At 39.7% G+C, this 144,179-nt stretch overlaps 7 protein-coding genes across 8 annotated transcripts; 4 read left to right on the top strand and 3 right to left on the bottom strand.

Annotated features, from left to right (window-relative positions):
- Positions 1-11,626: 11,626 nt before the first annotated feature.
- On the bottom strand, positions 11,627-18,826 carry gfap (glial fibrillary acidic protein). Its single transcript, XM_053337744.1, has 9 exons — positions 18,306-18,826; positions 15,995-16,055; positions 15,801-15,896; positions 15,544-15,705; positions 15,151-15,276; positions 13,330-13,550; positions 13,199-13,242; positions 12,411-12,493; positions 11,627-11,668 (listed from the first exon to the last, which is right to left on the bottom strand). Exons 1-9 carry the CDS (start codon positions 18,824-18,826, stop codon positions 11,627-11,629), a joined length of 1,356 nt encoding a protein of 451 aa, XP_053193719.1.
- A 9,991-nt stretch (positions 18,827-28,817) lies between these two features.
- LOC128379583 (cytochrome P450 2K1-like) lies at positions 28,818-32,309 on the top strand. The gene is made up of 9 exons (XM_053339258.1): positions 28,818-29,299; positions 29,494-29,656; positions 29,855-30,004; positions 30,336-30,496; positions 30,712-30,891; positions 30,988-31,129; positions 31,305-31,489; positions 31,799-31,940; positions 32,029-32,309. Exons 1-9 carry the CDS (start codon positions 29,090-29,092, stop codon positions 32,214-32,216), a joined length of 1,521 nt encoding a protein of 506 aa, XP_053195233.1. The 5' UTR covers positions 28,818-29,089; the 3' UTR covers positions 32,217-32,309.
- A 2,238-nt stretch (positions 32,310-34,547) lies between these two features.
- LOC128379584 (cytochrome P450 2K1-like) lies at positions 34,548-37,516 on the top strand. Of its 2 annotated transcripts, none has more exons than XM_053339259.1 (9): positions 34,548-34,745; positions 35,186-35,348; positions 35,444-35,593; positions 35,692-35,852; positions 36,270-36,449; positions 36,544-36,685; positions 36,797-36,981; positions 37,100-37,241; positions 37,329-37,516. In XM_053339259.1, exons 1-9 carry the CDS (start codon positions 34,548-34,550, stop codon positions 37,514-37,516), a joined length of 1,509 nt encoding a protein of 502 aa, XP_053195234.1. The 2 variants fall into 2 exon arrangements, with proteins under 2 accessions (XP_053195234.1, XP_053195235.1); XM_053339260.1 differs by having other exon boundaries at positions 35,444-35,599; positions 35,698-35,852.
- A 759-nt stretch (positions 37,517-38,275) lies between these two features.
- LOC128379301 (uncharacterized) lies at positions 38,276-41,923 on the bottom strand. The gene is made up of 4 exons (XM_053338922.1): positions 41,787-41,923; positions 39,971-40,634; positions 39,699-39,812; positions 38,276-39,223 (listed from the first exon to the last, which is right to left on the bottom strand). The coding sequence occupies exons 2-4, from the start codon at positions 40,610-40,612 to the stop codon at positions 38,276-38,278; spliced, it is 1,704 nt and encodes a 567-aa protein (XP_053194897.1). The 5' UTR covers positions 40,613-40,634; positions 41,787-41,923.
- Positions 41,924-42,016: 93 nt separating this feature from the next.
- Positions 42,017-45,332, top strand: LOC128378681 (RNA-binding protein with serine-rich domain 1-like). Its single transcript, XM_053338249.1, has 7 exons — positions 42,017-42,064; positions 43,001-43,147; positions 43,240-43,425; positions 43,541-43,646; positions 44,375-44,528; positions 44,630-44,771; positions 44,893-45,332. Coding segments are annotated over exons 1-7 (843 nt in total). The 5' UTR covers positions 42,017-42,062; the 3' UTR covers positions 44,999-45,332.
- Positions 45,333-46,304: 972 nt separating this feature from the next.
- LOC128378440 (arf-GAP with dual PH domain-containing protein 1-like) lies at positions 46,305-60,514 on the top strand. Its single transcript, XM_053337960.1, has 11 exons — positions 46,305-46,550; positions 49,503-49,633; positions 51,366-51,457; positions 52,284-52,366; positions 57,167-57,279; positions 57,648-57,794; positions 58,217-58,300; positions 58,833-58,895; positions 59,010-59,081; positions 59,194-59,422; positions 59,516-60,514. The coding sequence occupies exons 1-11, from the start codon at positions 46,460-46,462 to the stop codon at positions 59,542-59,544; spliced, it is 1,134 nt and encodes a 377-aa protein (XP_053193935.1). The 5' UTR covers positions 46,305-46,459; the 3' UTR covers positions 59,545-60,514.
- A 1,791-nt stretch (positions 60,515-62,305) lies between these two features.
- Positions 62,306-112,458, bottom strand: LOC128378785 (ras-related protein Rab-26-like). The gene is made up of 9 exons (XM_053338377.1): positions 112,120-112,458; positions 110,108-110,218; positions 91,832-91,873; positions 90,202-90,268; positions 83,738-83,790; positions 64,627-64,692; positions 63,738-63,794; positions 62,718-62,794; positions 62,306-62,411 (listed from the first exon to the last, which is right to left on the bottom strand). The coding sequence occupies exons 1-9, from the start codon at positions 112,303-112,305 to the stop codon at positions 62,312-62,314; spliced, it is 759 nt and encodes a 252-aa protein (XP_053194352.1). The 5' UTR covers positions 112,306-112,458; the 3' UTR covers positions 62,306-62,311.
- Positions 112,459-144,179: the final 31,721 nt, after the last annotated feature.

The following is a 144,179-nucleotide window of genomic DNA, read 5'->3' as shown; positions in this document are numbered from 1 at the left end:
TAAAAGTACTGCAGTATTATGAGTGATGTAGTATGCAGTATTACAGTAAAAGTAGTGATATATTATTATATATGACATCATTAGATTATTAATAGTGAAGCATCAGTGTTAGAGCAACATGTTACTGTTGTAGCTGCTGGAGGTGGAGCTAGTTTATACTACTTTATACAGTTAGCTAGTTTATACTACTTTATATACAGTTAGCTAGTTTATACTACTTTATATACAGTTAGCTAGTTTATACTACTTTATATACAGTTAGCCAGTTTATACTACTTTATATACTGTTAGCTAGTTTATACTACTTTATATACAGTTAGCTAGTTTACACTACTTTATATACAGTTAGCTAGTTTATACTACTTTATATACTGTTAGCTAGTTTACACTACTTTATATACTGTTAGCTAGTTTATACTACTTTATATACAGTTAGCTAGTTTACACTACTTTATATACAGTTAGCTAGTTTACATTACTTTATATACAGTTAGCTAGTTTACACTACTTTATATACAGTTAGCTAGTTTACATTACTTTATATACAGTTAGCTAGTTTATACTACTTTATATACAGTTAGCTAGTTTAGTCCAGTGGTTCCCAACCTAGGGGTAGGGGCCCTCCAAAGGGTCAGCAGATAAATGTGAGGGCTGGTGAGATGATTAATGGGAGAGGAAAGAAGAAAAACAAAGAGAAATAGTGAAATATTGGATCATTTGAACATTTATTGAAATGAAACCATGTGAGAAGTTTAGAGGGAAAAATCACTCTTTGGTGGAGCTGTTAACAACTCATAGACATCTGAAATGTGACCTCGACTACACACTGCTTTTTGGTTTCAACTTTAGCAATGTGTTGTATTTTAAAAGCTTGTAATATTATCCATTGTGTCAAATCTTCATCTGAAAAGTAACTAGATGATGAGGAAGTGCAATATTTCCCTCTCAATGAAGTGAAGTGAAAGTATGACGTTGCATCAAATGGATGAAATGGAAATACTCAGGAACAAGTACTTCAACAGTGTACAGTTACTTTCCATCTCTCCACTTTGTCCACAGTGAAGCAGCCAGTATGAGCACGTGTTCAGTGATCCAGTCTGTAAAAGGTGCCCAGAGATCAGAAGGAACGTGGCTTTCACAGTCCAGCAGACGGGATGAGGTGGTTGCTCTGTGTTTTGTCTCAATGGCCTCGATGAAATGAGGGCTAAAATTAACCAAGGAGCACTCATGCCTTCCCGTGACCCTTTGGTGTGAGAGCCAAGTAAGACAGGAATGTGCGCTGAAGAGGGTAGAGCACAAACAGCCCTAAAGACAAAGAGCGCCAGAGGTAACGCTGGACGATACGTGTGAGTTACAGCTGAAGCATCTCACGGCTTATTCCAAAGTAAAACGTCATTTAAAATATGCATACAACATAGTTCACAGTTTATCACAATAAGCTCAAGTGCGAAGCATTAAGCATTAAATGATTAGAATAAAACCCAAAAGGCTATCTAAGATGATTAAATTTAGGTTTAAACATCTGTAAATCATGTTAAAATGTAATTAAAACCATGAGTAAATTAATAATAAAGCCTAAAGTTGAAAACTTATTAAAAGCTAAGTGAAATAGGTGTTTTTAACTTTTCTAACTTTTCCAAGGAGATTGTGTGTTTAGTCAGCAGGATATCTAAAAAAACCTCTTTAAAATGTACTTATTACAGAAATAAAAGTGAAATTTGGTGAATCCACATGCAGATACTGATCCAGGAATGTCCCTAAACATAATAAGATGGGACATTTTGTAATAATCTCTCATAAAAGACTTCTTGAATGAGAGGAAAAAGGAAACAGCACGTCTGGAACAACACACAACTATCTATCAGACCGGCTGCAAAAAAATTATTATTAGTTTCATTATTTTTCTTAATTTCAATTTATCGATTAATCTGCCAATTATTTGCTTTATTGGTCATCAGTAAATGTTGATAAATGCAAATGCTCACAGCTGAGAAGCTTTTACTTGGTAATGTTTGGCATTGTGATTGAAAAAATAATCAATGGTCAATTTTCAGTAAAGCTGCAAATTGTTTTGGATGCAATCAGTCGTGTGCAGAAGGGGGGGGGGGGCGATTACCCCCCCTCGTGGCCCATTTGTTAAAAAAAAACACGTGCTAAAGTGCCCTCTTGGGAGCCAAAAAGCGCGCTAAGGTTCCTTCCTGGTTGGCAAAACACATTAAACTGCTCTCTTGGGTGGCAAAAACAGTGCGAGAACGTGCTGTATGTGCCCTTTTTTTTCTTTTCACCCCTGCCCTTCAAAAAGTCTGTGCACGCCACTGGATGCAATTAATCAATTAACTGACTAATCAACCAGTTTTTTAAAGGACAGGTTCACAGTTTTTTCAACAGTCAGGTCCCCAAATAAACATATATATGTGAAAATGGGTTAAGGGTTGCTGTAATAATTCCTCCTGTAAATACTAGCTGTTAAAAGATGATTGACATAAGTGATGGAGGCCAAAACCCACAGTGTGTCCACATTTAAAAGTTGATGTGAAGCTTCAGCAGACATATGAGTTAGTCATATCAAGTGGATATCTGACACATTTACAGTCTTTTTAGCATCAAATTCCCTCTTTGTGTTATAGTATAGTAACAAAAAGAGGCACTAAAAAAACTGTAACGTTGAAACATATCTACTTGAGCCAGGTCGTCAAATGGGCTAGCAGGATGATCGGTGAGACACAGCCTATCTCAGAAGCCCTGTATATAAGACAGCTGCAGCGGCTCACTGGTTCCATCTTAGGGGACAGGTCTCACCCCCTCTATAGTGACTTCCTGCTCCTCCCATCTGGCCGCAGGTACACCGTACCTAGGACCAAAACTAAAAGGCACAGGTCTAGCTTTGTCCCTGCAGACATCATACATCTTAATAAGAACTAGTGATCCCTTGATGATGGTTGGGGAGTGGTGGAGTTGATGATGATGGTGATGTTGACGATGATTGTGTTGATGATGGCGATGACGATATGATGATGAGTGCACTTATGCACTTTATGCCATGCACTTTTTGGGTAGCCACCTTACATATTAAATGCACTTTGTGAGGCAGCATGGAATGATGAAGGGGATGATGACGAATTGTGTGGCTATTTTACTGTTTTTCATTTTATTGTATTGTTTTGTATGAATGTCTCTCACTGCGAGCCAAATTTACCTGCGGGTACAAATAAAGAAATCTAATCTAATCTAATCTAATCTTGATTTGACTCATTTGGACGGCTGAAGCTTCATATCAACTTCAGATACATTCACATACAAATTAAGTTTTTTGGCACAGACGGAGGACTGTGGATTTTTCCCAGGAGGAATGATTACAGCAAGAAAAACCTGTCAGTGTTAATTTGGTCTCCTGACTGTTGTTTTACGACACTTAAAAAACTGTGAATCCGTCTTTTAATATAACAAATTGGGCAAAAGTTTATTCACCCATGAAAAGCTTCATCAGAATGAAGGAATATCTTGTTTTGGAGTCATTAATATTACAGCTAATTAAGAGTGTTTTCAGTCACGCTTGCCTTTCATGGACGTTCATGCTGATGCTTTCAAGTCAAACGGTGTATTTTCTAATGAGACTGGATGCTGGCGCTTATTCATGTTTTCTGCAGCTTTACATGACAGCTGTTGTCACCTGGCACCCGCTTCTAAGAGATAATGAGCTTAAAAATGCCCATCTCCGCTCCGTCACCCTTTCGCCCCTTACCGGCCTCTGTGAGAACAAGGACTGGATGGGAAAGTGTTTCAGGGCCAGACGTCAGTGCCTGAACCCTGAACAGGCCTGAGAGGTTTATCTAGCCGTGAATTCCTTCAGCTCAGGGTCGACTTCAGTGCAGAACCTGAGACCCTCCATTCCTCCGATAAGAGCCGGACAAAACAGATACATACTGTACTTTACACACACTTGCTCGATGAGTTGCACTTCAATATACACATCACAGACGTTATACTAAAGAAATATAGAAGAGGACAATGAAAGAAGATGCTTAGAGGAAATTTAGCTGCAAATTTGACCTTTAACCTTTAACACTAGCTGCACTAAAATACATAATTTTAAGAATATTTCCATTTTTTACACATTCTGAGCTATTATAGGAACATGTCAGGCCTCAAGAATGTAGTTTAGGTTGTTTTTAATTGCTTTCAAATGTAAAAACGGGTCAAATTTGATTGAAAATGAGGTTTAACTATCCAACAATGTATAAAATAGTTACCTCCAACTCAACCAAGTCAAATACAACTTCCACATGAATGCATCACTCCAATAATAATCTAATCCAATAATATCGTTGTATAACAGGGGCCATATTCTGTATTATGGGCGTCTTTTACTTTTGACATGTTGAGTAAATCTAGTTAATAATACTTGTTTGAATTTAAAGGTGCAGTGTGTAGGATTTAGTGGCATCTAGAGGCTACAAAAGGCCTCTCTCTCTAGAGCCAGCGGTGTGTCCGTTCTGGGCGGTGCAACATGGTGAGCTCTGAGGAAGAAGACCCTTTGTGGATATAAAGGGCTCATTATAAAGTAACAAAAAAAAATCAAAAATTCTTATTTTTATGGGATTATACACTTATTAAAACATACTTAACCCTCCTGTTGTCCTCAGGTCAAGGAAGGACAGGAGGAAGGAAGGAAAGGAGTAAGGAGGAAAAGAGGAAGGAAGTAAGGAGAGAAGGAAGGAGGGAAGAAAGGAAGGAAGGAAAGGAGTAAGGAGGGAGGAAAGAAGGAAGGAAGGAAGGAAGGAAGGAAGGGAGTAAGGACGAAAAGAGGAAGGAATTTAGGAGAGAAAAAAGGAAGGAAGGAACAAAGGAAGGAAGGAAGGGAGGAAAGGAGTAAGGAGGAAAAGAGGGAGGAAGTAAGGAGAGAAGGAAGGAAGGAAGGAAAGGAGGAAGGGAGAAAGGAAGGAAGGAAGGAAGGAAAGGAGTAAGGAGTAAGGAGGAAAAGAGGAAGAAATTTAGGAGAGAAGGAATGGAGGAAGGAAAGGAAGGTAGGAAGGTAGGAAGGAAAGGAGTAAGGACGAAAAGAGGAAGGAAGGAAGGAAAGAAAGAAAGGAGGAAGGAGGGAAGAAAGGAGGAAGGAAAGAAGGAAGGAAGGAAAGAGGAAGGAAGGATGGAAGGAGGAGGGAGCAAAGAAAGAGGGGAGGAGGGGAAGAAGGAAGGAAAGAAGGAAAGGAGTAAGGACGAAAAGAGGAAGGAATTTAGGAGAGAAAGAAGGAAGGAAGGAAGGAAGGTAGGAAGGTAGGAAGGAAAGGAGTAAGGACGAAAAGAGGAAGGAAGGAAGGAAGGAGGAGGGAGCAAAGAAAGAGGGGAGGAGGGGAAGAAGGAAGGAAAAAATAAAGAGAAAGGGAAGAAGGAAGGAAGGAAGGAAGGAAGGAAGGAAGGGAGGAAAGAAGGAACAGTCAAAAGAGACGGTGTCAATTTGACCCGGGAGGACGACACAAGGGTTAAGAATATTATACTCCATTTCTGACTCGGTCTGTTCATCTAGATGACACTAAATTCTGCATAGTCCACCTTTAAGAGCCTTTTTAATGCAATATGTTTTCTTGTGGAGGGATTATTCTTATATTGCAGTGCTGTTACTTCTACTTGAAGTCCCACTACATTCAACTTTTCACCTTGCTGGATGTTTGAGCTTCACTGTGCAGAATGATGGATGAGCAGAGCCTGACACAAAGGGCTCCTGCCTCCATTAGAGATCTACTGCAGCCCTCCAGCAGCTCTGTAATGTCCTCACATCAAGATTTGCTGGTTGTTTCAAGACAAAGGCTTAAAACTAAAGGAGACTGCTTTTGAAATTGTGGGTCCTGAACTTTGGGACTCTCTCACATTTTGACTGAAGATCTGTTAAAAAGCAGCTAAAGACCCATTTGTTTCTATTTAAAGGTTGAATATGTAGAATATTTATTAAAAGCTATATTTTTTTTTAAATTAATACAGCCACGGGGCGTTTTGAGGGGTACAGAATGAAAGTATTGCTTTTCCATTAAAAAAAAAATTTAGTCTGAATTAATATCTTTAAAATTTTTTGACGGGTTCGACAATGACGTTCTGACACGTTCTGTGTACATTGTACCAGCCAATTAGCGACCGGAAGTGCGGGTTGCCAGGGTTGTCTGTTTTTCCGGTGCAGCTACTGTAGGCTGGCACTGGGTGAAATGGAGTTGTAAACAAACACGGCCGTGTTGGACTCACTAAAACCAGCGTTTTTTGCTCTCAAGTACAACTTTTCATCACAAAACTTCGAAGGTAAGACAGAATATCTGTTAGTCGCTTTAAATAAGTGGTTGTTTACCTTTGTATGCTGCTGGTTCACTGAGTTTTTAGCGCAATAATGGTACTGTTGAACTCGCCAGGGTCTTAGCTTTCATATGAGATGCTATTTGTTTGTGTACCATGAAGTATCAAAACGGTAGCAATGGAAATGTGGAGAGTGGGTTGACTTTCTGACGCTATTCGGATTTTGATATTTGATCATTAACCTCTTAACGCACGCTGTTCCGTTCACGGGACAGGACGGATGTTAGGAGGTAGCCACACGTTCTTCTGAATGTTTTAAACACAAACCCTTAAACATATATACTCATGCCGTACATTGTTGGAAAGCTTAGATTGTTCTGATTCATTCAAGACCACTCACGACTTATATGGTTGCTCACAGCCGTAATAGTATTAGCGATTAGCTTGGCTAGCCCCTGAGCTAAGTGAGAAAAGCTATAATGCCTACATACCTTCAAAGTCTTCCCTTTATCCACAACGATCATCTTATGACTCAGCACTTTCTGTACAGCTCGCCAAATATCCATTCTTGTGAAATAGGAAATCCGTTTTCATAAAACCGGAATATTTTCCTCAATATGTCCATGTATTTAGTCCAACACGTAATGTAATAACACAAATAACAAACCATATACGGTCCGTTTACGTCATTTCCTGACCTGCGCGTCCATCTCAGACTACACGTGACTAGATGTTTACGACCGTGAGCCTCTTCTGCTTCTGACGACACCACACACAAGCCAATCGGTGTTTAGGATTAGGCAGTAAGTAGCAGTTTCTTATATACAGTCTATGGCAGAGACATTGCTGCTACTCCCACTGGCGTTACAATGTAATGTACCGCGGTGGTTTCAAGTCAGTTACAGCGAGGGTATGTTCGCTTCCTGTTTTCAAAATAAAAGCACCAACTCTATCGTTATGGTTTTCTTAATAATAAAAGGCAACGGGTGTTTTATTTTGTGAAAATGACCGGAAGTGCGTTACTCGCTACGGCTAACTTGAGTGGCTCCGAATTCGCAGGAACAAAACTTTAAGCAGATGTTATTTGGACAAATTAGCGTCACATTGTGGATCTAAAGTGCTACTTTCTCGCCTAAAAAGGTTAGACATGTGGATAAAGTGGTATATTTACAGAGTTAGAGCTAAAATAAAATCCGGCACCGGACCTGGCAACCCGACTGCTGGAATTACTTTTTGGTTGTTGCGACTACGATCTCGAGACATTAGATGGCGTTGTTCTGCTCATTCTACATATTCTACCTTTAATTTAGTTTTTTATTGTTTCTGTTTTAACTTTTATTCTTTATTTCTTCTGTGAAGCACTTTGTGACTTCTCTGCTCTGACTTACTCTTGAATGTGAAGCACCAATAAAAAGTTTTACTCTGTTTTGACTGTTCCTTCTTTCCTCCCTTCCTCCCTTCTTTCCTTCCTTCCTTCCTTTCCTTTCCTTCCTCCTTTCCTCTTTTCCTGTCTCCCTCATTCCTTCTTTCTTCTGTCCTTCCTTCTTTCCTTTCCTCCCTTTCTTCCTCCCTCATTTCCTTCCTTCTTTCTTCCTTCCTTCCTTCCTTCCTTCTTTCCTTCCATTTGTCCTTCCTCCCTCCCTCCTTCACTCTTTCTTTCCTTCCTTGCTCCCTTCCTTCCTTCCTTCCTTCCTTCCTTCCTTCCTTCCTTCCTTCCTTCCTTCCTTCCTTCCTTCCTTTCATTTCCTTTCCTTCCTCCCTTCCCTCTTTCCTCTGTCCTTCCTTCTTTGCTCCCTTCCTCTTTTCCTGTCTCTAGGTGTGACTCTCTCACATTTTGACCTAAGATCTGTGGACACAGTGGATACCTAAGCTAAAGACCCATTTGTTTCTATTTAATTTAGATTTTATTATTTCTGTATGAACATTTATTCTTTATTTCTTCTGTGAAGCACTTTGTGACTTCTCTGCTCTGACTTACTCTTGAATGTGAAGCACCAATAAAAAGTTTTACTGTGAGCGAAGAGTCTTCAAACATTTTAGTTTATATTATATTAAGAGCCACTTTGGAAGCCCATTTCATCTTAGACAATAAAATGTCCCGAACAGTAACAATAACGGACCCTGACTATGAGCGACAACACCTGCTGGAGTGTTTTTAGTGGATTCAAACTTCCCTTATAGAGAAAAAATTGAATAATTGTTGTATTGATCAGAGTCAAGATGATTCAGAGACTGAAACAGTGTGTTTATGAAGTAAGGATTGGGTTGACTTTTAGCTTGCTGTAATTATAACTCCCATGCTGGACATTAAGAGAGCTCTTGTTCTCCCAATGTAAGAGATGAAGGACAAAATCTGTTCAAAAGTTAATGAGGCTTAAATGAGTAAAATCAAATAAACTGGGTTTGTCTTCCAAAGTCTGTTTTTTTTTTGGACAGTGCTTCCTTCTTGCTGAGCTGCAGTGGAGAGATACTGACATAAAAAGGAAATTTTGGAATAAAATGACTGTAAAAAGGTGCTAAATTTGACTAATTAAGCCAACTGAAGCCTCATAATAAGGCAAAGCAAGGTTGAGCAAGGATGATAAATTAAGTCCTCCATCACTTACATTTAAATCATGGCCAAAAATGAAAAAGAAGTATTATAATAGGAAGCAAATACTCATTTTCAACTTCATAAGGGCACCTGACTGTTAATTTTAGGACAGATGCGATCAACTGAGCCTTGTTTTAATTACTTAAACTTGTAAAATGTACAAGGACAGAATTAAAGTCAATTCCCTGATTCAAAATGATGCGAAACAGACTTTTATTTTTTGTGACAATCCTGTGCAGGTGTTTATTCGCCTCTCAGAAGACCCTATTTTTGGAAACAATTACCCCACCACCTGGATATACAGTAGCAGCACTCATAATGAGCCCTGATAAAACAGGAAATGAACCCATCTGCTCAGCGGTGCAGCCTGGCTGACGGGCAGAAACAATCACTCATGATGATCTGTCTGCTGCTGTCAGCCTAAAGTCAATTGTCAGCATATTTAATACTCAGTGTGGAGACTGAGAGGTGATTGACTTGTATGTGTGGTGTCAGTATTATAATGAAAAATGAAAGGAAAAGCCCATTTTAGAAAAGACTAAATGAGAAGCAACAGTTCTAACAAACAGAAATGTTTATTGCCGTTAAGTTAACATGACATTAGCACGTAGCATTGGTCAAAGCTAATGTTATATATTCACATCTGGTTTCTTCCAAAATAGAAAATAAAAAATAAAAGCAGGATTCAGGCTGTGCTACGAGACTCAAGATTTAACATTTCTATGTAAGATCGACATTTAGAAATAAAAAAATAACACAAAAACAATAAGAAGGGGAGAAGAAGGGGGTTGAAGATGCAGAGGGGAGAAGGTGGGAGGCACATGCATGGAAACACAAATCACAGTGTGTCCCCCGGCATGAGTGCACAGTAGCACCGCAGTCATTAGAAGTAGAGCCTGTCAGCATGGTTTTCAGTCAGCGGGGCTTCGTAGATTACAGTGTTTGACCTTTGACCTCCATCCATTCACCCATCCTTCCTTCCTTCCTTCCTTCCTTCCTTCCTTCTAGCTTCCTCAAAGGCAATTTCTCTCCTTCAAAATTAAAAAATAAAGGGTTTCTGGTGCAGGTATGAGATGTAGGGGTTACCTCCTCGGCTCTGCTATCAGTCAAATGCTACATAAATTGTGCCTGTGTGTGTGTGTGTGTGTGTGTGTGTGTGTGTGTGTGTGTTTAGTTGTTGGAGTGGAGCTTGTTGGCTTAACTAGAGTCTGTAGGTCAAAGGTTGCGTCAGCTTCCAAAACACCTCCTTTTTTTCCCCTCCGCACCTCCAACCTGGCTCTGTTCCTATCACCTCTGTGAGATAAGTGGGCATGCTCTGACACATCCTGGTGTCAAACAAAAAAAAATAAAAGTCTTATCAAACATGTTGTGGTCAAGAGACGGAGGATACCAACAGCTAGAGAAAGTGATGGAGAAGAGTTTAAAGGTCCTATGGCTTAACTCTACACTCAATGTTATTTTATGTATTTTTTTTGTGCTGTTTTTTTTGGTTGTTTAGATTTCACCTCAGAACTATGTAGGTAAAAGAAACACTACAGACTCTCCTGTTAGTTTTGTTGCACCTATAGATGGAACAATTGATAGTTTTATATACAGCATATAGTTTATTATAGATGCTATGCAGGTGGTTTCCTTGCTGAAGTCGCCTATGGTCACTCTATCATTTAGCAGCAAATGCAAAAGAATAAAAAATGCCAAAAATTGGATATGCAGCTGCAGCAATTTCATCTTCTTTTATTGCCTTTTTAAGTATTGCATGGTCTAGTGTCCTCAAGATTTTAATTTGGCTAATAGATCTAGCTCGATAGTGCTTTCAGGCTTTGTTTAGTGCTCTCTAACTCTATCCAACATGTCATTTCTTTCTATACTTCCTCCTATAGCGTTGAAGCTCTACAGATTTTGGCCACTAAGTAATGAGTGAGAGTGAAAAAGTAGCATTAACGCCTAAAAGATTAATTCATAATCTCAACAAAACTCTCAGCAAAGCTCCACCCAAGTCAAATCTAAAAAGAGGTCCAATCATCCTGAAGTGAAACAGAACTACCTATAAAAAATATAAAATAAGAAACACCAGTGGACCTTTAATTACAGGAAACAACCCTCAAAATAGAGGTTGGCTTCTACCACAAACCATTGAAATGTAAAATAGCACCAGACAAGAGTTAAAAACCAGCTGATAGTAGTCGCTGGTCGTTCTGCCAAAAATCTGCTCTAACATACACATATCTCTCTATTCTCTGCCCAAGCTCAGCTCTGACGTTATACAGTCGACTTCCTCCTGTACTTCACTCGCCACATTTCACATCCACGGATCCACACGTCAACCTACACCTCCTCGCTACGTAGTCCTATACCTCCTCTATGGCACCTACTTACTGTAGAAACAACGCTAAGAAAAATAATAATCTGGTCTGGGTCAGTCTGTGCTAGATTAAAACAGGTTACCAGTCATTTCCCAGTAAGATTGAACTGGAACAAGCTACAAACCTTTGGGCTACATTTCCAACTTGAGCTAAAATAATAATAAAAAAAAAAAGAAAAAGTGGAGCTGTACAATAAAAAGCTAAACATGGACGTTTTGGCAGAATTTCTAATGAGAGCACATAGGAAGTGGTTATATTATGGTTTTAGGGCAGTAAAGACATTAGCCTGCAGGTGATGCTGATGAAGGGAGAGAAAGTGGATGCAGATTTTTTTGGGGAAGGGGTGGAGAGGGGTCAATGAGGACCAGATCTGTAGAGCTGGTCGTTAAAACCCTCAAGGAAGATCTTTGTGTTCAGTGGTTGATTCCTTAATGATCTGAAAAGAAGAAAAAGAGACCAGGGTTAAAAATAGGAAGAAAAAAAAGGGGGCAAATCCCTGGTGAGGTTTTTTTTTTTTTTATATGTGTGGCAAATGGCATCAGGTGTGCCGAGGAAATGTTATTGTGTGTGAAAACCTGCACAGGGGCTTAATATCGCCCTCCAGAGGAAATGAGAGGGAGGTACAGGGTGCAGATTGACCTGTTTCAGTATGAGAGATTTATGTTGTGCTGTTTTGTTTTGTTGGGTTTTTTTTTTTGCGATCAAATTTTTATTTTCATTTCCATTAAGTCCAACAGAAATATTTCAGGGGATACAATGTTATTAGAATAGATACTCAAAGAAAGACAATTGGCCCAAGACATAAGAATGTGTCATGGGAAATAATAAAATAATAATAATAATAATAAAAATAATAAAAATAATAATTATAAAATAAAATAAAAATAATAATTATATATAATAATAATAATAATAATAATAATAGTAATAATAATAATCAAATAAAATAAAAATAATAATTATACAATAAAACAATTAAAATAATTAAAATAATAATAATAATAATAATAATAATAATAATAATAAAATAAAATAAAAATAATAATTATAAAATAAAATAATAACAATAATAATAATAATAAAAAATAAATAAATAAAATAATAATAATAATAATAAAATATAAGAGTAAAAATCTGTTTTGTTTTGTTGTTGTTGTTGTTTTTTAAAAAGCACATACCTCCCCGTCTCTGGTCTCCACAGTTCGTACCAGGATGCTCCTCTTCACGTGGGGCTCTGGCATTTTAGTTTCCAGATTAGTTTCTAAAAGAGGATGAACGGAGGAAAGAAAGAACTGCAATTATTAACAATCAATGAAGAGGATGTTAAAGAAAGGTAATCTGCCTCCTATCATCTCTACCTCTTCATTCATATCTGACAAGGAGGAGGAATAATTTTCATGTTCCTGTGTGAAACAGGATTTAACCCAAACATGCTCAACATTAACTGAATTTAAAAGAAGAAAAGAAAGCCTTAATTTAACCCAAACTCATAACTCTAACTAAAGTGTGTTCAGTATCACAGTAGCTCTAATCAAAGCTGCTGTTATCTCATCGTCATTACATATTTGTCTACCTGTGTATATATGTGTATATGTGTTTTTAGTATATTAAGATTTTAAACTACTGTGTTTCTTGAAGGTGGAATGGACATTATTTATAAACCACATGGGGGGAAGGGAGAAAGGAAAAGAGGAAGGGAGAAAGGAAGGAAAGAGGAAAGGAGGAAGGGAGGAAGGTAGGGGGAGAAAAGAAAGAGAGAAGGAGGGAGGAAGGACAGAAGCAAGGAAGAAAGGAAGGAAGGAAGGAAGGGAGGGAGGAAAGAAGGAACAGTCAAAACAGACAGGGTCAATTTGACCCGGGAGGACGACAGGAAGTTTAATAGACCATCAAATTAATTGGTGGTTAATTTAATATCTAGCAACCAATTGATTAATTGACTAATTATACAGCTCAATTTGATACTGACCTCTAAACTGCAGGTTGGAAAAGCTTTGAACTGGAATAGTGATCCTGTAGTAACAGAGAAGTGACAAACATTAATATCTACCAACATTATTTCTTTACATGAACCTCAAACAGCTTCGTCGAGCCTCTCACCTGCTCTCCTCCCCCTCCAGCAGCTTCCTGTAGGTGGCAATCTCGATATCCAGGGCCAGTTTGACGTTGAGGAGGTCCTGGTACTCCTGCAGGTGTCTGGCCATCTCCTCCTTCAGCCCGTGGGTCTCATCCTCCAGGCGGCTCACCGTATCCTGGTAACCGGTCGTCTCCATGGAGAAGCGGTCCTCCATCTCCCGGAGCTGACGTTCCAGAGACTCGTTCTGAAGGAGCGCAGACGAGACCGAGTAATGAGCACCTGAGTCTGATGTGGAGGACTGCAGGACACTCAGGTTTCTGTTAATGATGCTGGTTTGTTGGAGGTTTCCAGTAACAACCGAAAGAAAATCTGGGATGCAGCTTTTAGCAATTATGTCCCAAAACTACGGAACAAACTATCTTTAGATATTAAGGAAGCAGCTCTAAATATTTTCAAGAGAAAGCTGAAAACGTACCTCTTCATTTTAGCCTTTAGCTAACTTTCCTATCAATCATCTCCACACAGAAGCACTATGTCTTCTACTACTTCTGCTACTTCTTTTAAATTGTTTTATTTAACTGGATTTTATATATTGTATTTATTCTATTTTCAGCAGCGGAGTACTACCATGTATACTAGAGGGGTAAATAAGGGCCTCACAACAAACTATGTGGCTTTGAAATGAAGCAATGATTGGTGATAAGGTTAAATAAAGTCTGCTATAAGGATGTTTGAGGGTCTTCACAACATCCATATTAAGTAAATAGTGTAGGACTTATAGTGTATCCAGTATTTTGAACAGTGCAGCAGGACAGTGACCCTAATATACAGACAAGACGCTTGTTTTGACTTTTGGACTAAGTGCTGTACAGTATGTTGTTGTCTGTACAGGTTATCTAATGTTAAAGCCAAATGTTAGGTGTTTGTATTTGCAGCTACTAAATGTTGTCACCAGAAAAATACTGCAGGTTTCTATTTAACCTTCGTATTGTCCTCCCGGGTCAAATTGACCCTGTCTGTTTTGACTGTTCCTTCTTTCCTTCCTTCCTTCCTTCCTTCCTTCCTTCCTTCCTTCCTTCCTTCCTTCCTTCCTTCCTTCCTTCCTTCTTCCTCCCTTTCTTCCTTCTTCCTCCTTTCCTCCCTCCCTCCCTCCCTCCTTTCGTTTCCTTCCTTCCTTCCTTCTTCCTCCCTTTCTTCCTTCTTCCTCCTTTCCTTCCTCCCTCCCTCCCTCCTTTCGTTTCCTCCTTCCTTCCTTCCTCCCTCCCTCCTTTCATTTCCTCCTTCCTTCCTTCTTTCTTCCCTTCCTTCCTTACACCCTCCCTCCCTCCTTCTTCCCTTCCTCCCTCCCTCCCTCCCTCCCTGCTTTCCTTCCTTCTACCTCCCTTCCTTCCTTCTTCCTTGACTTGAGGACAACACCAGGGTTAAAGTAACCATCAAGTAATATAAGCTAGTCATTTAACGTAGCCTCATTTCTGCTCAGCAATACAGTGACATGTTAGCTGCCATCATCTTCACAGAGACAAATGTATGATTGTCTCTCATACTGTATATAAAAGATTAATCACAGTTGTTTGTTTTCTAGGGCAAACAGATTAATGTTCTTGATTGGCTGAGTCAGTCACATGACCTCAACTCATCTGTTTCACTTCCTGATTAAAATTATGGTATGTTTCCATTTTCTGCAAAGGATGGCAGTCGGTCGGTATACTTTTCACCTGATGTGGATGTAAATGGTCTCAAATTAAAGCTTGATGTTATAATAATAATCATGATTAGTGCATGAAAGGGTTGATTGCATTGTGTTATAGATTGCAACTGTGTTCTCTGTGATTTGGTGGACTTACTGTCCCACGGAGAGCCTCCAGGTCTAAGGTCACCACTTGGATCTGACGGCGATATTCATGGGCTTCCTGCTTGGCCTGGCGAAGAGCTTCTGCGTTACGATTGGCTGCATCTGTCAGGTCGGCAAACTGTGCACAAACACAAACACCCCAACAGCCTGTAAGTATACGTGTGGTCATGATTTTCATCATTTGCTTTTATTTCTACACTTTGCATACTAAATACTTCATAAATGGGCAATATATTTTCTCCAATTACACTTTTTTACACATTTCCTCACAAGTTAAAACTAAGGTCATGTAAATCTGAGAAATACAGATTTACATGACCTTAGTTTTAGTTTTTAATTCTCAGCACGACAAACCTCAAAACAGAATATATTTGAGTCCTCTGACCTTGGAGCGATACCACTCCTCCGTCTCCTGCATGTTTGAAGAGGCCATAGTTTCATACTGGACCCTGATGTCTCTCAGAGCAGCAGTCAGGTCTGGTTTGGACACATCCTGGTCCACATGCACCTGCTGAGCCATGATATGCTCCTGGAACTCACGCAGCTCCTGAGAGAGGAGGGAAGGGGATAAAAAAAGAAGTGATGACAAGAGTAAAGCTATAGTTAAAGATGAGTCAAGTATGTTATTAATTTCATTCTTACCTCCTCGTGAATCTTCTTCAGGAAGAGTATCTCATCCTGCAGGGCATCAATCTTCCTCTCCAACTGGACACGATTTAGAGAAGCCTCGTCCACATCCTATACCAAGAAAGAGGAGCACAGACGAATGAGCACAGACAGTCAGACATACTGAATGTAGAAAGTGTTTAAATCATGAGTCCAGGAAACAGACTTACCTGTCTGTAGGTATTCAAACTGTTTTCTGTATCCTGTCGGAGGCCCATCTCTTCTTGCAACCTGAACGAGACACAGAAAGGAGTCAAAGTTTAAAATTGAGGCACCTCTAGTTGATCATGATGCATAATAAACTACTACTGTTAGTAAATGACTGCAACGTGCAAAACGTCTTGTTTTGATTAACCCTTATGTACAATTCAGGGTCAAATGTGACCCATTTTTACATTTAAGACTCCTAAAAACACTGTATACACATTTCTTTTAGCTGGATTCCTAAAGTGACCCACAGTATACAAAAATGGAGGAAAAAATGCATAATTGTTTTAATTTTTGTGCAGCTGATTTACATTTTTGTATATGCAAGTCTACAAAATTCAAAAAACACCACTCAAACTCATGTTTTATTCTACATATTCCATAAAATGTTCTCCTGAACCATAAAATAGTGATCTGTTTTCCATGAATGAATGGAATATGCTCTCTGACAACTTCATTAAGGATTACTTTTAACATTTATTAATGACTGATGAATGTGAATTGGTGTAGAGACTAAATATGTGAATGAGAATATGAACAGTAAGTAAGGGTTAATCACCATATTTAATATTTTTAAAGGACAAAAACACCCAATATTTCATTGAAACAGCCTACTGTAAAAAATAATGTCCAGTTTAGCTACTTACTGTATAATGCATGATAGCACTGACAGGTTCAATAAGAGTAAAAGAGAGAAAAGGCACACAGTTACGAGCTATTTCTGCATTTTTAAAAAGAGTCCAACTGTGGGGATTGAAACACATTCCAAGCATTTTGATCAGATTTTTACTGCTTGAGTTTCAGTGCTGCTCCCCGTGCTGCAGAGGACGACTGGGGCTCAGCTGAAAGGGCAGCTTACGCATCATTACACATTCACTCCAACCTAACAGTCAGAGGCCTTTCCCACGGGATCCAGCACACACACAACCACACACACACACACACACACACACACACACATACAAAAGATCCATCCTCAGTCTCACACCCCTTGCACGCCGACACACACCACCCTGTAATCCATCTGCCACACACACACACACACGAACACACAGACAGACATAGAAACATTAATGCTCAGACTTTGGGGGGTAACATCTGTACGGCTTCATGCAGTGTTTGCTGAATGGAAAGGTTTAAAAAAGGCATCACTAAAGTAACCTTTGACCCACTCGGCCACGGCCATCAGTATTCACTTTCTATTCTTTGAGGAAGGGAACCAGCAGCTGCGTGGTAATCAGAGGTTGGAGAGGAGTCAGAGGTAGACTTTCAATCCTCCAGTCTAAATTAAATTATAGATTCATACCACATGTGCATATTAAATTAAAACATTAAAAAGGCGTTGCAACAGAGGAGTGAATCAGTGAATCAGTGAATCAGTGGGTTTTTTGAGTAAGGGGAAGAAGAGAACATCTGCCTGGCTGTTTGCTCCCTTTGTGGAGGGCGACCATTGTGTGTGCCTCATTCCTCCGCACTCGCTCAATGGCGACGAGGGTTTCAGTCAGGATCAAGTTTGTAAAGAGGGATCCAGGAGTAAAGCTCGGGCAGCGCACAGTGGTCTGCATTCCAACGAATCAAAAGACAAAACCAAATCTGCATATAAATGCTTCTGTAATTAAAGAAAAAGAAGAAGAAAAAAAAGAAATCCTACTATGCAATGAGTTTGTCTTATTTACATTTCTGGTCCTAAGCAGCAAAACCAAACCAATCAAGTGTGCAGCAGCATCAAGGTTGAATCAAAGCCAAATTGGCCAAAAGCTGCTGAATTTGTGCAGCAACCGTTAATACTTTAATACGTTTACTTGCTTTGAACCATTAAGATGCAAAACTGTTGCAAACAAAAAAACTTTTGCACACTTTGAGCAGAAGATAAAAAATTGAAATTCAGTATATAAAACCCATTATATAGAAGAAGAAGAAGGGACAACTCAGGAAGTAGTTTGCTCTAATTCCTATATTCTATATCTATTATTAGTCATTGTCTGAGTTCATTTAAAGTTGTTAAGTTTTTTGTAACCCTAATTAAGTGTTTATACATTACATTTCTACTTTTATCACATACAAAATTATAGCTACTCAGCTGATTTTCAGTTCCAGAGAAACTTTAAATAAGTTTGATGAGTTCCAACTACACTACAAATACTCTTTCATCATTAAAAAGTACAATCAAGAGATCACTGAGCAATCTAGAGAGGAAAAAGAAAGAGTTAAGAAGAGACACAGAGGAGTGGTCTGACTACAAAGTGCATGATCCTCCACCCAGTTTCCTCCTACCTCTGCTTGAGCGTGCTCACATCCGCAGCCAGGCTGTCCTTCTCTATCTCCAGACGGGCCTTGCCAGAGGTGAGACTGTCCACTTGCCTTCTCAGGTCCCTCAGCTCCTCCTGGTAGATGTCTCCAAGGCGACTGGGCTCCTTCCCCTTCAGCTGGTTCAGCTCCACCACCAGCACCTTGTTTTGCTGCTCCAACAGCCGCACCTTCTCGATGTAGCTGGCAAAGCGGTCGTTCAGGCCCATCATCTCCACCTTCTCGTTGGTGCGCGTCTCCTTGAACTGGGACTTCATCAAGGAATCAGCTGAGAAGTCCAGTCGGTCCCCTGTGCTCCCTCCGAGCATGGCCATGCTGGTGGAGCCCAGGGAGATCCGGGAGACGGGGCTGGAGTGGGTTAGGGTGCGAGGGGTGCCATGCCAGGAGTAGCGGCCTGAGGAAAGGCTCCCAATTCTGACCCCTGTGCTGCTGGAGCTAGTGAACCCAAAACGTCTCCTGTAAGAGGACTGGACTCTCTGACTCTCCATGATGGGAAATGAAGCTCGCTCAGGGCACAAACTGGGCTTTTATAGAAGCAGGCAAATCCCCCTACCCACCACCACCACCACCACCACCACCACCACCCCCAAGTCCAGAGCAGAGAGGCAGAGAGGCCACAGGGTGGGGCAGAAAGAAGGGAGGGTGGCAGGCAGTGAAAGGGACAAAAAGGGAAAGCGAAGGGGTGGTTTATATGACACTCAAAAAGCTGTGTGCAAGGGATTGTCTGTGCTCGTCCACTCAACAACAAATGTCTCTTGGCTTTCTCCGTCCTCCCCCCCCCCCCCCCCGTCCGTCTCCTCCCTGGCCTCTGACTCACTCCTCTCTCTCCTCTCTCTCTCTCACTCTTACTTTCACCCCGTTTTGTATTTCTCTCTTTCTTTCTGTTCCAGCTGAATGAAAAGGAATTTGTGTGACAGAGTCTGGCCACCAATTCAACCTGACCACACATGCGCTCTGACAAAAACACAAAACAGAAAGAAAGTTTGATCAAAATAAAAATAATCAGAGAAAGCAACAGTAGATTGGTGGATGAAGCAGATGAATTAGACTTAAATACACCAGAGTACAATATTATATGTTTGAGCTGTCTCTTCTCTTTGGATGGAGTTACATAATATGAACAAGTGCAACACCTGCTTACTCTAATGGGAGTAATGCATCATGAAATTAGGTTAATGTTAAATTATGGTCATATTTACTTACTTTTATTCTTCTTCTTTTGGTAAAACATAGACACTATCTTCAAGGAATAATCTACTTTTTTCCCCTGCCAAGTGTTCCTGTGATATTATTTGGTTTATTATTTGGGAACTAACACTTTGCATTCACTATACTGGCCTCCTGCAGTAAACCTACCGCGCTGATGGAAAGTAAGAGAGCTACTGGACTTTTGAACGGCTTGTTTAACTTTAAAAAACTTCCAGACGGTTCAGTTGACAAGTCAAAAGTAAAATGCAACCTGTGTCAAACGGAGTTTAACTACCACCGGAGTACGTGGAGTTTGAGTTAGCAGCACCTCCATGCTAAACACCCGGGTGCAGCCAAGCGAGCCTCAGCTCCACTAAAGGACCATTTTGGAGTGTGGGAGTCGCAGCAGAGCCGTGATTGATTCCCAGTTAAGACACTCTGGTAAGAAATGCTTTACATTATGGGCTTAAAACTGCCTTGAAATGTAACATAACAGGATTTTAAACATGCAATTCAAAACGCGATTAATCGTGATTAACTATGGAAAAATCAATTGATCTCGATTAAAAAAATTAATCGTTTGACAGCCCTAGTATTTAGGTCTCTTTTAAACACATCTGCAGTCTGTGGACATATTAAGGTGCAAGGTAAGGAAGAAAAATAATAAAACATGAGCAATAATAAATAATAATAATAAATAGTAAGTGATAAATAAACTAATTTAACCTTACTGCCATCAAAAAGGCATATGTTCACATTTTTTTATAATCCTGTTATCTTGGCAACATGATAAAAACAGCATTTCACACCTCTCTTAGTCTACGTTTGTTATGTGTTGGCCCGTCATGTCGTGCAGAGGCATGAAAGTAGCTCAGGCTCCGGAGAGACTGAAGGCCTCTGGGGGTTTTCACCGCTCTCTGGTTATTAGACGTCTTGTTGGCTCCAAAGACAGATGGACGGCAGAGGAGGGGAGGAGTGGTTTGAGGGGAGTGCAGACCTAATCTGAACTCCGAGAGGACTAAAACACACACACACACACACACACACACACACACACACACACACACACACACACACACACACACACACACACACACACACACATACACACACAAGCCACATTACAAAACCATTTTCATCCATTACCTTGACAACCGCAGCGCTGGCGATGTCAGAGCACTTCAGCTGATATTTTTCTAACTTTTTTTTCTTTTAAGGAGAGTGGAGGTTATTTGTGGAGATGAGGTAGTGACTGATTGCCAGCATTTGCATTTTCACATCATCATCATCATTCCTGTGACTCAACAACTTTCAAGACGTTTGAGATCGGTGTGTTTTTCAACACATTTTAAACTCCAGATGTATTTGTGTAGCTCCAGGAAGCTGTTGGTGTCCTTTTTTTCTATTTATTTATTTATTTATGTATGTAATTCAGACTTTATGTTCAATCTGATGCATTTAATAACTTGGTAATATTTTACTTTAACCCTCCTGTCGTCCTCCCGGGTCAAATTGACTCCGTCTGTTTTGACTGTTCCTTCTTTCCTTCCTCTTTCTTTAATTTTTCCTTTGTTTTTCCCCTCCTTCTGTACTTCTTTCCTCGCTTCCTTCCATCCTTCTTTGCTTCTTTCCTTCCTTCCTTCTTTCCTTCCTCCTTTTCTTCCTCTCTCCTTTCCTTCCTCCTTCCTTCCTTACTCCTTTCCTTCCTTCCTTCCTTCTTCCTCCTTCGCTTATATGAGGCTTCAGCAGTCTGAGTTAGTCAGATCAAGTGGATATCTGACACATTTACAGTCTTTTTAGCATCAAATTCCCTCTTAATGTTTCCTCTGTTGAGCTGTGGTGGAAGTATAGTAACAAAAAGAGGGATTTAGGCACTAAAAAGACTGTAATGTTGAAATATATCTACTTGATTTGACTCATTTGGACGGCTGAAGCTTCATATTAGCTTCAGATAAACTTTTAACCTTCATGTCATTGACCCCGTCTGTTTTGACTGTTCCTTCTTTCCTTCCTTCCTTCCTTCCTGTCCTTCCTTCCTTCCTTCCCTCTTCCTTTCCTCCCTTCCTTCCTTCCTCCCTCCTTTCCTTCTTCCTTCCTTATTTCCTCCATCCTTCCTTCCTCCCTTCCTTCTTTCCTTTCCTCCCTCCCTCCCTCCTTTCCTTCCTTCTTCCTTCTTCCCTTCCTTGACTCGAGGACAACAAGAGGGTTAAATACATTTTTCTTTGCACAGGAGGACGACTGTGGGTTTTGTCCTCCATTACTTACATTGTAAATGCATTATGGAAGGATCTTCTAATGGTCAGAATGAACAGGAAGAATGATTACAGCAAGAAAAAAAACTACTTTAATGTTTATTTGGACACCTGACTGCTGTTTTAAGACAGGCTTGAAAATCTGCCAATACTTCAACCAAGTGGCAGGAGTTTACAGAAATGACTGGAAGCCAGTAGCAGAAGGAAAAAGACATCAAAACATCTAAACCTAAAAGTTGTAAAGTTTAATTCCTACATCATTTGTAGTTAAGAAGATGAATCTCACAGAAACACCAGTACAGTGATTTCACTATGGTTTTCCAACAGGTAGTATAAACACAACAGCAGCGGGGCATAAAGGACTTCTTTGTTACTGGCTCATAAAATCACAGGGAGGGGAAACCAGTGGTACTGGGAGACAGTGAATAAAAGATCTGTATGACTTTACTATGTTGTTTCTAATACGGAAGAAAAACAACAACACAGTGTCTTGAATTCAAATTAGTCTCTGTAAAAAGAGATTAAAGGAGATGGCACACTGTAAGTCTGGCAGAGATTTGTTGATTTAAAAGTCTCTGTCTCCAAGGATTAATGGCGCCGTTGCATCATTAAGGTGACGTTGATTATTTCGGCTCCATGGATTTTTTAGACAATCACGACCGTTGCCACAGATCTGGTCACTGAGGTAATATGTCCCCAAAGATTAAACATGCGCACACAGAGAAGAAGGAAGAGGATAAGGGAGGGGGGGCACACTTCTTGTTCCCCTCCCTCCTCACTGCTGGAGTCACTGAAGGGGCCAAGTCAAACAGCTGATTCATGTGTCCAACATGAGGAGACCATCTCATTTGCCTGGCTTACAAGGAGAAAGGGGTGCAGGGCAGAATCTTAATGCTGCTGGACCCAGACTGATCTAAGGCCAAGGTAACATGGATGCCAGCGAAGTCTGACTGCATAACACTCCACTCTTGCTTTGTACTCTTTGGCATTTTACACCCAGAAGCCCCAGTGTGAACCTCTCCGCCGCCATACCTCAACCTCTGCTGATGGCTGAATGGCCACGTACCAAATTGAATCCTGACTGAGCGAGCTGGATATACGAGCGTCTCGGCCCTGCCTTCGCCACTACATCAAGCTCCTCTTTCCCCAGACAGAGAGTAAATTAAACCAGGAGGTAGGCCTTAATCTAGAAAGTTAACTATTGGTTTATAAATTGGCTTTGTGAAACATCTAAACTTGGATTAGGCCTCTTCTTCACAGCATTATTAATTCCACGTGTGTCATAAGTTGCAGACCAGGTGGACCCTAAAAAGCAGGACTGAAGAAAAAAACTTTTTAACCCGGCGACTGGGCAACAAACAAAACAAAAGTTGGCTGAGCAGAGTGAAAACCCGAGTACAGGACAAGCACAAAAGGAACAGAACAGACTGAACAGAACAGAGTGAGCAAAACAGAAGAGAGGAGCCAATAAAAAACGGACAGAAAACCAGGATTTTAATATAGACCGGATTAATGAGTGATGAGATGCAGGTGGAGAAGCTCAGGTGAGAGGAGCGAGGTGACAAAGGCGGGAAAGGAGGGAGGAAGGGAGGGAAGGAAGGAAGGAAGGAATGGAGGAATAAGGAAAGAAAGGAAAGGAGGGAGGAAGGAAAGAGGGAAGGAAGGAAGGAAAAGAGGGAGGAAAGGAAAGAAGGAAGGGAGGTAGGAAAGAAAGGAAGGAAGGAAGGAAGGAAGGACGAACAGAGGAAAGAAGGAAGGAAGGAAGGTAGGGGGAGGAAAGACAGAAGGAGGGAGGAAGGAAGGGAGGAAGGGAAGGAAGGAAGACACAGTGGTGTGCACAAGGGAGGGGCAGGTGGGGCGGTGGCGTTACATTGGCGAGAACGTGCTGTATGTGCCCTTTTTTTTCTTTTCACCCCTGTCCTTCAAAAAGTCTGTGCACGCCACTGGGAGTACCTCAAAGTTAGTTGCTCTCCACCTCTTACTGATGCTAGTGCTACTGACCCTCTGAACCTCCTCAGGTGTATTTCTGAACCCTGAGATATATAACAGGTAAAAACATTACAGCTAAACTCTCGGGTGGTGGTAGTGGTGGTGCAGTTGTAGCAGCAAGGCCTCATGGGACTGGGTTGTGATGAAGATCAGAGGGGCTTAACTGGGACAGACAGGCGGCTGATATGACTCAGCACCACTGGGTCCAAACAGAGCGCAGCCACAAAGAAGTGTCGGTGGAGAGCCGGTTCAGGGCCGAAGCTCCTGTCTGCCTGTCAGCAGGAATGCCGGGGGCCCGAATCTACCACTCTGACACAACCGCATACCTCACTGACCCGCCACCACGCACACTGGAAACCTCACTGCTTTTTAACCTTCGTGTCCTCCCGGGTGAAATTGACCCTGTCTGTTTTTACTGTTCCTTCTTTCCTCCCTTCCTTCTCTCTTTCTTTCCTTCCTCTCTCTTTCCTCCCTCCCTCCCCTTTCTTCCTTCCTTTTGTCCTTCCTTCCTTCTCTCTTTCTTTCCTCCAACCACCCTTCTTTCCTTCCTTCCTCTTTTCCTTTCTCCCTTCCTCCCTCCCTCCTTCTTCTCTCCTTCCTTCCTACCTTCCTTCCTCCCTTCTTTCCTCCTTTCCTTCCTTCTTCCTCCCTCCTTTCCTTCCTTCTTCCTCCCTTCCTTCCTTGACTTGAGGACAACAGGAGGGTTAAAACCTTCCGTCTGTCCTCCCTCCCTCCCTCCCTCCCTCCTTATCTCTTTCCTTCCTCCCTTCCTCCATCCCCCTTTCTTCCTTCCTTCTGTCCTTCCTTCCTTCCCTCCCTCTCTCCTTCTTTCCTTCCTTTCTCCCTCCTTCCTTCTTTCCACCCTCTCTCCTTCCTTCTTTCCTCCCTCCCTCCTTCCTTCCTTCCTCCCTCCCTCCCTCCCTCCCTCCCTCCCTTCCTTCCTTCCTCCTCCCTTCCTTCCTTGACTCGAGGACAACAGGAGGGTTAAATGATGTCGTCCCCTAATCCTAACACTGAAAAAGCATTTGGGATCTTCTTATAAACAATATGTTCACTTGAGCTCCTGACTGTTGATTTAAGACAGACTTGAGAAATTGTGAACTGGTCCTTTAAGGCACTGGTGGCTTGAGAGATGATAAAGAAATCTGCTCTTCTCTGACATTTAAAGGTCAAAGGGCAAGTTTACTGTGTGAAATACCAGCTTCTTCTCTTCTTGCTGCATATATATGAGACTTTATAAGACTACTAGACTAATGAAATTAACCTCCTCTGTCATGTTGGATATATTTTCTAATTTAAAATCTAACTCTGTTTTCCATTAAGTGATTTATCAGGTGGATATGATTCATTTGGTTTAACTTTTCTTCCTTGAGAAATGATCCTTTCTCTATTTTACTCCATATCCTCAAATCTTATTGTCATCTGTTTCTGTGTTATCAGCCTGAAACTTGACCTTTTATGTTTGAACACAGTGAAAAAAGGGAGTGAATCAGTTCATAGAAAGGCGATAAAAAAACACAAAAACCTGTCAAAAGCAATTTATCTCTGTGTCACATCAATTCAAGAAGGAAGAAAAAAAGCTCCCCGTTGTTTGATACAATCTTTTTCCATTTCACAGCCAGACACCAGTCGTAGAAATCTCTCCTTCCTGTGTGTCTGCCTCCTGTTTTTCCTCATGAGACGAGCAAAAGAGCACGAGAGAGAGAGAGAGAGAGAGAGAGAGAGAGAGAGAGAGAAAGAGAGAGAGAGAAACAAAATGAGGGAGGCAAAAACGAGTGCATCAATCAAGTAGCTTCTTACTGCCAACAATGAGCTCAGTCTTCTGTGTGCTTTCATTTAGTGAACTCGCTGAGTCTGAACAAAACCACAACTGTCCTCCTGGCTGTGAATCTAAACACACACACACACACACACACACACACACACACACACACACACACACACACATTTCAAAAAAACATTTGTATATATGTGTATATATATATATATATATATATATATATATATATATATATATATATACATATATACATATATACACATATATATATATATATATATATATATATATATATATATATATATATATAAACACTGTCATTAAACTATTCTTTTCTTACTGTAAAATAAATTTGATACATTAGACTTTGCACTGCAAGTCCCTGTCATGATACATAATCATTACATTTACATTATATAGATTTCTAAACAACTAAGTTTGTCTTCATTTGCTTACCCCAGGGTTCGTTATCTCGCTGCTTACTATTTCTAAGAACCGCATCTTTTTCTTTTTTTCAACACTGAACACATTATATATATTTTTAGCTGCCTTTAAGATGAAGCAGCCCCATATAAAGTTTTTTTTCATAGCAGCTTACAGGCGGCAGCAGCAGCAGCAGCAATAATAAGCTCTTTTCCCAGAAAAAATCATTCAATCCTAGACTGAACCCTGAGATAAACAAAGTCGTCGTCGTCTGGGTTGAACAGCGAACTCTGACATCCATCGCTGGCTCTAATCCTGCTCGTCTTTGGCTCACACACACACACACACACACACACACACACACACACACACACACACACACACACACACACACACACACACACAGACACACACACACACACACACACACACACACACACACACACACACACACACACACATACAGACACACGCACACACACACACACACACACACACACACACACATGAACACACACACAGACACACACACACACTTTAATTATGTCTTAATAACACTGAGATCACACAACAAAATATTCCCAGCTATTGTTTCTCTTTTTTTTTTTTTTTTTTTGTAAGTTAATCCTTTAAAAGGTTTCATTCATGAGACCTTGAAGATATGTCAGAGTAAAATGATGCAAAGTTTCCGACGGTAAAAAAAAAAAAAGTTGTAAGTAACCTGTCAGGTAATACTGTCATCTAAATGTATAGCTAAGGATGTGTGGAAAGAGTTTTTTTTAATGCACTGGAACAAGGACCAGCCAGCCAGAGTTCGTTTTCCACCCATTTTTCATTTATAAACCCCAATTCTGTAATGTCTGCAAAACCAGCTGCTTTCAATGATTTACTTTTAACGACACTAAGTCCTGAAAGTATCATTAGATGTGACACCATCTACATATAAAAAATATATTTATACATATACATATATATTTGCATATAAAATCTAATTGGAATGGACATAAGGGGGGGAGATATAAATAAAAATGTTTTTTTTCACATTTGAAGTAAAAGAATTTGGTAAGAAGAGAAAATAACATTCATATTTGTTTTTGACCTAAAAGTGCATCTGATTGATTTTAAATTGATCTGTAAGCTAAGGCTTCTCAATCAGGGATGTTTTAGGTCAGACACACATGAACAAGTATGATCACGAGTAAAGTTCAAGGCAATCGGTTTGACTTTAAGGCCTTTGGTTTGTTTTTTTTCCAACCACGAAAAGCATAAAAAAAACCCACTTCCGCACTTCCGGTCATTTTCACAAAATAAAACACCCGTTGCCTTTTATTATTAAGAAAACCATAACGATAGAGTTGGTGCTTTTATTTTGAAAACAGGAAGCGAACATACCCTCGCTGTAAGGCTGTAACTGACATAATCACTTCAGGAGGCCACATTTAAAAGTGTAATATGAACAGCCAAACAAAACATCGGATTTGAGCAATAAATTGGAATTGAGCATTAAGGCCTGCGGTGTGAACGTAGCCATAGAGACAGGTGTAAACAGCAGTGCGTCTCAGCTCTCCAGTTCTGATCGGATCATCTGAGACGCATGCCAGGTCTGAACTGTTGTCTGGCCTCTGCACCCCAACCGTTTTGAGCCGTCCCTCCAGCTGTTGGGCCCTGCCTCTTCTTTTACATACAGCTTGAACAAAAAAACAAAATTCAAATGCCAAATGGAAAATGAAAAAGATAAAATACCAAATTATAAAGTGCAAATGCAAAATAAAATGAATAATAAATATATTTTGTTTTCTCCATTTAAGCTTTTAATTTAAGTATTTCCATTTCAGCTGTTCAATTTCCTTTTTCTTTTAAAGTTTGATTATGGCCTGATTATTCTTAATCGTGTAGTAAAATATTTTTTTTAACTTTATCTCTTTTTAATTGACTTTTAATTTGAATTATGATCAAAAATGTCCTAAATAGACAGACAACTGAATTATACAGAGTAGGATTAGGGCCACATGTGAAAAAATTATTAGAGTTGTTGTACTCAGAATTTTGACTTCAGAACTCTAACAAATTTTTCATAAATGATGTGGCTCTAATCATCTTCCACAGTACACTCCCCTGTCAGTGTTATGTATTCACAGTAGTTTTCATCATTACGGATGTAATACCACCTTTGACCACAACGTGGGTTACAAAGCCAGAGTGGCGCTGTTTGTGTTTCTGCTCGTTGTCCTCGTGGGAAGTGAAGAAGCAGTGATTGTGTTTGACTAACTTCGCTGAAAACTTAAGAAACTTTAGTCAAAAACTGGAGATTTTTTTATGTTAGTGATAAATGAAACTCGCAAGGCGAAATTTCAGCCGCCTGAGGTGCATTGGGAGCTACTTGCGTTCGTACATGGATGAGACCGGACTATCTAACCTCACCGAGTGTTAAATGGGTCAGAGGCTAAGTTAATTATTGACAAGGACAGAGTTGTTGGCAGGTTTGTAGGAGAGAGAGGCACCAAGTTTTAAAAAATATATATATACAAGGTTTGTTTAAAATTATTTTGCAGACTACTGTGAACGACATGCTAACCAGGAAGTGAAATATCCATAATTAGTCTATATTAATTTAGATTTTGGTCATGATGAAGATATCAGTCAGAATGTCAGATTAATCTGTTGCTTACTTAATTATTGAAAGAATATGGTTTTGCAGACCACTTCTATTTTATATTTTAATAGTGCTTGAATAGTGTTGTAGACTGCCGTGTCTCTTTTTTGTTTGTCATGTAAGATAGTTATATTTTGTAAGATAGACGCTACTGAGACAGCGAAGGATGATCCATATAACAAACATATAAAACTGCGATCATTAGTTTCTCTAAATGAGAGGAGAAAACAAATCTCTTAACTGAGGTCAGAGGAAAAAAATCTAGGGCATAATTAGACTTTTCTTTTTTGCCTGTTAAATACTGGATGATTTCACTTCTTAAGGCCCCTTAAAACTATAATAGGAGAGTGTTTAATAATTTTGATAAATAATTCTGTAGGTGCAGGGACATTTTATGATGATGTCAAACAACACTGTGCTTTAATTGTCAGGCACAGTCAGAGGACTACTATCAACAGAGGAGAAAATGTCTCCCTTGGAAGATTTAGTTTTCTTCCTCTTCTCCAGTCCTACCACTCTGTTGGGGGCTGTTGCTGTCCTGCTCGTCCTCTGTCTTGTCTCCAGCAGTTTCTCCTCACAGGAAATAGTGAGGGAGCCTCCAGGGCCGAGGCCTCTGCCCCTGCTCGGCAACCTGTTGCATTTGGATCTCAAGAGACCCGACAAAACCCTGTGTGAAGTAAGTATAGAACAACCTGGAGCAAATAGTAGTGTGTGGTTACAGAAAAAAGCTAAGTGCCTGAACCTGGTCACTCCTTGGTTAGACATTTTAGTCGCTTACATTAATAAACTGAGTTCCAACAAGTTGAATGTCCTTAAGTTTACACATTGTTGCAAAAGTAAAATATCTCAATGAATTTCATCCTCTTCCAGCTTTCAAAGAAATATGGATCTGTATTTACGGTTTACTTTGGAACCAACAAAGTGGTTGTGTTGTCTGGATACAAGACAGTCAAAGAGGCTCTGGTCAGTCACACAGAAGAGTTTGGAGATCGTTACATTGCTCCCCTTGTGTATGATGCCAACCAAGGTCATGGTATGACCCTCCTTTACAAAGCCTTTAATATATGTTTGCAGATTAGAACACAAACAAATACTAGACATGAACACATAAAGTACAAGCAAAGTCACAAATCACATTGTATTTGTCATCTTTTAAAAACTCTTTTCTGGTGACTTTTAGACTTATAATACTAGGACAGATTACTTGTAATTTGTACGTCATGTTTAACAGGAATTATTTTTGCAAATGGAGAATCTTGGAAAGAGATGAGACGTTTTTCCCTCTCCACCCTGAGAGACTTTGGGATGGGCAAAAGAGTTGCTGAGGATAAAATCTTAGAGGAGTGCTGCCATCTGATTCGAATGTTTGAAGAGCATAAAGGTAAGCAGTTAATATCTATAAGTGATAATAACATGACATGGTGTGTTCTGATGTACAATAATAGCCTTGGGTTGGAGGTAGAGTGGTATTTCTTTTACTGGGTCTTTGAGTTTTTGTAACAGGACACCTCTGAGTGCATTATTGTGCACATGAAATGGTCACTTGCACAGATATAGACATGGTGTGTTAATGTCATCATCCAATTTTGTTATTTCTCAATAGTAGAAGACTGCAGTTTAAAATACTATCATAATGTTTTACCGTATTTTTTCCCATCTAATTAAATGCAACCTTTTTTATAACATCAGTGATTCTTGCTGTCTGTTTATAGGGAAACCGTTTGATACCACATGTCCAGTGAATTATGCAACATCCAATATTATCTCCTCTATCGTGTACGGAAGCAGATTTGAATACAGTGACCCTCGATTCAAAAAGTTGGTGGGACGAGCGAACGAGACTGTACGCATTACTGGTTCTGCACAAATCCAGGTAAGCTTGATGTTTGACTTTTTATTGAATAGCATACAAATGCTGTCATGGAATCATTCCATCTAATCTTTCACATGCTTTTACACTCATGTGGCACATAGAACAAATCAAACCAGAATGTATATTTCCATTTTATACTGTATGTTTCTGTTTGGATTGTTGTTTGGTTTACATCTTCTTACATCATCTGTACTGTTCTTACTATTTTGTGACAGCTTTACAACATGTTTCCCTGGCTGTTTAGTTGGATAAAAAACCGGCAGCTGATATTAAAAAATGTTGAGATGGCTATCAGAGATGTCAAAGATTTGATCAAGCATCTGAAAGAGACACTGAACCCTCACATGTGCAGGGGGCTGGTGGACTGTTTTCTGATTCGGAAACAGAAAGAAGAGGTAAGGTAAAAAAAAAAAAAGGCAACTTTTTTTTTGTGGCAATGTTTCACAGGTCTGTTTTATAATAATACACGGTGTCGGTGTTTCTTCTCTTAGGAATCAGGCGGTACAGAAACTCACTACCATGAGAACAACTTGCTATTTACAGTGACCAACCTGTTTGCTGCTGGTACTGACACCACAGCAACTACACTGAGATGGGGTTTGCTTCTTATGGCCAAATATCCACAAATACAAGGTAAAGACAGAGATGAAGCTTTTGGATCTTTCCCTATAGGTGTGAATTTATGTTTTCACCTTTGAATGGCCTAAAATGAGTCTATAGTGAATGTATATGTTTCTACTATACACATGGAATACATGCATGTTTTTGGAGTGAACAGAGAATTAACATTGTTATATTGTGTCTCCAGACCAGGTCCAGGATGAGTTGAGCAGGGTTGTTGGAAGCCGTCAGATCCGGGTTGATGACCGTAAAAACCTGCCCTACACCGACGCTGTCATTCATGAGACACAGAGACTCGCCAGCATCGTCCCTATGTCACTTCCTCACGAAACCAGTCGAGACATCACCTTCCAGGGTTTCTTTATCAAAAAGGTCAGTTGCTCTTAGCACTTTCTAACAATAATTTGTGGATATATTCGTCCACCTCTGAAAAAAGCTAGGTATACACTTTGTGATTATTTGGCTGTCCCCGATAAAATATGTCCAACATGAAAGAGATGTGTCGATATCTCTGATTGTGGCTCCAACTTGATGTTGTACCCAAGTTAATTAAAGGTATGCTTCACTGTGTGGCTTGCAATAAACTTATTATTATTATTAAGATTGCTGAAATCTTGCAGCCTTTAGGTACCACAAGACTGTATATAGTCTAATAAACCTGTCCTCTTCTTTTGCATACAGGGGACTATTGTGTTTCCTCTGCTTACTTCTGTCCTGTACGATGAGAGTGAATGGGAGAGCCCACACACTTTCAACCCTTCCCACTTCCTGGATAAGGAGGGTAAATTCATCAGGAGAGATGCCTTTATGGCCTTTTCTGCAGGTAAAAGAATTTTGGAAAGTTTTTAGTCTCAAAGGATTGAAGAGCCCTTTACTGTATAGAAATGATCGGCAACTTTTTGTTCTCACAGGTCGCAGAGTGTGTCTTGGAGAGAGTCTGGCCAAGATGGAGCTCTTTCTATTCTTCACCACACTCCTCCAGCACTTTCGTTTCACCCCTCCACCTGGTGTGACAGAGGATGACCTGGATCTGACTCCTGCTGTGGGCCTCGTCTACAGTCCTTCACCTCATGAGCTGTGTGCCATCAGTCGACTATGAGAACGTTTTATCACTGCCTGTGGTGATGGCTTGACTTTTATTTTACTCACCCTCACACAGGCTGTAACTTCTTTACTTGTTACTTGTTCACCACTCCGATTTACATGCTGAGTAGGGATGTGTAGATATAAAACTTTTGTGTTCTAACTATCAGAGGTAATTCATTTTCACTACATTTTATGTAAATAGTGCAGTGCCTGTGCAAAATCTGTTTTTGCATGTGTTTTTACTACAAAGTCAGACACCCCAACTCTCCTGCATTTTGATAGCGGCTCCCTGATGCCTGCAAATAAGATCCAATTTCCCGGAATCTGGAGCGTGCAAGCAAGAGCGCACGCGAGAGAGTGACAGTATGTGTGTGTATGGGCTACTGTTAATGCAGCATGTGTGAGAGCAAAGCGTCCTGATAGCAAAGCGTCCTGGTAGCTCTGTGTTGCCGCTTATCAGAGCAAACCCTGACTTTTTGCAGGTTGGGATGTTTGCAAAGTAGCCTGGGCTATTCAAAGTGTTTTCAGTTTCATCCATTTTTTGAGGGTCTGATTTGTATTTCACATTTTACCTGCCAAAGCTCTGCTGCCTTATAGCCAGGAGCGCCGTGGCACGTCTCAGGAGGCTCTCTGTGCCACAGCGCTATCAATCCGCAGCATTTCTATATTTGACGGAGCCGTTTCTAGATCGTGTAACACTGGATTATCACACTACTGCTAATTATCGTTAGCGAAAAACAGGATTTAAAGCATTCAGACAAAATGTACTTACTGGAAAAACTGCACATCCTGCTCCAGTGTCTAGTACGAATGTTTTTACCTGTTAATTTTAATTTAAACACAATAGGATAAACAGCTTGTTGAAATGCAGATATATACACCCCTTTTTTTTTGTCCACGACTGTTACAGTATGCATAATATTCTTGCCTTTCTTTCACTTCCAATCATTTTCACATTATTTGACGGGTGTGTTATATTGTGACAAATGGCAGAAATCATGCAATTTATTTACTATTTGCATTCCCATTGGAGCTTTTTTTTACTCGTCCCTGTCATTTCTTTCTCTAAATTGTCTACAGGGTGTTTTGATGGATACATAAAATGAAATTGTATTTAAACTTATTGATGATTTTATCAGTTGGTTTATCAGGGTTTTCTTGTCATTAGTTGAACAACATCCTAATGATTGTTCATGCTTATTTGAGTGAATAAATCAGTCTTTGCCACATTAAACCTGCTCCTCATTATGTTTTGTTTTGTGTGAAAGTATTATTTAGCAGAGCTGTAAAAGAAAAAACGAGGATACTGCAGTGAGTTACAACATACAGTAACTTGTATTTAGCACATTGACCCTTGGACAACCTACAGTGTGGTGAAAACAATCCTCAGCTTGTTGTTAAGGGATTACATCTCAGTTTATTTGAGTCTTGTCAATGAAAAGTTTGTTTGAGCTTTGAATGGAGTTCGTCTTCAGGGCCGATGAACAAAAGTTGCTTAGCCGGTTTCTTTTTCTTCTCTGTTCCCCTAAATGCATGCGAAGAACAGATTAAATATCTTTTGTTACTGTTTTACTTTTGAAAAGTTGTTGAAAAGGGCTACTAGCACTTGGCACAGATTCAGTTAGCCTGGGGAAGATCTGAAGTGGCTTCTTCCTCCTCTGAAAGGTGGATTTGAAAAGGAAAACCTATGGTATTGGGTTAAAAAAATAAAGAGCAAACTATCTTTGCACCTTTCAGTCTGAAAAATCTTAATATCAAATCAATCTATAGCACAGGCTAATCTTGACATCTACAGAATAAGTACACACTATGAAATATACATTTAATGTTTTCAATCCCTACATCCCTCAAATAATGAACATCAATTGAAAAACACACTTAATTTAACACGCTAAATAACTCCACCATGTTAAAATGACTTTAGATTTTTCTACCATTATAAGACAGCAGTAGGTTTCTCCATCCAAAAATAAATGCACTGTATCTCTCATGGGTCAACAACTCTTTGCATGTCTTCATCTGGGAATTTCACAATATCTTTCCAGATCTGGTTACAGTACTAAATCCAGATCTGGTTACAGTACTGAACTGTTTAATCCTGATTGACAATTTAATTACACCTGAGATTACAGTAGATGACAGCTGCTCCAAAATGCCTACTGAAGAGATACGCTTGGGTTGATTGGTGAAACCTGACAAAAAGAAGGTGGTAACCTTTCTACAGCCATCCTCTGACAGGTGCAGGTGGCTCTTTGGAGACATTTTGAGAGTTCAGATTTCAGAGTAAAGTTAGTTTGATTTACTAAAAGGAGTCAGACAGACACTTTGTGGTGACTGTAAGATCATGTTGGAAAATCTTTTCCAGTCCTACACTTCAGTCTCCCTGTTGGGTGCTATTGTAGGCATTCTGGTCATCCACTTGTTTTACTCCAGCTTCATCTCCCAAGAAAAGAGGACTGAGCCTCCAGGACCCAAACCTCTTCCTCTGCTTGGTAACTTGCTGCAGGTGGATCTCAAGAGACTCGACAGCTGTCTTTTTGATGTAAGAAATGTGCTTTTTTGGTCTTAAACAATAAGATTACATCCCGGGTTTTGATAGGAGACTGAAAGTTGTACATGCTTTTATCAATTATCAGAGCTTGATTACTCCAACACACTTTATTTGTGAATCAACCAGGGCTTCCTCCACCATTTCCAATTGGTATAAAGTGCTGCTGCTCAACTTATTAATGGAATAAAGAGGCATTCTCATGCTTGTATTTATTGTCTCTACGTTCTTTTTATCTGCCTCTGCTTTGGTTTTATTTTTTTCTTTTTGTTAAGCACTTAGTAACATTGAGATGAAAATTGCTATATGAATAAAGTTTATTTCTATTATCATTTATTTTAGTAGTTATGTGTAACTGTGTTTTTAAATTCTTGTGAGTTACATTTGTTGTGTCAGACTTTGAGTCTCAATTTGTCCTATTTTCATCTATTTAGCTGTCCAAAAAGTATGGACCAGTGTTCACAGTCTACTTCGGTCTTAAGAAGGTGGTAGTCCTGGCAGGATACAACACAGTCAAACAGGCTCTAGTCAACCATGCTGAACAGTTTGGGGAAAGAGAGATCACCCCTGTGTTCTATGATTTCCACAAAGGACATGGTAAAGACATATTTTGATTTTGATCATTTGTTTTGTCCAGCTTATTTTTGTCCTCTCTTTTTTGCCATTGTCAAAACTGTCATTTTTGCTTCCAGGCATATTATTTTGCAATGGCGACACATGGAAAGAAATGAGACGTTTTGCTCTTAGTACGCTGAGAGATTTTGGAATGGGCAAAAGGTTAGCAGAAGAGAAAATCATTGAGGAATGTCACCACCTGATTGAGGAATTTGAACAACATGATGGTAACAGCATATCCCCTAAAGTATTGTATGGTTTACACAGCAGTCACAAGGATAATTTACACTTTCTAACTCTTGTTCATAAATCTTTTTTTTCTCAGGTAAAGCTTTCAACAACACCCAAACAATTCATTATGCAGCTTCAAATATCATATCAGCTCTCATGTTTGGAAGGAGGTTTGAATACAAAGATCCAGTCTTCCAAGCCATGGTGGAAAGAGACCATGAAACCATCCATCTGACTGGATCAGCTTCCATCCAGGTACAATGAAGTGATTTCAGATTAAGATGACTTCTTACCCATATTACAAGGAAATGTTAGATTTGCATCAAAATTTAAAAAGAAAAAAAAAACTCCTCCATTTAAACCCAAGTAAATATTTAGTTGTTTGGCTACTTAATTCAGGTTCTGGTTATTTCATATTTTTGTGGAACTGACATGTGGTCAGGCATCAGCTAGAATTACTTACGTAGTAGGACGTGTAACAATTCAACACTGCAGTTAGCAGCCCTATTGATTTATACTGATCTGCATGGAAAATGTCGAGGGTATTGTCCGAAACTTGTACAAGTGCCATTGAACATATTTCTAATTCTCTGAGTAAGAAATGACACCAAATAAAAACATAATACAAAGCTGATGATTCTCAATGTATGAAAATGTATTGTTTCATTATAGATATACAATGTGTTTCCTTGGCTGGGCCCTTGGTTGAAAAACTGGAGGGAGTTGATGAAGAATGTAGAGGACAACAAAAAAGAAATAAACAGCATCATAGCAGATCTGAGGGAAACTGTGAACCCTGAGATGTGCAGATGTTTTGTTGATGTATTCCTGAACTGTCAGCAAAATCTAGAGGTGAGGTGGTGTCCAACTCTAGAAATGATTCTTTTTCTTGTAATAATATTAATCCAACTATAAAGTAAAATCCCTCTTTTGTGTACTATACTAGGTGTCTGAAATCAAGGATTCATACTACAATGATGAGAACCTGGTCTCCAGTGTGATGAGCCTCTTTGCAGCTGGAACGGATACCACAGGAAATACACTTCAGTGGTTTCTAGTTTTTATGGCAAAGTATCCTCATATTCAAGGTGCGAAAACACATCTATCCACTTATTCCACTTATTAAAAAAAAGGGGGGGGGGGGGGGTGATAAACATCACATATTCATTGGTTTGATTTCTTATTTCATGCGGGTCCAGATCAAGTCCAGGAGGAGCTGAGCAGGGTGGTTGGAAGCCGTCAAGTCCAGGTGGAGGACAGAAAGAACCTCCCCTACACTGACGCAGTCATCCACGAATCACAAAGACTCGCCAACGTTGCCCCCATGGCAATTCCTCACAAAACCAGTCAAGACGTCACCTTCCAAGGCTACTTTATCAAAGAGGTTACTAACTCATAGCTTTGTAATTATACACAGAAATGCGTTTGATATTTTCATATCTGTAACAGTGCTTTGATTATGAGATTTTATATGATCAACCTGTTCTCTTCTTTGCATACAGGGGACGACTGTGCTTCCTCTGCTCACTTCTGTCCTGTATGATGAGAGTGAATGGGAGAGCCCACATACTTTCAATCCGTCCCACTTCCTGGATAATCAGGGTAAATTTATCAGGAGAGATGCCTTCATGCCCTTTTCTGCAGGTAAAAGCATTTTGAAAACTTTTTGCTCTTTAGAGATTGCAGATATTTTATGGATGCAAAGACATGATCTAATTTAATTCTTCACAGGCCGCAGAGTGTGTCTCGGAGAGAGTCTGGCCAGGATGGAGATCTTTCTGTTTTTCACCTCCCTCCTTCAGCGCTTTCGTTTCACTCCTGCACCTGGAGTTTCAGAAGATGAGCTGGATCTAACACCAGTTGTGGGCTTCACCCTCACCCCTTCACCTCATGAGCTTTGTGCCGTCAGTCGACAGTGAAGATATTATATATATATAAATATTATGGAGTGTTTTTATGACATAGCAGGAGAGGGAACTGCCATGTCATGAACTGATGGTGTGATGATTTGTTTAGCTTGGTTAGTGTAGATTTGGTAATCCTATTTGAAGCTATTTGGGTAAGTGCCTCTGTTGTTTCCTGCAGCTCTTGCATTGCACTCAGGTAATGATATAAACTGTACCTTTAGCAAGCTTCATTAAGAACCTCGCTCTCTTCAGTTCTGCACTGTCAAAAAGATGATCTTCATGTTTTAAAGTTATATACACAGCTTTATAACAATGACGTCAAATGTACTATGTGTTTATATGAAGAATGTTTCTCACACAGAGCCTGAAACATTAAAATAGAGGAACATACTTTGGATCATAACCATCTCTTTATTTTTTTTGCAGTTAGCATAGAGGTATGAAAACTAACAGTTCAAAATGCCATTCCTAGTGATACAAATTAAACAGATACAAAATAAACAAGAATTGCACATAATTGTCATTTTCAGTCTGGCAGTGCCTATAGTTATGACCACGTTATTACAACAGCATTGTTCCTTCATTCTGTTGTTGTTTGTGTTCTGTCAAAATGTACTTTGGAAATAAATTAAGTTAAAAAAATGCTACAGTATATGTTGTAAAAAGGTTTGTGCCTTAAATTCCTAGACTAAAGTGACTATAAAACGCATCCAAGCCCTTATGGTCCCATAACAACTGAGACACCCAGGCCTGTGTGGAATCCGAAGACCTCTAAGGTCCCTCCACTTTGATAATATTGACCTGCTGATCCTGCGGAGAGTGGTTGGAGTTCATCACCGGCTGCGTCACACTGCAGTCCTGCAGAGTCCTCCCTGAACAGCTGCTTGGGAAATCAGATGTTTTATTCTCTGATCCTCTGTATGTCTGAGAATGTGACTGGCTGAATGTAGAGACATATGACTGTGTGTAGGATGGCATGATTGTTTGACTGTTTTGCTGTGTGTATGTGTATGGTTGTGTTTGAGAGGGACTGTGAGTAAGTGGGAGGCTCTCATTACTGCTACATGGTGGGAACCCATTCATGCTTGTAGGACTCAGCCCTGGCAGTTTAAAGGCCTCTACAGGTTCTAAACTCTCCAAAGAGTTATAGCTTGGCTGTGTTTGACTGCACTGAGTGTACGTGCCTTGGCTAAAATTAAAGGTGTCTTGGCTGAAGGAGGTAGATGCAGAGGCATTCTGCAAAGCAGAGGGTGATGGCGTTTTGTTGTGCTGTTGTTGAACTCTGCTACAATGTCCTATTTTGGAAGTCAGGTTCTGTAAAGTGCTGAGGATCTGCTTTTGAATGTATGTCTGCTGCGCCTGCTCCCTCTCCTGGCGGCACTGCTGCTCCACCAGCATCTTCACGGCCAGGCCCAAGCTGCGCACCTCAGAGCTCAGAGTCTGAATTTGATCCTGGAGACCACCTCTCACTCCTGGGTCTTGGATTGCCTGCTGGGTGCTTGGGTTCCCCTCATTGTGAGAGGCACCTTGGCCTCCAGGGGCCTGCAGGCGGATGACTGGACCCCCAGGAGCTGAGGATGTTGAGGGTGCTGGTGGCCGGTTAGGAATCCTAATGCCAATGCGAGGGGGAGGGTGAAGAGAACGGACAGACACTTCTGGTCTTTCTGCCAAAAAACGCTTCGTGACACCGCCTCCTCCAGGCTGACACTCCACAACAGTCTGTTAAACGTGAAAAAGACAAATCAAAATAACAGTGGAACACTATGAAAAGTTATAATGCAAAAGTATTAACAAAAATGAGAATAAGCCTGCAAGGTTGCCAGACTCAGGTCAATATACCAATTATTTTTTGCTCAGTGGCCATGAGTAAGTTGGCAGCTCTTTGCTGAAATATCTAGTACTAATTCACATTTTCATACAGTCAGAATTAGTTTGTGCTTTTTTTCTGGTTAAGGACAGGTTTACCAACCTCAAACAGATGCTAGGTGGTTTAAAAGTAGGTTTTGACACAGCACCGCACTGTAGAACCAGGCATTAAGAATAATAACATAGCATGACTCAGGGATAGAAGAATCCTTAATTTAACAGTTATAGTCTATCATTAACAAAGGCATGGAGCTTCGCTGTAGTTAATTAACAATAAATAGATGATTGCTGGAAATGTTATGGCATTTGAGGCTTGGCCCTTTCTCACCTTTTCAGTGGTCAGATCATACATTTCAGACGGTTGTTGCATTGCATTCCTCAAATCAGCACCCTGGACACCTGAGTGATCTCTCCTCACCAATGCTGCCACCTGGTGGAATGTCTGATTAAAAAGAAGTTGTAAATGTAAGACTAAATGACAATTTGTTGCGTTGGGTATTCAATAAATGACACAGGTTTGGTGCTTTTACAGGCAATGAGTACAAATCTAACAACTGGGATTGTGACACTCAGAGACAGAGAAAATGTTTAGGTAGGTACCTTCATCCTGTGTGACAGAGCTTTATCCAGAATCCTTTTACGAGCTGCCAACATTGAATTAGTTGCTGGAGAAGGCGTAACTCTCTTCCTCATGAATGCTGGAGATGTTGTCCCTGTGGAAGACACACCATGTACCTCTGGTCTTGTAGCAGTGGATTGGGGACTTCTTTGTTGGCTGCTGTGCGCAAGAGAGGTGACACTAACAATCTGGATGTCATTTTCTTCCTTATCTCCCTGTTGTTGCTGCTCTATCCTGCTGCGTCCACTGGTTTCCCCGGACCCAGACGGTTTTGCATCAGTATCTGGTTTTGTGGATGACTTTTTGGCCACATCTGGAGCAGCTGGAAAGCCAACATTGTGACATGCCTCCTGTAGTAGGTTTTGAAGATGAATGTTACTCCAGCTCTCTCGTATTCCCCCAGCAGTAATATGCACCTGTGCTGACGATGTGTTGCTCCCAGCCTCTCCAGGTCTGACTCTACCTGGTGGCCTCCCCTGAAACTCCCTCAGGAACAGGTAGATGGCCTGGGCTGACACCTTGATGTTCTCCAGCTCCAGCACAGCTTTGATCTTACGGAAACTCAGACCAGCTTTCCGCAGCTCCACTACTTTGCGTTTGGCAGCATCATCTAGCCGGCCCATGGTCTCTCAATCCAGAGCAACTCTGTGAAATTGTCAGTTTTTTTTAAGAGTCATTAAAAAAATGCTGTAGTTATGGTTGCCTTCTTGTAGTTGAGAATACCAGTAATACAAGAGTATATTGATAGCACCAGTAAAAAAACAAGCTTTCCTTATTATACATGACATACGGTATGTCTTAATGAGAAAAAGATACAGTCAATGTCTAATGTGAGGCTATTGTAGCCTACATCATCTATAAAAAATGTATAATGCTATCTTTATATGATTAAATTAGCTTCCGTGTTTGGGAGGAGACACATATTATTAGCATTAGTATTAAAATATACTGATCCACATGTGGAGACACCAGATTACAACAATTTCATTTTTCAGTCACAACATAGTTAGTTGATAAGTCAGTTACAAAGCGATATGGTTACTGGTTAAAGTGTGTTTTTCTTCTTGTTCTTACTGTTGAATGTGGGAGCTTCACTTAATCATCTGCTGCAAGTGGAACATTTACTGATTAAAAGTAGGATTTTAAGGGCTTTTTTAAGTGGGCCTGCTAGCATGATTTGTGACATCTCAATTAGTTTGGAGCCAATACTAGCCCAATATTCAATTTACACAAGTGTGATGAAACATGAAACCTCCAGTGCACACACACTGAGGATGGACTTAGCAGTGAAGAGACATCTAGTGTCTAGCACTTGAACTTCTGAAATTAAACATATTTGCATATTTATATAGATTAAGGAATTTTTAATAAAGGAGCCATTTTAAGAATTTTAACATGGTAATTTGAACTTTTATTGTTGTGGAAAAAACATATCAGACACAAATATTAATCACTAGAGTATTATATGTACATATATATAAATATGTCTGGAGGGAATCATTAATATAAATACAATCTTGTCCAAATTACAGTAGTTAATGGAACAAATCCAGAGCAGTCACGGTCACAATTACTATGTCTTCATTTTGACGCTAATTTAAGTATTTTATCGGACAAGCCTAGCTAAATAATCATATAATGGTTAAAAAAAAGAGATATAGATAATAAAAGATAACTTTGGTCGTGGTTGCGGAAATACGCTTGTATCCCAGTGGTGATCCAATTTATCTGGGAAGTACCAAATGTTAGCTTACCGAGCTAACGACAACAGTTTATCTTATAAAGTAAAGCGCTCACCTTGTCGGCAAGAAATACGATCGATTGGTGCTTACTATCCGATTATATCCTATGTACCATGATGAAATATTTCGTCATTGCATTGCTGAGGGGTAATGACACACGTCTAAACATCCTCTTCTTCTTCGTCTTCTTTTAAATATCGACAACATAAATAAACAAATGAATTGTATGTGGCGCTCAGGTTGTTACGTAACATCCGGTTTGTCATCACTAAGCGACATATTCTCAGGCCGTGAGCAGGCGATTGAAGCTAAAGCGCCTCAATTGAAAGATATGTGAGTTCTGCGTTTTTATTGCGTTCTTATTAAGTAAATCTTATCCCATAATATGTTTTGTTACATGCAAAATGTCATGCCGTGTTTTCTAGCCGTGTATTGGCTTCACGAAGAGAGTAGTTAGCGTCAAACAGCAGCCCCCGTGGCTTCCTGCTGCTTGTTTTGACGAGTGAATGAAAATCAATGGCGGCGGATTTCTGTGCGAGTTTGTTGCTGTGTAAAGTAACCTCGATTGGGACGTAATCCGTTACAGTTACTGAGACAAAATGTGTAACTAAATTACAGTTGCTTATGCAAATGTTGATGACTACAAAGTAGGTTACATCTGAAGTCAGACCTTTGAGATTTTGCTCAGGACGAGGGATTTTCCTCATTTTTAAATATTTAACATGTTACTGTAAAACATGGACTCAAATGGTGTCACAGTACCAATTAAGCCCATGCCAGACTTTTGACCTTTTTCATAAAATATCTCTATTTTATATTCAAAATTCTACATGAACTAATAAATACATTTTCAAATAAATCTTGCTTTATAAGTAATGATTTCCCTTATAAATCATGTCAGTATCCATGAAAAACAGCTGAACTTAGATTTTGGTGGGCTTAATGGATATACTTACCCTAACAGTTGAAAACATTTGTTAATAAATTGGAAAAATAATCAAATGTAATAAGTCACATTACTTTGATTAAGTAATTAAAATAGTTATGTTAATTATTGCATTTTAAATGGGTTAACTACAGTCTATTACATTTCCAAAGTAACCTTCTCAACCCTGTTCACAAATGGGGTTTCACAATTGGGGTTTTTGTAAAAGCAATTTATTTTTTACAATAATTCATTGCATAAGTAACACAATGGGAGAATGTATGTTTGTGCCATCCACATTTTATATTGATCTCAAAGTAACAATCATTTGCCTTCAACTTTAGGGCACCGTCACCCACAAAGCGGAAGGAAGAGGAAAAAACAAAAGACAGAGGCAAAGAAAAGACTAGTACCAAGGATGGAGACAAGGAAAGAGGACGGGAGAAAGTAAGGAAACGCCGCAGCGCTTCTACTGGCAGCAGCAGCAGCAGGTTTGTTTTCAATAATGAGATTATTTGAGTTGATTTTGGTAATAAGAATATGTTCTAACAAACGTATTTTCATTTGTTTTGATAATAACCAGGTCCAGATCTAGCTCTACTTCAAGCAGCAGCTCTGGTTCCAGCTCAGGTTCCTCCAGTGGATCCAGTTCATCTGGGTCCAGCCGCTCTGGTTCTTCTAGCTCTCGTTCCTCCTCTTCATCCAGCTCCTCTGGCTCTCCCAGTCCCAGCCGCCGCCGCCATGACAACCGCCGACGCTCCCGCTCAGCGTGGGTCACTTCAGCCAGTGCAATTACACATGATTAAATACACTGTCATCTCTTGTATTTATACTTGTTTTAAGTCATGATGAAGTTAACCAGTGCTTTGTTTATGATTCTGCAGGTCCAAAACACAGAAGAGGGGAGACGATAAGGAGAGAAGGAAAAGAAGCCCAAGTCCCAAACCAACTAAAGTTCATTTGGGGCGGCTGACCAGGAATGTCACCAAGGTCAGCTGAGAAATGGTCAAGCTTTTTATAGCACAACACAAATACAGTAAAGAAGCACCTTGCTGCCTTAAATGAACATGACAGATGACACCAAAGCTTAGTTTGTGGACTTAAATCTAACCTTTGTCTTTTCTGTAACTCTTTTAGAACAAATCAGGGGGTTCTGCCAACATTGAGTCTCATTCATAAAATGCTGAGTAATGCAAATGTATGTGTGTGTGCAGTACAATGTGTATTTTGACAAAGAAATGAATCCCACATTATTCAATAATTACAAGCATATTTTATATTTAATTCTGTAGTCTTTTGATGAATCATTTTCACTTGAAAATATTTGAGGGTGTTCTCAGGTCCCAGTGCTCATGATTGAACATAATGACATTAACTCAGAATCTTGAGGACAAAAAAAAAAAAGATGATTGATGACATGTGCTGACTTATTACTAATTCCTGAATGATTGGGATACATCAGTATCTGTGTAGACACATTATTTCAGTGTACGTTTTTTGTGTCAACGTTTTTAATGTATTAAGTGAGAAATAGGGGTGCAGTGCTTTAATGCTCTCTGAAGTCTGGGCCCTGTTGATCATCCCGGAGACAATTCCTTTGTCTTGTTCTTTGCAGTTGTTTTTTTATATTTTGTACTTGATCAATAACACTTTTCCACAGATGAAGCTTTTGGTACCACTGTTCTGATAAGCATACCATGTCTTTTCTTTGTGTGCAGGAACACATCCAGGAGATCTTCTCTACTTATGGGAAAATCAAGATGGTTGACATGGCAATGGACAGGCTTTACCCACACCTGTCCAGGGGCTACGCCTATGTAGAGTTTGAGACTCCTGAGGAGGCCCAGAAGGCCCTCAAACACATGGACGGAGGTAAGCGATTGTGTTCAATATAGTGCTTCTGTCTCGCAGGATTTCCGTGGACACGTGTGTTTATGTCGAATAATTTTCTGTGATAACTTTTTCATTAATAGGTCAGATTGATGGACAGGAAATCACTGCGTCGGCTGTGCTGCCTCAACGTGTCCGTCCTCCACCCCGTAGACCCTCTCCTCCTCGTAGAATGCCTCCACCACCACCTATGTGGCGTCGCAGCCCACCACGCATGAGGAGAAGGTCAGTCTTATGACATTCAAATTTCCTAAAATATGTTCTAATTTTTGAATGGTTTTCTTCATGATTCGGACCGTCCGTTCACAGTTAAGTTTAAAGTTGGGGGGAAAATGTGTCTTTTCAGGTCCCGCTCCCCAAGGAGGCGATCCCCAGCACGCCGCCGCTCTCGCTCCAGATCTCCTGGTCGTAGGCGCCACCGCTCTCGTTCCAGCTCTAACTCCTCCCGATAGATGGTTTTCCTGCCCCAGGATATCAAGTGAATCTGACACCAGATCAGCTGGAGTTCCTGTTTTCTCAGACCTTATGGACTCACCAGAAAAATAAAATTCTGCATTGTAGCCAACATAAACATCTGCCTGCATGTAGAAAGCGGCCAGGTTTTTTTTAAAAATGTGCAAATGTGAGTTTCTTTTAATATTTTCTTTTGTTACGTTGATTCTGACAAACTGGCTCAGTATTTGTGTTGTTTCATGCTGAGTTTGAGCTCTGCTGAGATCTATCAAGATTTAGCTCAAGTTGTGACTCTGTTGAATTTTTAGACATTTTGAAAAATAAAAATACCCAAACATTTGTAGTGTGTGAGTTCAATTTGTATCTGTCAGGTCAACATCCTGAAGGAAGTGTAGGTTGAGAACTATAATTACAGCAGATGATATATGTAGTGTTGGCTATCAAGTGAAAAACACTACAGGCAGTGGACAGAAAATCAGGATCATAGTATAGATACAATACAATTCACAAGAATGCTTCAAATATTTAGACTAAGATTTTACTTGTGATCTTTTACATAGAGTTGTGTCTTGTACCCATTAATATGTCAACCTTTGTAGTTTGTCTGTTACTTGGTAGTGAGCTCAGGGTGGTGGATCATTAATTTAATTATTGACTTTTCCATCTGTCAAAAAAAGTGTGAAAAAAGCTTATTGTTCTACTCAGCTTAACTTGAGAACCGGTCAAATCACAAATGAAAACACCCCTTAATTTGACTTTTTTAAGCAACAAAAAATAAAAAAGACATTAAATTGCATTACAAGTACACACCTGACAGCAAACCATGAAGTGTAAAATTGACACACACACACACAAAAAAAAAGAATATAACAGGTACATGATAGAACAGAATATAACACCAGTAGAGTGTAGAGTATACTAAGAGTATATACATGGCTTGTAAGAATGGGTGGGGTACAGTGCTGCTGGCGCAATTTGGACTTAATCATGACTTGTATTTATGGCACGCTATTATAAAGACATTGCGGTAAACAAACGATAATGTTCACGCAGTTATTCTATCTTCAAAATAACCCCCATACGGACATAAAAGGCCCAGTTCAAGTGTTATATGAAGTACAGTGCGTGCGAGCGGGTCAAAGTGAGTGTCTTCATAGTGTGGGAGTGTCGCGAGAGTATTTCCTACCATCATGTCCGCTGGGGGTCTCACCAAACAGACAGATTACTTAAATACAAGCATTGTTGCATCTATAGACTGTGGCTTTTTGCAGCGACTACTATGCTGACCGCGCTCGCGCTCGCGCTCTCCATCTACCTTCCACCCTATACTACAGTCATTACTTGTTTAGGTGTGTAACGACGCGCCTTTTCATTTCAGTCTACTGCGTCCCCGGCGGCAATCTTACTTTCGATGCGTGAGAGTTTGAGCATTTCAGCAGCCGAGCAGAATCATTTGCAGTATGGCTTTGGATACAGACAAGAACAGACAACGTTTGAAAAAGCTTGTGAGCAAACCTGGGAATGGAAACTGTGCCGATTGCGGAGCTGCAGGTAGGCTGCTTTGTGATAAGGTGGAGGGGAATTAGTGACAGATGCTGGACTTGCCCAATAATGATATTTTCCTACTTAACCGAGTCTGTTTAAACCTTCTTTGACTATTTTACCTTCATAGTGTTACCTTGAGATACTATAAGCTTCTAGTTCTTCGTAGGAACCCACAAGGTCGTTCAGTCTCTTTTCTTAGACAGTCACGATGTAGTCTGGGCATGGTTACAATATACAACACAACAGTTGACACAGGAGCACAATGAATTTGGTGAGGAGTTATGGATATAACTTAATAAATAAATAAGACTATCAGACTCATGTCATTGTTTTCGATTTCAACTTTTCAGTTCTGACGTCGTTAAAGTTAAAAAGTGATTCATGCTCTTAATTCCGGAGGTTGAAGGGCCAAATCTGGTGACCGACTTCCCTCTGCATATAGACATGTAGTCGCACACCCTAATGGTCACACATTGCGGGTTTATGAAATGTGCAGTTAAGTACATGAGCATGCAAGAATAAAAAGGTGCGGTTTGTAATAGTGAGTGAAAGTCAGAAAGATCTGTAAGAATGCATTGACTGTATTATGCATGTCATGCTTTGCTTACTATTTTGCTGTTGTAAATCCAATGATAATCATAATCATAAGCATAATCAATAAATACACAATACTCATATTATATGCCAATAAGAAGAAATTTAGCTCTCTTAAAGTATAATCATTCCGATTTCTTGAATGATGCACTCATATCTTGATGATGGAATTACATATTGATTTAAAGCTTTTTGGAGAGTGACTTCTCTGTTGGACTAGTTGATTATCTCAAGTATAACATGGGAGTGGCTAACTACACATCAGCTCCTTGTCGCCTATGCACAGATGCAATGTTGCATCTGTGTAGCTTTGCGATTATGCACAAGGAAGTAGTATAGTTTATTTGTTTGTCATGCTGTTTGTGCTATTTGTGCACTGTGTGCTCACTTAGGCATCATTAGCTGTGGTTGAAGGGCTGCAGCATGCTGATAAAAACTACTTGACTCTGTCCCAGTTCTCTCTGCTCGTTCACTTCACTTCACCACAGCTGCTGTAATCTTACCTTGCATTGATCAGGGGAATGATTATGAGAATGGCAATTTGCTTTCTCAGTTGTTTGTGTGTGTGTGTGTGTGTGTGTGTGTGTGTGTGTGTGTGTGTGTGTGTGTGTGGGGGGGGGGGGGGTTGTGTGAGGGTGTCTTTCTATCTTAGAGAGAACCAATTTTAGCTGTTGTGAGTGCATTTTGGCCAGTCCTCAGGACTTCAAAGAGCCATCTGAAGGTTAAGACTTGGTTTTATGGTTAATGGTACAATTGGGTTTAGGTTGAGTCTAGGATAAGGGTTGGGTTTAGGCATTTAGTTATCATGGTTAAGGGTAAGGTAGTGTCAAGTAGTGTCCTCACAAGGATAAAAAGACAAACGTGTGTGTGCGTGTGTTTGTGTTTTCACACCCTTTCTGCAACTGCTGCCTGCTCTGTGTCTGTTTGTGGGTCTTAATTCAAGTGGATTCATTTACAGTATCTTGTCAGAAAAAAAGAAAAAAACAACAAAAATAAACTATGTTATTTACTTCCTGGCTTTTTGCTGAAAACATTGATGCTTGCTGTGCTGAACCCTCTCAACTCATGTGCCTCCTTTCAAAGAGCAGTTTGAACTGTGTGATGTCTTGACCTTTCAAAATGTCATGAATACAGAACATAACTGGGTGACATGCTACAAAAAGGAGCTCTTTCAGTCTATGTTAAATGTTTTCAGGATGTGTGTTCTTGGGGTACAAGGGGCGTGGGCACGTAGCGGTCACCAATGTGTTGTACGCAAAAAAGTGTGAATGCAAAGTGTGGTTGAATAGTAGTTAAATAACATATTGTACATACATACAGTATACATACCTGTTAACTTACTTATATATATCTATATTAATTGATGTACAAATATTTATAAATGGGGTATGTGTATTATCTACATGTTTGTCTTTATATCTTTATATCTCATTAATATACCCTAGTCCTAACCATATAATAATAATCATATTATATTAGTGACAGATATGTTGTACATGTATGTCTATGTATATTATAATATGTCTGTCACTGATATAACACGATATAACACACTCATACTGAGGGACATGTTTTATAATCAAGTGATGCTCAGTTGCTGCAAAGCACAGCAAATGTGGGCTGCTGTTGTGTAAACAGTGTATTATGTGTGAACTTCTCACATATTTTGTGTCTCTAGAAATAGTTTCTATGTAACACTACCCTGCATGGGTCATTCAAGGTGAACTATCAGTGGTGCCCAGTGACCTCTCTCAGTTCTGTCCTCACACGAACTTTAATACAGTCCAGATGGTCTGCCTTGAGATCCCAATCACCTGTTTGACATAAATTTCACCCAAATAATTGTTAACTATGAGATTGTGTATTATGATCACGCCAAAGATGTAGACTGTGTTTTTAAATCTAGGGCACAGACACAGACAGAAGCTCGCTGTACTCTGGGTGACCTACCTTCCTTTTAAAGATATAGACACAAATGACTGACGGAATTGAAAAAGCAACCGGAAGGTTTATTTTAAAGACAGAATTAGGTTTCTATCATTAAGTGTCTCTGCTTCTTTTTCAGGCACCATTTCTGGAAGGTACCAGTTAATTCTGTGTGATTATTAGACATTTTAACCCACCACAGGAATGATGTAAAAATCTACACATGTGAAAAGTACTGCATTCCCCCAGCGATACAGTTGCATTTAATTAACCTGTCGGCCACTGTTTTGGTCACCTGCTGTTTGCTATGGTCAACTAGATTCAATTATACCTACGGTCAACAACATTTATTAGAAGGAAGTTTTAGTGCTTTCAGTTATTTTGAGCTCAAAGTGGATGTGGTTTTGTGCCACACACGTGTCTCTATCTGTTTTTCAGATCCCGAGTGGGCATCCTACACCCTGGGAGTGTTTGTGTGTCAGAGCTGCTCTGCCCTCCATAGAAACATTGCCCAGGTCAGCAAGGTGAAATCTATGTTGCTGGATCCTTGGAGCAAGTCTGAGGTGGAGGTGAGACTTCCTTCCTTACTGGCTGTTGTTTACTAATGTGTGGGGACATTTTTAAAGTATCCATGCAAAACCTTGAACAAAGTAGAAAGCTCTGTGTTTTGCAAGAGAAGATCAGGCATTGATTAATAGGGGTGTGACGAGATCTCGTGTCGCGAGACTAAAACGTGACGATATTTCTCGTCGAAGCGAATGTTGTCTCGCGAAGCCATAATTTAGGGGCACACCAACAAAAAAAAAGAAAAAAAGAAAGACGATTTTCTATCGCGCATTTGCACGTCATGTCTTCTTTTTATAATGTCATGTCTGCATCATTAACCTTGTTGCAGCTTCTACCTGCTAAGAAGAGTCAAGGGGAGGAGAGGGGCAGCGGCAGGTTAACCTCAGGTCTCTACACTGAAAGCCTGAGGTCGGAGGAGCGGAGGAATCTAGCACAGCTGTAGAAGCCTAATGATGCAAAAAGTAAAATGAGTCACACTACCAAATTATAACACAATTTATGTGTCGTTTTATTTGTGTATTTATGTGATACAGGAGTTGTGCAACTTACTTTTATTTCTGTGTTTTTTATTAGCAATGTTATAATTTGTGATAATTGGATTCTTTATTTAATTTATATTTATATATTTGAATTTTTTCTACTCTTTATTATTTACTTCTTGGTGTTTGTGATTGTATCTAATTTATGGAAATAACAACCATAAATACCAAAATGATCCATCTATAAAATATCTATATGGGGAAACCTTTTACAGAGCTGCATACTGCATATGATAATTATATATTTAGAAAGTAGAACTAAAGTGATTCATTACAAGATGATTAGTTAAAACATTTCAAAATGCACATGCATTATTTCCATTTTGTGAATTTCAAATAAAAGAACAGTCATGTATTTCCTTATTGAAGTTTTCTTAAAAATAGTGTTGAAATCTCGTCTCGATCTCGTGAACCCAATATCGTGTCTCGTCTCATCTCGTGAGCTGAGTGTATTGTCACACCCCTATTGATTATAGACCAAAGCATGACTTGAAATAACATCTGCAGCCTCTGGCCTCGCCCTCACCCAACCCACCCTGCTCCACTGTGAGCATCACTCTCATCCTGTCGCTCTGCCCCTGCATCCCTGCTTGGAAGAATAAGACAAGTCATCAGTCTCAATTCAGTGTGGCCTGAAAGGCATGAGCCAGCAGCTGGCAGACACAACCAAGATCTTTGTGTGGATTTTTGTGTGTGTGTGTGTGTGTGTGCTGAATCATTGGACTCTGTTTTTATTATTCTCTTTTAAATCAGAATGATTCCCTGTAGGAGTGAAGTGAAGGGAACTGGTTCTATATATCTAGTCTAGTCTCACAAACTGCTGTCCACCAAAAATGGTTTGTGGTTTTGTTTTTGCTCTTTTGTTTTTGTGTCCCCTTTTTTCTTTCTTTTTTTCATTGCTTTGATGTGTGTGTGTTTGTGTGCAAGACAGTATTTTTATGTGATTTGAGCCGTGAACTCTGTGTATAATACAGAGGCAAAAAAGAAGAGACTTCATCCCTTCAGGCATGGAGATACAAGAACCCTGAGCTGCAAGCACCTCATTATGTATGAATGCATGTGTGTGTGCGGCCAACCTGACCTCATGAGCCAAATACACATTTATGCACTCACAGCCATTAGGCAACTGAGCGCACACATACACGCACAGATATCACTTACAAACATGAGGTGCTTCTTTTCCTCCCCTCTGCAGTTTATGGACTCGATGGGTAACAATGCTGCTAAGGCCAAACATGAACAGATAGTTCCTGCCTTCTACTACCAGCCCACACACAAAGACTGCATGTAAGTGTCCTTCTCCACCCTCACTGATGTCTGACCATATGTTTCTGCTACCTCTTAACAGGTGCTCTCTTATAAATATAAGATGGATGAATACATATCTATGGCACAGTTGGATACTCTAAAAACTCATATTTTCCCTTATGCTGGCTTTAGGTAGTTCTGATTTTCAAAGAAAACCTTTGCTGATATCTTTTGTGTTTATTTTGTGTAAAATATCACCTGTAGCATCTTTTAACTGTAAATTCCACAGATTGGTACATTCAGTGAAAAAGGCACATGGAGTGGTTTTCGTAGGAAGGCTGACAGAAACCCCTCAGTGATAAGAATGCCAAGTTCCTGCAGTATGAACAGGAAACAACATTTCAGTAGAAGGGTTTCTTCTTAACCGTCCAGTGATATGAGTAAACCGCAATACACTATACCAATAATACTGTCAAACACTGAGCTGTGAAGTTAACTTTAGAATGGACCTTTCTTGTTTTTTCTGTAGACTATAGCGTACAAAGGAATGGAGTAAAAGGCAAATCTATTAAGAATGAAGAACTTTGAGGCCTTAGGGAAAAGTTTTACAAAGACATTAAGTGTGTGATGTTGATTTGTTGAAAGAGTCAAAGCTGGTTGAGCTTGGTGACTTGACAAGTATCTGCTCAATCAATAGCAGTCCTTAAACAATGATTTTTTAGAAGATGAGCCACGTAACATTTAATTGCCTCTATTGAAACTTTGCATGAAATGCTGCCCCGAGGCTCAATATTCATGTAAGTTAATGAAACGTTTCCAGCAAATTAGCTCACAGCTTGAGTGTCTAACACCAACTTTTGTGCAGGCTTCTGCGGGATCAATGGATCCGAGCCAAGTATGAGAGGAAGGAGTTTGTGTGTGTGGAAAGACAGGAGCCTTACTCGGCAGGTAAGAATGAAATGTGTCTATGTACAGTTACAAATACGCACCTGAATACTTTATACTTCTTGTTTACTCAGGAAAACAAGTCATTATTTATGTCTCACACAGTACCACCTATTCAATGCTGAATGAGCATCATCCAGTTAGCATTACCAACATTTTTGAGTGGAACAGCTGATCACATCCAAGTAAGAGGCATCATCTCACACCTCACTTTGCATGTTTCATTAGCAGTCCATAAATTTAATCACAATTCTTCAAATCTTCATTTATTTCAGAACCACATGAGGCACTTTTGTTGCTTATCTGCATCTGAGATTTTTGCCCAAAAGATATAAAATTACAAAAAAAGATAAAATGAGTTCTAAAGTAAAGCAGGGCATACAAACTCTAGTTCTTCCTCCTTTTTCACCAACTGGCTGATGATAATCTTGTGGAAAAAAATGTATTTATCTGCTGGGATTCAATGTGTGGCATGACAGTGAAAGCATGAAACTGTCAAAGAGTGTAGTAATAAGCAGCTCATTGCTCAGTAGGCAGCATTACTCACTGCTCATTTACATAGCCCAGCCCAATTAGCCTGCCAGTCAAACTGTTAGACTACTCGTTAGGTGGTTTGGCAGATGGACAGTTTATCGGCCTGGGTTTGAGAAACAAGAGCTGGTCTTCAAGGGAAGAAAACTACTCTTGGCTGTCTTTGTTTTCTCCCTCAACTTTAAATTTTATTCTACATTGACCTCTGTTTCCACCCACAGTTTGCGTCAACTTGCTCTCCCTATTGAGACCGTATGAAATCATTTTGATATTATCCTGTTCTGAGTCACTTCCTAAATGTACATTACACACAATCTTTATCGCTGTCTGACAAATGTCTCTTGGCTAATTGCCATGTGCAGCTTCTTCTTCTCTTTAAAAGAGAGGAAGTGGCACCAACCTGACCAGACTCAATCAATAATGAATTGCCCTCTGGACTGACTGACAATGAGTATGCAAGATGCCAAGATTAGGCCATTATGGTCTCTTAATATATTGGAAAACCTTTTAAAACCTTGGAACTGTATCCATGGTGAAAGCAAGAGACTGACTTTTGAATACAATTCAACTAATCCATAAATTAGCTGAAACAAACATTGTTTTTCCTTTTTTCCTCCCCTATCAAAAGCCACGTCTGTTTCGACCATTAGTTTAAAGTCAGTTTTAAACTTGCTTCAAATAATTATTCTTTTGCTGAATGAGAGGTGACACATGCAGTACTTATGCATAAATGTAAAGGAGTCCTGAGCGGTTAATTCAGTTCATAACAAAGTATAGTCCAACTTCACAGTTTGAAGAAGCTGAGGTCACAGTCTAATGGGTAAAGGGAAGCTGTCAGTTCAGTTTGTATGTTATGCAAATAAGAAAAGATGGTCCCCAAGCGCACTTTCTAAGGTTTTATTGATTATATCCTGATATCTGTGCTGGAAATGGTTAGCTGCTTCAGATAAATTTAACCTGAAGGAAAACATGCTTTTTGGTGACACATACAAAGACTTACTGTGTCATCCCACACCCATCCTGTTGAGGCTATGAGTGGGACTATCTCTTTAAATTGATAGTAAAGTGAGTCATTGCTCAAGCTACAATGCGCCAAGTTCATGCGAAAGTCAAGTCAAGTCAAGTCAAGCTTTATTCATAAAGCATATTTAAAAACAACCTCAGTTGAACCAAAGTTCTGTACAGTTATTGTTAAATACAATATAATCATACACAAAAATAATAATAAATAAAAACAATAAAGGAATAGTAAGAGCTCAATTTAAAAAGAATAAAAGTAAAAGCCAAGGATTCTCGCCTAGCTGGGACTGAACGCCAAGGAGAAAAGATGGGTTGTCAGCAGTGTCTTAAAGTGCTCAACAGACTGTGCAGCTCTAACCTGGAAACGTAGGGTGTTCCACAGCTTTGGGGCCATCACTGAGAAGGCTCTGTCAGTAGAGAGTCTGTACCGAGGCTGTACAAGCTCTGATAAATAAGATGGTGCCAGACCATTTAAACACTTAAAAACAATTAATAAAACCTTGACCTGGATCCTAAAATGAACACGCAGCCAATGCAAAGATGCAAGGACGGGACTGATATGATCACGCCGTTTCTTTCCAGTCAGCAGGTGGGCGGCTGCATTTTGGACTACCTGTAAACGGCGCATTGCTGACTGGTCGAGAGTCGAAAGTTTCAAGTTCTCATGCTACCCAATAGTCTGCATGACGAAACAGATTGTGATCTCTAAAATCAACACAGTTCCCCTTTTAACTACACTTGGCATACTATTGAGTAACCTGTTGTATTTGCAGTTGAAACATTAGGCAATCATGAAATGCCTTCATTTTGCACTAAAGAGCTCAAATCTGAACACAAAAATAAACAAATTTACAAAAGGACAAATAAAAATGGACTATATTGGAGAAGATTAAAACAGCAGCATTTGCAATACTGCAGAAAAGGAGATTTTGAATCAAGTGCTCTCATCTTTTTCAGGAAAAATGAAGTCTTTCTCAGGGGATACTGAATGTATCTAAAAGGCAGAATGCAGAATGAGTCTTTGCACTAACATCGTTCCATAAGTGATATATGCATGCAGAAACCGAAAGCAATATCTCACGCTAAGGTAGACAAGATAAAGATCTATTATCACAGTCTCATGACTGTCAAACTCTTCCTCTCTGTGTATCTCTTGTCTTTCTCCCTCTCTGTCAATGGTGTCTTGTGTTGTGCTGTGCAGAGGTTTAGGAGCATGTGGCTGTGTGTCTCTGCCACGGAGGAAGAATGGCCTCTTTTGTGTACAAATATTCTATATAAAATTGCTCCTAGATTTTTGAGCTGGACAAACTAAACAGCAAACTGTTAGAGGAACTGAAGAATAACAGATGCTGCGGTCAACAAACTTGCTTTGCTCTCTCTAGTGTTTGCACATTTTTGACAACCCCTTGCTACAGTGAATGACTTCTCTTCTTCTTGTCCTCGGCTGTGTTGTGTTGTTGTGGACAGGCTGACCATTCTGTCTCTATGGGGTGGAACAAAACGCTCTGACTCATGAATAATTGATGGAGTCATTGCTCAACTAGCAGTTCACCATTGCCTGTGGCCCAAACCATGACAACTCCATTGTTGGTCAAAAAGGCAAAGATCTAAAGTTTTTCTCTTGGATCTCTGTTCTTTATTGCATTGGAATTTAGCTCAGTCACTTTCTATGGATTTCAAGGGTTTTTTATTACAGTTCCTTGCAGGGGAAGTGGTTTGTCAGTTGTTTCTGTTGTTCTTTAGTCAAAAGAAGTTACAGTCAGTACAGTTAAGTGCTATTATGTGAGGCTATATGTGTGTGCCATGACCGCAACATCACTGGGGTTGCTGCTGTTGATTTAACTAGTTTTGAGGACATTTAAATGTTATTGTGATTGAATTCTTATTGAGAAATTGATGTATATTGATGTAAATAATTGTGTCCATAGTCTACAGTTGCAGATACATGAGATACAGTTGCAGAATAGCTAGTTTAAACGTGTACTCTCAGATTAAAGCCACACTGAAAGCACTGAAAAAAAGAGTTAATTTCTTACTTCTAGGGGTTGTGACTGTTTAAACAGGTGCTCTGATTTGGTTGGTGGCTGAAGCTGCCAACATTTCTTGAGAAGAAGTCAAAATGTGTTTGTTTTATTGCCGGTCCTTACAAGAGTGTCAGTTTGCATGTGTGTGTGTGTGTGCGCATTTGTTGGCTGGGTGTGTTTAAGATAATGACAATGCATTTCTTCCTGCAGTGCTGTTTCTGTTGGCGCATGCTGAATATGGGCAGAGAGGCCAGTGTCAGGAACAGGCCCAGGAAGAGAGCCAACAAGATCCTATTTTGTGTGTGTGTGTGTGTGCGTGCGTGTGTGTGTGTGTGTATGTAAGAGAGAGAGATAGAGAGAGAGAGAGAGAGAGAGAGAGGGAGAGAGAGAGAGAGAGAGAGAGAGAGAGAGAGAGAGAGAGGGAGAGTAACGCAAGTGAATAAAAGAAGTACATATAAAATGCATGTAAACAGATTCATTCACTGGCACTAATTAGATTGTCAGAAAAATACAATTAGAATTGGTTGATCACTGTGTGTGAGAAAGAGGAAGAGAGGGAAAATTACTTTTTTTAGTGAGGTTCGTTCTTGTAGAGCAAGCAGTCAGTTGAATCTCAATTATTTATATGTGGTAAAAGCAATGGGTGCTGTCCCCCACCAGTACTGACCACATTAGCTAAAAATGTGCACACATGCTCAGCAGAGAGACACATGTGCACCATATATTCACACATATGGTCAAATATACCAGTATTACATCTCTGAAATATTGAAGCTCTCAGTAGCCTCCAGTTGCTTTGACTGACTGTACTCTGATGTGAAACTTTAAATGTCTTAAAAGGTTTTGGTGACCACTGTTGCATAAAGTAATGTTACTGTTTTAGTGCATTCACTATATACTGGAAGAATTGGCATATAGGGAAAATGTAATTATCATAACCAATCTGTAAGCAACAACGTATATCATTAGTATCAGTTTTCCAGTAAAATATCATGGGGTGATCATGTATAAGGAGTTTTCTACTTGATTACTGGCACGATGATATCACTTATGCGTTTTTAAGCTGCGCAAATCAATATTTTTACATCTAGAAATTGATCAAGTGTGCTTGTGTGCAGCTCAGCTCCACAAGGCATTCCAACATTTTAGTTTTATGACTCTGTTTTCTCTCTTTGTGTTCCCGCTCTGTGTTGATGTAATGGGACCCTTGTGGCTCCCTCCCTGGCAGGCTACAGAGAGGGGTTTCTATGGAAACGAGGCAGAGACAACGGACAGTACCTCAGCCGAAAATTTATCCTGTCTGAACGGGAGGGTGTTCTGAAGTACTTCAACAAGCATGATGTGAGTGCTTTCTCTCTCAGAATTTGAGTTGCTTATCTCAGTTTAAAACTTTTAATTAAAAAAAAAAAAAAAATTAAAATGTGCAAATGTTGATCATCAATAGCTTTATAAGTAGAGGATGCAGCATTTATTCAAGACATTATGGTATCCTGAATTCCAAAAACTGCAATGATAAAAAAGAAAAAGAGCTGAATCATGTGTACAGATATAAAAAACATGTTGTAGGTTCTCTATTATTAATCTGTGGTAAACCTCTGCATCCTTTTTGTATTTCATATACATTTTAGAGCATTTCAAAAATAAAATAAGGCGAGTCAAGACTCTACATTGACTTACTGTCTTTTGAAAATTGTATTTCTTTTCTGCAGGCCAGAGAGCCCAAAGCGATAATGAAGATCAATACAGTGAATGCCACTTTCCAGCCAGAAAAGATTGGCACTGCTCATGCCCTACAGATAACGTATTTAAAGGACAACAGTACTAGGAATATCTTTGTTTACCATGAGGATGGGAAGGTAAGGTACAATACCTGTTGGGTTGGTGTTTTGGTGGGATATAATGTGCAGGCATGTGTCTACTGAGCAGGAAATAAAAAGCAAATGTGGCCATCTGGTGGATATGATTTGTAACTACAAGCTTGTGTGTAATTATGTCTATTTGAATAATCCTTTATATGAATTATCTTTGGAGATAATAGGAGAAAGAAACAATGGCTTCAGCAGTAATCAATGGCTAGATCGTCTTCCTAATCTGAAATAATATTGTTATATTATTTGTCTGTTCAAATGGATTTCTAGTGCAAATGGCATTGAGTTTCTCTCATAGTGATACCAGTGTGTGTAGAGTGGGGGGTAACTGTGGAATATCAGGGTTGATGATGTCTGTTAGGAGGTAATGCAGCATGGGTCACTGAACTTCCTGATGTCCTGTCAAAAAGGAAATGGTGGACTGGTTCAACGCCATCAGGGCAGCCAGGTTTCACTACCTGCAGGTGGCTTTTCCTGGAGCTCTCACGTCTGATGTGAGTACACACATGCATACAGACAAACAGCTAAGGGCCTCAGTTGTTACCTCAGGGCACTGAGACCATGAAGTTGATATTTCTTTCTGGAAATGTGTGAGGGGAAATTATATTAAGCAGTATAAAAATATACACGACGGTTATTTCATTGTCTATCTGTAGATGCTAGGTATTTACATTTGATTAATTTTCAGCACATAGCCAACAAATTAAAAAAAACTAAATAAAAAAAAACCTTTTTCTCCACCAGAATTTCTAATCCTGCAGTATGATGAAGGACTTGAAGCAGTATTTAGACCCTCATTATAGGCAATAAAAGAAAATATAATTTGAACTGTTGGGGGCGGGGGGGGGGGGGGTTAGGATGGTTAGGTAAGGAGGTTAGGATGTGTTGGGGGACTTTTCTTGCTAAGGACTCTCTCTCTCTCTCTCTCACACACACACACACGCACACGCACACACACACACACACACACACAAAACATACACAGTTGATCAGCAATTAATACGTCTTTGCTCTTTCCTTGGCTAGTTGTTGCCAAAGCTAACCAGAAACTACATAAAGGAGGGTTATATGGAGAAAACTGGTCCAAAGGTGATGTTTTTTGTTTGTCTGTTTTTTGGCAACAATTTTCCACTATATAAAGTGATAAAGTGCATAACATGAAAACAAACATATTTATTATTTCCTTTTGTTCCTGTCCCACAGCACACTGAGGGCTTCAAGAAGAGGTGGTTCACAATGGATGACAGGAGGCTCATGTACTTCAAAGATCCATTGGTACTAAAGCTGCACGTCCTGGAGACATTTCTGTAGATGTACAGTGTGACCAACAGATGCTGCTGTTAAACAACAACTACACGGTTAAAAGTGTTTCGCTATCTGGTTTCAGGACGCTTATGCACGAGGTGAGGTATTCATCGGTAGTAAGGAAAACAGCTACACTGCGCTTGCTGGCCTCCCTCCCAACATTCAAGGCTTCCATTGGCAGTTTGGAATCACCATAGTAACCCCAGACAGGAAGTTCCTTTTTACGTGTGAGACTGAAGAGGACCAGAAAGACTGGATTGCTGCATTTTGGACTGTTATCAACCGACCGATGCTGCCTCAGGAGTATGCAGGTAAGTTGCACAGCCGATTATGTTGAGTCATTGTGAGCTTCATTCTTTCTCAATTGCTGAGTCTGATATTGTGTTTTTCCCTTCTGTCTGCAGTGGAGGCCTATTTTAAGCACAAACCGTGACTTGTCTTAGTGTTTGAATAACTACTGAGGGGTAGGAAGTGGAGCTGGAGGAAGACATGATGGACCTAAGATGCATTTTACTTATAATGGAAGCCGCTATAAAAACTAAAGGGTGACCATTCACACAGTTCATTTTAAGCTGCCCTGTCGTCCTGCTCAACCTCACCCAAATCTTGTGCCAGATTCAAGTCAAGGGAGTCACAATAACTCCTATATTTATGTTGTGGAGCTCATGAACGTTAGTCTAACTCACTCATCTGTCATGTGATGTGACATACATACTTGAACGAGGTCAGTTATCCTGACCTGAATGTGCAGAAGTTACATCTATGTGTGGGAGTCAGAACTGTGGCTCAGAGATTTTTGATCTTCTCTGTTCTCAGTAATATAAGTCAACATGTGACTGAATTTACCTTGCAGATGTCAACCAAGTATAAACACCAGCCTTCTGGGCAGTTATAGCAGACTAACGCAAACATTATCTGACACAGGACTATAATATCTTGGTAGGAAGTATTTATACATGTGACATGCGGATACTCACATACATACTCACATTTATGTCCATGCACCATGTCTAATTCATAATGTATTTTTTACTGTCTCATTTGCTATTTGCAGCTTTTAATGTCAAGCACTGCAAGCACAATAAGTTATATTTTGCTTTTCTGTGTATTTTCAAGCAGCTGAATGTAAAGCACTTTTTGTGATCATTATCACTTTCCTTGCATTTCTTTGTCTCGTTTTGTAAAATTGTGATAAAATTGTTTGCTCTCATGTCATATGATTAGTTGTCCTCTAGAGGGAGACAAAGGAAAGGTTTTAAACTTACTCTCACCTCCAGAAGCACTTAAACCACTGACTGAAGGTGTGTGCAGTAAATTATTTAAGTGTTGAAGCAAACCATGTTATTGTGCATTATTGATCGTGTTCATACAAACCATGTGAGCGTGGATGCCCGCCGCCAAAGTGTCGCTGAACAAAACATTGGATCATGCTCTGAACTTACATGGAGTCAAGCAAGAAGATTTTTGGAAGTGTATCTGAAAGGTGCTACAGTTGGCCATTAAAAAGAGTAAAAAACACTTTACCGTCTCTTTTATTGTTGTTAACTTTCAGTTACAAGAAAGAAGTTGCACATTGAAAAGTAGTAAAACCAAAAGGAGAGAGAAAAAACAAATAACCCCTCAATACATCACTCTGACCAAGATTTGAAAAACATGTACAGTAAATACTGTACAGAGAGATATTCAGTTTCTATGGTTTCTATAATCAACTAAAATCTACCAAAGCAACAGTCATATAAAAAGATGCTTAGTTTATGAAGAATAGGTTAAATACTGTTAATAGATTATAAGAAACAAACCAGTCAGAAATGTAAAGACATTTTAAGAAAAAATGGCACTAAATACCCCATTTATATATTCATGTATGGAAAATATAAGCAGAACAAAAAAAGCAGCCTAATGTTTGCATTGGAAACAGAAATAAACGCAAATAAAAACTGAACAATAAACATTATTGTTGCTATACAATACTTAAAGTAACATTGTCAACATACTGTAAGCCTTTATTCCCCCAAAACCCACCCCAAAACCCACCCACTCTGATTTGCCATCTAAAGTGCTATAGGTCCCTATCCCAACCTTTTTGTACATGCAGAAAAAAGTGTGAAGTATTTAGACCATGTCTGTCAAAACCCCAATGTATACAGATTACATACAGTATGCTTGACTGTCTGTCACATCATTTCAAACGTTAATACTTTATCAAGAAGAGAGGTGTCATTTGAACTCTCTGAGACACAACGTTGATTCTTCATTGTTGAAGCCCCTCTATTAATGTCAGTAAAATATTTTAGGCTCTGTGACCCATGCACTGTCATGTTTCTGAAGGTTTGTTTTAAATACTGTATACCTCATTTGTGCATCTAGCATGAATTCAAATCTATTAAAACAATTATTTATATGGATAATGATGCCGTCCTGTTCTTCATCATTTACATACAAAATAGCAACACCCATCGACTTTTACGTAAAAGAAGAAATACATATTCCCAAATATCCACAGCTGAATCATGGACATGCTTAGATTGAGTTTATGCTGGTGAGAGCTAAACTGGCTCCAAGGAGCCTGTTGAATTACTGACATGAACACTGGACAGAAGACGCATCACTATACAGCAAGTACAGGAAATATCATCTACACATTGACCAAGAAGAGAACAGACAAAATGACAATGTTCACAGACATTTTTAATGGATGTGAGGGATGAATGACCTCAAAAGACAATGCAAAGGTATTTGGTAGGCTTTGGATTAAAAGATAATCATGCAGCTGTATTTATGGAATGAGAATGAGTCAATTAACAGGGTAATAACTGATGTGTGCAGTGCTTTACTTTCTCTTTTACCTACTGAAATCTGAGGGTACATTCACAGCTGCAAAAGGAGGTGAGTGAGGAAAAGTAGGACACACATGATAGAGGACTGCTGTGAGATTTGAAGTGTGTAAAACAAATGGAGTGTTTTGTGTACTGAGACAGAGAAGTATGAAAATGGATAAAGAGAAGGACGAAAAGGTTTATACCTCGCTGGAGCTGACTCCTCTAGGACAGATACAAACATGTCATGTACAAAGATGAATGATGAATGATACAATTTGGTTTCTATGTCCACACACGCACACACGCACGCACACGCACACACACACACACACACACACGCACACACACAATAATGCACGCCCAGAGAGTGACAGGCAGGCTTTAAGACCTGCAGCAGCCAGTGCCCTTCATCTCCTTGTTTACGTACTCCTGTAGTTTAAAGTTCTCACTGGGATCCTTCATAGACCGGCGTTTCAACTCCCTGAGATGAAGAAACAGCATAAAAAGAGAATAAATGAAACATTCTTCAGATTCCTGATGTCTTACCATAAACTCCACCTGTTGCTGATTTATGCAATATGTTGGTCCAAAAATTGAATGAGGAAACTGTAACTTAAGGACAACATTTCATATAGTGCAATTTTGAACTCAAAGTCTGCTTAGTGGCTTTTTCTAAGAGGTCTCAACCTGAAATGCAGTTGAAAGCTCTGGGAAAAGCATCTATCTTCTTAAGTAATACATTCTCTTAATTAGATCAATCATTAACACTTGAGGTAGGTGTACTCACTTGGCCACAGCAGTGAAAGCCAGCTCTACATTGAGACCTGACCTGGCACTCGTCTCCATAAAGGGAACTCCAAACTCCTGCACAGTCAAAGTAATAGCAGTTAATGGAGATCTATCTTTTGGGCTTCAACCTGTCATCTCCAGAGGACACATAGGCTACATATTTATAATAATTTAACACCTTTTAACTGGATTATACTGCTGAATTAAGAAAAAAGGGTTAGGGTTAGGTTTTGCAGATCTTGTGCTTGTTTACTTAAGATCAATCCAACTCAGGCTCACTTGTGATAGATTTGTTTTCCAGCCTTTCTTTTATAGGGGGAATTTGTCTCAGCCCACAGTGATAATAACTGTGTGCTTTTTTTCATCCTCCCAGGCTGAGCCTTAAGTTAGGTCTATTTAGTGGCACTTTATTGCTCCCACGTCTGGAGAGAATCACCTGGCTGTATGTTATTTGTTGTGCCGTGCTGTGAAGCAACAGTTGAAGACATTGATAAAAAGAAATGTTTGCTCCTGTTCCAGTACTTAGTGGTTATCTACCCAAAACTGAAGGCTATCACAGAGAACCCAGCAATAAGAAAGTGATTGTAACTGACATACTGAATGAATGTTTTGCAGAAGCTCATCAAACTTTATAGATTATGTCCAACAAAGCAGGAATATATACAGTAAAAGTTCATTTTCCACTGTTTATTATCAACGTCTATATATCGTCTTCCCCTTCTTTGTCTGATCAGTCTTTTTGTGTGAAAAGATAAAAAGCAAAAATTAGAGCTGATCTCTGGACAATCCCGCCTTGTTGTAATATTCATAGTGTTCTCGTTCGCCATAGAAATTCAATCAGTCATACAAATCCTTTACTAAATGAAGGAGAGAATAAATTATTTAAATACTGTATATAGACACCTACAAGATGAGCTGCCTTTCTGGTGCTGCTTCTTATTCTAACCCAGTTAACTTTGCAGCACAGGAATCATTGCACTAAAAATTCTTCTTCTTATTATTATTCAGATTTCTTTACCTTAGCAAGCCTCTCGCCATCCTCTCTCTTCACCACCCTCTCATGACTGGCATCAGCCTGGTGAGACAGGGAGAATAATAAGGTCACAACATGCCAACATCATGCACTGACTAAAACCACAACATACACCCACCAACTGTGGAGATCTGTTTGCTGTTTGTCCACAGTTTACATACAAGCCTTTGGTGGTGTTTAAATCTGATGGCAGTTAATGAGTCATAATTGGTTGTTAGGATGCTAATTAAGGGCTGATATGGAGTGAAAGTAGACGGAGCTCTGAGGCAGAGACATCTGTTCTCCGCTGAGAGGGAGGGATGGGAATGGCAGTCACAGAAAAAATGTATTTGCTATTAAGCAACTTGACAGCTATTATCAGATGTATGTGTAATTGAAATGAACAAAACTAATTGTACTTTTGGAAATACTATTAAACTTATTAAAGCCAATACAGTTTACCAATGATGTACTTGTGTGTCATGTTGCTTTGGTCACATTTTAAATACATTAAGTGTTTATATATACAGTATATGCAGTACTTGATACTGTGCAGGTGTGCATTAAAACTGGGTATGCATGAGTTTCTAATGATTTTCTATTATACATTCTTTTGATTAAACAAAAGAAGCCATACGTCTCAAATACACCACAAGAACTTTAAAAAAATATTATTTACGTCTTATCTAATCAAAAAATAAGTTAACAAAACTAAGAATCTGACCAAGTATTTAGTGTAAACATTCGTTACATGATACTCGAGAGAGCTAAAGTCTGGACCTATAAGCATTTAAGTTTGACATCTAGCCACACTGTGCATATTAAGTATCTGCAGGATTTATTGCTTCCATTCTACCTCCACCTACAATCAGAAATATTTCCCATAATGCCTTGCCTTGTTTCCAAGCAGCATGAGCACCACATCCTGTTGGGCGTACTCATGGATCTCAGTCAGCCATGCCTGGTAACAAAACAGGACAAAGAGACAAGAGAGAGACAGACAGAAGACAGGATCTGTTAGCAGAAGGCAATTATGAGTGTGAAAAAGTAAAACAACCAGAGATGAGAGACAAGAAAGAAGAAACGTGTAGTACACATAATAAGGGCTTCAGGAAAAGAAAACCTTGTCCGGGACTTCACAAGAACAAGCCCGAGGATTAAATCTAACAAGGTGAATAAAGAGGAGGAGGAAAGTGAGAGTGACTAGGGCATTTAGAAGATGAAGGGAGAAAAATGTGCAGACAGATTAGCAGAGGCAAGGACAAAGAGATAAAAGGGATAAAAGCAAGAGATAGCATGTAAGAATGAGAAACACTGTGAGAAAAAGAGGCACTGTAACACACACTCATCATCATCCTCAGTTTACACAAGACTGTCTGATCCATCTTAAGTATAGTCCATACACAGGGGGGGGGGAGATATAGCTTTCCAAGGGAACAAATAGCACTTCTGACAGTACAAGCTCTGACAGCACCTGAACCACCTTTTCACTGTTAATGAGCATTTAATCAGCACCGACAGACACCTGCAAAGCCCTCCTGCTGAAATAATATCCCTCATCTCAGCACAATGCTTACTTGTATCCACAGTGACTTACTCCACATTGGATTTCTGATTGGCTGGTGATCAATCCCCCTTTTCTTTTGCAGGCATGCTTCAGAGCTGTTTCCCCTTTGGCAGCTCTGTAGTAATTAATTCTGGTATAAAAGGATTTCACAGGGGTAACCTCCAGCTAAAGGTCATGTTAAATAACAAGAGATGAGATAGGAGGTGTGTGTTAAGTGTGCTGCCTGTGCATGTAGAAGACTATATGCACGAGTCAATTATAGTCTATTGTATACAGTAGGTGTGTGTCCATATGAACGTTTCTTGATATAATAACATGGTTCTAAATTATTTTGATAAATACTGAAATAAGATGGATATTTTCAGCCACACTAGGAGCATGGCAGCCCACCACTTTGGTCCAGATTGAAATATCTAAAAAACTATTGGATTAATTGCCATAAAATTTAGTTTATGGCAAGGTTTAGTACTAATTGGCAAATGTAGCATGCTAAAACACTGAGGGTTAACATGCAACAAACAACAGCAACAGCGTGACACTTCAACATAGCTGCTAAACATCAGTGTGTTCATATCTCCATTGTGAAGATGTAACTGGTGGTAGCATGTAGCTCCAAACACTGCAGTGCCTGAGTATAGCTTTGCAGGCTGCTAGCTTTTGTTCAAACTTAATTTAAAAGTACTTTTAGGGCAGAAATGATTAGTTGATTAATCAGATTGTTGATCAATAAAAAAAATAATGAGCCCGAACAAAGGACGAAAAAATGCCCAAATCATCCATTCCACATTCTTAGATTTCAATATTTGCAGGTTTTCTTCTATCAAATAAAATCCAAAGATAATCAGCTTGATATAATTAAATTACTGGAAATAGACAGAACAAGCAATTTTATGCAATGTTTTTGGCTTTAGGGACCCAAAGGCCAGACGGTTAATCAAAAAATTATCCGGGGGCTAACAGGAAATTAAAACTTTACATTTATGATGAATGTTTTGTTTACATTTTTAATTAAATAAAGATGTAAAAACAAGAACTTCAGAACTATAACATGCATTGCCTCTTTTGCTGATACAATCATTAAGATGTAAAAACTAATCTAAAAAAACAAACTAAAACTAATCCACATCATCTTTAAAATGTTCACTCAGCGTCTCCCAGGCTTCAGCAGCTGTCAAATCCTCCCATATCCAAACCTTGAAGCTCAGAGTCTTTGCTCACTCAGCCTCACATCAACAGAATGGCCCACTACAGCACTTGATTCGCATTACACGACCCTGTTCTCTCACACACACACACACACACACACACACACACACACACACACACACACACACACACACACACACACACACACACACACACACACACACACACACACACACACACACACACACACACACACACACACACACACACACACACACACACACACACACACACACACAGGTGTATATAAATAAAAGATCAGGATCCCATCAACCCAACTGCAAACTGAACTGGAGCAGTAAGTCACTCACTTTCATGAAGAACGTTAGAAGGCTTATTGCTCAAGAGGGACGAGGCTACTTTTAATACTTCTCTACATGTTGCCTTCCATTCAATTGTTAGTTTATATAAGCAGGATTTGAGGGAGAGAAGTAAAGCAATTCAACATCAGACAAAAGTAGGAAATGTTTGAACAAACACTTCATTGTTTTGAGCGAATGATTAAACTGAGTTTTAGAAATCCAAGCTTTACTAAAATGTCTGCAACTTTGCTGAAATGAAATCTGCTTTTCTTTATTTTATACAACGTTCAACAAAACAATGATTGATTGCATGCTGGACACTGTTCATTTGTAAATATGCATTTTAACCTCTAACCAGTCTTTTCATTTATCGTGTTGGCTTTGAATCAATTCTGAATCCCATTTGTATTTTGATGTGCTTTGGTGTTAAAGAGGTCAGAGAGGCTTGGTGAATTGAGAAACCAGACAGGGCTCTGAGGTTTCTTTAATCAGGCACTGAGCTCCACCTGTTAGAAGCAGATAACTGATTCAGAGAAACCTTTAGAGACGTTCGAAAAAGGTCTGACGGAGACCTCTGCTATTCTGATAAAGCTGGAAAAGATTGGGTTGTGTTGCTTGAAATTTGCATTAGAATTATCAAGGGCAACCTCCACCATTGCTCTTCAACATAGTGCTGAGGGGGCGAAAAGTTACTGAGGAGCATTTTGCATGTGGCTAATTGGCTGCTTCATGCATAATGTAACCTTTTGTCAAGGAGCCCGTTATTCAAATGTTGCTTTTCATGATGGGTGACTCGTCATTGTTGCTTCATGTCAATCATACTAGCTCTCCATCTAACAAAATTCCCCCACAGTCAGCCCTAAAACACGATGTTTTGATAAGCACTCTTTGAGAGTTATGCTGCAGTTTGTATTATGGTTGTATAATATTGCACTAATCAGGGTCATTGCTGGATAGTGACTTCTTCATTTCCAAACACTCAATGTTCTTACTAGCTGATTGTGTGAATTTGTATGTCCAAAATAGCTTTTTAATAGGATAGGCTATTGTTCCTTTATCTTCAAACTTTGCAACCTTTCATTCTCACACACAGTCTGTTCAAACCTCCGCAGTATAAAACACTCTCCCTGAATTGACAGCTTGCCTGTAAGTGACTCTCTTCATATGGTGCGATTACTGGTGATGAACCATAGCTTGTAATTAGATCATTCAGCTGTTTATAGTGCATGCCCCCCTGATGGGTCATTGATTCCAGATGATGCTGCTTGTCACCTCCAGCCTGGAGAATTAAAGCCTCCCATTATCTTTTTATGGTGGAAGAAGGTTGATGAGTGCAATGTCTGATGTTATTTAAAGAAAATATGTTAAAGTTAGTGCATTTGAACTTGCTGAGGATTTACTTCTGTTACAGACAGAGAGGGGAGCTTTGAGCAGTGCTGTAGCTTATGACAAACCATACTGGAAATTAAAGTCCATGCAAAAGAGTGGGAAAGCAAGCTTTGCACAGAGCACATATTGTTTCTAGTTTGTTTTGGAGGAAAAGCATACATGATCTACTTGTTCTAGAGAGACTTTTTGGAAGTGATATTTGATGTGTAAACAGATGCAAAATATAAATAAGGGCAGTGTGATTAATAGCCAACAAAGGGTCCCTGAACAAACAGTGACATCCGGCTGTTGGTACTGCATCCATTTGCAAACAAGGAAACTGACTCATTGTTTGAAGCTCTGGAAACATGAAGCTCTCTAATGCTTCATTTTAAACATTGTCTACCCTAATTTATATCTCTCATATTTGTCACATAGTTCACAGTTGCTCTTGTAGCCTTTCCTTCAGATTCACTCAATTATGTATATCAGTTTGTATTGCACCTGTAGAGAGTATTTGCATAGTTTGAGTTTGACGCAGTCTTTCTCAAAATCTTGGCAGCTGAAACTTGGCTAGCTGCTATCTTATAATACAAAACATATCCAAGAGCAGTTTTTTTTCGTTGCAGGTTGGCAGTCTCCCCTGCCTCCAGTGTTTGAGCTAAGGTAGGCTAAACACTTCCTGGATCAATTGTTCTGAAAGTCAAATCAATTTTTTACTTATACAGCGCCAAATAAAAACAGAGGTTATCTTAGTGCACTTTTCACATAGTGCAGGTCATTTACATAGACCCAACATTCCCAATGAGCAAGCACTTGGTGACTGCGGCCAGGGAAAATTCCCTTTTAATGAGAAGAAACCTCAAGCAGAATCAGGTTCAAGGTGGGCGCCCATTTGCTTTAACCAGTTGAATTGAAAGAGGAGGGGGAGAGAGACACAGAGAAGGACAACAATAATAACAATAACAACAATAATATAAATATGACTAGTATTAAATAATAATGAAACAAAGAGACATAATTTCAGCCCAACATTTCTTCTCTTGTGTGGAGCTACTGCATCTAATTTTGAAAGCTGGAGCAAGCTGACAGAACATTTACTGCCCTCCAGTGGTCACAGTGTGTAAGTGCAACACTAAGTTAAATTCGTAGCTAACAAAAAGTGTGAATTTAATTAATATAATCGTCATCAATTCATTTGTCAATCAATATGTGCAACTCGACTATTAGTATGGAGACCAGTTGCTAAAGATGTCTACAACAGTGTAAAAGCGGACATGGTAGCAGACCAACACTTCCAGTGAACACAGTGAACGAATAAAATAAACCTGCAGTTTTATTTGTCGCTTTAGAACTGCAGCCTTGCAAGCTGATGAATACCTGGCTTCAAATAAGTCTAATATCTTCAGTGGCCATGGCTAAAGGAACTGGGCTGGGTTCATCTTTTATTCAAGACTAATACCAGGCTCTCTGGCCAAATGCTCAGGGAGCCAAATGTCAATGACAATGTGGCATGGTGTCAGAGGAAGTAATACATTTCTCCGCTCAATGGCATAGCATTACAGTCTCCAAACAGTGTGGCAAATCAGATGTAGGTGAAACTTTAATGTTGTTTTCAAGATCCAAAAACAACAACAAACTTTTCAGCTTCATTGATTACTATTTCATGAGCAGCACCTCTGATTTCTCTGTTCGCAGTCAGTGTAAAAGTACGACATGATAACAATGGCACAGGGACTGATGTGACACAGTCAAAGATGGAGGGAGAGATGTGACAGAGAGGGCGCCATGAGGCAGCAAGATTGAGAGACAGACGGTGACAGTGAAAGAAAAGACAAAGACCAAAGGATCTGTATCAGAGAAAGGAAGATAAAAGCCAGGCAGACAGCTGCTTGCGGCTGGAACGTGACACTGGCGAGACAAGTTGTCACTGACAGAGGTATGTGAGGGTACTTCTGATGTTGCCTTGTTTATGTTTTCCTTTTGTTGTCACTGAGAAGAGAAAGCAGGGCTGTGTTCTATGACACTAACCTCACCAGGTCAGCCGATAGAGTGGAGATATACAGTGGGGAAGAGTACCTATGGTAAAAATGACAGGCTTCTACATGCTTTGTACAGTAAGTGGGAAAACCTGTAAAATCGGCAGTGTATCAAATACGTTCTCCCCACTGTATCTAGGGAATTATATACTATATACTTGTTCAGGATTGGCTGGCAGGCCACCATTAAATATGTATAACAGGTTACCTAAAAAATGTTAGAGTTATTGTGGTATGGGCTAGGTATTGAATCTAAATACTGCTGAAATGTGTTCTTCTTCCTGTATTTTGCGCACTGGGGTTGAAACGCCCCATATTACATATTCATTATGACAAAGGTAATAAATGGACAGCGCATATTATCTTGCACAGTTGAAAGATGCAAACCTCAGTGTGCTGCGTTAGATCAGCTTGCACATTTTTTGCTGGTGATGTCAAGTTTGCACACGTATTTATACACGCAGACCTTTAGTAAATCAGGCCCTAAGCTCCCAAAATTGCTACTAATGAGTTTGTATGGCAAAAGGGAAATTAATGTAAAATAATGGGGGGAAAAAAAGTTATGCAAAAAAAAAAAAAAAAAAAAAAAAAAGTAAGATTTGGTATCATTTTGGCATTGCTACAGAAATCTCAGATTCCATATCAGCATTAGCATAGAAAAATATCATATGTCCTAACTGTTTGTTTTCCTCCACCTTACATTTTACTTTCTTATCAAGAAACATCATTATGCCTTATTGTCTTCCTTTGGTACAAGATCCAGCCCGGTGCTTTGAAGTCATATACCCCTCAAATAATACATAAATAATCAAAGATACTCAACTTTTTCTTCTTTTTAGTTGTAGTACCTCTCACTGAAGCAATAATGTTGTGTTTATATTCTCCCCATGTTTGGGTAAAATACAATACATTCAATAATCTGAAACAATTCTGTCTTTAAATCCCCCTCGGTGTTTGTCATCTGACAACAAATATAATGCATTATTTGCAGTGTGTTAAAACTCAGGTCAGTTTTCTGATATTGAGTTTAAGTAATGAACATGACTTCAATTCCTCAAGGTGCCTAAGAGCATCTTCCCACATGACCCAACTTTCCCTCTGTTGCACTTTTGTATCAGGAGATATGCTATGGGTGACAGTGCTATTCTTGCATAGCTTTGATTATGGCATTACACCAACAGACAGATTGGAGAAGTCTGCTCCCAACAACTGGCAGAAGACTGAGCCAACCAAGAGGAGCGCTGGGAGAAAGTAGGTCTTCTCCCCTGAGAGGAAGTTTAAGCTTCACAAGGCAGCTAAGCTAAACGGAGTGACACTGTATCTGACACACAAGGAAGATACTGAGGAATCCTGTCACACTCACACTTGTTTATATTCTCATGTTCATGCAGGTACACAATGAGTTGTGCATACACAAATCAATAAACTATATTTAGATAAAAACTTGGGTTTATAATGTTTGCATCAGAATTTCAAAATGAATTGGTTGACTTTTATGAACCTAATTTATGTGTTCACATCTGCAGATATTACAGTCAAAGACAACATCCTCAATAAAAGACAGATTAGTAAACACATTCTGTGTCATAAAACTGTGCATCACATCATTGAAAAACAACAACCCCAAACCCAAACAAAACATTGACAGCATTGTTAGCTGATGTCTGTTGCCTGATAATGAAGAGAAAGCCTTTCATATTTATACAAGAACAGCTGCTGACATGTCTATCTGCAGGCAAAATTGGTGTGAGACTAGTCTGGATGACTGATGTGCTTTGAAAAACTGCAGCCACAGTCAATGTGCACATGAGTGAAAGTGAGAAATGCATAGAGAAACCTTCCTCATACAGAGCCTCCTCTGGTTGCTCTTCCAAGGGTTGAATCAGTATAGTGAATCAGTAGAAACACTACTGATTCAGTATACTGATTCAACCCTTGGCAGACTGCATCAAAAAAACCTGCTAGAAGGGCTTGCCCCTCTGGCTCCGTGATTGGATAGTGAAATGTTAATCTGAGTTTTCCCACTGGCTATTCAGGAGGAAGCATCAAATGTGGGATACAAGTACTTGTACCAGTAGGTTTGATTTGTGCTCATATATTTAGTTTTTCGCTGTTAACTTGGGATTCACACATAAAATTGAGTTCTATGTAAACTTTTATCTTCCACAAACAGATGGATGTGTAACTGAAAACTTTTGTGCAATTCTTCTTTATGCACTCACATATTTGAAATACATGTGCAAATCTTTTTCACATTCCCAAAATGTCATTCACAGCCACAGATCTCCTTACAGATTCAACAATTATGTCTGTTCAGGCATTTCTTATATTCATTTTCATTTTTATTTTCTTCAAATATTTGAATTCATTTGATAAAAACATTTGAAACATGAACACATTTGAATATTCATATAAAATGTTTTCACACATTCAGTTACAGTGATACAAAGCTACAAAGCTTATGATGCTAATTTTATTCCATACTCTCCTCCAATTTGTTTTGTGCTGTAAACGCTGAACATAGAGCTGAGTCCAAACTTTTGAAGGCTATCTCTTTCAGACATATTTACACAGCTTTGAGCAGCATTAATACATCTGATGAAAGTATTTACATGCTGTGTCTTTGCTGAATGGAAAGTCTCTGTTAATGCGAGTTTCACTTTAGATTAAATCAACCCTTGAAAAGACTAGGCAAAGGCAAATATTTTTCAAGTTTTCATTGTAATTTATAGCAAGAACATTGTGATGAAAGAGATTTCAACGCTTATAAAATTATTGCTTTGTCTCAAGGTAAATGTTTTAAAATATCTCCTTTACAGATATTAATGTGATTCAGTGTGGTCCACTGAGCAAACAGCACAAAGACAATTAAACACAGGTACAAATGACCAAATGAAGAAAAATTGCTGACAAACTGAGGATAAAACAAGACCAATTCAAAGAAGTGTAGATCACAGTCTTTTCTTTAAAGGGAGAACACAAACCAAAAGAAAATACTGCAACTATTTAAATATTTCACTCCTCAGTAGGGTTTCCAAGTAGCTCTCAAACTACAAGAGACCATGGGCATCTCTCTCCTTACCACCTTTTAAAAATCACTGAATTAATCAATATTTAACCAGCTAACGTTTAAGTATGTCCAAGTTCATAGATGACAAAAAGTTATCAAGTTATTATAGTCCAAATGAAATCTAGTAGTGAAACAGAGTTTTAATAAAACATGACTCATTGTTTGCATATTTCAGGGTCTGAAGCTTATAGACGTGAGCTTATAAGTGTACTTTTCATAGTTAAAAAATACGTTGTTAAAATATTATATTATAATTCATCTTAGTTTTTTCACCCCAAAGTAAATTTAATTTCTTTTATATTCTTGCAAATCATCATCACATAGACATTTTTTTCAAGAGGACTTCTGTCACTCGCTTCACAATTCTTTCAGTGCATATAAAAGTTGTTTTTTTTAGCAGTATGCTGATGTAAATGTGGTCCCATACTAGACAAGAAAACAATCTTATATAGAGTAGTAAAAGTATACTTGATATTTCAGAAAATCTTCTATAGTCCTGTTCTTTATTGGCTGTGTTCGTGCCAATAAAAAGCAAGGTCCTGAACTGCTACCTTCCCCTTTTCTTTGTTACTACTGAGCTGATTCTCCACTGTATATCTGAGCATTTCAGATACATTAAATGAAGATAAAGTGGTATGTTGTCTGTAGCCCAGTCTCCAGATCTACAAACTACGATGATTTACTTTAATGTACTTACTTGTCATAACTAGTAATGATCTTTACCTACTGTGTTACATAATCTTTGGACGAGAACAACATGTAGTGTACTGTAACACTGAGTAAAGCAGAGGTAAAAGACCAATTATATCAAGTCAAGATGTAAATGCAATCAGTTCACCACCTGGCAGTGCAAGTCAGATTGTCAACCTTGTAAATAGATTCTATTTCTCTGAATAATGAATATATGAATATAAAAGAGAGAATCAATAATTTAAGGTTTTCAATATATTATGAAGGGAAAGGTGAGGAGTAGGAAAATGTCAAGTGCCAGCAAAATGCAGATTCAGTGTGAGTTGGCTGAAAGGTCTCAATGCAGCAATAAAAGAACAAAAGTCATTAAACAGCCACTTTGCACCATTTTCACTATAATAAAATGATCCACATACCCTCTACCCTCATAGCATGAGAGGTGATGCAGAGGTTCCCAGTTGCGTGGCAGCTTTTGAGATTGCATGCACATTTGCAGTTCTCATTATCATGATATCTTCTGTGACATCTGTGCCAGCTGTTTCCAGAAACATGCACTGAGTCAGAGCAGGGTGTGGGGGCTCAGTGCTGTCTTGTCAATCAAGCTGATATCTTGTCAGTCTTTGTATTCAAAAGAGGATGATTATAAACCATCACATGCTGTTTATATGTATTCACTGATTCTAGAAAAATCTTATTTTATATCAAATTATAGTTAATGTGATGTTGGCCATGATACAATTAAAAAAACACCTAAAGCCATTCATAAAGCCAACTAATTGTGGAATGTGAGACAATTGTGTGCTGGATTTACTTCTGCTGTTATGGACACAACAACATGTTAGATTCACTGCTAATGTGTTGACTATGCTGCAGGCTTATTAATGCTTATTAACATTAAAGTCACCATTGAAAGATAGCAAACCTTTACAACAACTTTGCAGTGATATGCTTAAACATCCTCCCCTAACACATGGCAGAAAATGTTCATATTTGTCTGTTCCCTTTGGCAGAGAAGTTATAATAAACCCAAAGCTATAAAACACAGACATATGTTGTTTTTTTCCTAGAACATTTTGCCAGTTTTTCTTTCTCTGAATGAACTATAATGCCCATGTTATAGTGAACAAACTATAAAGTAGTAATGTGGGGAAATATAAAATCTTGAAATTAAGGTTTTATTTGTTAGAGGGGGACAAAAAATAGCAGAAAATGAGATATTTTGTTTTTTATTGTCGAGTATGGGTGAAAACAGCAGATTCAACCCTTCCCATAATGCCACTTGATAGTGACTTTTGTCAGATTCTTCTTGTCTGTTATAAACCCACTGCTCTGCAATGTAAACGTTCTGTTCAAATTTGAAGTCTCAAAGCCTATGCTGAGATGGCATCATCATAACTATATTACTATATCTGCAATTGTAATTTAATGTTTCATGTTCACATACAACTTGACTATACTGTAAGTTAACTCAAGTCAAATGCACAAAAATCATTCTCAGCAGCTGCTCAGACATCTATAGCCCACAATAATCAAAAATGCGACTACTAACTGGACTTGACACTGACGGAACTTTTTATTAAATTGTTGTATCCTGTCTGGATCTCATATCCTTTTTGATCGTGTATTGAATTGTGCTGTGTGTGTTCCATTTGTATCTTATCTATTTATTTGCTGTCTCTTCTACTTGTATTCATTTTTATATTTATTTTACTCACTAGGGACTACGGATGCAAATTAGCAGCTTTGCTATAATTTGGCATATTTACAGAGATGTTTTAATATCAATGTTCATCAATATGCATTGTCCCTATCCAAAAATAAAGTATTTATTATTATTATTATATTAACAGAATCAAGGTGACTTGAATTTAATTTGTGGCGCTTGAAACACTGGAAATTTGCATTTGAAAAACTCACGAGCAACACACTGTTCCATAAACAATGTCATAATTACTCTGGATAATCCATAGAATAAATAGCTTTGGGTGGCTGAGATTGTTGTTTGTGATTTCTTTAAAAATAGTAGTGTTAGTGTTCAAATAGCACTTCATCATGAGTTCATGTAGAAGCCACCTACACATTTTTACTATTCTACTTCTGCATATAATTGAAATCCATTTTCACACTCTTTCAATTGCAAACAAATGGTTTGAGGTCCTTCTGTCTGGAGGAGAAAAGGACAGCAGTAATATGATAAAAAGCCAGAATAACCACAACAAAAATAATGACGCCTCTGCATTTGCTCATGCCAGTGAGAGAAAACACTCCAGAAAAGACAAGAGACTGAGAGTGACAGAAAAACAAAAGGTTTTTTGGTGTATGTGCCGTGCATATGAGTGTGTGAGAGGATTTTTATGAAAGATGGCCAGTATTTGTTTTTGACTGTCTGTTTAACTTGTGACACAGAGCAACACCATAACAGAGTGCACACAAGTATGACTGTGAAGAAAAAGTAGGAGGAGGGAGTATTATCTGCAAACAGAAGAAAGATGCTTTACAGAACTGGGTTTTAAAGGGATCACACATGCTCCCAAACTGCAATGTTAATAGTTTCTGTGACTAATTAAAAAAAAAAAAGGCAGAATCAGACACACAATGTAGTCAATGGTCAGATGACTCATCTTGTGCAAAAATGGAGACACAAGACACATAATATAGGACTTGTGGCTCCCTGCTTATGAGATGGGCCATGTTACAAGTTTTGGGGGAAAAATAACAACATAAAAATAAATTAATATATAAATGAACCAAATATGCGGGAATCCTTTTCATTTAATATTTAAAATGTTTGTTTTTTTCCCTGAAGCAGGAAAGGCTGGCTGCATACATTTATTAAAAGCAACAAATACACAGCACCCAGCCAAAGTTTTGCAACATCTGAGTAGGTGTTAATCTTGGCTAGACGTTCATAGTCCATCATTTTTATTTTTGTTTCAGAACAGCTTTTTATGCAGCATCTTTTGATGAACTAGATCCCAAACTTTGCAAACCTGCAAGGCTCCTCAAAAGAAGCTTTGTCCTGACACAGGCTTTCTGAACTCCTTTCAAATGTCACTATCATCAGCTCATTAAAACATTTTAAGGTAATGGGAGCCCGAACAATAGAACTACATGACTGTCCTTCTTGGATAATCTGTAATATAATAAATACTAAATGGATTGCACTTCCATAGAGCCTTTCTATCTTCCCGGACAAAGCGCTTCATCATTATTGCCTCTTATTCACCCATTCAAAAACACCCACACACTGATTGCGGGAGAGCTGCCATGCAAGGTGCAAGGACCATCAGGAGCAACATGCAGTTCACTGTCATGCTAAAGGACACTTCAACACATGGACAGAAAGAGCAGGGGGGTCGAACCTCTACCTCCTGAACCACAGCTGCACATCCTACTAGCCTACTATAACGGGAGAGCAGGATGTTTGTCGTTCCGTCCCTTTCTCCAATCCCCTCCATCTTCTCCAAGGTTTAGGGAGCCAGCCATTGCAGCCAGCATTTCATTTCATGTCATGTCAACTTCAATTTCTATTTCAATGTTAAATAAATAGTCTGCAGTTATACTTTTTATTTGGGACTCCGGAGCCAACCTGTGACTATTTTTTCAGCCTGTGACGTAGTAGAGACGCGTACGTAAGGGCATGACCCCGTACGTAAGGGCATGACCCCGGTCACGGATATTTTCAACATGCCTAACCCTATTATTGAAATATATATATGGCCTAACCAGAGCAAATTACTGTTGGAAAATACTCGCGATGCCGCCAAACGCTGCATGACATAATGCAAGGTGGCAAAACTCCAGAGAAGTCCGGTAAGAAACCACAAAACACAATCCACACAGTAGCTAATGCTAATGCTAATGGTACAGCTACAGTTTGTTGGCTACTCACCCATACAGTCTTCCAACCATGTAATTATCCTTCCGCGACATGAATTCGCGGATTATGTTCCTCCTGGTTTTAGGGTTAAGATCCGTTTTGTTCCAGTTAGATAATAACTTTGGTTTATGCCGGATCGAGGGTCCGGGATTATGCATGAATACACACGCTGCGGACACACACATCCACACACACACACACACACACACACACACACACACTTCTGGCGGTTTTTTGGTAGTTGGATAATGCTGAAAGTACAATTATTATTGATCTTAAGGCTGCATTCATGTTGGTTACCACTAAACAGCCATGCTGCAATCACTATATCTACTCCTGGCTGCATCATATGACTACAGCTGAGGACAGGCACTGAAGAAATAGAGCTGACACACTAATAATGCTCCCTGCAGGAGGCTAAATTACAGGTGATGTGTGAGTGACAAGGCTGTGAATGAGGATTACAGCATGTCATGCCCTCGCTAATTTGTATCAAACCTAATGTTTCTTAATACAACATGTGAGCCAAAAATGAGTCACCTCTAAAAATGCCAGAGTCTCTACTGATTGTAAACGAATGGTATTTGAATTCACATCACTTCATTATTTAATGACAGTTTCTCTCATCACCATCTGGCGTGGTGGTGCCATGACATTTAACTAACAGTTATGTGGTAGGCAGGCAGCCATTTCATTTGAAGCCAGTCCATGCCCCATGGGGACAGACAGAGAGAGATGAATGAAGGCACACAAATAACAGTTTCATCTCTCTCGTCACCTTTATTGGGTTTCTACAACACAGACACAAAAGCATGATCAAGCAATTTGGACATCAAGACATGCACACAGTCTGAGATCTAAGAGCACGGTAATACATAATTTCACATGTAAGTGTTCAATAAGAAACATTTTAATATAGAAAATGTATTCTAACCCAGATCATTGATTTGTACAGTCAATATAGAAGTTTGTGCATTAAGACTGCCTCCCTTGGACCAGTGCCTCAGTGCTGATTCATTTTAATATCATGACATTAGCATTGTTACGAAATATTTCCTTTTTCATTCAACCAAAAGTATAGGTTCAGCTATAAAACTGTGTGTCTGCAGCTGGTGTCCTGCACAAAGAAAAGTCTAAAGATCAATAAGTCCTCCACCGTGAACAACAAAATGTTATTTGCAATTGTCTTTATAGGCACAAAATATTCTTGGTTAAGGGTATTTGTAGTCATTAGTAAACAATTAATAAAGAGCAGTTTCCTGTGAGCAAATGACCAGTGCTGTCATTTCTCTGTCATAAACCATTTCTTGCCAGCACTGTAACTTGGACTTGAATCCCAAAGCATACAGGCTTAATTTCTAATCACCAAACCAATCTACTGTGCTTTCTAAATTTTGCATTTCAGAAGCTGCTGATGGACAATAAGCACTCCATGATCTGTTTTGACCATCTCTCTGATTCCCATCAAAGGTAGATTCCTAGCACTGCAGGAGCCCAGCTGACTTTTTAACCCAGATAAATGATTTACAGCAGATGCCTAAATGGGCTCTGATAGTCTCTCCCTCAAGCTCTACCTCTGACATGAGGCCATTCATCACATTACCAAGTGGCTAATATATTTCTACTACAGTGGCTTATACCCAACAAATACTTGCTGTTGTTATATATTGTTATATTCAATAAACAAAGAACGGATTCATGTCACTGACCACAACAGACTACATGAAAACTGAAAACTGTCTCAGATGCAGGCTTGAGCTTGAAATTGACAAAAATTAATAGTGCTTTGAAGATTATAAGAAATGACACTTATCTTCAGACCACTTCAAAAACTATTATACAAAAGATAGCGTGTCAGAGCATGAGATGAATTATTGTGACTGAGCCTCTCCTGCCTTAAATGTTAAATCTTTCTCCCTGCAATGATCGACAGCTCCTATGACGTTCATGCTTTGTTTGCCAAAATGCCTCCTTGCAGTGATACAGCACAGAGCGGAGCGGGTCTGAAGGCAGAAGAGGAGAATGGTTTTGCCCCGCTCATTTCTCCCTCTCTTTAAGAGTGACATTCATCACCATTAGCGTTCATTAACATGACTTAGTGCTCGTTAAGCAGTTGTGTGCCAGAAGACATCTGTAGCTTGCTGCCAGCATATTTCCTCCTTGCTGTAACAGACATTGACTGAACGTGAGAGCGGTGGATGGATACAGAGATGAGACAAGAAGGATGGAAGGCTGAGCAGGGGCAGGGCAAGAAAGGACATGTCAATCTGCACCTCCTAGGATTACCATTAATTTACCTCTGGGAGAGTAAAAACTGTTTCAAATAATAACTTTAAGCATCAAAGTGGGGAAGCTGTGTCACTGCCTCGCTTAGAAGTAACAAAATACAGCCAATAAGGAAATAGACTAGTGCTATGATGCATCTTTGTCACAGCAAATGTTTTGACTAATCATTGCGGGAAAAGCAAAGATGTTACTGAAAACATTATGGATGGCTTAATAAACCATGACAATGAGCCAGCATGCACAGTACCAAAACCCTGAAACTGGAGCAGCTAGATGCAATTCAGCCATTGTTAATTTGGTTATTTACACCTGTGCTTTTCCTACTGTGACAAGTCAAAATATCTGCTATGGAAATAACTATTGGAGGGTCGGAACGTGTAGTGGGATGGAGCCGACTCTTAATTTGCTACACCCTGGAGACGCCAGGAGTTGAGATGCTGTTGAGATGATGTACCATGCAAGAACAATTCCAAATAGGTGGATTGTTTATTTTGTGGTTTGGGGCTTTGAAGCAATTTTTGAGAGGATGTCACATTGCATGAGTGGAACAGAGTCAAGTCCAGCAGCTACGAGTGAGTCAAAGCTGTTTTCCTCAGGCTAGGCAACAGAAAACTGACATGACAGAGAAATCATCCTCACATTAAAAGTTGCAGCATGCAGGTTCGGGCTCTTTAGGCAAGAAAAACAATAATGTTCGAACTATGTTAATGTGGTACAGGTATGGTAGGTTAGGTATGCATGGATGAAGTTAACTGAAAACAGTTTGGACTGTTGGTTGGACAAAAGTCATTTGAAGATTTCACCTTTCTTGAGTTATGAAGAATTGTGATGGATTCAACACATACACTGTTCATGTTGTATACAGTAAACAGTGAAAGCTTCTACATTGATTCATTTGAGGTACAACAGTGTGACTGACAGTTTATGTAAACAGTTCAGGCTCTTTGCATTGGTGTCCTCCCAGTTGGCTGAAGTGGAAATTTTTGGACAGAAAAGATCAAAACATAGCCTGAAACGCACTGAATTGCATTGTGGAGAGATAAAACAAAGGCTGAAGGTCCTTTGTAGAGCCACTAACTCACTATAAAGAGAGCTGGAGACTTTTTGTTATGGATGGTTGACAGTTCCCCTTCCCTTCTGTTACTGCCTAACCAACATATAAGCATCCTTCCTGTCATCTCCTTCACACTCGTCCCTCCCTCTCTCCTTGACCTGCTGTTCACATCTGGAGATGAAAAAGCACGTTCTGTCCTTTAACAATCTCTCACGGCAGATGGTCACATCATATTTCTCTGGTTGGTGACAAACAACCTCTCTTTCCCTTAACAGCTCCTTTTTGCTGGTCTGAAAGAGACATTTTTAACTGATGGCTATAGTGTCAATCAAAGCAGTTGAAAGTTGCCACCCCTTCTGTTGCAGGGTACATTTACTACACAGAGTGAAACAGCGGGAGTGATGGCATAGTGACAAGAGCTGGCACAGCTATACTTCTTCTGACAGCAGTGGCACCACAAAGGTGGGAAACTGAGGGGATGGATGTTTCTGAAAGGCTGCCATTTTACCATCCTAACTGCTGAAGACTTTCCTTCAACAGGTGGTAAAAAAGATGTCTATTCATTAAATGAGGGGAGTTGGGCTGTTCTGCTTGTTTATCACATGCGGGAAGATAGTAGCCTTTTAAAATTCAGTACAATGTGGCTGCAAATATGTTATTGTCATTAAGATATTATTTATTTTTGTTTAAGATTGTACTAACCGTTTGACTCCTCTGAATCTTTTCTCTTTTTTCTTCTTCTGTGGCCTCAAAATATTACTGTACAGTTTTATTTGTTTTTTTGTTTCCATAATTTAACAGCTCACTTTGGATTTTTGTGGATACAAATAAAATTGAATCGAAAGCAAAGAGGAAAAGCGCTTCAGGGAAGTGCCATGTAATCTCAGAGGCAACTTTACCACAACAAAACCGACTTACAAAACGTATTCATAGTGGCCAATGCATGCTACAAATTGATTTTTTTTAAATAAATTTGTAGATAATTAATAAATTACAAAAATAAAATCTGAGATTCCTTGTGCCAGGTTGGCTTTCTTCCCCCTGAACTGAATTTTTCTTTTCTTTTCATTAACTGACTCAATAAAGAGAATATGTCTAGGCAGCCAAGATTGTGATTTGATTTGTAAACTGCTGTGTGCTGCATCAACCAACCTTTAAAAAAAAGGAATAAAGCTATGAGCACACAACACACAATATCCCTACAAGCATCTTTCATGTAAGCCTTCTGTTTATGAAGCGGTGCATCCAGTCAATCTGATTATGAAGGAAATAAAATTCCCTGGTCTAATGAATGGTTTCCTTTACATGAGTAGTCAGGTGATTCTTATCAGATTCATTCTTCATCATCTGATCTGTTTTCAGCCCTACTGTCAAGAGTTCATACAGCCAGAACAAGCAGAGCAGGCACCACAGTGGCTCAGTGGTCAGCACAGTCTGAACATCAGGTCCAATTGGGACCTTTTTGTGTCAAATTTGGTGATGGTGATGGTCCATGATGGTTTGGTGAGTAGGCTGTTTAGGAATACTCCTCTGGTATTGACCAAGATGCTGGCCTCAGGGCCTGTGTGCTGGAGTGTAGCTGCCCACTGCTCTATAATAGTTGGGCAAATGCAGAAGACAGTTTTCCCTATAAAGATTAATAATATATGACTTAACTCAACTAAATCGGTTGATAAAAGCCTTCTTTCAGTTTAATTAACTTGGGAGGTATGGTGCTCTGGGGAAAGAAAAGAAAAGACTGGGCAGAGAATAGTGACCCAGAACAGAGGAGACACAGTAACTGCTCTCTCTCTCAATCTTGGATTTCTTACACGGTTTTTATGCTGACTACTGAAAAACTAGGTATGGTACATGTTGCTGGCTCTGACTGCCAAAGGAATAAAGTCAAACCAAGTCAGATTCAAAATCCTACATTTTTTCCTCCAGTGGAGAAAGAGAGAGATAAAAGAGAAACTGGAGGTCTACCAGATGAATGGACAGTTGAATATTCCCTTTAGTCCATAGAAAGAACATCAATATTTAAAAAGCTTATGCTCAAAGCTGACCATGCTGTCCCTCACATTCAATCTTCCCTGTTCCTACTTCTCCCATTTGTTTAGTTGTTTTTCTCCCTCTTTTTATTTGCTCTCCAACAAAGTGGGAGGAGACCTTCAGATCACTCTGCCGGCTATAAACCATCCGTCACACTGACTGATTTTGATGAAAACGTGGGTTAATAATATTGCCACAAACAACACTGACAATGAAAGTCTGGCATTTTGACACTACAAAGCAGTATCAACCAGCCAGTCATTCATTCATAATGATTGATGAATCAGATGTTACAGAACACTGATTTAGCTTCAGCCTTTCTTTCATAAAACTATTCTGAAGGGCAAGGGCAAAATTAATTAAATGAAGAATTTCAACTTCGAAGGAATAATGATTTGTGTGGAAGTAACAGAGCGAGAGAATGAAATTGACAGACTGCTAGATGGAGCACAAAAAAACACTTCAGAGGCTTCAAAGTAGTAATGACAGCTGATACAAAAAAGAAAAGCCTACCTGTATGTTGTCAAATGATGTTTTGTTGGTGACATCATACAACAGAAGGAGAGCTGAAAGCAATAGAGAAAAGTTTTAGTGTATCATTTTAAAAATCATGATCATCAGAATCATTTCATATTCATAGAAAGTGGTTTTGTGGAAAGAATTTGCAGCAAATGATTAATTTAATCTTTGGCATTGATGTATCAATTCCCTTTAAAATTGAATTGAGATTATGATTATTGAGTTCATTTTCACTCTGGGCATGCTGGCCCAACGCTGAATAATCCATGCTGTCTTTCTCTTGCCTGATAAAGTCCTGCAATACTAATTTCTTTTTAAAACTTTTTCAAATACAAAATGTTACACTGTGAGGTTTATGGTTCATTATGAAACATATGTGTATATTTTGCCAGGTATTCAACTGAACAGCAAGGATGAAAATGAAAAAAAAAAGAGAGTGAAAGGGCCTTTTGAACTGCAGAAATGCCTCAGTCCATGTTCCCATATCTGTCTACAGAGCAGCTCGCCCAGGGTGAGTACAGGTATTTGAGACAGTGAAGGGCTGTGCAGCTAAGAAAGGAGGCGGCCCAGGAGAGATGAACATTACGCAGACTGACAGCTGTGTAATAAAACTCAGTTCTGCCAGACTTGTCCTGGAGGGTGTTTCTCACTCTTTTCCTATCTATTATCACTCAATGGAGAAAGTCAGGGGCACAGAAAATCATCAACTGCTACGACTCTGAGTTAAGAGTGTGTGGCTGTGCACTTCTGCCTGTTATGTTAAACATTTTCCAAAAACTGCTTTCTATTCATCTTTTTTATTTTCCTAGTATCTATTGTTTGTGTGTGTTTTCTTTTAAGCACCGGAAACAATGGAAGAGAATCAAGAAGTCTCATTATATGTGAGATTATTGGCAAACCCAACAGTAAAATTGAGGTTTGGGCTGAACGCAGATTGCAGGCACAGAATAGACAAAGAGTTGATGAGATGAGAAAGAACAGAAATGTCAGGCAACACAAAGGACAAAGAGCTCAATCAGAGGATTTTAAAAGGAGAACACGATGACACAGATGAGGAAGAAAGATAAAAACAAAGATAGAAGAACAGCTATGAGAATTGGGGAAAACTTCATTATGAGAGTGTATTTGTGCACTCCAGCATTTAATGTCTATGATTATGAAGTTTTGCGTAACTATTTTTACTAGATAAGTACTTTTTTTTCTTTTTTCAAATGTCAAATAAGGACAAGGTAAATGGATGGATGGAAGTAAGAGATTGGGGTCATCTGCATCAAATTTAGAGCCTTCCATAAATCTGGGATAGGACACACAAATGGTTGTGCAAAGAAGAGACTTACAGGCATATTGAAGGAATATAAACCATCTCCAATGATAATGTTTCTATGGTGATATCGGATCATGGATGCTTTGGAGGGGTGAAATGTTTGCAGCCTTTTGTTTTGGTCCAGCAACCTTTCTTAGTGTGTTCTCTCTTTGTGTTTTTTTAGTCTGGTTTCTTTTTATCATCATATTTCCCCGCCCCGTGGTTTTATCTTTTATCACAACATACACATATCAGCTAAACCAAAGTAAGCACTCAACTGTTGAAAACATCCTGAAAACTCAAACTACTGTAAATAATCACTGAATTTTCAGATGAGAAATATCTCATGGCTGTTCTCCCACACAGCAGATACATTTTATATCCACTGACATCTAAAATAATCCTCAGTACAAGCCTCTCTCTCTCTCTCACTCTCACTGTGTCTCCTAACTCACAGACTCCCTCCAGCCTCCCACACTCATCAGTTCCCTGGAGGCGCCGACACTTAAGCTCCGGACTGTCTCTGCCTGCAGCTCTGCTCTGGCCCCAAAAAGTTATGGCAACGACAATTAGCTCCATTCATCCCACTGTGCTTTGGCTTCATGCATGCAAGCATGCTTGTTTACATGTCAAACACTGTGTGTGTGAATGGGCTGATAGCAAGCCTTTCCCACATTGAGCTATGTATGGATCCTATAGTGTGTCACCATCACATTTTGCATGTATATAACAGCTACAGTAATCCACAGTTGACCAAAGTCTTTTCTTTAGGTGACTGTAGGCAGAAGTTGATTTGTGGCCATTGGCGTCAAATATAGTGCAGCTTTCTGGCGTCAGGTTATTATCATTCATTATTTAAAGTTTGATGTGCAGTCAGACTTAGCAATTACTTTGTCAAAAAGTGTGCATGATGTTCTGTTGCCCTTGAGTTTTAGTGTATTTACTTCACCTCTACATAGGCCTGCAACGGATCATCATTGGTCTGTGATCCGTTCGGACCATCTATTTCGGTTCGGCACACGCATGATACGCGGATTGATTTATGAAAAAAAAAAAAAAAAAAATGTGCGCATGTTCAGTCCACACACAGCTGTAACCATTCCTGCTAGTTCCAGGGACAGAGCTACTTAACACGCTCTGGGTAAAAGTCTGCAACAGTTCCCTTTTCAATAAGCAAACTATGGCTCGTTGTGATTTATTGTCCTCAGTGTACAACATGTAGAACAGTGGGCATGGAAAATAAAAGTAGGCTAGACTTCGGTGACTACCGTAACGATAACTGCTGCCTCTAGTGCTACGTCTGTTTCCTTATACTCGCGCTGCCACACAAACCAGTCGCCTAGGTTAGCCTACCACACAGACGTAACACTCAAAAAAAGACAAAACATGTTTATTTGTCTTGTCTATTTTTTTTTTGGCTGATCCGAAAAATGATCCGATCCGTGACTCTGATCCGAGGAACGATCCGAACCGTGAGTTTTTTGATCCGTTGCACCCCTACCTCTACAGCACTGCTAAGTAGTGCTTGGTATTTGGTTTTGACATGAAATGCATTGCTTGCTTTTAGCACCATCCCCAGTTTTTGATAAGTTTGAAATATTGGTCTGTAGGGGGAAAAAAAGCAGAGACTAGAAGCTTCAATGAGAGTTTCAAAAAGCAGAAATCTAGCTGTTGGGTGTGGCTGAATACTTGAAACTTTTAACTAGAGTCAGTTAAGCAGTGCCTTTCAACTTGGTGTTAAATTACTAATGAATGACTCGTAAATTACTAGTAGTTAGCTTTCAATCACCTTATCACACCTCTGAAGATATATCATGGTTATCATGCGCTACCAGACACCAAAATCCTATTTATAGCACCTTTAATTTTAACATCCAGCCAGAAAATATCACTTTCATATTTTGCTGCACCAAATATTATCTACAAAAAGAGGGAAACAATGTTCACTGAAAATATATTATTTTTGTTTTTACTGTCTCCCACACACAGCACTTAAATATTTATATACAATTCAAAGCAATTTGCCCAATGTCAGCTGGCATTTTGCAGAGATACTTTGATGTAGATCAATGTACTGTGCCGGCTTCAAGCAGACAAACAGTCACCATGGCTTACCCTAAAAACCTGCAATGACTGCTGGTGTAACATGATCAGTTCTCTTTTGGGATAAAAGGAAGACAAAAAAGTAGACTTTGCAGAGAAAGACCTTGTTTTCAGTGTTTTGGGGAATCACAGAGAAACTGACAGTCAAGAGTAGCACAGTGTGAGGGTAAGCAGGCAGATCAAAATATATGTACTTTTGTTTGAACATAAACCTGAAAGCTGGGGAAAATAGACTGTAGCAGACCTTTTTGTATGACACTTCAGAGACTTCATAAGCTCACTGACAGTGATAGTGATACAGGAGTTTGTTCAGGTTAGACTGGAATTGATCTGCAACATTTATAGGCTCGATATCTAGATAGGTATTGAAGTTATGAGTGCACTGTTTTATTCCTGTTAGAATTCACAAAAGAAGTTTTTTTTATATTCTTCATTTACATGAGCTCGTAAAGGTTTTATCCTACAGTGACTACCGATAAAGTGGAATATTTAGATCTTACATAAAACATTTTATTGTTTCTCCAGTGAACTTGAGGGGCTACTTTTTATTCCTTTCTCACTCCAGCTCTTAGAATAGACAGGTGAGAAGGTGATTGGCATTTAAAAAGGTCACATCTCCAAGGAGTAAGATATGTGGACATTATTGATCAAACACCCTGTGGCATCAATAGTACAATGGCAATATGCTTGGTATGGTAGTAATGGAAAAGTGATTGAAAATCATGGACACTGACACTGAAATGTCTAAAGCTACAACCCAAAAAGATGATAGATGCCGTTTTCAGTGGAAGACATGATCCCAAGCATCATGCCTGAAACTGGACCTACTTAAAGTAGTTTCCTCCTCCCTTATATAGGCTAACTGCCAAACCATGACACACATACTGAGGATAATACACAGACATATATCATTAACACTCACTAAGTCAGGTATGCATGCAGTCAGTCACACACAAACACCCAAATGCATGCGCACACACACAACTTGTTTAGTTGTGCAGACTTAAATAGATTTAAGGAGAAATACACTGAGATGGTAAAACTTCCCTTACAGCCCTGAGATTAACAGACCAGACCAGGTGATGCATTTTCCATAGATATGGGGGAGACAAAATGACAACTTCTGCAACAATATATGAATACCAAGTACAAAAAAGGAGCAGAGCCACCTCAGAGAAAAGAACTAAAGGTAATATCCAGACAATTTGAGTTAATTCATGCCATGCTGTCACTGAATAACTTACTCTATGAAGCTACATAACATTGTGTGGATTTGAGGTAATGGGATAACATCATGCTGGAATGGTATAGACACTCCTTGTCCTGTACAATAGCCTCAGAGTCCTTGGCTTTTCCATGGCAATGTCAGTTTGAACAAAAGACTCGAAGGACATGGCTGTGTATTTCACTGCATAAAGCTAAAATACACTTAAATATATATATATATGTGTTTTACTTGGTATTCTCCAAACACAAATTCTCATGTATAGTGAAAAAAGATGAACAATGAGTAACTAAACCACGTTATATATACGTTTGGTCAGGATCCAGATTTTGTGCATCAAACAACAGGTTATGTGCATGTCAGAGCTCCAACACATTAGTTGATTGACAGAACATTAATTGGCACCTATTTTTATAATTAAATAATTTCTGTAATTTTTTTTATTGAAAATTGTCAAACATTTGCTGGTTGTAGTTGCTCAAATGTAAGAATGTGTCTCATAAGCTGCATTTCCACCAAAGGAACTTTCCCCGGGGACTAGGAACCTTTTGAGGAACTCAATTCCTCTACCTGCATGTAAGTTCTTTCCAAATGTACAAGAAGTTTGGGTTTGCAGTTTGGAGGGGTAACCATTGCTGAATTATCATACATTAAACAAGGAAGTATTTTATCACTGTAGGACCAGTTTAGGATGATGGAGGAGACTTCTCTTCCATTTGTTCACATCAAATGTAAAATAAGACTTTGTTATCAGCTTCCCATCTCATTTAAAAGAGAGACAGAGACATAGACAGAGACAGAGAGACAGTGTGGCGGTGGCTGAGCAAGCTAGAGACTGAATGATGAGAGAATGTGGCAGTATAGTGAGAACAAAACCAGTACATTATTTTTTATAGCAACTACACTCTAAGGGACAAATAAATAGCCATCAGACACTAAACAGATGATGTACTGTGGCGACAGATGCACTTTGTTTCAGTGTCATTTCCCTTCTCTGCATTTCTCCTTTTCATTCATTCATAACATTCAACTCATGCAGCAGTGACTACAAAGAGGAACAGGACGATTGTGGGTTTTTTTTTCTCATGTGAATACTGTGTTTTAAGCACTGCCATCATTTTTTAATTCCACATTGGTCTAATTTACACAATATACCTGGTGCCTCAATTATGCTGGAAATACAAACATGGTCAAAATGGGGCTATACATTATAGTAATCTGAATTTTCTATAGTGGATTTTGGGATATGGATCAGACAAAACTAAAGATCTCAACAGGTCACCTTGGGCTGTAAGACATTATAATGAACATTTTTCATTGTTTTCTGACAATGTTTCATCTGTTTATAGACAAAACAATTACTTAATTGAGAAAAATAATCAGCAGATTAATTGATCATGAAAATCATCATTAGTTGCAGCTCATTTGATACAAGCCATTTACTAAAAACAGTTCTTCTTTGGTTACACACACACACACACGTACACACACACTTACACACACACGTACACACACACACACACAAAGAAAAATGCAGTATATATGTTTTAGTTTCTCCTCCATCTGTCATAAAACACTCATGTAATCCATGTACCATAGATGACAGAAACCATCATCCCCTGTTTATGCATCAAGTGGTAAAGGAACATGAAGGTATAACACTAATACGCTGTCATCGGGCTATAATCTGCAAAGTGAGACATTGGCCTGACTTGAATATCAAATACCTGCAGGCGAACAGCAATTAGTGATTGCTTGTTATTAAAAAACGGTAAACCTTCTGGAGTATAAAATTCATAAAAGACAATACGAGTGTGAGTGTCTCACCATGGGCGTCACGGTAGTAGGCATGAGTGACACTGCGGAACCGCTCCTGTCCAGCTGTGTCCCAGATCTGTGGAGAACGAGAGGGGAAGATAATCAGGTTTCTATCTTTTTAATAGGTTTTCTGTTGGTTTAAAGCTCATTGTGAAGACCTCCGTTTAATTTACTTCCTTGATACCTGATAAGTCTTGAATATGGAAAAAGATATGGTAATATTGAACTGTCCATAGTCTCATGAATCAGCACTGGAGAAAGATCTATAATTAATGCAGCAATATTAATAATGGCACAGCAAACTGACCTATAACATATTATCATTATAGGTTTATGACCACCCTTCTACCACAATGAAGTTGTAACCTTAGTGAACGTTTGCCCATTTACATAAGCAGCCAACAAGGACTATCAAAAGCATTCATTTGGATCACTTGTTTATGTCCACTTCATGAATATAAGTCCTTTTAACCTTGTTTTGGGCTCCACCAACTCCTGATATAATATATTATGTATAATGTTTTTGCTCAATACAGTGAAAGTATTTGCAGGGAGCACTGACACTGTAAAGTTGTGGGCTGTAGAACCAAAACAATAAGCTGAGACATGCCGAAAGATGCTGTAGAGCTGAGAGGAACTGCAGATGGGGTGATAATTCTCTGTAGTTTAGTCAATACATGTGACCCTTAGTACATTCAATTTAGTTATTTGGTCCAAGGTTAATATAAAAATATTGATTAGTGCGACTCTGAGGTTAGAGCACATATTGTATATTTACAGTAAAAGACCATTAATTCATATTTTAATGCCTGTGCTTTGCCTGGGTCATGGTATTGAATATAAATCAGCTGTGATCGATATTCATTCACCCCATTGTCGGACCACAGTGATATAAGGCTAATTAAGTCCTTCTTTCCTTCCCTCTTCCTCATCAGGCAGCATTGTCTCTCATGACAATTTGGCTCTAATGGCAATTACACTTCCTTCTCACCCCAGAGGAGGCTTGTGCAGGTTGACGGCACCCATTATGTTTTTTTTTTTCATTTAAATTAAAAACATTCCCAATTTTTCAGCAGTTTTTTTTCTGGGCCCTGACCTGTTTGGATTCTTGCCTTGCAGTTCTCTTTGCATACCTAACCAATTTCTCTGTCTCTGACACGACGGCTTTGATACTGACTCTGCCTCCTGATTATCCCCTGGGGCAGCCGCCGCCTCAGGATCCAAATGGAAATAATGAAGCATGGCAATTACAGGAGGAAAAATAACTCCAAATGAATACATCACAGAGAAGAGGATCACTCCAGCAGTATCCTTCAGCCCCTAATTATGATCATTACTTTCTCTATTTGACAGAAATATCAAACATTCAACAACACTCCAGTGCCAGTTCTCAAAACAGAAATCAGTGGTAGGGAAGAAAACTCAAAGTCAAAAAATGAAAATATTAATGGAGATGGATAACATGTAACCATTTGTGCAGAAATCATTGTCTTCACAAAATGAGGCAACCAGCAGGGATTTATTTAATCTCATTATGTGTCAACTGTGGAGCAAAACACAATGAGCAGGTAAAAGCTGAAATGGGTTCATCTTAGAGTGCTTATCAAGACTAGCAGGGGACAAATTAAGAAGTTCTTACCTGGAGCTTCACCTTGACTCCATCAATGTTCAGGACTTTATTCTAGAAATGAAAGCAAGAAATCATGAGTGATGGTGTCTACATTTGTGTTTTTTCAGCCAACTATAACTCATTAACCTCGGGTGTAGGTGTGATTTGCGTGTGTTTGTTTGTCTATGTTTGTGGTCAGACGACTGAAAAGTCTGAACAGTGTCTTCCTCTCATATACCAACCACACACACCCCCCCCACCCCCCCATCAATATTGCATGTTTCCACCTCACTTTGGCCTCTTTTGATGAAGCCTCGCCTCTTTCCTCCAGAGGATTAACCTCCTCTGCTCTGTCTCTCCGTCTTCCTTTCCTCATTCCTCTGAACTCGGCTTCGATCTGCCCCACCACAAAAGCACAGTGAAGCTTAGCCAAGTGGACGTGCAGTTTCCTGTGCAGGTCAGAGGTGGAGTCTGTCCTGAGTGTTGGGTGCATAAAGGTTAAACAACCTGCCATCCAATTAACCCATCAAAAGAAGTGACTCAGTCGACTCAGATCCATCATCTTTGAGGTACCTGTCATGTGCCCTCTGTACTCTCCTGTTCCCAACTAGCAGGGCATCCCATCCTAATGATCTCCAATATAAGACCAGTCTTTCACTTCCACTTCTTGAGGAGGAAATTAAGGCTGTAACTGATGATCATTTTAGTTAATTCTATGAATCTACGGATTATTTTCTCTATAAACTGAGTCATAATATTATTGAGGAAATTTTCAAAAAAATAGTTAGTACCATTTAGGGCTGCAACTAATGACTATCTTCATAATTTGATAATCTGTGTTCGTTGTCTTAGTTGTTTGGTTCATAACATGACAGAAAATGTTGAAAAATGACAAGCTGACATCTTCAAATGTCTTGTTTTGTTCACAACCCAAAGATATTCATTTTACCGTCAGAAAATACTCAAATTTGAGAAGCTTTGAACTTTTTTTCCCTTCACATTCTTGATTAACCAAATAGTTGGTGATTAGTTTAATAGTTGGCAACTAGTTGATTGACTAATCCTTGCAGCTCTAGTCTGATTATTGTTTCCCTGAGCCCAAGGTGGCATGGTAAATGGACTGTACTTATATAGCGCCTTTCTAGTCTGTGCGACCACTCAAAGCGCTTTACATGACAAGTCATTCACCCTTTCACACACATTCATACACTGATGGCAGGGGCTACCACGCAGGGTACCAACCTGCTCATCAGAGGGAACCATTCATTCACATTCACACACCGTTGGCACAGCAACGGGAGCAATTTGGGGTTAAGTGTCTTGCCCAAGGACACATCGACATGTGGACTGGAGGAGCCGGGAATCGAACCACCAATCTTCCAATTGGAGGACGACCACTCTACCTCCTGCCCACAGCCGCCCCATAGGCGTCTTCATATTCTTTGTTTCACCCAACTATTAGTTCAAAATGTATTTATATCATATATGTCAAAGAAGAGTCTTATCTTTCCTGAATGCTTAACATCAACACATGCATTTCACCACATGCCTCCCATTTTCTGTGACATGGTGAGTGCTGTTGAAAAGAGAAGGTCACGATGTTCTCCAGTGACCCAAATTTAGGCCTCCTGGTATGCTGATGTGGATTACATCACCTGGTGCCACGGCAACGCTGAAAAGCTTTTTTCCTATCATCATCCCCTCTGAGATGTTGACCTTCTAATTCCCTGTTCCCCAAGGAGAAACAGAAGATATTCAACCCTAACAAGATGCTACTAATCTGCCAGTGGAGCACTTAGATAAAGATACAGTCTTTGTTGATGTGTTCGGTTGATTCACCTCCCTGAGAGTCACAAAGGAAGGATCTCATACATATTCAAGGGCATGCCGAGCTGCAAGCTAGTTTGTAAGCATGCTCTGATAGGAATCGGTGTCTCAAAAGACTTTCTTCCTGTTGTTGCTGTCACTAAAGACATCCCACAATGTGCTTGGAGGCTTCATAAATATTTAGTGACCCAAAAAAAGAGGCTCATGATAGGATTTTGATTGCACTGATAATTACGCTGGATTTGTAGAGTAAATACTAAAGCAGGACATACTGTAAGAACTATTTATGGTGCACTGTTGACTAAGCAGGATAAAAAGTATCTGTGCAGCATATGACCGAGTCTACTGTGGTAACATGGAAACCTAGGGGATTTGTAGATAAAAGACTGTCAACACTTACAGCAGCAATGTCTTCACTTTACTTTCAAAACTTTCTCAAGCCTCACCATCATTAAAAGCTGACACCGCTCAGCTCTGTCTGAGTTACAATTTACAGAGGGGGATGGCTCGGAGGATTGCAGCACTTTTCAGGTCAATTTCATTCCCTGAGCTCCAAAAAAACACCCTCCAAACAGAACACATCTTCAAACACAAACTGCTCTACTTACCGGTCAGACACTGGATGTTAGTCATTTAATCTTATTCTTCTAAAAAGGTACATGAGCGAGAAGGTACAGTCAGTACAGAAGGACTGTTTGTTAATAGCACTTCACCCGGATCATAAATTACAAATGTACAAGGAGCTTTCAGCAGGGTCCAAGAAGTGTGAGCCTATAAAACATTAAAAGGCAGCAGTGTGAGAGCAGAGAACCGGAACATGATGGCAACAAAAAAGTTAGGTATGAGACACATTTGAAGGATTGATAAGAATAATGAGAAAGATGCTATATGGTAGTGTTCTTCAATGTCCTTCTTTTTTGTTCTGGAAACTCACTGGCGCATAATGGCTGTCTGGTCTCGACGTATACCTCAGAAATCAAAGCTGTGGGGGAAATAGACTAAATAAGTGAGGGCAGGGCAGTAGAGAGAGGCAGCACTCTGCTCTGCAGTCAACCCAACTCCCGGCTGTCAAGTTTTCTAAGTCGTGCTGACACAGACATATGCACACACTCGCACATACTAGATACAAACATATTCAACCTCCAGCACCCTGCCTGCTACAGAGAGGCGTACACAGCTGATTTTAGATAGGTTTTAAGGAAATTTAGTGATGATTGCTATTACTTCATGTCAATTCACAATACACCTCTTTTCTTGCTTCACTTTCTGTCTTTATCTTATTCTGCATTGGATCTCAACTCGTAGCAGTCTTTGAACAGTTCATGAAATACAGTATAGTGGCATTCGAGCTTCAGCTAATTTCAGATTATAATTAGCCAGCAAATGGAGTACATCAAGTCGACATAATTTGATGCCAGGAAATTGAATTGTCAGAGCTGAAAGTGAAATACCAGCCTGCATTCACATTTTTTGGGGGGCTTTGTTGCCCATGTGTAGCCAATTATTGTCTTAGTGTAATTGTTAAGTTATTATAATTATCTATTATGATCTGAATATATGTGAAGTCGAACCTTTTTAATGTGGCATACATGAAGCAGGCACTCTAGTCTGTACCACCTCTGCAGTTTAAGAGCCTGACTACAAACATTTCTATCAGTTGTTCATATTGTCCTGTGATACCTTTTCTCTTCTTTCCTCCTCTGCTTCATCAGCATTTTCAAATCACAAGACACTCTTTTACAAATACTCTCCATTAAGATGCTCTGGACATTCTCCCGGAGACAGAGATAGCACCATAAATCACATTACACCAGACGCACACATAATGCTACCTATAGACACCGTGGGATTCAGTCATTGATGATGATATTTGCTGACCCAGCACAGTTAGCACAGAGGCCGTAGCTAATGTGGTAACAATGATTTCACTTGGCTATAATTGCCCGCGTACTCAATTTGTTGGAAAAAAGTTGAATAAATGACTAAAAACACAATTATAATTGGATTTTGGGAGGATGTGCGGGGCAAAAGATGAAGGTTTTATTTCATCTGTCACAGCGCTGACTGATGGAGCAAAATCTGCTTCCTGGAAACTTGTGTGCAGTGCAGTAATAGCCGGAACCTTCTTGTTATTGACTTTCTCACTTGGGTGACCTGGTGAAGTTAAAAACAGAGACTAATTGAAAGAGCAGTGGGTCTTCAGGCATTTTCACACCAACATGCACTGCTACCAAAACGCAGAGAGAAGGAAAAGGGTTGGGCAAAAAAAACTGGTCCTAGTTCTTCTTTACATTGAAAATGGCAACACACATGCATCAGCTAAATGGATACATAGAGATACAAGGGCACAATTCAGGTAAAACACCTTGCAGTGTGCGCTTTGTGGCATTGTGCTGCAGGTTGTATAAAGCATTCAAATTTGACTTTCAGTGGTCTCTTCCCTAAAGCAGGATCTCTAATATACCTGGATAACCATGCGAAACATAAAATATCTTTTTATATAATCATGTTTCAGTTAAAGCGGTTTCTTTGAACAAGTTTATGTTTGATCTTTTACCTGTAACCTGTAGCAACACACTCACACCAACGCAGACCTTTGCTGTGATCCAAAAATGCCCGTAGGCAGTACATCCACATGTGCGCACACACTCACACAGACATACACAACAAAAACAGCATTTTGTAATCAAATATCCATTATTAAGCTGAATGCCATGAGAAGGCTGCCTTGACCTCTGTGAAGTGCTTGGCCAGGATCTTTTCACACCAGCGTGATACGAATGAAAAAGGCAACATAACAGTATATGTTGTGTTTGTTGTGACCATGTGCATGTGTGGCAAATAATCTTCTGTGGCTTATTCAGAGGACAGAGCAGGCTGTAGGGCAAGCTGTTGGCTGGAACTCTGGTCTGTCCTTCAATTTTCAAAAACAATTTTTTTCAGTTTTCCTCATTGGTGTGCAGTACAAAATGCAGTATGCAGTATGTCTTACACTGTAGAGAAACACACACGTGCGTCACAAGGAAGAACAGCCACTATAAGGATGGCCAAATTCAAAGTCTAGTCCTCTCTCTCTCTCCTCTGCCATCCCTCATTTTTCTCAAAGGCACATTTATTTATTTTGCTCCAATATCATCACAAACTTGGAGAGGAATATCTGCCAATGCTCAGACGCTGCTCAGATTTATTACAGTTTTTCTCAACTACTGAAACACATTTACAGAAATTATTCATCATTTTCTTGACACTATAAAACACAAAAGAAAAGAAAAGCACATTAACTTGTGCAAACCTCAAGCTTAAATCGTATCCACTCTATCAAAAAACAGTCTCTTCCACCTAAATCAAATCTTGCCCTCAGACGGCACACAGAAGTAAATAAAATACACAGACTGTAGACTGCTCATAATTCACAACACTAAAGGAATATTCAGCAAAGCCACCATAAATTATACAGGGGCAACAACTGTAAGCAACAAAGAAATAAAAAAATACAGCAAACTACTTCATCTTCACCAACGTCCTGTCTTCTGGGTCAGGCCACAGAAGTCTGTTTACATCATCATGTGACGTAAATGTTGACCAGGCATCAGGGGAATCCATCCCTGGATATTCAACTGCACTGAAATGTCCATACCAGTGCATTACAACTGGGGAATTTAGTGTTCATTGACTTTAGGGTGTGATGACCGTACTGACTGCTAATGTTTACTTAATGAGCAGTTTGTGTAGCCGTAGTGATATATAAAAAGGTATTTGAGCATTTGTACACAATTAAAAAAAAAAAAAAAAGACAAATCAAATATGTGCAAATGTGTTAATAGGTTTTTGGGAGCTCATTCTTCTTTGGGTAGCAGATTGGTTGGTTGTAGTGGGTAACAGAAAAATATGTTCTCCATTTTCTTGTTTTAGCTTGGATCACTGCCTTTTGTAGTTGCAGCTGTGAAATCAGTTTGTGAGAGGATATTTGAATAAATAACTCCAATATAAAATTTAAATGGGACACATTATCTGTTTCATAAGATGAACTGACAGGATCAGGCTTTTTTTTCTTTTGGTAAATCGAGTTATATAGCTAAATATTATTTCTTATGATTTAAACTGTGTTCAAATCTGCAGATTATTCATTCCATTCACGTTATTTTTTGGCTAGCTTATATCTTCTGTCTCTCTGCATCTCTGTGGAAAATGTCCATCTGATGAGAGATGGTAAAGAAACATAAAGCTAAGGGTAGCTTTATATTTCTTTACCATCTCTCATCAGCTTCGTCCAGCGATGCTTCCATGTTACAACTACTCACTTCCCACCTCTCATGCCACCGTTAAATATTCATGCTGCTCCTCAGGGCTTGCCTCCCTAGATCCCAGTGACATTAAGGTAGCAGGTGGCAACACTGCCTTTCATTAATTACAAACACATCTCTAGGCAGATGTCAACCCCCATCCAACACATACGCACTCGCACACACTCAAACAAAGCCATCTAAGTTGAAGTTGAATGCTCAACAAATTTTAATATAGCAACAGTTGCAGGGTGTGCTTTTCATATCCACACAACAACACAGCGCGTCCCTAATTATAGTACTTGACACAAAAGAGAGATGGAAAAAAATGGCTGGAAGGTAATGCAGCATCATAAAAACACGTATTTAGTTCTGCCTTGCACTGTAGGCTCCTGCTTCATCTTAATTCAATTCATTTTTCAAGCAGAAAAAAAAAACATTACTGCCACTTGCTGGCATGATTACGCTTGGCACTTTAATTGCACCCACTCAGAAAGGACAGGCAGTCAGGCAGGTTGGCAGGCAGGAGAGTGGATAATGAACAAATCAGTCATCTATCTCTTCCCCAACTATAAAGAAGGTTCGAAATTGAAAACAAATGAAAGATAGATGCATAAAGAATGTCACAAGGGAGACGATGGATTGTCAGTGACATCGACAATGACAGAGTAAGTATCAAAGAGGAGCGAAAGCTTTCAGCGAAGGAGACGTAATCATCATGTCACAGCTTGATTTTTATGATGGGTCCGTTATCTTCCTCTCACATGCCAGAACTGCCTCTCTCCCTGCTGTCTTATTTTCCATCTCTTTTCATATTTGCAGTTTCTCTCAACAACGTGCGCAACAGAGACACACAGACTCATTTCATGGAATCACGCAGCTTTTTAGAGAGGCACGTCCAACTTTTTAAATCCTTACTGGAACTTACTGGAAATAGGAGAGTCAATATTTATTGTTCCATGAGGAGAAACTTGCTGGTTGTAAAAAAAACTTTGATGGCAGACATTGCTAATGGCATTAAGGGTCAGGAATTGTGATGTATTCTAACCAAAGTATTCATTTAAGTCAACATACAGTGCTAAAATAATGTATAGGCATGTATAACTGCATTAACCTTTATATGTATGTATCTGTGAAACTCTACAATTTATTAAATGAACAGAAAGGCTACAGGCAATTACAAACATGCAGTCACACCTCTTCCACACTCATTCCTAATATAAATGAAGAGATGAATCACTGGACCAGTCATGTGTCATTAGTGGGAGGGATTCCAACTTGTCAAAGCAGCCACCTCAACCTCTCTACTTCAGTCACCAGCCTTGTCTTGACTCCTGCTGATCTACTCTCTGTGTTTTTCTTGAAAAGGGAAATCAACCTCTGGCTTATTACCTTGTGAGGCATCTGGATTCGCAAGATCATGACAATCCATCAGGCTTCAAGGTTCTCGCTTGTGTCTGAACCATTGGTGGTTCAAACACAAGCCCAAGTACTTTTTGAAAGAGCCTTCCCTTTTATTAGGGGCACTTCTTAAATGGTTCTGTGTAACAAACCCGCCTGTGAGTCAGATTAAGGTGTTTAACCTTACAGCTGAAAAAAATGAAATACATCTAGTATTTAAATACATCTTTTTGCCTTCGTCTGAGTTCCAGCAATTACACGATGACTAATGTCCACTTGTTGCATGAGTCACTCTCAAAAACATGCTGTCTGGCGATGATGACCTCATGCTCTTCTGAACAAAGAGCTTTTCAGGTATACCACACATACTTCAAAAATGCTAGGTATAAAGTATTCTAAAAAGTCTACCATCAAATGTCAGCTGTAATGATTTTGCATAGAAGAGAGAGAGCAAAAGCAAGTCTTTGGGGGTGTGTAGTATAATGTTCACACACACAGACACACACACACAGTTTTTTCCAGTCAGAGATTAAAAAATAATAATTAAAAGAAAGTGATTCATAACATGCTTTTCGTCATTTTCATCTATTTTAGAGCAACATTGCAAAGCATAGATTTACTCATGAGTCAGTGGTGCAAAGGATGAAGGCTCACTCAGCTTGCTAGGGAGTCTGTGTATGCATGTGCTGTGTGTGTGTGTTTGAGGTCCACACATGACCACACCTCAGTAAACAGTGTGCACTCAGTTAACAGCATGTTTCTTATTTTTTAATCCTTTTCAATACTTTATGTGGTGGAGCAAATAACTTCTGAGCTTTACAGAGAAACGGTCAGCATTTCAACACACCGTCTGCATCCCAAACCAAGGTGAATCAGACTGTGCCTGTTTTCACAAAATGTTTATGCCAGCAGTGACGTAAGAGAGACAATGTCTGACAACAGTCTGAAGACAGACACAGGAAAAGAAGAGACAGATGCATAACACCAGCTGCGGGCTCTTCCCTGTATCATTAACACATCTGCACATCTGCTTAGCATTGTTATCAGTGCGAGTTATTGTGTGTGTGTGTGTATGTTAGTGACAGCAAATGTGCAGCTGAATGTGTGACCAAATAAAATTGAAGGGAAACCGGTATTAACACCAGTATCTCACTTAATGATTAAACATTAGCGAGACATTTAAAGTTTAATGTCCTGACCTTACAAATATAAGTTTACATGTATGCACAGTTCCTGGAGTGTCACCAACATGTCCAGCTGTGGGCTCAGCTGAGGTCACTGAATTGACTATCTAACACATTTTCAGCCCATTTAACTACTAAGCTGCTTTAAGTGCTATTGACCACACAAGAAGAGTTTCCACTGCAATCATGAAACACTGATTACTGGAGGATGGCCAAACCACAGAAAATACAACCTTCATGATAAATCGCATGTCTAGGTGGAGTGAGTGGCTTGGCATTATAGGGGTCAGAGGTCAGCCAAGAAATCAATATTTACAGCTTCAATTTCTGTTGGTGTGACAAAGAACATCAACAATCTTGGAGCAATATGGAGATACAGGTTCAAACAGACTTTTATTGCCTCTTTGAACATAAAATGTATCAGTACTTTTTCAGATTTTCTCATAGGAAAGGAAAAAACAGCAAATGTGAAAGCATTCATCATTATAGACAAATCAATAGGTGCAACTGATGCTAGATTTTTGGGGCTGATATTATGTAATAACAAGATTCTCATATTGATATATTGGCCGGTAATGTTAACGGTTTGTTAACTGGTGCATGTGTAATTTGGTAAAGCATTTTCTTGTATGGAAGGTGCTATACAAATAAAGTTATATATAGTTTTTTTACTTGATTTGATCCTTCAAATGTGGATATCAAACCCTTGAAAAAGATTAGTAAAGGAGCCTATGATATTTTTACAGTTTAACAATTGACTTTATTGTATAAAATGACAATGCAGTGAAACAGTAAACTTCACTGTCTCATGCCAGTATATCTGTGGTTATTTTAAATCTGATGAAAAATCAAGAAGGCATGGGTTGAATTCTTAATATCAACTGCAGACATTTATTTACATGGAGTGAATGTGGGATTCACAGTAACTCCTCCTATGTCATTAGATGAGGAAGTATCTTTTCCCACAATCTCCATTGTGTTGATGGATCCACACAAACTCACAACTAAATTAAAATCTCCCCAGCAGATGAGATACATAGAAAGACGCTGCTACCTCATCATACATCATACATCTTTTCAGGTGACTGTGGTCTTCATTACAGCACCATTTTTGCAGGAACATTCTCAACACTTTACTGAACTCATTATATTTTCAAAAACGTGCAACATGTGCGGCAAGTGTGTTAAGTGTGTGTTGGTGTGTGTCGTCCCTTTGCCAGCTTCATGGTTCCTCTCTGGTTATTAGACTGGAAGATTTACAGCTGATTCCGTGCCTCTGTGACTCGATTAACCTGTCCTGCCACCTCACTGCTGCTGCCAATGTCTCATCTCTGGAACACAGCCTTCCTCTCTCCGCTATGTAAATGCACGCACACACACACACACACACACACACACACACACACACACACACACACACACACACACACACACACACACACACACACACACACACACACACACACACACACACACACACACACACACACACACACACACACACACACTCTTATCAAGACAATCTTCTGCATTGTTTGCATAAAAAGAGTTGAATTATTCATCAGTCTATTCTGTTCATATTCATATTCATCTTCATATTATTATTACTATTATTATTATTCTCTTTATTATACAAGGACCACAAAAATCTCAAAATATCAAGGGATGATCTATGCCATATGTAGCTGTTAGTTGATTTCCATCATCAGCACCTTGGCAGGTGCACATAGAACATTCACCAGCTACTAAAACCTTCAGTACATGCAACACCATATCAATATAACAAATATATAACCATTTGTCTCTATCACACTAACAATAATAAAGACAAATCTACAAGCACACCAGCACATTCATCTAGTACAACTGGTAAATTGCAATTCATTACAATAAAAAAAATTAGAATCATTCTCAAATGAATCCTTTTTTTTTTTTTTTTTGCAACATGAGAAAAATGATGGAAGTGTGTGCATGTTTTAAGCGGAAGCGGTTTTAAGCAGGAAGCATATTCCAATGTTTGATGGCTCATAAAAGAAAAAGCAATCGTGTAAGGCAGTCCGCCACAGAGGGATGTTTAAGTCTGAGTTTACAGTAGATCAACAGGTTCTGCTCATTAGTTCAGAGTAGAGCTAAAAAAAAAGCTCTTCAGTGGTGGAGAAGCAGCACAGACAGATAGATGGATGAACTCAGTAGTAATGATGATGGATGATACAACTGTATTGGACAGCTCCTGCTAAGACAACGAAGGTCATTAGATACATATGCAATGCTAACTACTGACCCACAAATAAATGGGAATCTGTGTCTCATTAGTGTACAAAAATACAAGAATATAGCACGGGTTCTTTCTGTTAATGTGGGAAATCCTCTAATCAGCATCATTATTTGGCTTTGATCATGGTTAATTAGGAGGAGAGTGTTGCGCAGGTTGTCTTCCCCAGGGCAGTGGAGGGTAAAGGTTGAAGATTTTTACATTTATTTTAATGATCCCTCAGCGTTACAGTTGTAATGCTGTTAAATATCAGAGCAGAGTGGTGAAATGCATTTCCTCTCCACGTTATCTTAAAATCAAAACGATTAAGGTGTTTTTAATGAAATGTTTCAATTGCCTGATTCATTGCACACCACCCTTAAATAGACCCAAAATCAGAACAAAGTGAAATCTGAATCAATGGGGCTGTCTGGTAAGAGTGAAACTACCCTGCTGTGCTTAAAAATGGAGGCTTGATTTTACATGCTTCAACCCCATCAATGAGATTGAGAACTTCTGATTGGACATGTGACACACTGGGTCCAGAGTGTCATTAATGTACATGAGAACATGAAGGGCAACCTCTTGAGAAAAGCACAGCGCATAGAGGAGGAGGATATTACAAGGATTTTATTTATTTTATATTTTGCATTTTCCTGAACTTTAATCCACTCTGTAACTCGTTTTTGAATTGCTAAAAATGAAAAGGTATTTTCCATATAATTATCTGGTTCGGATTTTGCATTAAAAATAGCTTGTGCCACCCATTAATCAGTAATGAACTCAAGCACATTCATTATGGCACAAAAAGACAACTTCCTTAAAGTAGCATGCAAAGGTAAATCAACAAGATAAATATTGTCCTGTGTACAATACAGACTACAAACAGGGTGAGATGAATGAGTATGTCAGATGTGATCCATGTGTCTTTAACCTATCTGGGAGATTTTATGGACCACTCCTGGATAGAGTGTTGGAAGTAAATCTTCAGGAGAAGGCAGGCAGTGTTGGGATGTTTTATCTATCCTGAGCTGCAAAGTGTGGTCGTTGGTGACTGATTTCATTGCCAGAGTGTAAGTGTCCATTCTCATGGGAGAAATGATTGGTGACTAACTCAATGGATGAATTTTAATATAGTGGTGCACATCACAAGCCAACAGTTGAGCTATGACACAGTTTGCTTACACATCAGGCAGGAGAAGGGAAGGAGCAGTCTCTGAGGTCAAGGATGGTTATGTATCTCAGTCCTTCAGTCCACCCAAATGCCTTATAGTGCCTGCGGTCAGTTAATGTTGGTATGAATGGATGTCTGGACAGTTGCTCTGGGCATCTCATATTGCAGTGAATGTGTTTACACTGAAGTGTGTCTGATATAGATGCTTAATGACCTGACAATGAGAACAGGTTGAATAAGCAACAAACATTATCTGAGATGGAATTGCAATAAAATCTAGGCTTAAATGTTAACTTCATGGTGGCAAGAAAAAAAGTTAGAGTATCACCAATGTCAGTAGGATAAATTGTTTGAGCATCATGGATGTCTGTACCAAATTTTGTGCCGACCCGTCCAGTGGATGTTGGAGGTATTTTACAGAATAAATGAAAACTTTTATCTGTTGGTAGCATCAAAAAAATAATGTAAATTTAGCTCATAGTTAACATATTTCAGTCTGGACCATAGTCATGGACCAACTGACCAACTGGCAAACAAGCTATAAGTTTGATAATCCATCCTCACATATTTATTTCAAGATCTGTCTCCCTGAGTCAAATGAGTGATGTTTTCCCGAGATGCAGGGACGTGAAATCTCTGGTTGCATAAGAGGTCTGTCACTCGGGGCGCAGAAGACACTGACTGACAGCTGGGAGCGGCTCCCTTGTCTCTCAGTGGAGGTGAGAAGTGCTGCTCTTCTCTCCACCACTGCATTTACGTCAACTGAGGGATTGAAGGATTACCCATCTCCTCCCTGGTGTCATGAGGTGATTGGTAAGAGGAAAAGAGGAGGAAAGACTGTTTTTCTACCACAGTGGAAATTAGAGTAAGGCATGTTGTGTGGATTTATGGTTAATTGGGTTGCCTCCAAGCATATTCGCTTTTCTGCTTTGTTCCCTGGATTCCTTTCTTTCTTTTTTCTCTTCTTCCTAATTTTCCTCTTGATTTATAGCTATTCAATCCTTTTTCCCCCAATTTAAGACATTTTGACCCAGACCATAACAGAGACAGAATCCCCTCTCAAGATGACAATATCATTTTTCAGTATAACATTTAGGACTCATTATGCTTACAGCCAAGATGAATCTACCAACTTCCCTGCTGCTATTTGTAACTGTGGGATTTAGTTAAAAGTGAGAAAAATTGTTTACCTTCAGGCTATAACATTTAAAAGAATAAACAACACATTATTTTTGGCGAGAATATGCAAAAAAAAAAAAAAATGCATGCCAGGGAGGAAAGTGACAGACAAATGAAGCAAACTAAAAGGATGATAGATGCGAAGAATTACAGAGTGGAACATTGGTCCTTCAGTTTGTTAAATCTGATTGCAGTAGATTGAGATGGACTGTCTGACTAAAGTATTTGGTAATGGTATTGGCACACCTTGTAGTTTTTATTCATCAAGCACCAAGGACAGCACTCATCGTATACATTAGTATCCATTCCCTGCCCACCTGCAGGAACGGATATCAAATCCAACCAACATTATCATTTCATAGGATCATTAAACATCCTGCTGAAATGTCCTGGTAATAGTTAGTACCAATTACCTCCTGATGGTGCATTCAGGTGCTTCAGGGAAATTAAGATAAATGCCTTTTCAACCTAAAACCCAATAGCAACGTGTGGCATATGCACATATGTACTGCTAAATAGAATAATGACATTTCATATTTTTCTTTTGTCAGCAAATTTCTTGAAAAGATAAAAAAACAATTATCAGTTTCTGTAACAAAAGCCTGGTATAGCTTATTTCTCTCGGCCATAGAGGTCCATTGTTGCCCAAAGACTGATAAATTACATCAATAAGCTGCATCGCATTCAGTGAGATTGCTGTTTCTTACAATACACACTGGCACTGTAGTTTACTCTGAATCAGTCCCACTCACATCACCCTGGGGCTGTAAATACTCAGAGCACCAAATGTGCATTAATCTGCAGCTGACGGCAATATTTAGTTCTGTTTAAGTAACCTTTGCTAAAACTACAGTGCCAAGCTGTTTCAGGAAATGATTTGGCTTTTTGAATAATGACACTATATTTATGAGCTGTTTTTAAAGATTTCAGTAAGAGCCAGTGGGTTTGATGCTGAGTACCACAGACTGGGTATGGAAGTAGTAAATTAATGAGTCAGAATAATACACTAGTGGTTTTGGTCTTTTCATGGGATTTGTTGACAGTGGGAGAAACACTGAAAAACAGTTGGGCCTTAATAATTATAATAGACCCCGAAAAGCATGAACTTCCAGCCAAAATAAAGTAATAGTTTCCTCTTCTTTGTCAGACTAATAGGGAAACTAATGAACGTAAAATTACTGACCATATTTCTTTATTATATCTTTATTATTTGCAGAGAGTATTGTGGTTTTGATCTCACAAGGAAAAAATGTCCAGTCATTACTTGTATCAACCTGTTTACATCTTTCAGAATGGAAAGATTTCTGCTGTAGCAAAAAAATATATTCACTCATTTTGAAAGCTTTTCAATACAGTTCATTACAAATGTGATTGATTGTTTTTCTGTGACCATTTGGATAACACTTTATCTGATTTGAATGAGTTTAATGCCTAATTCATCTAATGTGTATCAATAACTAAGAAGGTCTAAGAAGCAAATATCCCGGTCGACAAATAAGTCTGCAGTTTCTCTACACTATCTGTCTTTATCTGTGGTGGAGACAGGAATCTGCTGTACCCCTGCAGTGCCAGAACTTCTAAAAAAAAAAAACAAACAAGCTTGGAGGTCTCTTCTAACAGGTAATTGCTGGTTTCTCTTTAAAAAGTCCTACAGAGCTGCTTTTGGTTCATTTTACAGAGAGGAGTCTACAGCTGTCTCACAGATAGGCCATGAACCCAACCCAATATCCCTTGGAGATGGAAGGAGTCAAAAGACAGCGAGGTTACATGAGGTGATTGTGTGTGTTAGACTGCAGAGAGAAACTGAAAAAAAATGGAGGAGGATATGTCTCCAGGATATCCAAATGTCAGGTGATGTATATCCACATTTCATTTAAACACTCAATAGCAAGCTGAAGCATTAACAATACTTCAGGTCACTTTTCTTCAAGAGAGCACTGAGAGCGGCAGGAGTCATTTACACCCACCTATGCCTCTCACATACTGCTTATGACCTCTTGATTGAAGCAAAAAGCTAAAAATATGAGAAAATCACACTCAGCACTCGGACTTGCATAAGACAAGAACTGTAGAGGCTGCACAATCGAGAACAAGGACAGCTTTGCCAGTCCCAGTCACCTGCCCATCAGTTAGCACCTGCATTACTATGGTAACTGATGACCTGGATGCATTGAATCGTGTTCATTGAAAAGTCTGGTTTACTAGAGCCAGATTTGGTTGAAATAAAACCCTGCTTATGATGCATCTTTATCATTGCTTGGTGAAAATATTCTGTTAAATATTATAAGTATTTAGTTGTGTGAAGTCTGACCTTAACTTATAAAGCTTTACATTTTATTTGCATGTGTAAATCTGTTTAATATGCAACCGAATTCACACGATGAGAGAACTTCATCCTGCCTCATCTTTAATCTTGCATGAATGAACCAGAGAGGTGGATCCCTTTATAATCCCAATTATAGGGAGATTTTTTAATTAAATGCAATTTGTGTGGAGTTGTGTTTTCTATTTTGACTCAATGTTTTTCAAGTCTAACAAGGCACCAGTGCAGCTCTGTAATCCTGAGAACATGCTGAGGCTTAAACAAGATGAGACTACAATAAACAACAGGGAGAAAAAACATGGCATCTTGCTGCAGCTTTGAAGTGGGAACCGGATCAAATCCCCATACGAAGCAAATTGCCTTTCTTTCCCACCAACTAAAAGGGATCAAAACTGTCTTTTCCTAAAAATAATGATGACTCTCCATCTCCATGTCTCTGTGTATTTCCCATGGGAAGACAAACACCAAGGACTTTCATATGCTCCCACACAACCGTCCTGGTCTCTCAACTTCTCAAACAAACATGCTGATGTGCGATTTCTGCAGCCACATAAAGAGTTACTTTATATGTATGCATTCATAAAGTGGATGCTATGTCTGCTATGTGTGGTTATGTGTGTGTTTTTAAATCTTTATGGATTCTCAGTTGCAGGCAAAAAGGTAACTAAAACAAAATAAATATACTAAAATAGAAAAAAATAACATTATGTCTGTATTTTCATTACAGCTGAATGATTTTGGAAAAAAAAACATAATTGTGATTGTTGTATGATATGCTGATGTGCCGAAAAACCTATTGTAATATAATTTGTAATATTAGAGGGAATTATACATTTTACATAATTTGAATTTTTTTTCAATAAGAAATGATTATGGTGTGATTTTTTTATGGGATGTTTTCTGAAGTCTGGAACATAAAAGTGGGCCAGACATCTCTGCAGCATGATAATATTTAATTTAAAAGTGTATTTTCACAAACCTTTTTGCATAATTTTGCACCTCCTGTGATTTGAAAATTGCAGTAGGCCATTTTGCAATTTCGATAAAATTTTGATCAATTGTTCAGCCATAATTCTAATTAACAGAACAAAATCATTGCCATATTATTACTGGCCCACAGAATGACTCAGCAAAGATCCTCATGAATACATGAAGATCTATTTCAAAACTGAACAATTTGACAATAAGTCATCCAGGAGAGAATGGGAGCTTAGGGGAAGATAATGAAATAATTTCTGGCACACAGCTCTGTGCCACACACCAATTAAATATGTCAATATGACATAAAAGCAGACTAAGCATTGAGGTTTATGAGTTATGTACTATTCCCGCCATTATTAATAAATGCTATGGGCAAATATAGCTGATGAGGGTCTCTGCTTTGCTTCAATAGGCCCAAAATGTACATTGGGACTACAGACACAGTGTTATAAGAGATGTTACATAAGTAAATAAATCAACTGCTCAACCACCCACAAACTCATCCAACCCACACACAGGGCTATACAATGGTTGGATACTTTAGCAGACACACACACACACACACACACAGACACACAGACACAGACACAGACACACACACACACACACAAACACACACACACACACACACACACACACACACACACACACACACACACACACAGACACACACACTCCATGCGAATATGCCTCCCAAGAGGATAAAGGATCTAATGTTGCACTTACACTTTATGTAATGTGTTAACCTTGGAACTTTAAACAACGTTTTAAAAATAAGTTACTTTTCTTAACTTTCAATGATTTCGTCCGCACCCAATCAAAGCAGGTAGTTAATAGATGGTTGAAGGATCAAGTTTAAAAAATAACCATACAATAGTTTCCTAATAAAGACTAGTGGGGGAACAAGTCAGCAACTGTCACACATTAAGTAAAAGTGGTGAGGGAAAGAAAGATGTAAGATGCATCTTTTTCATTGTTAAACCTGTAAATGTCTTTAGGGTTATCATTGACTTCTCCCATTAACATGAAGTCAACACAAGAAAAAACAGTGAATGCAACAAAACCACAAAATATGGCACTCAAAATTTAACACCTCTCAGACATTGTGCTCACAGAAGATGTAATACAATAAACACAAAGAAAGGAAGGCCGTTTTAACACAGAAAAGAGAGGAAGAGACAAAAATTGCAGATATGGGGCTACTAGGGTATATAGCTCTCATAAAGCCCGCTAATTAAAAGTAGTAGTTCAGCCAACACCCAAGGCTGTAACTGCAGCCACTGGAGAGCAGGAGGCAGGTCTCTCTTTCTCTCTGCTGTCCTGGGTCTCAGGGGTCACTTGACTACCTTGACAGACACAACCAACTGATACGGACCATTACAAAAAGATGGACAAATTCATTCCTGGTTGGGCCATGTGGGACCATGAAACTGGCACATGACAGACACGATTATCACAGAGGGAGCCTAAAAAACTAAAGCATGTCAAACTAATTTAAGATATCAATATCCTATCTTGTGAGTATTCATGATGTAGCTCTGGGGCATACAGTATAAAGACACTGAATAGCTTTGAAAAGATCCCACTAGTACATATGACCTTGTTTTACAAAGTGTACCTGCAGGTGTGTTTGAGTGAGCATGTATGTGCAGGATTTGTCTGTGGGTGCTCGTTTGGTTTTGGTGATATTGATTTAAACTCACCCTGAAGTCAATGCCCACAGTGGAGATGAAGCTGCCGGCCAAGAATGCTCCATCTTTGAAACGCACCAGCAGACAGGTTTTTCCTACACCAGAGTCTCCAACCAGCATCACCTGCACAGGAAAGGAAAGCAATAGGGGAAAAGTCAGCCAGCTGGAGCTGCCAGGAATAGCTGAAGAGCTGAACTAAGAAGCACAAAAAATGCATAACCAGAGGTGTGAGGAAGAAAGCTTCAGACTATCTGACTGGTCAACAAAAGGTAAATATCAGTCAAAACTAAAATAAGTAGCAAGTAGAAGCATGAAGAAGAGGGACCTATTGCTATATCAGTGTCTGATTCAGACTCAGAGAAAAGAACATTTGAATCACTCATCTAAATTAGTCCTGTGATTTTGGTGCCTGGCCAGTGTAGACAGTGTACTGTATGTGAAAGAGTGTTTTGACTGATCATTATTGCCAGTGAACATCCATAGATCCTTCCTACTAGTGTGTGTCACCATATAACCACCTAACAGCTCTGTGTATGCATGTTAGCGTACATCACAGAGGCATGTTTGTGACTGATTCCTGCTGAGCACACTGTTGGTCATCTCTCTTTTTATTCCAAGATGTGATGAAGTTAAAGGTCTGATGTGATTATTGTTATCAGGTTTGCTGAGGGACTGTGGGCCTTAGACCAGGGAAATCAAAAGTGCCTTTTGGGTGGACAGAGTAGAGCAATGAGGAGATGAAAGACAGAGGAAGAAGAATGAAGGGATGTTACAAGGTTGCTGAACAGATGTCAAATTCAGCAAATGATCTGAGCATCTCACCCCTTATTGCCCTTTATACTTAAAAAAACCCTCTACTCTACATCTGTTCTTCTCTCCCATATAGTGTACAAGAGGAGGTACAAGGTCCCCCTCAGAATGTATGCTTTTACAAATAAAATGCAACCAATTTCTCCAATGAGGAAAATGATATTACAGGGGGAACAGAAAATGGTCAAATATGGCACAAACATCTCTCTGCACTAGGAGGCTGGATACAGTACAAGGTCTACACTTGTAAAGCAACAGGTGGATTTTAATCCAATGTTGTAAATTTAGAAGTAATTAAAGTAGAAGTAATGTAATTGGATCAATATGGTGCTAAAGAAGAAGAAGAAGAAAAGGTCAGCGCAAAAAACAAAGGTTGAAGCCAGATAGAAACTGGAGCATGCAGTTTTTTCTAATTTTTATGATTGCTGGGGTATCATGCACCCAATAAATAACAAATAGTCTACAGTTTCCATTGCTAAGTGAAGTGGCACGGCTGGAACAACTCAATTGTTCTGCACAGAAAAGAACAACACAAAGCCATCATGCACTCACATCAAACAGCTGCTTCAAAAAAAATGGAGTAGGTGGCACAAGTCCCTTGAAGCTACGCTAGGAGTACACACGGAGAATCTGTGGGTGTGAATATGTGTTTGTGTTGTGCTGAGGTGACAGTTCTCTCTACTCACACAAGTGCTCACATTATGGTAAAATATCTCAGCGCAGGCTATACACGCAAACCCAATAACCTGCACTGCTGAGACAATCATACATTCAACCAGCTGCACCGCGGGAGCAAATGATTTGTTTGTTGGCTGTGTGTGTCGGGCGGTGTGCACCTCATCGATCGTCTATTGACACAGCTGGTGTCAGGGGATTGCTGCTGTTTAATGAATAACGGTGGTTGTAAAACAGAAGCCAATGTGAGGCTAAACACGAAAACAACCCTGGCAAAGAATAAAGTAGACCACAAATAGATTTATTTGGTGTATGTTGCTCTTCTGTCTATATTGGCCAAAAAAGGAAGTGTCCACATGACTTGGTATGATGGTTCATAGTGAGGGTATAGTGACCTCTGTGGCACTATTGTATACCAGTTTATACCTTTATCATCATTATCATGTGTTCAAAAAAAAAGAAAAAATGCAGCTTACTTTGATTTGAGTTTATGTCTTTCTTAGCACTGGTGTAACTGTATCCAAACAGCAGGTGCTTACCTTGAAAGCGATGTCATAAAACTCGCTGCTGTTGCTGATGGAGGGTCTGCTGGGATGGACCACACCGTTCATCTGAACAAACCCCGGGCTGCTCCTTGCAGCTTTCCCGGTCCCTTTCCCGGTGGGGCTGGCTGCAGACGGGCTGCTGGTTGCGGCTTTGCCTTTGGCAGCCTTCTTGCGAGACATCTCTCAAAATTTCAAAAGTATATCTGTGAATTGGAGCTAAAGCAAACAAATAAATCTTCTCCGAATCTGCGTAAGCTAGTGTCGAAAAGTTACAGCAGCTAAGAACTTAATTTGCTGTTTTGTTTTTCACCTGCGCGTTTTACGCATGTTCATCGAAACCTCTCTGCTCTGTGTAGGAGTGAAATTGTCCCGAGATGTGAAACGCTCTCGCTTCCGTTGTTGTTGAGCCGCTTCCTGCTCCCGGCAGCTTGCTCTGTTCAGGGCAGCAGCTTCAATACTGCGAGCATAGCGGCAGCAATTAGATGTAGTGTAGCAGACAAATCCACCTTGAGCGCAAAACAATCAGGGCGCAGGGGCACTGCACTTTACTCTGCGTACAGCTTAGAGGAACCTTCAGAAAAAGCAACAGCCCTTAGCACTCATATTTTAAACATCATCTTTACTCAAGGCTGATATTATTGATCTATTGTAGAGAAAGTGGAAACATTTATAGATGAAACATCTCCATGATAGTTAAAGTCATCTATGCATCTGTCTCACGTGGATATCACAGGACTGTAGCCTAAATAATCATAAGGTCACACGAAACTGTCCATGGTGCTGAAAAGCAACTGCATCTGTATAAATACTGTGCTGAAAGTAGCTGGTTTTCTTCTATCTGGAAATGAAACGTTAAATTCAGTAAAATTTGTATTTGTGAATGTATGAGGTGTAGCCGAAGAATAAAGAAAAACTAAAATAAATTAAAATATAAAGGGGAGAGAGATCACGTCATATCTCTCAGCCACCTGTGGAACGTGATTGAGACGTGATTTCAATAATTCACCACCAGAGGGCAACATAAGAATGTAGGATTATTGTCACCTGAACGTAACAGCTCAAACTGTTGAACTGTAAAACAGTTTAAGTTAGTCTCCTTGATTGCAGTTGCATTAAACATTTAATTATCATAAAAGATAATGATTTTTGTGAAACAGGAATATAAATAGATTAGATGGCTTTATAGTAAACTGAAAAGAAACTGCAGTCCTGAGAGAAGTGACAACAACAACAACAAAAGATGTGGATAAAGATATTAGAGAAACATGTCACATAATTTTAATATAATTATTATATACATATCCTGTAGATATTCATTAATGTATGTTTGAGTGTATGTTCCATAATCTAATTAGAGTGCTTAAGTGCACACATATACTTAAGCAACACATGTAAACTGATTGTAATATGATGTAAATTTGCAGATTTGATATGATCATGTTACATGTATGATAATGTCACTATTTATTATGAGCTCAGTTTAACTAATGTACTTTTGGTTATGATGATATTTTATGACCATTTTTAAGTAGGAAAGCCTCACTAGGGGGAAGGGGTCACAAATTAGCCTTGGCTAGAAACCCTTTATGCAACACATCTGTTTCACTGTTCTTTTGCATTGTCCCTGACAAACAAACAATTGTTAACAGTAGGTGCTCATATAGCTTTTTTAGCTCCCTCTGGTCTCCAGCTAATTGTGATCAGAGTAAAACAGTCAAGGAGATAATCACGGGCCTCTCTGTGACTCTTACCCAGACCCATTCTAAGTCATAACATAATCCATACGTCCCTGTATAACATGGAGGATGTCACTCTGTATCGGGCACCACATATTGTCTACATTTGCAACAAAGAACAGCAGCATATTCTGATTAGACCCTGATCGTCTGTGGCCAGTAATGAGATGCTGTTGTTTCCCCCTCTCTCTGTAATCTAGTTTGTTATGCAATATGGAATTTGTGTATGACACAACTGTCTTTCTGTTCAGATGCCAGGCTGTCCAGGCTCATTACAACATGCTCAATGATCATAGCCCAGAGACCTTATTTGCTCACCACAACAGGAGACTGAAGTGAGGTTGTGTTACGTCTGACCTCTGCAATGTGTAGCATGAATAATACCAGGCCCAATTCTCAAAGAGGCAGTTTCATTTAATATATACGAGTTAAACGAAATGAAAATCGGTCCTGTCTGGATTTTTAATATTCAACAGGAAACAACAGAGCAATAAATAGGTTGAAAGGCATATAGTGTATATGGGGGTTACTGTGCAGTGGATGGAAATTGACAGTATGTTCACCTCTTACTGGATTTTCAACTGATCCCTGTGCAGTTAATATTCATTCCTTAAACTTTTGATGTAGAAATTTCATTTTAGCATAATGCAACATTAAAGCACTAAGCATATGCCATTTCTCTTGTATTTTCCAACATCCAAACAAAGAGCAAGCTGAAGATTTGGTACATAGACATCTTGGCGATATTTGTAAGATGAACTCAGAGCTCCAGATTTGACATGTTCTGAGCAGTTTGGTTGCAAACACACAGACAGCTGTAGCCTCTGGTTTCTGTACCTAAATCTGCTGCCTGTCAGCATTTTCCCGTACTCCACCCAACTCACTGCAGCGTAGAGTGGAGTGTCACTGGTTTGAGGGAACACAAACCCCCAAAATCCACCAACCCCCACGCACAACTTCTCTCGACAGCTGAGATTCGTTCTGCTCCTAAAGCAGCTGTCTACAGGAGCAACAGCTGGGCATTTTGGAGGGAATAGGGGACATGGATAGAGAGGGTGATTGGAATCCATCCCTGGTTTCAGAGAAATTAACAGTCTTGTCAAGATAAGTTAAATATGCCCAGTGAGTGTTCTGTACATTGCAAAGCTATAAAATGTGTGTGTGTGTGTGTGTGTGTGTGTGTGTGTGTGTGTGTGTGTGTGTGTGTGCGTGCCTGTCAATATCTGTGCCAATATATATGGCAGCACTAGAACATAAAAATGTCTATGAATACAACTTGTGGAGGCAGTTGAGAGAAATGTGAAGCAAATGTTCTTTTTCTTTGCTAAAACTAAAAAGGCAGCGATTAAACTAAAGCCTCAAATTACATCATTTCAACATGTTAATTAGGAAAAAATTACAGCAATCTTTCCTGGGTGCAAGCATCCTCAGAATTGTACCTCTTAGCCATGCCATCTTAATTACCAATAGTCAAACAGCCTGAAAAGTGTGAGTGAGTGCAAGCGCAGTGTTCTTTTTCAGGTGCTTGAACAACTATTGTGACTGTGAACATAAGGCAGACAGAGTGATAGCTATAAGGTCATAACACCTTCAGGGTCAGATCACTCTGCAGGCGCACCCAAAGGCCAGGCATTTGTCAGTTTACCCAGGGTCAGGTGCCCTGAACGCGGGCTGGGTGGCGTGCAGCAGCCTGGACAGTCGCTCAACCAAACTCTCGCCAACTGTTGATCTGTTGGCCGCCCTCTCTTTCAGCTGCCTGCGGCCCGAGCGCTGTGAGGAGGGGCAGGGGGCGTTCTGCCAGCTTGCACCCCTGTTTGTCAGGCCTTGGCGAGAGCAACCATCAGTGGACTGGTACTGCCTGGCACTTATTTGCTCCCTAAGAGATGAGAGAAACAGTGTGTGTGCATGATTGTGTGTATATGTGCGAGAAAGAAACTGCTCGATAAGGAGACTGGGTAGCATTGACCCTGGTTGTTTATAGTATGGTATGTAATTTAAATTTTTGTGTAATTCTAATCATAGGGCATGTTTCAATTAATCCAAAAATGCCAGAGAATCTTTACCTTTACAATATACCTGGCACTGTGTTTATTTTGTCCTAGAATAGTTATTTTTAATGGAAGGTCGCTATTAAATTTAAGGTATCAATGTTCTATTGATTATTTCCATAATACGGGCATGAAAAACCCGACTTCATCTGATAAAAAGTACACATCATTTCATGTCTATGATCACTTAATGAACACTTTCCTTTATGTGGTGTTCACTACAAAGTAGGGCTCAACCTTTTTATGTCATGACCCCTTAAAATTAAGCAATGTACATACAATTCCTTGTCACTGTGTAACAGATCTACATATTTTTTTCCTTCTTTTCCTGTTAAACACCTAACAACCCCTCATATTTATCTTGTAACCCCCCTGAAGTGGTCCAGACCCCGATTAGAGAGCATGAATCCTCAGGCACATATGATACAAAGTGCACCAACTCTGACTTAAAAAAAAAAGAAGATAGATTTGATTATAATTTGTTGCTGCAGAATTTCACGCCAGGACACAAAAGGTGATACACTGTTCATCCCAGTAACATTATGTCTCCACTGTACTGTGTATGCAAGAGCTCAATATCTATATATATACTGTACTGTAGCTGCCATAAGCACCAGACAAAATGGAGAGAAATTAACCTTTTCAAAAACAATGTGTTCTGGTGGCTCAAAATTGCTTTGGCAAGATTATTTCACTCAGTTTTGCCATATTTTAATGTGCTAAACCAATGTAGCCAAGCCCTGACTTCAAATCTGTCATCATAAAAAACTTTTAATTCTCTTTCCTCTAGGTCGTAAAAAAGGTGACACCGCTAATTATTACCTTTCCAAAGACGTCATCACAGCATCTTAGTATCATTTCCACCTCTGTTTTAACACTGTTTTCACAGTTGAGGCTTTTTTTCTTTTTTCAATTTTTAATTTTGCTGTAACCCAGCAGGGGGTCTGTATTAGTAAGGCCTCAGAGAGTCATAGCAGCGTTTAATCTGAAGTGTTGAAAATAATACATGCCCAACCCTCCCTGGACCCTTTAAAAGATCCAGACGCAAGAGTCTGAGCCAGGGTACCAGGATGGAAAACTCTTCGAGGGAATAATCACTACCAGGGGCCCAATTTTCCCCAATATCTGCTCCTTATTTCAGTCTCCTTATTTATTTGAGCATATGCCCTTTAAGTGAAATTCAATTTGAATCTGCTCTGCGTTTCTATGGATTGACTTAAGGTGCAAAACACTTTTGTTTCCACTTGCAAATATGCCAGTCTATCTTCTTAAGCCAGAAGGTACTGTGTGCACTCAGAATGGTTGGGTGTGTTATATGAGGCCTGATCATAAATCCTCGCTAATTCAGGGTGCTTCCTGAAAGTGTCAGTGTCACTGGATTCTGTCGCTGTGGTGATCAGATTTATGACCTCACACATGGTGCTGCTGTCACACAGGAAGCATAAGTGTGCTGAATCGCTCATACTTGCCCAGGAATAATTTCACACACTGATCATGAGGTTCAGTGATCAATCCACATGATGAATCCAGTTGGAGGTGAAGTGTAATGGGGTGTAAAGCAGAGGAAAAGCAGAAATTCACTACAAGGCTTGCCTAAATTGCCCACTGCCATTTCAATCCTTTCCCTGCTCTCAGACGCAGAACAGATTGAGTTTTAGGTGGATGTAATTTTCACAGTTTAGAGGAGGCCAAAATAAAACATGACTCACTGTCCACTTTTCTCTCTTATGCTGCTGGACCAGCGGTGGGCACTAAATGTCTGCACTCAGCTGGAACCACAGCAATAAAAGACAATGGCACATGCGTGCACACACACAGACACACACATATACAGTAATCTGCAGCAGAGAGTGGGCACACAAGCACCAACTGGAGAAAGCCATGGCGAGCGGGAAAAGGTGTGAGCAGGAAAAGTGGTGTGTGTGGGTGAGTGTGAATATGCAAGAGTGTGTGTGTGTATTTGTAGAGTTTTTGCAGTTGTGACAGCTGGGATGAAGGAGTGGAGGCGGCGTGTGTGATTGGAGGAGGTGCCAACAGAGCAAGTGTCTCTTTATTTTCATCACACACAAGTGTGTCTGTGTGTGTGGATATATGTTCATACACATATGTACATCTGTGTTTGTGCCTGCTTGTATCTATATTCATGCTAATTTTGGTATTTATATACAGAACTGTCTGATCTTGTTTGATTGAAGTGCAATATGGAGCACCCATGCAATGTATAAAGTATATAAATTAGGTTCATGTTTACGAGATACATGCATGTTTTGTTGTAATTGCAATTTCTGTGTAGCTAAAGGGTCAATTCACCCAAACAACAATAAAACAGTCAAAAACATGTCAGTGGCATTTATCCATACAGATTTTGCAAAAGTTTTGAGATATCAGCCTCAAAAACCACCATTGGTTACAATGGGGGTGAGTGGTATTTTGTTGATTAAAGCGTTGAAAATAATCTCTGAAAAAATTCAATAGCAAATTGTCTTTTAAGAGACAATGATCTGGTTACTGTGGATAATCCACAGACCACACTGTGGACAGTTTTGGAGCAATTCATACACAGAAAGTAGTTTCATCAGAAACTGTTCAGAGTGACGTTTGTAGATTCTCCAGAATAACTGGGACATTAAGCAGCATCTCCATTATATTGTTGTGGAGCCAGAAATCCTACACATAGATAAAGCTTAAGTTCAGACTCTGGCAAAACTGAATCACTGGTAGAATTTTTTTTGTAATTTGGGTGCTCTGACTCTTTAAGGTTTTACATGTTTTGGACCCTCTGTATCAATGTATCTGCTAACTTTGCATGTGTTTGTGTGCTTTGGTTGGGTAGGTGAGGTCACTCTGTTGCTGTTGCAGTAACGAGCCATGGCAGCCGCTGCAGAGAGGCAGGCAGTGATGAGGTCATTCAGCAGGCAGGATTAAGGCTGTGACAACTGGTGCTGCGATCAGTGCCAGTGCTGACCGGGGCAGTTGTGCAGTGGGCATGGTGCTATGGTCCCAGCTTCACACCAGCATTACCCCACTGTTGTTTTTTCATTAGCTTGGTACTGGCCCAGGGCGCCGTGCGGCTTGCCAGGCCCACAGCGTGAACCCACAGTTGCAGGGCTTTAGGGCCTTCTCACTCTGTCGCTCTCCCTTTTCGTCTCTGTCTGTGGTCACACACTGTGACCACGGTCCTCACAGGGAATAAAGGATCAGGTTACGTACCAAACACACTCGTTAACTCAATTATGCAAGCCTTGAACACTTTGATGTGTGGCGATAACTCCAGGATTATTGAAGGGACAGATGCCATCTGACCACAGCCGAGCTTTGTTGCCACATGCCTCAGCTACGGCTGATGAAAGATAGACAAAATGGACTGGTGAGGGTCAGGAGAGGGACCACTTATAACCTGATAGGGTTGAAAAAAAGGGACAGACATGGAAGATATCAAAGCGGAGGAAAGCTTTTTGAGTATCTTAAAATGTGTGTCTGATATTTGGGATAGGAAATAGTTTCAATATCTAGAATCACTTGTAATGAATGAAACAGCTCCAAATTCACGTTACCTAACATCTGTTTAATACATGAAGTTGTAACAGGAAGTGCTATGTGTGGCTCTTAATTAGGTGATTTTGGTCTCCATGTTCAATTTTCTGAACTTTAAATTCCCCTTTTTCTCTTGCAAAATGATGAAAATGAATAAAACACAGCAGCTGGTCCTTCATTGGTTACCTCTTATTCTTCAGTGGAACTTGGACATAAACCTAAAACCATTAGCAGCACCACTGAGACCAATTAGCAAAATATGGCCAAACAAACCTTCCTTGCTTTTACAGCATGTTCTCTCATTTTACCCTCCCTCCTTCTAAGCCCTCTATTTTTTCTGTCTCTGACTCTGTTGCAGGCGGAGACACAGTTTAAAGTGTTTTTGGCCTCTTCTGGGCTGATGATAACTGATTTATTCATTATGAGCATTCTTGATGCTTTGCAACTGTGGGGATGATCTGCTCAGTCCCGGCTTATAGCCTAAAGGCCTGACATATTGATGTCTATCTCCCACATAAGCTCCAGATGTGAACTCACTGGCTTGATGTTTTCAGGAGGAATGGAGTTGGAAAACTTCACAGTTGCAGACCAACAGTCTGAGCTGAAAAACCAATGAGCAAAGAGATGACTGCTGGTTTGAACCTCTTGCAGTTACTCAGGGCTCAGTTATATATTCATCACTGCTCTATCAACTTTACAGCGCATACTACCTCTGTTTACTGATTACACATTAACTCAAACCACAGCAGTCTCTGGACAATAAACATCATTTCCCACTAGGTGGCAATGCAGCTGCAGACTCACATCATTGAGAGCAGGCTAACACCTGTGGGATTACATCTCACTCCATACTTTCTTGCTGTTGTCAGTCAGTATGTTCAAATTAGATGTATAGATTTTTCATCATTCATCTAGCATCTATGGAACTGCTGCATCTTAGCCCAGTTTAATCTAAATTAGTACAAAACAACATAATGTTCTATAAATACTAATAAAAAGAGGAATATCTTTTATCAAAACTTCACTGAACTGAGCTGTAGCCTTATATTGCTGGTTTAAGGAAGCACATTAGAGTAACTGATGGCATGTGACTCAAATTACCTTACCATTTACATTTACAATTTGTCATTTGGCAGGCACTTTTATCCAAAGCCACTTACAGGCGAGGCAAGATAATCAAGCATTAGACGACTGTGACTCAGAGAAAACCGTGGTACAAATTTGCAAGTAGTTGACCACGGACATTGTGTTTTTTTCCGTGTTTAAAAAAAAACTTAAAGTATGAAACAACTGGAAGTAGACAAGTGCATAAACATTTCATTATATAATGGCCACATTTGTACAAAGATGTTGTGCTATATTTTGTTTACACATAAACACAGTTATAAATAACTAAAAGACAAAGGATAAAAAAGACTTTATCAATTTTCTTTATTCTGGAGGTAAATAATGTATCATATATTAACTAATACAAAAACTTAATTTCTAAAATACATCATATACATGTAAATCTTTTAAATGTATCTTTGTAAAACATGTTTAATAGAAAATAAAAAACAAAAACAGCAATGTAGTAAACTTGACAGATATAACTTCACTTTTTATTTTTTCTTATTATTAGATTTCTTATTATATAAAACATATATACTAAACCTGCATTGCAGTTTACATGTTCAAAGTTGCATTTTGTTGTGTAAACACTGCAGTGCCAGCTATCACATAGAGCCGAGTGACATTTAACTATACCATTAAAAAATTACCCAACTTTGGATCAAAATGTCCTCACATGTGGCTGCAGCATTTTCCAGGGCCAATAAACCACCTGCTCTGTCTGCATCATCTGATCCTTTGGAGAGTGTGACTGTATTCATGATGTATACTGATGTCACCAAAACAGAAAATATGGATAAAGCCTAAAACATCAGATTAGGTAAAGTTCTTCTCTTCCTGCACATTGCTGTTATCTACTACAGCTACTACGTATTATCTACTACAGCTACTATTATCTACTACAGCTACTACTAACAACCAGCGGCTCAGCAGTTGGGGAAGGTTCTTTATGACCTTCTTACCTCTTTTGGTTTGAGTTCCTGTTCTTAAATTACAGCCAAAAGAACAACAAAAACAGCGTTTGATGTTGTTAGTGAAGTCTCTTTCTCTGTCTGCCTGGAAGTCCCCTCTCTCTTCCTAACTACCACCAAATGGTGTCCTGTAATTCACAATGTGCATGTACATCATTTGAGAGCAGACTAAACCCAGAAGCCTGACCTTGGGATTTCTTCACCACATAAAAAGACTGCCATATTTAATGTAAACATATGGCCAATAAAGCAACAATAACAAACAAATAAACTAATCATTGTCAGAAATAAATAATTGAAGAATATAAATCAGGGGATCTTGCTAGCCCCTGGAGTGTAATCGACTGGGATTGGGGACACTGTGGTTTGCCGGTGTCCGCAGTGTTTATTTACATCTATCAGGGGCACAGAGAAGACAACGAAAGAAAAAAGGAATGATGTCAAAATAGGATGAAGTGGGTGCTGAGACAAAAAGACAATGAGAAATGAAAGAGACAGAAAGCGGTCCAAAGAAAAAAAGTGCACACGGGGAGGGATGAGCCTGGAATCAATAATCTAGTTTTTCTAGTTAGGCTGTGGAGGGGAGAGTGAGTGAGCGGTGCCTAAGGACAACAGACCGCATCCTTCCTTCCTGCAAGGCAACATGGGGACAGGAAGGGCCACCAGGGGAGGTCACTTGGCCAGTGACTTACTTCCTGTCCAGGTCGCCAGGGAGCAGAGGATAAGTACATCCGGGTCACAGGAGGAGCCACCTGTCTCTGATTGGTTCCCTCTGTGTTCAGCCCCCCCCCCCCAAGTGACTATGTTAACCTCAATGGCAGCCAGGTGCAGGAGCAAGTCAGGGCCTGAAGGGTGGCATCGTTCTGTGTCCTCCATTTGAGTTTGATGTAGACAAATAAGTCTGGGGGTGTGGTACAAAGACTGGCAACTTTCCAATACATCCATCTGACAAAAGAGAAGAAAGGAGCTATCTCTGCCATTTTCACAAAGAAATATCAGTTCTGCTGCAAGAAAATGGCAGAGTGATAGGCAATATGTAGCTGCATTTGTATGTTATAATCTAAGCAGTTGGATTTTTGGTGGCATCCATCTCCTCTTTTTTCACTGAGGTTTAGATAATCTCATACATCTTTAGACTTGCTTTATAAATGGACACCTTTTTCTTGACAGCATGCTTTTTGGAAGCCTTTTTAGCATTGACTCCAAGAAGGAGTCTTTTCTCAATACATCAAAGCCTGCTTGGTATTGAAATTATTGTAGAAAAATGCCTCAGGAAGCATACAGGAAGTTTGCTGATGTTGAGACAAAGGGGATATACATTAAAAGAATACACACTAGAAAACACATATCAAAGTATTGTGGCACCAAAAAATTACACCAAAGGCTAGAAAAGTGGACAAACTTTGCCACCGTGACAGGGAGAACAGAGGACTTTAGCCAGCTGATGAGCGTGTGCGTGTGTGTGTATGTGTGTGAGTGTGTTTGAGAGTGTGCCAAGCCGACCAGAAAGCGCTGGCAATTTCCTTGAGATGCAGAGCCTCACCGCACTCCCCAGGGGGAGGCCAAATAAACCTCAGATGTGCAGCAGGATCTGTCCCCCCCCCTCTCTGCCTCCACCTCCAAAGACTACAGAAACACATGGGAGTGAAGAAGAGAGGGATAAGAGGACAGGGAAGGGACAAGGGAGGTGGAGAGGAAAAAAGGGGAGATTTCTGCTATTTCACTTTTTCAAACTCCTTCGCTGTAAGTTGTCATTGTAGTCAGCTCAGAGGAGGTTTGCAGATGTTTATCATGTACAAGAGGGAAGAAAAAAGAAATCATAAATTGTTCCATGATGCATCCAAGGTCATAAGTTCAGACCCATAAAGTACATGAATATCGCTGCAAAGTGTAATTATGGAAGTAAACCTCCACGTCGTAGGCCACGAAATTTAACCTCTCGAACCCATCTAAATCACTAAAGAAAAGAGGCTGGAGATGGCTGTGTGATGTATGGACACACGTGTGTTTGAGTGCACACATGTATACACATACACACACATGCAAATGCCATTGCAATGCCAAAACAATCGTCCGCCTATGCTGAGTTTAAGAAGAGCACATTTTAAAGATAGCAAATCGTGGGCTGAATCCATTTTTGGAACAAGCATGTCTTAAACTTGTGACCACATTGTAATCATGTTTGAGTTTGAGTGACCGCCCCGACCAAAAGTGTTCTCTCTAATCTCATTCATGTGGTCAAAAACTCACCTCTGAACCAGAACATAACCTTACTACCTGGAATGGATCTGTGAGTATTATTTGAGTAACACAACAATTTGAATGTATTTAGTAACACAACAATTTGAATGTATTTAGTAACACAACAATTTGAATGTATTTAGTAACACAACAATTTGAATGTATTTAGAAATGATGTTGTTGTGATATCACCAATAAAAAGTATGATGCCATCTCTCCTAAATCAACTGTGCTTATCAGTAAAAGCTTTGCCATCTAGGAAAAGGTAATTTATCTTGTATTAATAAGGGCCTTGTGTCCCACCCAGTTTATAACCACAATGTGTGCTCTTTACGGACTTGGAAAATCCACTCCACACCACCCCACCTCACAAAGACACATACACACACCCCACCCTGTCCTAAGAGTCTCCTGGTAATATCTGTGCGTCAACACACAGTGGCGGGTAAACAAATTCATGTGCCACCATGGGCGTGTACCTGTTTACCCACTGCCTGTTACACTACCCCCCTCCCATGGGAGCAATCTGACTGCATTGCTTTACAGCAGAAAGCTTTTTTTTCATTGCTATATGAAAATTAGTATTAATATTAGTATTTGTAATATTAAACAAGAGCAAAAAATGTCAAAGCCAAGGACTTAAAAAATATTAAAGTAGTAAATTGAATTGGCTGTATTATGATACATGGTGATGGCAAAAATGTGTAAATGTCAATAAATAGTCATATACAATACCACATATAGACATAAAGTATTGCAGGTTGCAGACAAAAGCTATAAATACTGTCCCCAAATACTGGAAATCAATCCAAGACAGACAGCATATAATATGTACAAAAAAATGGCAATGTTGAAAAGACATATGGATTATCATCTGTTCATAATATCCCTATATCATCAGAACATGAAACAGGAAATCTGTCATGTCAGTTGTCACGTGTCCAGAGAATGCACAGCAAAGATATGCAGAGCAGTTTCTTCCTACATACTGTCCTAGATCTAGGACTGGCAGTAACGGATCATCAGACTGAAAAATTTGGAGATGTGGGCAGCGATTCAGATGTTTGGGTTGAGGCTAAATACCTTGTGCAGTCAGCTGTCTTTTTGTCAGTGCACCTTTCAAAGTTTCCTAAGACAACAGCTGTTTGAATACAAGAAATGTACAGTATGGCCCAAGGAACAAAAAATACGTCATCTATTTTATATCAGTTCAGTTCTCAGTGTAGGCTCCGACGCCACATCCATGGTTTAAAAAGCACAACCCTCCAATACAGACAAATCTTTTCGCCAATCTGATCATCCTCTCTCCTTTCCATTCTCAACCAGCACTGGCTGACATACTGTAAAACACAGCTTACTCAGAACATCATACTTTCGTGTGTTCATTTAAGCTTGTTTTGTAAGTGATTATAAAATATCATTTGTGTAAACACATATCCTGAAACATTATGCATTATCCTGAGCTACAGGAGACTAAACAGGCTTCCCACAGATCCCAAAACCAACTTACACAACCACAGCAGCGCCTCAATCCAACTGCTACCTTTATTTTCCTTTTTCACTTTTTCTGTTTTCACAATCATCATTTAACAAGTCTGTAAGCTGCAGCAACAGCCAGACTTGTGGCTAGATATGAGCATGTGATGGACGTGGGGTTACTCTTGCCATACCCAGACTACTGGGCTCACAGTGGGAAGTATCCGTTTACCCTGGGTCTCCCCTGCTCGCTCTGACTCTGGAAGGATGCCTGTAAAGCTGAAGGGAGGGAGGGTTGGGGGAGGTGTTGTATATGCGTTTCCATTACGACTATTGCACCCCTGAAACACTAGAAGTCTCATTTTGGGGATCCAATTTTATTAAATCAACTGTGTGACAACTTTGGGCTGTTTCCACAACATGAGCAGGTACAGTGGGTGTTAGGTGCGCAGACAAAGTGCTCTTTGAGTACTGTGGTCAGGCGCTGTGCCAGACACCTTTCCACACCTAGCACTTGGGGAGCCTTATTGAGAGTATGGGCTGAGCCTGTCATTGCCTTTACCATTATTGCACTCAACACATGGCCAAGAACCTCTGATAGCTGTAACACTGTTGCTACCAAGGACTCATTTTCAGTGTGTGTGTGTGTGTGTGTGTGTGTGTGTGTGTGTGTGTGTGTGTGTGTATATTTATAGTTAGGTTTGTTGAATGTTTCTGCTTCTGTTGGTGCTGGTGAGCAGAGATGGCGAACCCCGCTGACGCAAAAATGTTCAGACAATAACTTTACACTAAAATAAAAAAATAAAATAGCTCTGCTGCAGTTACATTAATGATGAAATATCCAGATTTAAAGTATAAGAGGAAAAACAGGTGACAGGTAGGTGTCTGACAATCAGCAGTGATGTGTGTGCAAGCAGGGATAGCAAAATGTGACATGAGAGCGAACAAGCCCTTTTACCCCAATAGAATAGTTGAGAGGCTGCAAATCATAATGAGAGTCTAAGTAAATAAATAAGGGTGAGATTATTTATTTGATTTTCGGGGAAGCCGGAGCTATAACTCATGTCTCATTGGACTTGGCGCCGATGGTGCTGTGGTTTCCAACATGCTGGGAGCCTCCTCCCTACCAAGCTCCGATCTGCTCAGACTCAAGACTCAGTTTACAACAAAACACACAACTGCTAACACTCTGTAAAGCACAGCAAGAGCAGGGCAGGCTTATAGGGAGATAGGTCTGTGTCACACTGTTAATGTAGCCACTTGCAGGCTGGGGTTATAGCAGTTGGTGAACTGATCACCATAAATGCAACAAAATCATTCATTTTTATTAAGAAGTACAATGCATCAAAGGAGGGATAATGAGAAAGAATGTGACAGTTCAGTTAAGCCTCTTCACACCCTTCTCCTCACGTTCTTACATGTTGTCTCTTTGTAACAGGAGGTCTGGGAGAAAATCACTCTTACTTTAACAGAGACTCCAATCCTATCCCTCCTCCTGACTGTCGGTTGGCCAGCTGAACAGTGTACAGGGCGGCTGCCATTTTGGCAGGGCGAGTTCCTTACATACTTATTAAAGGCTGATTTTCCCCTTGGCCCAGTTCTCCTGAAATAAGGTGTGCTCACTCACTGGATAGGTCTTAAACAATCTGGGCCCAATTTAAAGGGGAGTGAAAGAGGAATGGGATTACTGAGATGTATGAAAGCGAGCTGGCTGGAAAACAATGTCATGTCACTGTTAGATATTATTATGGTAATCTGTATTAATTTGACCACAAGTACATAAACACAGATTAGGACAAGCCATCTCTGGTGGATGCACACACCCACCAACCCACACACATATGTAATACATACCAACTCTCTGGGCAGATATATGGACATACCTTTAGAGGCAACAGTGATGATATGTGATAGAAGACAACAAGTTTACAAATCAGATTGTGACAAGCTTCACATGCTCATGTAGTGGTGTCAGGCTGTGTCATATCACATGCTAAATGGAAATGAACAACCAAAAAGAGCAGTTGCCGTGGTGATACGTCTGCACAGACACATTAACACGCGCACGCACTTGCAGACAAACACAAACATTCATGCACACATTCACAGGAAAAACAGACATGCACACCCAAGAAAACACACTTGGCTGCAAGCGTAGTCCAAATGGCGATACTTCCCCGGGTGAGACAGCACCCTCTGGCCTGTGGGGCTAACAATAGGATCCATTCTGCACTGTCCCCTCTGTGCTGCTCACAGTCCTCCCTCCCCTCCCTTCCCTCCCTCCATGCTCATGACTAATGACCTCGGGGCAGGGGTAAGTTAGGGGTGAAGGTGGGGAGCGGGAATGATGCTGCCAGTGAAGTCAACAACATCATCACAGCATCCAAACTCAGCCTTTGTCAAATTTGCAGACTTTAAGACTCAACACATAACCCTAAATAAAAGAAGAAGATGAAGCTCTATTTGAGTGAAAGCATTTATTACCCTGCAACAGCATTTGTTGTGTCAGTCACTTTCTGTAACCAACACTTTCATCAGCCATCATCAGTGATGTCACTCGACCGATGTCCGCCCATGACAAAGTTACAAAGAAAAGTCACGTTTTTGACAAATGAGGGATAGTTTGCCAGGCGGCATTTGCTGCTTCAGTGAGCATGCCAGAAAAGCTTTGAACATGTGTCACCATGAAAAGACATTCCACATTAGAACCATTAGAAGTGCAGTTAAGGCAGTTGCCACATCTCCCTCTCAATCAAAAAAGGCATTTCAAATAAAACCCACCGTATCACATTCCCTATAGGAATACTTTAAATAGGCTGCAGGATTGTATAGCTGTCTGAGGTTAGCACATGTATCACTCAGCTGGAGGACTACAGGAGGGTGGCACGAGGCCAAGCCCAGTTGAGGGGAACGTGTGCTGGGTGTGGGGGTCGGAGCAAAAGGCTCGGGCTGGAGCACACAGATGTGGAGGCACTGACGGATGTATCTGGGACAGATGCACACTTTGCTCAAGCATGTGCAGCTGTGTAGATGTGCACACGTGTGTCTTTGCACTATCGTGTACAGTAAGTGTATATACAGTACCAGTCAAAGGTTTGGACACACCTTCTGAGTTGTTGTACACCATGTAAATGTAGAAGTTTCACTGATTGATATTTGAAGATTTTTGCCTCCTCAGTTACAATAGAAAGCAATTTTTAATGTGCCCTGACTATTTGTTTGCTACTTCATGGTCATTAAATATTAAACGATGACAAACTGGCCCAGCAAGAATGATGCAAAAGAGTACAGTAACATGGCAGAGATTCAGAGGGACTTAAACCAATGGATTCACAGGTATCACAGCTCCGACAGCTCATTGTTGTTGCAGTCAGTGATCAGCTTCACATGGCACAGAAGGACAACAAAGCTACCGAGTGAATCAGAGTGTGAGCACTATCTGCGCCCCGCTGAGTATGTGTGCGCATGTATGATTGTTGTAACTGTAATCACAGATTGTGTGGGTTACTGCGCACACGTCTGACTGTGTGTGTGCACATAGGCACTGTATGTCTTGGGCACACTTGCATCCATGTGTGGTTGGAGATGACGCAAGACTTGTTGGTGCAAGCTGGTGCAGTGCTTAGTAAGGTCCTAATTGGACTGCATGCTTCAGTTGCCTGATTGCAAACAGACCCAAGTGAGTGTGTGACAGGAGCCTTCCTCCTCTTCTCTCCTTTCCTCCTTCACTTATTGTCCCATCCAACTAACACATTCTAATGAGTCTTCGAGACCCATCTCATGCACATTGCTCAATACAGTGCTAATGATTACAATTTGTCCAGCCATCTGATTAAGAAAGTGACTATTAGAGCACCGTGCCACACTTAAATCCTCCCCCACTGGCTTGGCACAGAGAGTTTTATGGGCGCAGGTGATGGAGTGTCACTGAGGAATAGCTCTGCGCCATCAAAGCTCTAATGATCCTTAATAGCAAATGCATGTATTTTACAACAGTGCTGGTCACAGAAAAAGCCACAATTATATGTAATATTATTCACAGAGTGTAGTAAAATACATACACTTTGGGAGGAGGAGCTTAGATTGCGGTGTTAGGCACCCAGACAGGAAACTAAACTGATTTTTACAGGGCAGGGGCACCCAAAAGTAATTACTTATAACATAGGTTGAGGTCTCTCTTATAAACAATTACTTGGATTACACCAGAGTAGTGCCTCATAAACACTGCAGTACAGAACTACACCTGAGTTTTCAGCCTGTCTGCATGCTGAGCCAAAGCACTACCTCATAGGAGAACCATGTCTAACAGCTTGGCAGTCCTCCAATCCAGGGAAGGACAGGTTTTCTCATATGCTCTAGTCATGTTATGCTTTATTAAGATTGGTGAAATGGAAATAAGGAGCTAACATACTGTAAGTGAAGTATGAGCTAGATATTGGTAACAGACTACAGCAGCACAGACTGATCCTGAGAGTAAAAAGAAGCGACAGGTTGGGATGAAAACAACTGCACTGGTGAACTGGTGTGACAGTAAGAGACAGCGATCTGTGACTCATGATGCTCTTTCAAAGAGTTGAGGATCATCCACAAATAAACTGCAGGCCATGTGGTTCCATCTATCCAGCACAAATGTTCTGTTCCACTTTCCCCTAAAGGCCAATAAAACAAACAGCATGGACTCCACAACACACTAACTCCCCCCCCCCCCCCGATGAGAACACACTGAGCATTCTCTATCACTCTTTTTCTCCTTCGCTCTTTCACTGCTGCATAGTCATGGACTCCCCTCTGTTGTCCACTAAATCCTCACTCTCCTCTGATCACGATCCTTCTATATATGAAGATAAAATACAAGAAAGCATTTAAGGAAAGGACAAATAAGTGATTGTAGATAAAAAGATTTTGTCTTTGAAAACAAACCAGCACCTTTTTGGTCACCAAACTCATTTCTCGGTCTGCCTTTCCTTTACTTCCTCTATCTTTCGTTCCCTCTCTGGCCTGATTCCCAGCCTCTGCCAGTAGGCGTAATGCTGGAACGCTCTGTTTCTCTCTGTGTCGTCTCTGTTTGCCTGTTAGTCCTGAGCCCAGCCCGGCAGCTTAACAGGCCAGCGCCATGACCCGAAGCCAGGCAGAGTGAGATTAACATGAGCCCTGGAGTCATTATACTGTTCATGAGCCGTGTCCAAAGTAACAAATTTTATAGCACCTGTAACACACCAGCTAATCTGTCTGACACCCCTGACCAAATAAACAGAGTGATTGCCACTCCAAACACACACACAGGACTAATGCTGGCTTTACACACAAGCCACCACTGAAATCACTGAAGCAAAGCAGGCAAAGCATTGAAATAAAAGCAAGTTGCCTTTAGTTTTTGTTAAAAAAAACAACTAAGCAAGTTCATACGATTGATTATATGTGTATTGACCTTTGGCTCTCAGTATGTGTTATTATGGGCAAATAGCAGCAACAGAATATTATATAAACACACCAACACATGCACACACATTATGCCAGACCCCTCTCTGTCTTGACCAACACACCACCTCTGTCTTATCGGTCAATGCCAGGGCTAATCAGTCAAAATAAATCCAATAAACCAAAATGCAGACCCCAACATTTAATTACAGGAATTGGGATGTCAGAGGAGAGTGCTCTCTGCCAACACACATACTGGCCTCTTTATCGATGAGCATACTGCACTAATTGCAGCCTGTGTGATTATATAATTTAACTGTATTTAACCATATTAGTAGAGTAGTGTGCACTACCGGGGAGTGAACATAATCTTCGGGAAGAAGAAATGTATATAATTGAATAATTTTCAATTCACAGGCTGATAAGGAGTGCGTAAAGGAAGCAAACCTCTCCATGCTGGTTGCAATCCCGTAACCATAGTCTTCTCATTAGGCACAGTCAAAGAAAGCCTTGTGGTGGGTTTGCCTTGGGCTGGTGACTACTGCTCTGTGAGTGAGAGCACAGGAATGATGGTGTTCCCAGGGAAGCCCGGGTTAAAAGGTCAGCAATCATCAAGGTACTCATAAAGGATTGCATACATTCTCATATTTGAAAATGCAGTTCATGGTCAGACAATTGGTTTAAAAAAGAGGAATTATAATGATGATGAAATACAATTAGGTTTTGAAAAAAATGTATTTATTTTGACTCACTTAAGTGAAAATTGTAATTTAAAAAGCTTTACTTAATTTTCTGATAATGGTCATGGTGCTGATAATCTAACTATTTCAATTTGTCATGCAGGCGGGTAGTCCCATCTAAGATTTGAGTTTGCCTATGATGCTCCATGGACCTGTGCATTAGTTACTCTATGTTGTGATGGGATAAGGTATGGAGTGCTGAACTTAAAGGACTACCAGTTACTGTGTATTTTGACAATTTGGTAATTTGCTATCGAGAGACAGCTGATCCTAGGCAAGACTCCTCTCCTTTCAATATGTGCAGAAGCAGTGCGTTGCTCCGATGACTATGTAGCATGGAAGGTGTCACTGAGGAAAGATTGTTAAAAATGTATAATAATAATAATAATAATTTGTCCAGTCAGTTGTGCAGAAGTTGACAGCATGTCTCTAAACAACAAATGTCAAATGTCAGTCAGGCACTGCCAAGGAAACTGTCCACCCAGAGGCTTGTAGTCTAGACACTGTTGCCACAAGTAAGAAGATAAACTATTTTATATATTTTTTCCTTGAAAAGGGTAAAATTGTGCACTATAACTGCAGTATCTTTATAATACAGTATATGTTTCCTTGCACAAAGCTGAGGAGAATTTCAGTTTGGCTAAAACTTTTTCCCTGATGAAGGCAGTAATGTAGTCTCATCCTCACTTGCATAGACACCAGGGTGAACTCAGTTCAGAGGAAAAGTGTTCACAAATATAAATGTTTCCAACTTTACTTTTTAGTGCAGAATAAGGCACAAAACATTTAAGCTAACACCTTCTCTAGTGTGTTCACTAATAATCAAACAAAACAAATAAAATGATGATGGCGATGATGATGCATACACTGCTGATGAGCAGGGAGATTTCTCAGGCCCAAGGGGAGAAGCAGCCCTGCAGGCGGAAGTGTGGGTGATCAGCAGACCTGACATGTGGTCAGGGTCAAGGGTCATCTCACCCCCATCTCCGCTCCCCCGCACCATTGCACACAGGAAGTCTGAATCAACACACACACAAACACAAAGAAGTGAGCGAGCACACATGTAGAAACACACACAGGCATACACAGCAAAGAAAAAATTCCTCTTTGCTCCTCCAAGGCTGACCCAGTAACAGTCCCCCTGCAGCAGCAGTGCTCTCAGCACAGTGATGACCTGCTCCTGGAGCTCGTAAACACAGGCCACCCAGAGAGAGAAAGAGAGAGAGGTAGGTGGAGAGTTTGGGGGGGGGGGGGGGGTCTTGCACTAGCCTAGAGGCTGCTCTTCACTGGCCAACTGTCATGTCCTGTGACCTGACCTACCAGACTTAGAGCTGTAATAACACACACACACACACACGCACACACACATACACACACGCACACAAAAACTCAGAACAGAAAACTCAGCACAGTCAGGAAGACAGACTGTGGTACTATTGCTGCAAAAGTTTGCAACGGTGTTTGTCTAGGGTTTTTCAGGTGCAGCTCTGGTAACAAAAAAACCCCATCAGTTTCACAGGTTAATGAGGAAGAGATAATAGCAAATATGCCACACACTCTGCTGAGTGATCAGTATTACAGGTGGCAAAGATGATTGTTCCTCCTTAGATGCTCATGCAAAATTTCCAGTCAGGTGAAAGAGGAAGTGCACCTGTTAACCCGTTAACCCCTGGGCTATATTTGCAGGCTTTGCATGCCAGTAGGGCAAATGAAGGCTGATGATCTCACTTCTGGGTTCTGTGCCAGGGTGCCGTGCAATATATAAACAAACTTACATGATTCATTTGCATAGTTTAGTGCATAGCTGGTCTGACATGGAGTTTTTTTTCATCTTTCTCTGTGCTGATATACTGGCTTCAACGGCAAGCTGCAGGCTGAAGCACAAATGACTGCAACTGCAACTTAAGAGTTACTCAGTCTTTCAGAAGTTACTCAATGAATTACAAATGTTCTTTTAGCTTACAAAAATGTCTATAAATGGCTCCTTTCAACCAAACTTTTTTGCTTGTCCAGAGGTTGCTGTGAGACAGAGTGTGGATTATGTGCAAGATGTTGGGGGGTGTTAGATGAAATAACAGTGTGATGACTGTTCAGAAACCCACCCCAGACACAGACTTTCATTAATGACTAGAGGTCTGGTCATGAACTTGTGGCCTGGTCATAATGAATGCATTTGTGGTCCTGCAAAGAAAAAAAAAAACTTGTTTAACTTCTCTCACTTCTTAAAGTAGCAACTGAAGGCAATTTGTTATGTTCTTAGTGATTTTGTTAGTGTATTCCTTTGAGGCCATTCTTAATTTCACTTATCAGCGCCTCAGTAGATGTGTGTATGTGTGTGTGTGTGTGTGTGTGTGTGTGTGTGTGTTGTGTGATACGCCAGATGTGTTGGGCACCTGTAGCGTGCTGTCAACGCTGAAGAGAGGACTCAGCGGCAAGCATGACAGTAGAGCTTGTCCGGGCAGACACAGATGCACAGGGTCACACAGGCCTGCCATTGTACAGACACTATTCACACACACACACACACGCACACGCACACGCACACACACACACACACACACACACACACACACACACACACACACACACACACACACACACACACACACACACACACACACACACACACACACACACACACACACACACACACACACCTGGGATGGGGAGGCAGCAGTAAAGTGCCACTGTGTTGAACGGAATCAGAGAGCCAGCTGCTGTCTTGCTGTTACTGGGACTGACCAGTCTGCACTGGCTGGAAGACTGCAGAGGTCAGACAGAGGCTGACTGACTGACATGCTCCCCCCACCTGACTCTGAATATTAGTAATTGGCTTGTCAGTTAATAAAGGAAGATAAGTGGTCCATTAATAAAGTACATAAAATGTGGTGGAAGCATAATTATATGTTCTCAAACAGTTAAACACCATGTGACAGATTCGTTCTCAAGTGGCACCTACAAGACTTTTGCATTCACCAGTTTCTCGTGTAATTTCCTCTTACAGGTAGCTACAGTAGGATTTACAAATTGTCCATTGATGTTGTACAAATCAAGTACAGAATAGTCTGCCTTTCTCCTGAAGGGACACTTGTTTGACTTCGGAATCATTCAACTTTAATCATCTGAAAACATTTTAAGCTTAAATATTATATAAAAATCTACTGAAATAAATAACTACAGATAAACTTAGTGCAAAATTAATGTTTTATCAAAATATCATCATGCTGGCCAATTTACTGAAAGGTTTTTAAGTTTTTGGCTTTTAACTGCATATTTTGGCTGTTCAGCAATAGTGAAGATATTTCGGCCACTCCTACACTTTGGTTTTTAGGCAGGTCTTAATCATCCTCTATTGCGGTGGACAATGTAACATCACCTCCTATCTGCATGACTGCCTTCCATCTAAGTCATGGACTGCTACATTTTTCAGCATATAACTTTATATGACGCTATCTCCTGTTTATGAAATGAGCAATTACCTCCCTCTGACACTGAAGTTTGTGCAGTCAAGAGAGTTTGGTCAACTCTACAATGTACAAATGTTCCAAGAGAGAAGAATTAAAAAGTATTATGAATTTAGGATGAGATAAGAAAGTGTTACTGTATGATGAACATTGACTTTTTCTCTGACACTGATATGCGCAGTGCAATCTGTGTCCCTTTCATTCATAATGCTCTAGTCTTGTCCCTGGACACATGACTGATTTGATGTTGAAAAACAAAAAACCTGTCCAACTGCTGAGCCTGCCATGTTTATCCTTTGATAATTTTGCTGGAAAGTCCCTTTTTTTCAGGTTATACTTTGGCTGCTGAGGGTTGATGATTATATTGGCAGGATTTTATATAGAATTAATCCACATCTTGTCAGTTTCAGGCAATAAAAACAGGCCATCTATTTTTGGTTGGAGCACTAATATGTAAACCAGATTTACTGTACTGTATATCCCACTTAAACCAAATTATGAAACATCAATGACGGCCGCTGTTTGAGGGAAAGATTTGAAAGCAAATTCCCGAATCAAATCAACAGAAATAGAGTTGTACGCATCACTGCAGCTGCCTGACATGGAAGCAAAAATAGCTGTCTCAACAATCTGGGGTGGCACATGATTGATTAATACAAACTGGTGGAAATAAAACTGCGAGAGTTTGATATCAGTCAGGTTTTCCAAACCAACTTACCACTAACACAGTTACATACACCAGCTACGCACATACAGATCAAAAACAAATTTTGTCTTTATCAGATAGCCAGCCTGCAAATGATGTGAGTGTGATTAGATCAAACTGCTCACTTAAATACAGAGAATCAAAGTTAAATGACAAATCCAAGAATTGCTATGATACAGACATGATGATAAATAGATCAGCAGTCTGCTCGTGCTACAATTCATTGCCAAATTCTTCACCATTGTAGCAATTGAGGGTGGATGATAACAACATTCCTCAAGAGCTCAATGCCCAGTTTAAAAATGCAGATGTCAGATAGCCACCCCAACCCCACACCCTCCACCCCCTCCTCTGCTCCACTCTTGATCTCTCCTCTTTGATTTATTCATTTTCTATGTTGGCGAGCCAGACAGGACAATGGTGTCTTTCATAACTAAGGCTGTATTCCCACTACCAGCACCCTGCGGTCCCCCAGAGCCCCTCATCAGCCAGGCTAGTCTGATATGACCTGGTCATGGAGGACTGGTTCTAACGAAACGCAGAAAAAGAAATTGTATTAGGTCAAACATTTATTTGGAAAAATACTGTCAGGCTGAAGAAAACAAAAGGACATCCACATTACTGTTAAAATGAAACAAAAGAAAGAAAATCTGATCAATCTAAGCTGCACTATTCTCAGTTAGGTTGTCTTCTTGAATAAAGGTCAAATAAAAAAAGTATTCAAAGTTCATAAGTCATGTTTGGATTACAGGTAAAAGGGGCATGTATTATTAGAAGAAAGCCCTAGTCTTGACCGAGCCGGTTGATGCTGCAGTTGTATGAACAAGTTGGAAGTATGCAATTGTTTCAATATGTGTTGAAAAGGATGTTAAAGGTCCCCCATGTCTTTTAAAACAGAAGCCAGAACATGCATGGTCATGTTTCTCCCAGGCTATCAAAGAGAAAGATGAAAATCAAAACAAAAAACTGAATTGTTTGATTCTAATGTACAAGGAAAGTCGGCACCGGAAACACTGCTGAGTTTTGTGTAAGTTTCAGTTCACTTCAAGATGAAGCAATCGGTGTGGGAGGAAAATATGGAATGAGAAAAGAGGGACAAAGCTGGAGGGAATGACGGAGGAGAGAGGAGTGCAGGCAAATGAGGAGGGGGGTGAGCAGGGGTCATGTTGCCTCCCCCTGTACTTGCTTTCTGAGGTGCAGGGAGGCTGACTGCATAGTCAAGGCTCAAGGCTTAGAAAGACAGCCTTTCTTTTCTCCAGCCCCTCACTAATGCAATTGAAAGAAATTAGTATAATTATGCTCCATATTGCAGATTGAGGAGGCAATGTGGCCCGTGGGATGAGGATGGGGAGGGCAAGCTAGCGTGGGTATTTGCTGACGGGAATAACTAATTCATCAGCTACTTTTGCCATTTATCAGAGTACATTCTTGCATTTATGACATTACAGCTAATCAAATAAAGAGGTCCTGGAATGCGGCATCTTTCTCAAAATGCGATTCTGCTAATGTGAAAATGACTCCTCCTCCCTCTGGGCCCCGCGGCCCTCCTATCAACCACGTTCCAGCTGCTTTGCCCACTCGGCCGTCACCACTTTGGGCAAAGGAAACCGTCGGAGCCAATTGAGTCGTTTCACCCGCACTGTCGTTCCCTGATGTTAATGCCAATTCTAGTGCCATTGTCGTCCATTCAATAACAGCTGCACACATGCTAAAAACACATGTGAGTGCACTGCAGAGGACAGATCCATCAGATGTGTCCGTGCTGAGACAGATGTCCCCAATTTTGACACGTTTAAGGAAGGAAAATGTTAAAAAGAAATGGTACAAAACAAATCGATGTCAGTAATGTATTTCAGTACTTGATGTTGGCTCTGGACTTCAGAGGAAAAGCACAGGAGGGGCTCTTCCAAGCCAAAACCAGAAGTATGCATTCGTTACCACAGTTTGCCTGAACATGGTTTCAGGGCCCTGATCCACTGTTTTATATGCAACTGGGACAGTAATTAAAGAGTGCTGTATCCAGGGGTCAAAATGAGGTGCAAAACGATGGCGTAAGATTGATTTGCATACAAGGGCCATAAAGCAACAGCAGGATAGAGAAAGTGTAAGATCTACATTATTATTAGAGATATGTGATTGAATTGGATTTAATGATAACCAGATGATTTACAGGAAGCGATGATGATGATGCAACATGTGTGATAATGTGACCTTGAAACACACTTGAGGAAGACCTCTTCTTCCTCAAGCTCGTTTGTCCGGACCACACCCTGCAGAGATGGAGGGAGCAGCGGGGGGTGGAAGAACAGCATTTGATCCCTGCTCCAGGGAGCACCAGGCCTACACATCATCTATATCCTGTTTGGGGAAGCAATCGTTTGAAACCCATCTGCACATAGCTCCCAATGGCATCATCAAAGACACGTATGAGACAAGAGCATGCAACAAGAACAGGCCAGAAACCATTGGCTGCTTTTAATGATAAGATATTCAGCATTTTTAATTAAGTTTTAGATAGGATGAAAAGCTGCATTTTATATAAATATAAATATATAATACAAAAAAAAGTAAATCCTTGAAGGGAAATTCTCAGCACACACAGGGCTGATGTCCACCCACTCAGACGTCCACTGATCATATATTCAGTATTTTCCTTTTGGGAGTGACAGGTCAAAAACCAGATGATGCCTGGTTTTAGTCCATTATTATATGCTTACATCATGTGTGTTGCATGCATGTGACACGAGTCAACCCATGCATAAATACACACACACACGCACACACACACACTAACATAGAATTTGCTGAAAATAATTGACCTGAACAAGTGGTTTTAAAGTTAGAAAAAAATTAAATTCAGAAAGCAAGATAAAAGACCTGTGAGAGACAAATCTGATTATGACCAGAAAACAACTTCTATTGAATCTGAATGACCCAGATTTGTACGTGAAACAAGAAACATACACAGCGCATTAATATTTAGGCATTACAAAAAAAACCTCCTTAAGCGAAACAGTATTCACAAAGTATATTTAAATCTGATATTTCCTATGTTATTTTCTAAATTACTAATTAATCTATTTTATTTAAATTGATGTTTGCAATACACAGGATCCATTTTCTATAGACTTGATGCAATGTGCACAGTACTACAGAAATGTTAGTTGAAATAGCTTAGTGTGTAATCAGCATTTTATATATTGTATGTGCTGGTCAAGTTTAAAAAAAGCAAGAAAAAAAACAAAAAAAACAGAAAACATGCTCTGAAAATAGAAGTTAAGTAAATAATCAACTGAACTTAATCAACAGAAGAATTTGTAATAAAGCTTCCTCTGGCATCAATATGTATACACACACACACAACAGGTGATTATGACAATGATTTAGTAAACTCAACCAGTAAGTGAGTATTAAAATCATACCACACAGAATAATCATTAAATCATCTTAATAAACATGAATTACTAAAAAAAATGTCATAATTGCAACACAAGGAAAAGTTGGTATGAGAGGAGATTTACACTGGGGATTTGTGGCAGTGCAGCGTAATAAAAAGTTTTGTGACCGAATAGGAAAAAAATAGAAAAGATTGTCAAGGTTGTCGAGACACATAATGTGGGCCGTTAATCAGTCACGGAGTGGAGGGAGGCGGCTCCCTCAGGAAGCAATTAGCTGTGTTGGACCAGTTGCTAATAAAACACTGGGGTTACAAGCTACCCACAACCCAGCCAGGCCAGGAGACCCACGTTACTGTGTATATGTGTATGTGTATGTGTATGTGTGTGTATGTGTGTGTGTGCCTGTATTGAGGCCTAACAGGTAGATAGAAAGCTACAGTAGCAGCAACTGTTTGTCAGCTTGAGTTGCTGTTAAAGCGATACTTCGTCCCAAAATAAATCTTTTGAGTACAAAACACTGACCCTCTGTAGACTTGCAAGATAAAAACTTTTTTTGTGCTGTGAGGTTGAATTATTGCAATGGATTTCTATGGTGACATGTGTGCAAACAAAAACATTCACAGAAATATATCTCAAATCACTCTGTAATCCACTTCTTTAATGATCAGTATGTGAAAAATACCTGCATATTTTCACCATAATGCGTCTAAATGCAAAGCCTGAGTGTCATAATACACAGTAGCCTTTACTGAACCACTGCAGATCTGCCCTAAACCAGTTGTATATTTGCAAAATAATGAATTCAGAAGATAGAAAGCAGACAGGATGAGTATGAGTAGTACATAGTAGTAGATACATTTTGTCTGGTATAGTTACCTTTAATAAATGAATGAAATAATTAATAAACTGAATTGTATTTAAGTGTCCTGCCATCTTGTGGTTCTTCCCTTTTGGTATAATAAAATATAAAACAATGGTACAGTACAGCCTTTAAAGGCCCTTAAAACGTGGTTTTGAATTTTAGGTATCTGTATGTAAATGCCAGTTCTGGCATTCATCTTTTTTGTATATATTATTTGTTCCTATTTAGTTATGTATTAGTGTTTTATGTTTATGTATGAGCTATTGGATACATGAATTCTATCTAATTAATGACCAAATAATTAGACCAAATAATTAGACCTAAAAGTTAATGTCTGGAAGTAAAGTGAGTAAGTAAGTGTCATCAGATGATGATACAGATGTTCTCACATCCTGTTTGGTGCACGTATATATGTGACATAATCGTTTTCCAACTGAGGCCCACCCATGTCAAACCAGAACAAAGGTTCCGAGAAATATATCGATAAATCACACATGCAAAATTACCAAAATGACTCTAATGTTGGCAGAAAAAGTTGTGTTAATGTAGGACCCATCAGTCACAGAAAGAAGCTGCTGATGAGGTGTTCATGGCCTTTAAAGCCAGCAGGGGATGAGATGTTATTTTTCAGTACAAGATCCCTTTAAGCAATTTTCCTAGTGTTCTCTAAAATACATTTCATTGTTTGTCACATATGTTTATGCTGGCAAGAACAATAAATCAAAATATGAAAGTCATAAGAATCTTTTTTTTTGTCACAGCCCTTACAACAAATGAAACCATATTATCTACTGTACGTAAACTACAAGTGAAGACTAGGACTAAGCTCTATTTGAGGAACATTTAGACCAAAGGGGGTGATGGATGGCAGTGAACCATGTTCCCATAGTGGGAAACCATTGCCCTCAGATCCTGCAGAGCCCAGAATAAAGCAGCCAGCAGCCACTAAGAGGATCCCAAAAACCACCTCTTTCGGTGTGGCGAGCACAGCGTTAGCATTAGGTTTCAGTGCACCATCCAGGCCCTGCTAAAGCCCAGACACTAGACACAACAAACCCAGGCCGTTTAGGAAACAAAGCCCAAGAAACGCCACTTCAAACCCTTCTCCGGGGGCGAGAGACAGGGTGAGAAGAGATACAAGGAGAGGAGAGAAAGACCAGAGAGAAGGACTGAGACAAGGAGGAGGAGGAGGATATAAGTGGAAGCACATTGACAAGCTGTAGACAGCAAGCACTTCTCTGCATGTTTAATGCTTAGTCCTGCAGCCAGTGTTTAGGAGAGATCTGTTAAAAAGATTGGTTACTGACGATACACTTGGGAACTCCACTTGATGGCTTTTTGAAAGGATAAGTCTCCACAAAAGGTCTAATTTTTCAGATTTTGTGGAAGGTGTTAACTTGTGAGCATAATAAACAAAAGCCCAATCAGCTGACAACATAGTCCCACTGAAAAATGCCATACATCTCACAGAACACAACAACTAGATTCTTCAATATATATGGTATCTAATATGTGTTATACAACATTTTTTGATGACATATCTTATGCTCACGATGACATAGCCCGCATACTCTGAAATGGAAGTGTAATTTAGAGGTAAATCACCTTCAGATTTTGTCACGAGGAATACATTTGAGCTGTGATTTTATTTTAAAGCATAAATTACACCAGAGGGTTAGGGTTACGGTGCTTTCTGTGGCCCTTTTAGAAAGTTGGCTTCTTAGTTTAGTCTTGAAATACTAAAGATCTATTATTTGCCATGTAAAACAAATTTGGCTGCTTTGGCAGTCAGTGCACTCTAAGGAAAATGAACGATGTGGAAAATATAGACGCATTAGTGCAACAGCCTCCTTTAAAACATGCAATCCGGGGTTTGACTTCTTGAGGAATGTCACGGTGGTCAATTCAAATGATTACTGACAAACAGAAAGCATTTGGATGTGCCTGCCAAATGTAATTAGTCATACCAGACACACGCAAGCACAAAGGGAGTTTTAAAAAAATCTTCTCTGAGCCTGAAAATCAATGTAATATAAATTAAGTCTTCCAGGAATTGTCAGTAAATCAAAAAAGAAGTACAAATGAAATTAACCAGCATTTACGAGGATAAGCTACCCAGGTACACTATCATTCAACATCTCCATCTGATGTTGACTGAAAACTTTCTCTCTACTTGGCAGACTGAGCAATATGCGAATGCTGATGAACTCTAGATACATCTTCTGTTTGCTTTCAGCTGTTGACTGCTGATCATATTTAATTATTCCCAATTTCCAGTCTTATGCACAAACACAACTGAGCTGGTGATTGCTACAGCAGAGAGAAGAGGATGATTTTGCATCTCTTGTCTGTGGTGTGAAGTCATTTTGTTGTGGGAGAAACACCCCATGTGTGCATGTATGTTTTATTGCACATGGAAACTGAGGTGTGTCTGCGGGCCAGATTTTCTCACGCTGTGTGGTCCTGCCTCTAGAGGTGAGGTGAAGAAGAACCTCACCCTTCATCAACAGAACCGGAGAGTGTATTTTCTGGAATCTCTGCGGAGTACTGATTTGCTTTTCCCAGAGAATGACTCAACATGGAGTGAAAGAGAGAGAGAGAGAGAGAGAGAGAGAGAGAGAGAGAGAGAGAGAGAGAGAGAGAGAGAAAGACAGAAAGACAGAAAGATAGACAGTGAGAGATAGAGATAGAGGTAGAGATAGAGGTAGAGATAGAGATCGAGAGTGGGAGAGAGGGGGAGAGAGAGATAAAGCAGGGCAATAGTCTCTACTCTATTAGACCTGAGGGAGCCAATGGCAGGCAAGATATTCCCAGGAAGGCGGGTTTCACAGAAGAGATGAGTCAGCAAATATGAGCAAAGGATGCAATCACTCTGTCAATAGCCGGATGATTTAACAATGAAAACAGAGAAAATGCTCTGATGTCCAAAGGAGAGGAGTGTGAGGGAAAGGGGAAGACCCAAGGAGCGGTGAAAGCAGTGGGAAGGTGGGGGAATGATTTGGGGAATTCTCCATCTACATCCTCCTCCTTTATTGAAACAATTTAGGTCAGGCGTGCCCTCCTCCTCCTCCCCTCCTGGCCTGAGGGTCTCCCCAGCACACATGTTCACTCTGCAGCCAGCTTACAACGATTAGCCAGGCCTTCCTCTCTGACAGGTGCACCGTCACGCTTTCGCAAGCCGGGTGAAGCCCCCGCTGCTCCACCACAACAGATACAGGACACACTCTGCATATCCGTCGGCCAAGTTCATCTCTCTATGAAGACAAACCAACAGCTAGGCATGCATACAGAAAAGCTGATAGATACTATAGACAGTCAATAAAACATTACTTTGGGAGGGATAAGTAGGCAACAGACAGTTAGACTAGATATTGTATTACTGTCCATTTCATTACAGATGATGCTTTTGTATATTAGTATTGATATGAAATCCAATTTTTTCTCCTCAATTTATAGTGTATGGGTTAACCACAGCCAGTGACATTTCCTCAAGAGGATTACAGGGCCAATATAAATTACTGACTTGAAAGTTAAAGCATTCAAATAAAACAGATATTAGACAGACCACATAATGTTTCTTGAGTTCTGCGAAAACTAAAGAGCTTGCTTCGCCTTTTTCTCCAATTTAAATGGCCTGTAATTACTTTCAGTCTCAGGGAATCAACTTTGGTTTTTACAGTTGTAAGCACTTAAAGAAAATTATATTCTTGGCACCTGAATTCCATTGTGGCACAGTCCTGCTTTCCAGGTCCACACCAGTCTGATCGAAAAAACACTGGCAGCGCTGTGGCAGCCTCAGTGTTTGGCAAGCAACACAATGCAGCAAACGCAAGGAAGCCATAAGAACCATTAAAAAAAAAAAAATCCAGACATGCCGTCTGTCTGCTTTCCTATTTGCATTCTAGATGTACAGTATAGTGTGACATTGCTTACTGGAGAGGTGGGTGTAAAATGGGATTTTTTATGGTGAAGAAATTGGAAAAAGAATAAGAGTGATTGCAACCAGGCGGGATGATAGTGCTAAGCGCCAAATGATGACAACAAGAAAGACCAAGCATAAAACAGAAAGTGGAGATGCCATCCAACTTAAGTGTTAAATGAGCACACAATACACTTTCATATGGATAGCATTATGTATGGAAAGGAGATTCAGTTGGACAAGCAAGGACAGACTCCCACATATTGTAGGGCAATTTCAATATTCCTGCTTTAACACAATATTCCACATATATTTTAATCAGATATCATACAGTAGTTGTCAAGTTGCTCTGCTTGCTACAACTTCTTGTTTGTTTTGTAATGATTATGGTAACATTGTACACTGGACATTTATGTGGAGACTTTTGTGGG

The sequence above is a fragment of the Scomber japonicus genome, chromosome 18, assembly GCF_027409825.1.
Source record: "Scomber japonicus isolate fScoJap1 chromosome 18, fScoJap1.pri, whole genome shotgun sequence".
NCBI classification, from domain to species: Eukaryota; Metazoa; Chordata; class Actinopteri; order Scombriformes; family Scombridae; genus Scomber; species Scomber japonicus.
Note: the sequence above shows the minus strand (reverse complement) of the source record. Positions and strands in the feature narration are given on the sequence as shown.

What these genes read in the sequence shown, in the direction of transcription:
- gfap (XM_053337744.1), bottom strand. Translation starts at nt 18,826, where the DNA reads ATGGAGAGTCAGAGAGTCCAGTCCTCTTACAGGAGACGTTTTGGGTTC. An exon ending in TGAAGAAGATTCACGAGGAG is followed by an intron (nt 15,706 to 15,800) that starts GTAAGAATGAAA and finishes CTCCTCTCTCAG; the next exon opens with GAGCTGCGTGAGTTCCAGGA. An exon ending in CTGGAGGGGGAGGAGAGCAG is followed by an intron (nt 13,243 to 13,329) that starts GTGAGAGGCTCG and finishes CTGTTACTACAG; the next exon opens with GATCACTATTCCAGTTCAAA.
- LOC128379583 (XM_053339258.1), top strand. Translation starts at nt 29,090, where the DNA reads ATGTCTCCCTTGGAAGATTTAGTTTTCTTCCTCTTCTCCAGTCCTACC. An exon ending in CTGGTTCTGCACAAATCCAG is followed by an intron (nt 30,497 to 30,711) that starts GTAAGCTTGATG and finishes ATTTTGTGACAG; the next exon opens with CTTTACAACATGTTTCCCTG. An exon ending in CAAATATCCACAAATACAAG is followed by an intron (nt 31,130 to 31,304) that starts GTAAAGACAGAG and finishes TTGTGTCTCCAG; the next exon opens with ACCAGGTCCAGGATGAGTTG.
- LOC128379584 (XM_053339259.1), top strand. Translation starts at nt 34,548, where the DNA reads ATGTTGGAAAATCTTTTCCAGTCCTACACTTCAGTCTCCCTGTTGGGT. An exon ending in AAAGTATCCTCATATTCAAG is followed by an intron (nt 36,686 to 36,796) that starts GTGCGAAAACAC and finishes ATGCGGGTCCAG; the next exon opens with ATCAAGTCCAGGAGGAGCTG. An exon ending in AAGGCTACTTTATCAAAGAG is followed by an intron (nt 36,982 to 37,099) that starts GTTACTAACTCA and finishes CTTTGCATACAG; the next exon opens with GGGACGACTGTGCTTCCTCT.
- LOC128379301 (XM_053338922.1), bottom strand. Translation starts at nt 40,612, where the DNA reads ATGGGCCGGCTAGATGATGCTGCCAAACGCAAAGTAGTGGAGCTGCGG. An exon ending in CTCTGTCACACAGGATGAAG is followed by an intron (nt 39,813 to 39,970) that starts GTACCTACCTAA and finishes CTTTTTAATCAG; the next exon opens with ACATTCCACCAGGTGGCAGC. An exon ending in ATGATCTGACCACTGAAAAG is followed by an intron (nt 39,224 to 39,698) that starts GTGAGAAAGGGC and finishes CACGTTTAACAG; the next exon opens with ACTGTTGTGGAGTGTCAGCC.
- LOC128378681 (XM_053338249.1), top strand. An exon ending in CGCCGACGCTCCCGCTCAGC is followed by an intron (nt 43,426 to 43,540) that starts GTGGGTCACTTC and finishes ATGATTCTGCAG; the next exon opens with GTCCAAAACACAGAAGAGGG. An exon ending in CCTCAAACACATGGACGGAG is followed by an intron (nt 44,529 to 44,629) that starts GTAAGCGATTGT and finishes TTTCATTAATAG; the next exon opens with GTCAGATTGATGGACAGGAA.
- LOC128378440 (XM_053337960.1), top strand. Translation starts at nt 46,460, where the DNA reads ATGGCTTTGGATACAGACAAGAACAGACAACGTTTGAAAAAGCTTGTG. An exon ending in AGTACTTCAACAAGCATGAT is followed by an intron (nt 57,280 to 57,647) that starts GTGAGTGCTTTC and finishes TCTTTTCTGCAG; the next exon opens with GCCAGAGAGCCCAAAGCGAT. An exon ending in TGTACTTCAAAGATCCATTG is followed by an intron (nt 59,082 to 59,193) that starts GTACTAAAGCTG and finishes ATCTGGTTTCAG; the next exon opens with GACGCTTATGCACGAGGTGA.
- LOC128378785 (XM_053338377.1), bottom strand. Translation starts at nt 112,305, where the DNA reads ATGTCTCGCAAGAAGGCTGCCAAAGGCAAAGCCGCAACCAGCAGCCCG. An exon ending in CTGTGGGCATTGACTTCAGG is followed by an intron (nt 91,874 to 110,107) that starts GTGAGTTTAAAT and finishes TTTCATTTCTAG; the next exon opens with AATAAAGTCCTGAACATTGA. An exon ending in GCTTTCACTGCTGTGGCCAA is followed by an intron (nt 62,412 to 62,717) that starts GTGAGTACACCT and finishes TCTTCATCTCAG; the next exon opens with GGAGTTGAAACGCCGGTCTA.